Source organism: Sorghum bicolor, chromosome 9 (assembly GCF_000003195.3).
Source record: "Sorghum bicolor cultivar BTx623 chromosome 9, Sorghum_bicolor_NCBIv3, whole genome shotgun sequence".
NCBI lineage: Eukaryota > Viridiplantae > Streptophyta > Magnoliopsida > Poales > Poaceae > Sorghum > Sorghum bicolor.
The window spans coordinates 2,379,241-2,501,268 of NC_012878.2; the positions used below are offsets into that span (position 1 = coordinate 2,379,241).

The 122,028-nt window shown below is 42.9% G+C and overlaps 10 protein-coding genes, 2 long non-coding RNA genes and 1 pseudogene across 21 annotated transcripts; 7 read left to right on the forward strand and 6 right to left on the reverse strand.

Annotated features, from left to right (window-relative positions):
* LOC8068160 lies at window positions 534-5,904 on the forward strand (annotated as a pseudogene).
* On the forward strand, window positions 21,727-24,687 carry LOC8071256 (L-type lectin-domain containing receptor kinase VIII.2). Its single transcript, XM_021446760.1, has one exon. It carries the CDS (start codon window positions 22,074-22,076, stop codon window positions 24,435-24,437), a length of 2,364 nt encoding a protein of 787 aa, XP_021302435.1. The 5' UTR covers window positions 21,727-22,073; the 3' UTR covers window positions 24,438-24,687.
* Window positions 40,822-42,309, reverse strand: LOC110430322. 2 transcript variants are annotated; one of them, XR_002447684.1, is made up of 3 exons: window positions 42,168-42,309; window positions 41,395-41,958; window positions 40,822-41,325 (listed from the first exon to the last, which is right to left on the reverse strand). It is a non-coding gene; the product is annotated as an uncharacterized LOC110430322 (long non-coding RNA). The 2 variants fall into 2 exon arrangements; XR_002447682.1 differs by having other exon boundaries at window positions 41,395-42,256.
* LOC8071257 (probable serine/threonine-protein kinase PBL25) lies at window positions 41,323-44,061 on the forward strand. Its single transcript, XM_002439163.2, has 5 exons — window positions 41,323-41,527; window positions 42,176-42,393; window positions 42,496-42,685; window positions 42,804-43,195; window positions 43,395-44,061. Exons 1-5 carry the CDS (start codon window positions 41,404-41,406, stop codon window positions 43,812-43,814), a joined length of 1,344 nt encoding a protein of 447 aa, XP_002439208.1. The 5' UTR covers window positions 41,323-41,403; the 3' UTR covers window positions 43,815-44,061.
* Window positions 45,024-48,559, reverse strand: LOC8071258 (isovaleryl-CoA dehydrogenase, mitochondrial). Its single transcript, XM_002440467.2, has 13 exons — window positions 48,314-48,559; window positions 47,911-48,177; window positions 47,708-47,752; window positions 47,503-47,551; window positions 47,305-47,414; window positions 47,024-47,100; window positions 46,875-46,925; window positions 46,733-46,797; window positions 46,224-46,378; window positions 46,075-46,115; window positions 45,949-46,003; window positions 45,731-45,787; window positions 45,024-45,408 (listed from the first exon to the last, which is right to left on the reverse strand). Exons 1-13 carry the CDS (start codon window positions 48,425-48,427, stop codon window positions 45,262-45,264), a joined length of 1,233 nt encoding a protein of 410 aa, XP_002440512.1. The 5' UTR covers window positions 48,428-48,559; the 3' UTR covers window positions 45,024-45,261.
* LOC8068161 lies at window positions 54,471-61,346 on the reverse strand. Of its 3 annotated transcripts, none has more exons than XM_021447859.1 (4): window positions 60,951-61,332; window positions 60,606-60,727; window positions 59,855-60,038; window positions 54,471-54,925 (listed from the first exon to the last, which is right to left on the reverse strand). In XM_021447859.1, the coding sequence occupies exons 1-3, from the start codon at window positions 61,228-61,230 to the stop codon at window positions 59,874-59,876; spliced, it is 567 nt and encodes a 188-aa protein (XP_021303534.1). In that variant the 5' UTR covers window positions 61,231-61,332; the 3' UTR covers window positions 54,471-54,925; window positions 59,855-59,873. The 3 variants fall into 3 exon arrangements, with proteins under 3 accessions (XP_021303534.1, XP_002440513.1, XP_021303533.1); XM_002440468.2 differs by having other exon boundaries at window positions 54,471-54,928; XM_021447858.1 differs by lacking the exon at window positions 54,471-54,925 and having other exon boundaries at window positions 59,562-60,038; window positions 60,951-61,346.
* Window positions 55,541-57,769, forward strand: LOC8068162 (tetraspanin-6). Of its 4 annotated transcripts, XM_021447856.1 has the most exons (4): window positions 55,569-56,571; window positions 56,774-57,093; window positions 57,196-57,208; window positions 57,427-57,769. In XM_021447856.1, exons 1-4 carry the CDS (start codon window positions 56,071-56,073, stop codon window positions 57,445-57,447), a joined length of 855 nt encoding a protein of 284 aa, XP_021303531.1. In that variant the 5' UTR covers window positions 55,569-56,070; the 3' UTR covers window positions 57,448-57,769. The 4 variants fall into 4 exon arrangements, with proteins under 4 accessions (XP_021303530.1, XP_021303531.1, XP_021303532.1 ...); XM_021447857.1 differs by lacking the exon at window positions 57,196-57,208 and having other exon boundaries at window positions 55,570-56,571; window positions 56,774-57,049; XM_002439164.2 differs by lacking the exon at window positions 57,196-57,208 and having other exon boundaries at window positions 55,582-56,571.
* On the reverse strand, window positions 62,562-70,960 carry LOC8071259. 2 transcript variants are annotated; one of them, XM_021447854.1, is made up of 6 exons: window positions 70,386-70,960; window positions 69,237-69,571; window positions 68,331-69,137; window positions 66,639-67,757; window positions 62,956-65,740; window positions 62,562-62,762 (listed from the first exon to the last, which is right to left on the reverse strand). In XM_021447854.1, the coding sequence occupies exons 2-6, from the start codon at window positions 69,442-69,444 to the stop codon at window positions 62,618-62,620; spliced, it is 5,064 nt and encodes a 1,687-aa protein (XP_021303529.1). In that variant the 5' UTR covers window positions 69,445-69,571; window positions 70,386-70,960; the 3' UTR covers window positions 62,562-62,617. The 2 variants fall into 2 exon arrangements, with proteins under 2 accessions (XP_021303529.1, XP_021303528.1); XM_021447853.1 differs by lacking the exon at window positions 70,386-70,960 and adding an exon at window positions 69,691-70,362.
* Window positions 76,674-82,708, forward strand: LOC110430321. Of its 3 annotated transcripts, none has more exons than XM_021447861.1 (5): window positions 76,694-76,967; window positions 78,244-78,368; window positions 80,939-81,150; window positions 81,764-81,801; window positions 81,939-82,708. In XM_021447861.1, the coding sequence occupies exons 3-5, from the start codon at window positions 81,041-81,043 to the stop codon at window positions 82,250-82,252; spliced, it is 462 nt and encodes a 153-aa protein (XP_021303536.1). In that variant the 5' UTR covers window positions 76,694-76,967; window positions 78,244-78,368; window positions 80,939-81,040; the 3' UTR covers window positions 82,253-82,708. The 3 variants fall into 3 exon arrangements, 2 of the variants coding, with proteins under 2 accessions (XP_021303536.1, XP_021303535.1); XM_021447860.1 differs by having other exon boundaries at window positions 76,694-76,958; XR_002447681.1 differs by adding an exon at window positions 78,642-78,750 and having other exon boundaries at window positions 76,674-76,958; window positions 80,939-82,614.
* On the reverse strand, window positions 83,449-84,752 carry LOC8068163 (uncharacterized protein At4g08330, chloroplastic). Its single transcript, XM_002440470.2, has one exon. It carries the CDS (start codon window positions 84,133-84,135, stop codon window positions 83,686-83,688), a length of 450 nt encoding a protein of 149 aa, XP_002440515.1. The 5' UTR covers window positions 84,136-84,752; the 3' UTR covers window positions 83,449-83,685.
* On the forward strand, window positions 88,327-91,555 carry LOC8071260. Its single transcript, XM_002439166.2, has 2 exons — window positions 88,327-89,791; window positions 91,146-91,555. The coding sequence occupies exons 1-2, from the start codon at window positions 88,339-88,341 to the stop codon at window positions 91,187-91,189; spliced, it is 1,497 nt and encodes a 498-aa protein (XP_002439211.1). The 5' UTR covers window positions 88,327-88,338; the 3' UTR covers window positions 91,190-91,555.
* LOC8071261 (phosphoinositide phospholipase C 2) lies at window positions 100,892-108,279 on the forward strand. The gene is made up of 4 exons (XM_002439167.2): window positions 100,892-101,582; window positions 106,399-106,595; window positions 106,681-106,816; window positions 106,906-108,279. Exons 1-4 carry the CDS (start codon window positions 101,274-101,276, stop codon window positions 108,070-108,072), a joined length of 1,809 nt encoding a protein of 602 aa, XP_002439212.1. The 5' UTR covers window positions 100,892-101,273; the 3' UTR covers window positions 108,073-108,279.
* LOC110430528 lies at window positions 109,109-111,784 on the reverse strand. Its single transcript, XR_002447870.1, has 3 exons — window positions 111,284-111,784; window positions 110,973-111,080; window positions 109,109-110,257 (listed from the first exon to the last, which is right to left on the reverse strand). It is a non-coding gene; the product is annotated as an uncharacterized LOC110430528 (long non-coding RNA).

Sequence of the window (122,028 nt, forward strand, 5' to 3'; positions counted from 1 at the left end):
ATGTTTTGATAAAAAAAATATATATTATGTATATAGGAGTGGGGTCATCACCTGTTGTTGTTCTCGTTCATATGTGCCACCTATATATATTGACTCAAATTAAAATGATCTCGGTCTTTTTAATCCCCTTGCTAAATTTTAGCTAGCTAAACTTTAGTAGCTAAAGTTCCAAACACATTGACTAAAAAGAGCTGAAATAGTTTAGTTCCATTAGTCACCCAAGAGTAGCTAAAATTAATTTTAGCTAGCTAAAATTTAGCAGGGAGAACCAAACAGACCCTAAAAACCAATTGCTTTAATCTATTACATTCTTTAGCAAAAGGGAGCACACTCATTTGTCATCAGAAAGCTTAGCCTGCACAAAAGTAAATAATAAGGAGGCAGGAAAGAATAATAGGATAACTTGGGACATACTTGAAGTTGCGGCGCTGTACTGAAGCCAAAGCCAGGTGGATACAAGATACCTTCCTTGCTGGAATTAGCGGTTTCATTCGATCAGTAGCCTGTGGGTTCCCTTCATCCCTCACTGCACGTAATACAGAACACACATGAATACACATACCCTCGTGCATGCAGCAGCAGAATGCTTCTCACTGATCTCCACGCACGGCCCTCACAGCCAAATAGCCAGTTCTCCTCCGGCCACGGCGGAGGGAAGGAGCCATGGCTGAGCAAGCGGTGACCGCCGTGAGCTCCCTGCTGAGCATCATCAGCAGCGAGGCACGGCTGCTGGGCGGCGTCAGGGACGACGTGCGGTACATCAAGGAGGAGATGGAGAGCATGGCCGGCTTCCTCGAGTACCTTGCCAGGACGGCACCTCCTGGCGGCAAGCACGACGAGCTGGTCAGCACCTGGATGCACCAGGTCCGGCTCCTTGCCCAGGACTGCCGTGACTGCGTCGGCCTCTACCTGTACCGCCGCGACCCCGAGATCCACCGGGTCAGGGGCCACTTCTGGTGGCTTTTCTGGTTACCGCACAAGATGGCCGCGCAGCACCACGCGGCCATCCAGCTGCGCCGGCTCAAGGACCGCGCTCGCGAGGTCAGCGACCGTCGACTGAGGTACGGAGCAACGATGATGCCACGGCAGGTGGCACTGGCAGCAGCAGAAGCATCATCATCATCAGCTTCTGGGTCAGGTGGCTATGCTGGAGATGACGACGACGACGACGATGACGGTGGTGATAATCACACAACGGCGAGTGATCATTCTCGTCGTCGAAGATCAGGCTGCTTCTTGTTGGAGCCTCCCACTCTGGATGATTACTTTCAAGAGAAGCTACGGGAGTGGATAGACAAGGTTACTGAAGAAGAGATCGTGATGACGGCGTCCTTGGCCATTGTGGCAGCACCAGATTCACACAAGGATGATGCCGTCTCTCTTGCACACCAAACTTTGGTTGTGCCAGGGACATATTACCATCGAAGTATCTCTGTGGACATCCCAGCAGTTCACATCAAGTTTACACCGCTACGACCCAAGGATATTCTTTACTACATCCTGTGGGAGCTCCAGCATGCCAAGCCCCAATCCCAGACCCAGAAACTACAAGGCACAGGCAGTCCAGGCAATGAGGAGGAGGAGGAGGAGGAGGAGGAGGAGGAGGAGCGGCATTTGGACTGGCTAGATGATGGCTACAGAAGACTGGAAATAATGGACAGAAAAAAGAGGCTGCTTGGGGAAATCAAGACCAGGATTGCAAGAATGAAGGTTTACCAGAAGCTAGAAAAGATCGAGAAAGGTATCCGAGAAGGGCAACCGATGAACAAGGGTGTGGACCAGCTGGAGGACCTGAAAAACTTAGAGCTAGAGGTACTCCTCCCGCTGCTCCACCAGTCAGCTGCTGCTGTGGCTCAACAAGGCCATGTAAGGAACAAAGTCATGAATAAATTAGCAGCGTCTTATGGCAACATTATCACAGAAACAGCTAACAAGCTTAAAAGGCTAATGGAAGTAGAAGGAGCAGTCACAGTGCAACAGCAGACACACCCCATTTGTCTCGAAGATTCCCGGTACGAACTCATTCTGCTAGATGTGTTTCCGGTGACCAGCAGTAGCAAGCCTCTGCAGACCAAAGAAGCCACAAAGACTACAACAAAAACACTGAGTGAGCATCAAATCAAGGAGATGATCCATGAGGCTAAACAAGAAATCTTACGGGAGCTTCAGAAAGGCAAATATGACAAGAATCAAGCAACAGGTGAACAGGTTGGTCAGGGTCAAATTCCAGAATATGATGTTGAAGAAATCGTGCACAAGATCGAAATCATCAACAGGGAGCTTAAAGAGCAGCTGAAGATACAAGACATCGTGAACAGGATTAAAGATCACTTGAAGGATGAAACACCCCTAATTATCCTCAAAATTGATGATCGCGAGATGGATGGATCCACATGGAAGGAGACCACAAATGCTTTGAACCTCTTACAATGTGATGCTGATGCATTGATCATCATGAACACAAAGAACATCCAGCAAGCTAAAGAATATTGCTATCCACGGCAGGAACCCATATACTATACTCTTGCTGGCCTCTATCAGGATACAGTGCTGAAGCTTACAAGCCAGCAGAAAGATGGAGACTATTACAAGAAAAGCCAGGTCCTTCGGGACATCTTGGATGAGTGTGAGCCATACGAGTTATGCATGAAGATCTTCACTCATGCTTTGTACGCCAAGCCCAAGAGGAGCAATGAAGAATTACACAAGTTGCACAGCGCCCTGAAGGTTTCACCAAAATCATTGCAGCGTGTTGCTAAGAAGATGTTCAAGTTCTCATACAATGACCTGCCTAAAGAACACAGGTCTTGCTTATTGTATCTTGCTATCTTCCCTCAAGGTCACAAAATCAGGCGGTCAACCTTGATAGGACGGTGGGTTGTGGAAGGTTTGATAACTAAGGAAGACTGGCCCACTTCAGTGCATCAAGCTGAGCGATGTTTTGACATGCTCATCGATCGGTGGCTTCTTTATCCTTGTGATATTAGTGCTTCAGGCAAGGTCAAGAGCTGCATGGTAGGCGATTTAGTTCATGGATTCATTACCAAGATTGCCAGGAAACAACACATTGTGGAGACACGCCTCTCACATCACTTGGCTCATCACTTCTCCATTTTCAATGATATTGAACTACGAGGCTCTGATAAAATCGATACTTTCTTGCAAAGTATCTCTAAATCATCTAAATGGTCCATGCTCAAGGTGCTTGATATAGAAGGTTTCCAATACTTGAAGGAGAACAACTACCTCAAAGGAATCTGCAGCAATATATTACTACTCAAGTACTTGAGCCTAAGGGGAACAGATGTTATCCAGTTGCCTAGAGAAATCAACAACCTCCAAGAGCTGGAGGTATTAGATATCCGACAGACAATGATACCTGCATCTGCAACAAAATACCTCGTGCTCCTTAAACTGAAGCGTTTACTAGCTGGTACCAATGGTTTTGGTGTAAGGGTTCCTTACAAGATCGGAAAAATGGTAAACATGGAAGTATTGTCTAATGTCAAGGCTTCACCGATTGGCAGAGAGTTGATTGACATTGGAAACCTATGGAAGCTACAGAAACTCGGTGTAGTTGTCGAAGACAAGGACCGTCCCCTAAGGAATTTGCTTCGAGCAATCAGTGACCTGCATGAGTGCCTCTTGTCTTTATCAATCACTCTTCCCACAACTGGATACGATGGCACTCCTTCCCATGAAGAGTTACCAGCCTCTCCCCTGAGACTGAGATACCCTCCTAAGCTTCTCGAGAGCCTAAGTATTAGTGGAACCACAAATAAGGGGCGGTTGCTTCCGTTGTTGGCCAAAGATCTTCATCATCAACTTGCCAAGGTTACTCTAAGTAGCACCTCACTGAACCAAGAAGATCTTAAGGTCCTTGCTAAGCTAACCATGTTACTCTGTCTCAAGCTTGAAAACATTGCTTGCACTGAGAGCATGCTCACCTTCAAGAAGAATGAATTCCAAAATCTCAACTACTTTGTTCTTCAGGGCTCCAGCTTGACAGAAATCCTGTTTGAGGAAGGAGCAACTCCTGAGCTCAAGAAGATCATATTATCTTTGACCAACATAGAGTATGTTTCTGGTGTTAAAGGCCTTACAAAACTGGAGGAGCTTGTGTTCAACAATAATAGAAGTAGCAGTTTGCTTTCATCAATTAACAATGCTGAACAAATAACCAAGCTAACTCTTCAGGATACATTGCTGGAGCAAGCCGATATACATATCCTCGCCAAGAAACCAAATATCCGCAACCTAGAGCTCTTGGGCAAAACATGTTGTGGAAGTCAGCTTACTTTCAACGAAAATGAGTTCCAGAAGCTCAACACTCTTATTGTCAACTGCTCTGATATCACATAGATCAACTTCACCAGAAGATCTACTCCATATCTCCAGAAGATTGTGTGGACCTACACCAACATGCAGTCTCTCTCTGGCATTAACAAGCTTCCAAAATTGAAGGACCTTGAATTCAATGGGGGGGCTGTCCCTGTTGAGGTGGAAGAAGCCATTAACAAACTTAAAGAAAGAACTCATTTTGACTTTAAACACAACAAACTGAAAAATCAGGAGCAAGCGAAAGGATATGCAACAGAAGAAGAAGAAGAAGATGATGATGATTATGATGATGCAAGGTTTCCATTCTGCTGGAAGAAAAAGGTCTAACATTGAGCTCAAGGCACCTCTCCTATCCATTCATTGTCGTGTGGTTTGTGTGTGGTTTGTCAAATGTTCTGCTTGTTTGTGTTTTTCTGCTCACGCATGCATATTGTACATGTGTCGAATAAGTGTGTCCAGTTTCTCACTTAATCTACACGCATGCCTAGTGATTATGGTTGAGCATAAAGGTATTGTGCTTGCATGTTTGGATTTGAAATTGGATTTGTGTGGCTTTCTTCTGAACCATCATGCTGCAGAATGCTTGGTTCCAATTATGTTTCATGTAATAAGCGCAATGCTTGTGCGCATAATTGACTTCATCTCGATGTATCGTGTGATATCTATTGAATGGTTTCTATAAGGATGATGAAGTGTGTATCATATTTTGAAGTACCTTCCTAACCATATTATATATAGTAGTTCACTAGTTCTTGCATTGTGGTGGCCTAGCAAGGTCCTTCTCCTTCAAGCCAAGGTTTATGCAGATTAAGCATACATAAATATAGATTCTCTCTTCATTTATCTACCAAATTACAGTGCCACTTGTAGTGTTCCAATCAATCATTTCTTGAGCAAATGGTCTCATTTGTACTTTGATGTGCACTTGATTGGTAGCTACTAGCTAGAGCAATTTTATTACACCTTGTCATCCCCTTGTTCGAGGATGGGGAAGCTAGTTGTATAAAGTTGATACTAAGCAGTAAGCACGTTGATGTCGGGCCTAGTTGTTCAGACACATGAATTGTATTTGCATACAAATAACTTTAGTTCAGATAGTGGCATCCTATGATCCAATTTATAATCTATCCATGTGTACTCTAATTCAGATCTCAAATTATCACAACAGTGAGTAGTAAGTGGTTGGTAACACAACCAGGAGCCTAAGTCAACATGTTAGGAAACGGGAATAGCTTAAAATAACAGCAATAGATGATTCCTTTGTGTGAGTAGAGGAAAACCATAACACCAGAAAAAAAAGGCAAAAATGAACTTCAATCAGACAGCGCCATCTCATAATCCAATTTATAATCTATCTATGTGTACTCCAATTCAGATATCAGATTATCATGACAAGGAGTAGTAAGTGGACGGTAACACCACCAGTAGCCTAACAGGTCAACATATTAGGAAACAAGGTTACAGGAACAGGTCGAAGCAAGAAAAATCGACGATTCCTCTATCTGAGCAGAGAAAAAACCGTCACATCAGAAAAAAAAAATGAACGTGTGGCAACAATAGAAATGGTAGAGAAGAGTTGGACTCACAGTGAATCGGATATATGGATGTCGGGCTTGAGTCGGCTGCTCCCCAGAACTGGCCATGCGCATGAAGCAGCACTGCTACGACTGCGATAAAACTCCAGCAAACACCACCATGCTTGTGGCCACTGTACTGCACTGCACTAGCCTAGAAAACAAAACGAGACCTGATTCAGTGAATTGACTCCAGCGAAGCCCGAAGGACGGGGCAGACAAATCGCGTGACGTTGGTAGCAAGGCAGGCATTACGCCGAACACCTTACAAGCGGTTTCGATCGCAACCGGATGGAAGAGGCTAGCGCACAGGACGTAGCATATTTCAACATAAGAATACAGGTAAAATGATAGAAATAATGGATATCCAAGGTCTGCAATTTTGGGCTTCCAAAAATGGTTTTATTCAGAGTATTTGTAGCACAAGCCGAAACTACACATCTAGGTAAATGATCTATTCTTCTAATGCTTGCACAACAGCTATGGCTATCCCTTTGGACTTCAGTCTCTTCCTCATCAAGAATCAATCCGTGGAAAAAATATGCAGCAGCTTGGAAGAAGGAAAACAAAATTAAACTATTTAAATGTATACACGAATCAAAGGGATAATTACCATTGGGGAAAACATTTGTGCAACAATAATTTTTGGATACTCACCCCACTGGAAGCCAGTGTGAACAATGTCATATGCCCTCTAAAACTCAGAGTCTGAATGAATAAATTTGGACGATCCCTCTTTTATTTGGTTCATTTATGCTGGAATTATTAATATAAGTTGAAGTGGTAAATTATATGTAGGTACTGACAGAACACTTTAGTTACATGAAAAAATTCTTGTATATTGAAAATGCCCACCTTTTAGCTAAGTTTCTACTCAAATATGCAAATCTGAATGAAACGTGATGCAACAAGGGTTAATGAAAGAATAATCCATAGGTTGTATAAATATTTTAGGAGAACATATAACTGCTGGACTAACACCAATTTGTTTTTCCATTTGATCAATCTTCTATTTTCAGTGCAACAACCCCAAACCCAGGGGTGAGCTTGCTGAACTTTAGTAAGTATACGCCTAAATGTATAATAAAGAGACCATTTGTACTATTAAATAAGCATGCTTCTGGTACTTAAATACAATTATGTGATAGAAATGGTTTGTTGTAACCATAATATGGATTTAGCTATCAAATAAAACCTTTTGGGTCGTTCCCTGTTCTTTGTGTGGCGATTTTGTAACCTAGTGGCTAGTGTGTGGGGTGTGTGAGTTTTGGGTGGGTGAGTTGGGTCTCTTGACCCATGTATCTTTTTCCTCTATCTTAATGAAATGATGTGCAGTTCTCCTGCGCTTTTCGAGAAAAAAAATAAGGCAACAGCTATCTCGTAGCTACAACAGATAGCGCACTTGTGTGCTACTGAGAAAATATCCTTATATCAATCAATGGATTAAAACTAATTTGGTTTAGACACAACTTTTAAATTTCAGTATACTTCTGTAGTTTGGAATAAATTGTGATCAGGAATAAACACCATCTCAAGTATTGATTGCACCCTGTTAGCAAGCGAAAACTTATACTGTATTCCAAGCTGCCTAGATGTAACTATACAAGGTATTTCTCTAGCTATATGACAATCAAAAACTTGTTCTGAAATTAACCCCACACCTATCCCACAGTAATTTTAGAATTGGGGAATCATAACCAATAATCTGGTAGTATATTGTGCTAAAAAGAAACAGCATTATGCATTGCTGAAACAACCGTGTTCGTTTGCGAAAGCACCCATGAAAATCATGGACAATGTTGGAACTCAACTTTTGTCTGTTCCATGTTGAGAAATTCCAACTGAAGGACCAGTTACTTTGCCTGCAATCGGGATATAATCAATCATATCTCCTCCAGAATTATGGTAAATATGCATAATCAGCAGCAAACTAGAAAAGTGAGCACTGAACACTTCAACAATTATATCACCACATATGCAGTAGGTAAGATTGAACAGAATACCATAGGTCTAACAGACATTGTATTATTTGCGTTGCTTATATGTTGAATCATGTCGTTCCTAGTGTGGCATTTCATCAACCAAGTGGGTTGATGATCCCTAACATGTCTCTGCAGGTAAAGTGGTGTCTCTCTGGCCTCTAATCAGTCCACTCCATGGCGCACATGTCACATCACATCAACCCAAACATCATCAAAAGAAGGACGCACAAGGGCACAGGGCAGTGAGGCACAACATCAAAAATTGGCATTGGACAAGGGTAAAAAGTGCAAGCAAAGGGTAGGTTCACGGGAAGAAAGCTTTTACGGACCTTGGCAATGGCGGAGGCAAGGGTGCGGCCGGACTTCACCAGACTCGAGTTCACAACTGTCGAGCCGACCACATCCCGCGCCGAGGAGCAAGGGGCGCCTCGCCCTGCCATGGCCGGGGGCCAGGGCCACTGCGCCTCCGTGCCCGGGGGCGGGTCTGCCCCGCCATGGCCGAGGCTAGTGCCACCTCTCCCCACTGCAACCCGCCATGGTTGCCTCCCCGTCGTGCTGGGGCCTCTGTGCCGTCGCCGTGAGAGAGAGAGGTTTCGAGAGAGAGAGGACGGGAAGGAGAGAGAATGGATGGTTTGATTGAGATTAGCACATGAATCGAACAGCCGAGGATTTCCAGATGACGTGGACAAATATGGTGCTGAGGTGGATAGGGCAAGATTCATACAGTAAAAGATTACCGTATATAAAGAAAAGTTCATAAACAAAAAAAACTTAAATAATAAGCACATACGCGTATACCTTTAACATTCTACTAGTAAAGTAACTAAGAGCATCTCCAAGAGTTTGCCAAATGAAATTGTTATTCTTAAAAATTTAGCAAAACAAGAAATTGTAGTCTCCAACAGATTGGTAAATTAACTTGGCAATTTTAGCAAGTTGCTATTCTTCCCCTCCGCACGTGCATATATGCGCGCGCGTATCGACCGCGCATCGTAGTATCCCGTGCTGTAGCGGCTCCTTCCCGCGCGCCCAAGGAAACTTCGTCGTCTTCCTCCCGCGAGATCGGATCCGCACACAGCCATCTGGTTCACGTGCGTAGGGCCGGCCTCCTCCTCGACGGCTGTTGCATGAACCATCTCATCAATTCACAGCGCAAGGCCGGCCTCCTCCCCGATGGCTGCTGCGTGAGTCATCTCATCAGTTCACGCGCACAAGGTTGGCCTCTGCCCCGACGGCTCCTGCTGCGTCGTGATGCCCTTGATCCAATCAGGTACGTGGCTGCTTGGGGAGATGGCCGGCGGTGGAGATAATTGCTGGGAGAGGGAACCTTCACGTGCAGCATAGGAAGGACGACGCGGGCGGCGGCATCAATCTCGCTGATTCTGCGACAACAGCTTGATCGGTAAAAAAAAAATCTTGTGGGCCTTCTATTTTTGGTTATGGCAAATGAAGAATAGCAAACTCTTGGAAACAGTCTCTTTTTTCACTTGGTATTTTGTTTTAGGAGTTGGCAAAACACAAGATTTGCCAAGTAAAAAAATAGCAAACTCTTGGAGATGCTCTAACTAGTGTATTGTCACCCAAGTGATCATTGAGCTTTCTATTCATGGGCTCTGCCTCTGCAAGACACAGGGTGCACGCAGGGAGGATAGATCACTCGTTCACTTGTGCGTGGAGCGTGACAAAATCTCATATCATTTTTACAGACGATTTTAATTAAATGTCTATAAAAAAATCGATGGGTCACCACCAATAAAAACATATTTTCACTTGCGATGTAAATGATGCATTTCCACTGCTGGTTCTTTTAAGTAAACGTGAATATAAATAAATTTACACAGACAATTTTTTTATCAAAACCGTCACTGAAAATTATGCATTTCTACCGGGTTTCTTAAACGACAAAGCATGTGAGTGGTCGTCTCCGACCAGTCGGACTATAACAGCCCATTGGAAATGTCCAATGAAATCCGAACGGTTGGGCTAACTAAGAGCATCTCCAACAGTTTGCCAAAATTTACTTGGCAAATGTTGTGTTTTGGCAAGTTGCTAAAATAATATGCTAAGTTAAAAATAGGCTCTCTCCAATAGTTCTCTATTTTTAACTTGCCAAACAAAAAAAGGCCCACCACAAGGTTGTTGACCGGAACGTACATGTCCATGATGTTTGTTCTTGGAGACGTAAAAATGTTGGTGCCAGCGTACAAACGTAAAAAATTTTCAGAAACGTGAAAATCAGGCCACAACGGTTTCTGCTAATCGGATTGAACTATGGCAACATCACCTGCTAATCTGCTAATCCAGTCGCATGGACCACAACAACATCACCTGACACCTGACCATGGCAAGACGAGTATTCCAATCGCATTGAAACAACAACAGCACAAGTACTCCACACAAGGAGTTGCAGAGGCGACAGCGCCAGAAACCGCGCGAATGCGTTGACAACTACTATACGCGCGCGCATATATACGCGCTGGGGGAGGAAAATTGCCAAGTTGGTAAAAATACCAAGTTGGGATACCAAATTGTTGGAGAACAATTATTCTTGTTTTGCCAAAAAAATATAGATGCCAAGTTGATTTGATAAACTCTTGGAAATGCTCTAACGGCCCATGTTGATTGCGTACGGTCCTCATTGGCCATGGGCCACACCACTGTCGGACTGCCTCTGCCGTTGGCCCACTTGGCTCCTTTCGCTCCCTCAGCCTCTTTAGCGTATGTCCCATCGAATATTTGCATATATATATATATATATATATATATATATATAGTATACTATTTACGAGAAACACAGCTAAAGAGTAATTTGTGAGACAAATCTTTTAAGTCTAATTAGTCTACGTTTGAATAATAATTTTCAAATATGACGAAAATACTACAGTATCCGTTAAACTTTATCAACCCCAACTAAACACCCCCCTCAAGTTGCCTCTTCCTCGGTCCCGTTCATGTACAACATCCGTGACAACTGACAAGTGCTTTATAAGGCCTTGTTTATTTCACTCCAAAACCAAAAACTTTTCAAAAATCTCCGTCACATCAAATCTTATGGCACATGCATAAAACATTAAATATAGACAAAAACAAAAACTAATTATATAGTTTGCCTATAAATCGTGAGATAAATCTTTTGAGCCTAATTAGTCTATAATTGAATAATAATTGCCAAATAAAAACAAAAATGTAACAGTACCGAAAACCGAAAAATTTTTAGAACTAAACAAAGCCCAAGTGTTCTACAACAATTTCCTAAAATCTGAAGCTGCCATGATTCTGCATACCACAAGATATATGAGAAATAGAATTTGACCATGGCATGACTAGTCTGCTCTTGGCTCTGGACGGTGGACCCCAAGCGTGGTGGATAGTGCATCAATTGTGCTGACCTGTTTCTACTTAGCACCAGCTAATAGCATTCCAAGTTATTAGTGTCGGAAATATGAACAAGACAATAAGCAAGGCAGTATGATTAAGCATGTATGCTATGATTAAGCAAGTAAGGTACGTATCCATTATTAAATCATACAGTAGGTAACTTATAATTATTATTACTCCTCAATACCCCTCTCCTCTCTCGACAGGAGTAGGTTTGAAGCATGCTTGATGTTTGATTCTCACGGCTCCGTCCGTCGGGACGACAGATTGATACACGGCCACTCTTTTTTTTTATGTATTGTATATATACATATATATAAAAAAATCCAGGCAATCATGTACAGATTTGTTTTTGCTGTACAAACGTTTTGAGTTAGCTTGCAAGGGGATGGATGCCCAGCTTGCAGTACGGCATGGCTTTGCGTGTTGCCACCTCTATCTTAAAAAAACGATTCAATTCTATGCATGGTGTTTTCACTTTAGTCAAATTATCTCGATTTAATTAAGTTTATAAAAAAGGTAAATATATATAAAAGAAAATATGTATAATATGAAAAAATAGATTCATTTATACTCTTTTCATCTCAAATTACAAGACGTTTGACTTTTTTGACCGCAAGTTTGACCACTCGTCTTATTTGAAAAAAAATATGTAAACAAAGTCGAATTTAAATCATTATACAAAAATTTATTCATAAACCAAACCACGACAAAAATAAGTGATATTTTCCATAAATGTTTTAATAAGATGAGTGACCAAACTTGATGTCAAAAATATCTTATAATTTAAGATGAGTTGAGTACATTTTTTGTACCATAGTTAAATTATTGCAATTTAATTAAATTTGCAAAAAAAGATAAATATTTCTAATGAAACTATGTATAAACCGGATCTATCGATACTTTTTATTATGTTATAAATACTAGAAGTTTGTGAATGTAAATTTATTAATTGAAACTAGCACTGAAACTATTAATACTTGTTTTATTTTATTCGCCGTCTTAAAATAAGTGTTTCTCGAGGAATCAAACTCTTACAAATATATCTATATTTTAATGAACTTATTCCAAGCCAACATGGTTGGACTTTTTTTTTGAGGGAAAGCCATTTGGCGCACTTTATTCATCTTGAATCATTGATACATCATTCACCAAGGCTCCTAGTATGAATCTAGGGGGTTCATCGACCCAATTACATGATAACTTACTCTTCATAGCCTCTCTAGCTAACTCATGGGCAACGACATTTGCTTCCCGATTACAATGTTCACAAGAAATAGAAGCAAAATCTAACCATAGCAAATTGCACTGTTCATAAATTGGAGCACTAATTGTTGCCGAAAAACCTCCTTGTATCATTGTTTCAACAACTTCTGAGCAATCTGATTGGATCCTGATTCGGTTGCACCCCATCATTTGTGCCAGCAGCAGTCCTTCCCGTAGAGCGACAACCTCCGCAGCAGCAGCATCTGCCACATTATCAAAGTAATTCACCTTTGCAGCTACGAAGGCACCAGTGTGATCTGGTATTATCGCACCTGAACTTCCTGCGCTGGATTCCGGTTTATAACGGGCATCAACGTTTAATAGCAGCTCACCTTCAGGAGGCCTTTTCCAACCTACTTGCTTCTTTTTGGTCACTCTTGTATGTTTTGCTGAACGCTGGTAGTTTGTAGCCAACATGGTTGGACTTAATGGAACAATATATAATCGCATTTCTTTCTCGGGACAGAGGGCCGCCTCAGATCAGTAGCGTGCCGGGGGGGCGTTGCCGTAGGCCGGAGACGCAGGGCAGCATGGGCTACCCCCCTCGTGTCATGCCTCGTTGTCGTCAGTCGTCACGGACTGAACACATTTTCTTGCCCGGAGAATCGACGCACCTGTGTGCAAAGCTTACGGTACACGAATCCCAAAACTAATAAAAATCAGTGACTTGTGTGAGCGATTCATGTGTGCTGCAACGGGTGTTGCGATGCCGACGACGGAGGAAGTGGTTGTTTACAGTTTATCATATTTTATGTTAGGCAAGTTTGATTAAGTTGACAAGTGTTTGATTGAAAACTAAGTTTAGTCATGAATTTTTTGACTTCACATGTCATAGAGTTAAAAAGTGTGGCAAGATTCTTTTAGGCATGACAAAGTATGGCAACCAATTTGCTAGACACACCTTTTGTGACTTGCCACACTTACCTAAAGTTAGTTGTGGTAGATTATGGTCTTGTTTAGTTCCCAAAAAATTTTGCAAAATTTTTCAGATTCTCCGTCACATCGAATCTTTAGACACATGCATGAAGTATTAAATATAGACAAAAATAAAAACTAATTGCACAGTTTGGTCGAAATTGACGAGACGAATCATTTGATCCTAGTTAGTCTATAATTAGATAATATTTGTCAAATACAAACGAAATATCTACGGCGTCGATTTTACAAAATATTTTGAAACTAAACAAGGCCTATGGTAACCAAACATCCCCGAAATCCACTCGTCAAGGGCGTCAAAACGGCATGTGACGAGACGTGCGTGGTAAGCAGAGTGGCGCCGCGCCGCCACGGATCGGAACCCATGATGATACCTAGCACGTTTACTTCCCAGAAAATTTTGTAAAATTTTTCATATTCTCCGTTACATCGAATTTTTAGACACATACATGAAGTATTAAATATAGACGTATAGACGAAAATAAAAACTAATTGAACAGTTTGGTCGAAATTGACGAGACGAATCTTTTGAGTCTAGTTAGTCCATGATTGGACAATATTTGTCAAATACAAACGAAAGTGCTACAGTGTCCATTTTCCAAAATTTTTCGGAACTAAACAAGGCCCTAGTAGTGTGCTACCGAGGCCTTGTTTACTTCCAAATTTTTTTGTAAAATAGGAATAGTAGCATTTTTGTTTGTATTTGATAAATATTGTCTAATTATGGAGTAACTAGGCTCAAAAGATTTGTCTCGTCAATTCCGACCAAACTGTGCAATTAGTTTTTATTTTCATCTATATTTAATATTCTATGCATACGTTTAAAGATTCGATGTGACGGGGAATCTGAAAAATTTTGCAAAATTTTTAGGGAACTAAACAAGGCCCAATACCAAGCAACCACGTGTTCCTTGCAGATGATTACGAGTAGCGCAGAGCATCTGCCTCGACGTTGGCGAAACCAAAAAGAAAGAAAGAAATGGATGCATTGCCACAACTGAAAGCGTCCACTAATGCTATACTAAGGCCTTATTTAGATGTAAAAAGTTTTTGGATTTTGACACTGTAGCATTTTCGTTTTTTGTTTTAATAAACATTGTCTAATTATGGAGTAACTAGCCTTAAAAGATTCGTCTCGTGATTTACAGTTAAACTGTATAATTAATTATTCTTTTTATCTATATTTAATACTTTATGCATGTGCCGCAAGATTCGATGTGACGGGAAATCTTATAAAGTTTTGGGTTTTTGAGTGTATCTAAACAGGGCCTAATATCATTTAGTCACCTTTTACTCAGGCCATATGTTTTTAGATATTATAATACATTTTTAACTATAGCAATTAGTATCTAATTATAAATTAATTAGCTTAAAAATTCGTCTCGCAAAATACATACAAACTATGTAATCATTTTTTTATTTTATATTTAATGCTCCATGCATGTGTTCAAGCGAAAAGTTTTTGTGTAAAAACTAAATAGGGCCTCAACCACTATGACTAAATAGGACTAAATGAACTTTATTCCTCTCTAACAACTTTAGAGTGACTAAATGGTACTAAAGCATTTAGTAGGGACTAAAGTTTAGCAGCCCAAATCAAACACATACTAGTATAGTACACCAAATGCCTTGACAGGCATACTTAGAGCATCCTCACTACATTAAGGATTTTCTTTTCCTAAAATGTTGATATAATAAGAGACTGAACAAATGAGACTAGTTCCCTCTTTAATGTGAAGAATATGTCCCTCTTTAAGAGGCTTGGGACTCAGAGGCTTTGTTCGGCTGATCATTTTTGCGGCTAATGTTGATGATGATTTATTCTGATGGAAAAATATTATTCCATGGCTGAAAGTAGTGGCTGATAAATCTCCCCTTTTTTCTTGGCTTTGGATTGCCGGCGAAGCACAAGTTCTTTTTTTTATTTTTGGCTCATGATCAAGGATCGTTTGAACACCAGAAACCTTCTACGAATAACACTACTCTTGTTTTTTTTGAGGGAACTGGAGGGGCTGAGCCCCTACAGATTAAATTTATTAAAACAACAACAAACAACAAAAAGTACAAACAAGTTCAAAGGGCCAGAAGGGCCAGAAAGAAGAGCAAACTAAGGAACCTTAAAAGAGAAAAAGAAGAAGAAGAAAAAACAAGGAGAGCCACAGCATTACAAAAAGGTTTGAATCCATTGATCCAACTGGAGGCTAAGACTAGCTTTTACTCTATGCTTAAGCAGGAGTAATTCTTTCTGAAATGTTTCTTTTGCCAGCACAGGAGAGGGTTGGATTCCTTCAAAAATGAGCTTGTTCCTCGATGTCCAGATGGCCCAGCACATCAGGATGATTGCTGCAATGAAAAATCTTGATTGAATTTGCTCCCTTAGCAGCTCTGCTATTTCTGGGAAGTCTGAATCTGATGGTATATCAATGTGGATGAGCTGCCAGCATTCCTTTGCAAAAGAGCATTGGAGAAATAAGTGGCTTCTTGTCTCCTCATGCCCATTCAAGCATAGAACACAGTTATAGGAGGGCAGGTGCATCTGTTTTCTTCTCAGAATGTTCCTGGTGCTTAGTCTGTCACTTATGAGTAGCCAAAAAAATATTTTATGTTTTGGCTGGCACAACCCTTTCCAAAGCCATTTGTAGATGTTATGAATTTGGTTGTGGCCCATTAAGGTTTTATATGCTTTGGACGAACTGAAGTTATTTCCCCATCTGTAGTTCCACTTGTCTTGCTCATCAATCTGAACCCAATTTTGTAGCTGGTCACTGATCTGCTGAAACTGTAGAAATGCTATTTCAGACACAGGCATATGGAAATGCTGCGTTAAGAGTTGAGATGTTAGAATTGAATGCAGAGAAATATTCTTGTTTGTGCAGTATGAGAACAATTCAGGCCATCTGGACTGCAAATCTTGTCCATCCCACTGATCTTGCCAAAATAAGATGGTTTTTCCATTGTGAGGTTCTGGTATTGCCATTTCCTTGAATTGCTGCAGGTTTTTTAGGTTGTCCTTTCACCAGAAGGATCCCTTCCTGGAGTTACATGGAAGCTTGCCTTCTGGGTAGTATTTTTCCCAAACCATTTGAACCCATGGAACCTCTTTGCTGTTGAAGAACTTGTCAAGGTTTTTGAGTAACAGGGCCTTATTCTGCTCCCCTATGTCAATTATTCCCAGCCCACCTTCCTCTTTGGTTTTGCAGCACATTTGCCAAGCAGCTTGAGGTGGTTTCCCAGCATTGACCTCGTTTCTCCTCCACAGACAGTGTTTTCTAAACACATCAATTCTTTTGATGACTGTCTTTGGCAATTCCAAGGAGCACATATAGTATGTGGGGAGGGCAGTAAAAACTGCATTTGTCAATTCTAGTCTCCCAGCCTGGGACATGAAGCTAGAAATGGTCCCTAATCTTCTCTCACACTTGTTTATTAGAGGGAGATAATCCTGGACAAGTGGTTTAGATATGCTCAAGGGTAGTCCTAAATATGTGAATGGGAAGGTCCCTTTTGAACACCCAAAAGTTCTGGCTAGGAACTCCAATCTTTCTTCAGACATATTAACAGGCAGCATCATAGATTTTCTATAGTTCACTTTCAGCCCAGTTGCTTCAGAGAAGGTTGTGATTACTGATTTAAGAAACAAAAGTTGTCTTGTGTCTCCTTCTGCTATGATTAGAGTGTCATCGGCATACTGCACAACAGGGAAATCCTTGTTTGCTTCCATTTGGATGGGCAGATGAAGCAGACCCATATCCTTTCCTTTATTTATCAGAGATTGTAGAAAGTCTGCTGCCAACACAAACATGAGTGGTGACAACGGGTCACCCTGTCTCACTCCCCTTAGACAATGGACAGTTTTTCCTGGGGTACCATTTAGCAGTACTTGAGATGTAGCTGATGACAAAATTTCCTGGACCCATTTCCTCCATCTTTCTCCAAATCCCTTCTCCTTCATGATTGTCAGAATGGCTTGATGCTCCATCTTATCAAATGCCTTTTCAAAGTCTAATTTTAGGATCACAATTTCTTTTCTTGAATGATGGCACATATGAAGATATTCAAACGCCCATGCTATGCAGTCCTGTATTGTCCTGGATTTGATGAATCCATACTGATTTTTGTGCACTAGATTGGTGATTACCCCTTGCAATCTGTTGGCCAGCAGCTTTGTCAGTAACTTAACAGAGGTATTGAGGAGGGAGATTGGCCTGTAGTCATTGCAGGTTCTAGGATCATCCATTTTTGGGATCAGTGTGATATAGGAGCAATTTATACTTTTAAGGGATAGATTGGAGGTGTAGAAAGCATTGCAGAGATTATACATGTCTCCTTTAATTGTGTTCCATGCTGCTTTCAAAAACTCATTAGTAAACCCATCTGGACCAGGGGATTTATCATTAGGCAGGTTTCTGACTATTGCATCAATTTCCATGGTTGAAAAGGGCTCCTCTAGAGTGTGCAGGTCTTCACTTCTATTTAAAATGCTTGCTGGACTGACCCCAAAATTGATGTACTCTGATTTTCCTAATCTGTCCTTGAATTCTTCCCAGAGTAGTTGCTCTTTCTCAGCATGGGATGTAAGGGTTGCACCATCACCTGTCTCCAGCTGTCTAATCATATTAGCTCTCATTCTCATGGTGGCATGAGCATGAAAAAATTTTGTGGTTGCATCTCCTAGTTTGACCCACTTCATATTGCCTCTTTGCTTCCAGTAATCCCTCTCAAGGTCTAGCAGATAGGATAGCTTATCTTTCAGGATTATTCTGAAGTTCCATTCACGTAGGCTCAGATCTCTATATTCCTCAATTATGTCCAAGAACTGAATTATTGCAGTTACATTTTCAATTGATGATTTCAAATTGGGCAGAGAGGCTTGCTTATCCTTTAGAGCTTTTCTCAGACTCTTGAACTTAGCAGTGATAAGCTTTGCCTAGTCTGTATGGTTACCATTCATGTCCTAGACCTGAGCTAAGATTTGGGGAAAATATTGTAGTTTTAACCAATAGTTTTCAAATCTGAACGCTTTTGGTCTTGGGATTGATGTTGAGATAGTCACTAAACATGGGCAGTGATCAGATGGTGTTCTCCCCAATCCTTTAGCAGTAGTATCAGGGTATTTTAAAATCCAGGAGTTGGAGGCAAAGATCCAGTCAATTTTTTCCAGTAAAGGACTAGGCTGCATATTGGACCATGTGAATCTCCTTCCCTGGAGGATGACTTCATTCCATCCCAAAGCACTTATAGCCTCATTGAACATAAACATTTCATTGATGTCCCCTCCTTCTCTGTTTCTATCCTCTGGCTTCCTCATTAGGTTGAAGTCCCCTACTACCAACCATTCTATTTCTTTTGGCATTTCAATCTCTTTAAGCCAATTTGTAAACTCTTCCTTTCCTTCACCAGTGCATGGACCATAAAAGTTGGAGATGACACATGAGTCAGCATTGAGCATAGATGTGAAGTTTACTGATATTCCAAACCTGTTTGAGAAAATTAAGTCCCCAGTAAATAATCTCCCTTTCCATGCAGTCAGTACCCCTCCTGAAGCACCCACAGATGGTAGGAACTCAAACTTGTCGAACTCTGAAGGGCAGAGTTTTCTAAGAAAAGCAGCATCAAAATTATCCCTCTTTGTTTCCTGAAAACAGAATATGTCACAACCTGAATCAACAATTTTTTCTCGAATTGCATTCCATTTGAGACGGGAATTTATTCCCCTGACATTCCAGCTCAGAAGCCTCCATCTTCTGTTTTGGGAAGAATTTTGGTTTGTGTTCATCGAGGAGAACCAAGGTATTGTAACTGTGCCTGCCCAAACAAGAGTAGGTCATAGGCATCTTTTATTTGAATGTCCCTTCAGTTTGGACTGTTGGACCTATCTTGGTATTCACTGGAACATGGATCTCCCTCCACTGGATATGTTTATAGAAGCAAGAACGGCATTTGGAAGCCAGATCTTCAGATAGATTGTCATCACAGCCTGCTGCTGGACTATCTGGACTTCAAAGAATGGATTAATTTTTTATTATAACAAGCCCTACATGATGAACAACCGGAAAGCTCGGTTTAGAGAAGAGATTGGCTTGATTTGTATTAAGGCCAAGCCGAACCTTGCAGGTTCTCTTAATATGTATTTGGAGAATTTACATTAGTATTTTTTTCTTTTCTCTTCTTTTTTGAGCTTGAAAGCTGCTTTTGCACGTCTTGTGCACCTGTATTACTTTCATCTCTATTCATAAAAAAAATGATTAGGGGAGTTCCCCCACCGAGCCCTAAAAAAATGCCCTAACGCTTCAAATCCTACAAATTTCATAACAAAGTAAAGCAAAGGATATATGTCTTTAGAAAACAATGCAGGGGAAAAAAATAGGAAATAAAAAAACAATGGGATTATATTTGCACTTCCTTGTATTTGAGGGTTTTAGAGAGTGGTTTTCCCAAGGAAAGAATTTTAGAGAAAGAGAAATTGCTGGATCACTTGTTTTTAATTCGGTGGACCTGCTGTTCTACAACTAGAAACACCATCTTCCAGTAGATGACATGTTTAGATTGGAGATGAAATTTTTTTTGGGTGTCACATCGGATGTGTCGGAAGGATGTCGGGAGAGGTTTTTAGATACTAATAAAAAAACAAATTACATAGCTCGTTAGAAAACTGAAAGACAAACCTATTAAGTATAATTAATCTGTCATTAGCACATGTGGGTTACTGTAGCACTTAAGGCTAATCATGGAGTAACTAAGCTTAAAAGATTCGTCTCGTCGTGATTTTCAACCAAACTGTGTAATTAGTTTATTTTTATGTACATTTAATGTTCCATGTATGTGTGTAAAGATTCGATGAGATGGATGAAAAATTTTTGGGCAGGAAACCAAACAGGGCCTAAATCGGCCCACCAAAATTTGCAAACCAAATGTACTACAAGTTTGGTACTTTTGTGTCAGATGGATGTAGGTAAAGGTACTCCTACACAAGTGCAGTACTCCCTCTAGAAATGAATTCAGTAGCTCAGGATTCAGGGACCAGTAGCAAGCTGCAAGCGACCCAAGAGACGACGTATTGAAATTAGCGTACAGAGTGCGTTTAGGATTCAGAGCCAGGGGATCAAGAGACGACGTATTGAATTAGCGTACTTAGTACTAGTATTCTATCGGAGCAAGTATAAAATTGGGTTTATAGCAAAGCTAATAATATTGATGTGGAGAAGAGAAAGAGATGAGAGAGATAATAGCTTGGCTCTTATGTAAGCAGTAAGCTGAGCATGACTGCATAGGTAGTAGTGGGGCCCAAATATCAAGTATTGTGAGAAAGAATAGGAAAGAGAATGTGTTTTAGAGATAAGTATGAGACAACTAATTGTATAACTTAGTTCTAATTCTTTATTTTATAACCATGCATTTGGCTCTATTATTAACCTCTCGTATGTATCCTATGTCATTCCACTCCCGGGCCGTTGATCTATGGGCTTGTTTAGATGCAAAAACTTTTTGGATTTTAACACTGTAGCATTTTCGTTTTTATTTGACAAACATTTTCCAATCATGGAGTAACTAGCCTTAAAAGATTCGTCTCGCGATTTACCGACAAACTGTGTTATTAATTTTTATTTTTATCTATATTTAATACTCCATGCATGTGCCGTAAGATTCGATGTGATGAGGAATCTTGTAAAGTTTTGGGTTTTTGGGTGTATCTAAACAAGGCCTAACGCCACCATCCCCCGGTTGCCTCCGCCGAGCGAGCCGCAACGAGCAACGGTCAATGGTCAATCAAGCCTGAGAGCTCTCTGTCTGCCGTAGCTCGGAACGGAAAGATTCAACGCTGCGTCGCGCACAGCCAACGGGACGGCCCTAGATCCCGGCGACGTGACGTGGCAACGGAAGCCAAGCCACCGCCCGCCCACCGGCTCCTTTTGCGACCGTTTGTGGTTTGATGAGTGGGCTGGCCGGCCAGCCGGCAGGCGGCGGGCGGCTGGGAATTTGGGATGGGCACCGCCGCAGAACGACACGGCAGTCGGCGCGCCGCACTAGCTGGCCTGCCTCTCTGTCTGTCCGCACTGCCACGCCCGCCCGCCCGCCGCTCCTCCACGTAGACGTTGGACAGCATGCACGACCTGCAGCCCGGGGCGGCGTCCGTGTCCGTCCAAAAAATCCCCAAGACACCACGCGACGCGAGCAACAGGAAAACATGGCTGCCACGGCGAGCCCACCCCACTCCCCTCCCTCACACAACTGTCACGCTCGCTGCTCCATCCCATCCACACTCTTCTTCCTCCTCCTCCTCCTCCTCCCTACCGTTGCCACCCCCAGGCCGCCGCACGTGTCCCACCCTCCCTCACTCACACACCTCGCCCTCTCTCTCCTTCCCTCTCTAAAAAGCGGCCGGCCGGCTGCCCCCCCTCTCTCTCTCTCTCTCTCTCTCTGCGTGAGTGTCTGCCCCCAGTCCCTCCCCCCACCTCACCGATCTCGCGCACACTCCCCAATGACCCAATCTCCCCACTCCCCCTGCCAGCTCCTCATCCCACCTCCGGATCGCTTCACGGGCCGGGAAGCAGCAGCAGCACCCGCGCTCCCCGCCTGATGCGCGCACCACCCATCAATGCCGGCGCTCGCGTCCGCCGCCATGGCCCGAGCCGCCGCCGCCGCCGCCACCACGTCCCTCCTCCTCCTCTCCCTCCTCCACGCCCCCGCCGCAGCGGTGCGCTTCGACTACGCCTCGCTGACGCTAGGCAGCCTGAGGCTGCTAGGCGACGCGCACCTCAAGAACGGCACCATCCGTCTCTCCCGTGACCTGCCCGTCCCGACGTCAGGCGCGGGGCGGGCGCTGTACGCGACCGCGGTGCCCGTCCGGGGTGGGTTCTCGACGCAGTTCGCCTTCACGGTGGCCACGCTGAACCCGTCCTCGGTCGGCGGGGGGTTGGCGTTCGTGCTGGCCACCGACGGGGCCACGCTCGGCGACGCGGGGCCATACATCGGCGTGTCCGTCGCTACCGACGCCGCCGCGGTCGAGTTCGACACGCTCATGGACGTCCAGTTTGGTGACCCTAGCGGGAACCATGTTGGTCTGGATCTCGGCTCCATGGTCTCCGCCGCAACCGCTGACCTCGGGGGCGACGACGACGACGCCGGCGGCGTCGACCTCACCAGTGGGAGGACCGTCAACGCCTGGATCGACTACCGCCCCTCCCCATCCGGCGACGGGAAAGAAGGGGGCGTGTTGGAGGTCTTCGTGTCCTACGCGTCCAAGCGCCCGTCCAAGCCCGTCATGTCCGCGCCGCTCGACCTCGGGGAGCGCGTCAAGGACGCCGCGTTCGTTGGATTCTCCGCCTCCACGCAGGGGAGCACGGAGGCGCACGCCATCGAGTGGTGGAGCTTCTCCACCGCGTCGCCGGCCCCGTCCCCGCGCTCGGCGCCCGCCGCGCCGCCGCCGGAGTCCACCCCGGCGCTCCCGCCTCCCGTCTCCAACCCGGTGCTGCCGTCGCCGCTGCTCCCGGGAGTGACGACGCCGACGCCGCCAGCTGCCACGACGGGTGCCGCCGCCGCCGCGCCGGCCGTGTCGATCGCCCCGTCGTCGGGCTTCGCGGCGGCGGGGAGGAATGCCGGCGGCTCGGGGACGCCGCACGCGGCCGTGGCCGGCGCCGCCACGGCGGGCGCCTTCGTGGCGGCCTCCTTCGCGGGCGTCGCGCTCTGGGCGCTGGCGCGGCGCGCCAGGGCCAGGAAGCGCGGCCAGACCGCGGTGGCGGTGGCCACCAGCAAGCGCGACAGCGGCGTCGCGTCGGCGGCGGCGCTGGCGCGGTCGCCACGCGAGTTCAGCTACAAGGAGCTGAGCGCCGCCACGCGGGGCTTCGACGCGTCCCGCGTCATCGGCAACGGCGCGTTCGGCACCGTGTACAAGGGCATCGTGCCCGACACGGGCGCCATGGTCGCCGTGAAGCGTTGCACGAACGCCCGCGGCGGCGGCGGCAACGGGAACGCGAGCAGCGGGGAGCAGCAGGCGCGGTCGGAGTTCCTGTCGGAGCTCTCCATCATCGCGGGGCTCCGCCACCGGAACCTGCTCCGCCTGCAGGGGTGGTGCTACGAGAAAGGGGAGATCCTACTCGTCTACGACTACATGCGCAACGGCAGCCTGGACAAGGCGCTGTTCGACGCCTCCTCCCCGGTGCTGCCGTGGCACCACCGGCGGGAGATCCTGATGGGCGTGGCGTCGGCGCTGGCGTACCTCCACCACGAGTGCGAGCGGCGCGTGATCCACCGCGACGTCAAGTCCAGCAACGTGATGCTGGACGAAGCCTACCGCGCGCGTCTCGGCGACTTCGGGCTGGCGCGGCAGGCGGAGCACGGCGAGTCCCCTGACGCGACTGCCGCCGCCGGCACCATGGGGTACCTAGCCCCCGAGTACCTCCTCTCAGGTCGCGCCACCGAGTGCACCGACGTGTTCAGCTTCGGCGCGCTGGCACTAGAGGTGGCGTGCGGGCGTCGGCCGATCGGGACGACGACCGACGGCGGCGGCGGGGGCAGGAGCTGCAACAACCTGGTGGAGTGGGTGTGGAGCCTGCACGGGGAGGCGCGGCTACTGGACGCCATGGACCCGCGGCTAGGCGGGGAGTTCGACGAAGACGAGGCGCGGCGCGCGCTGCTGGTGGGGCTAGCGTGCTCCAGCCCGGAACCGGCGCTGCGCCCCGGGATGCGCGGCGTGGTCCAGGTGCTGGGCGGCGAGTCCGACCCGCCGTTCGTGCCGGCGGCCAGGCCGTCCATGAGCCTCGGCGGCAGCGCCAACAACCAGCAGCTGCTGCTGAGCCTGCAGGACAGCGTGTCGGACTACAACGCCCTGCTGGGGCTCGCCGGCCTGTCGGACGACTCGTTGTCGTCCGCCGACTCGCTCAGCTCGTCGTCCCTCACCAGCACGCTCCGCAGGGGCGGCCATGATATCGGGTTCAGCAGCACCGCCGGCGACGCCAGGTGAGGCAGGCTGACCGGTGGCCGGCGGGAGGTAGCTTAGAGTTTTTTTTTTTCTTCTGATGAATCCTTGTCGATCTCGAACGCGAAAAGAAGAAAAAAAAAACAGCAGATGTATGTATTGATGGGTACATAGAATTTTAGTTGCAGAGCAATGGACTGCAGAGTCCAGATCATCATCATCAGAACCAGCTTCCATTTGTGACATTATTACATACATTTTTCTCTCGATAATAATTCAGAAATCACATGATTCATTCGTCCCGTTCAGTTCAGCAAGCTAGCTCAGCCATTGTCGTCGTCGTCATCCTCGAACAGCAGGTGGATCAAAAGCTCAAAACGCCAGCTTTCCCCCCGGCCTCCCCCACCCACTGCCTTTTGTTGAGCATGAAAATAATAAATTCAGAAGATTATTATTCTCTCTGACTCCGAGAGAGCAAAAAGGATGACTTTTTTTACTCTCTTGTGTTCTTCCTGTGATGACGTCACAAGGATCTGCCTTTTTGTATATCTGTATATGTGTCGATGAGTACTAGTAGAGTAGAAAGGAAAGGATAACTTGCGCTGGTAACGGTATGCGATCCTGTGCTGTGCTTGCATTGGGCAACAAGACGATCGCATGGCGAAGCCAAGGAAAGCATCTCATCTTCTCCTTGTCGACTCTGCTAGTGCTGCTGCGCCTTTAGCTTCGACATCCATGGCGTGGACGTGGGGAGGCTGAGGTCGGCGCCGCCATTGCTCCACGTCCGCGAGCACTAATCCCAACACTGTGCTACTACTAGAAGAAGAAGACGAGGTGGTGGTGGCCCGCCACTAGTGATCGAGTAGTAGTGACGCTGGGTCGCACCAACTGATGCCACTAGTGTGATCGAGCACGCATGGCATTGGCATTGGCATTGGCATTGGCATTGGCATGCAAGTTGTCGACATCCAAAGGCGCAAATCATTAGGGTATATATATCTCGTCGACGTCCCGTGACGAGCTTGATCGATTCCCTGCTGGTCGCTGTCCCGTGGGCCTGCTGGCGGCCGGATCATGTATATCAGCCGGTGACCGGTGTGCCGGCTGGTGCTTTCTCTGTTCCCTCCTTTGCTTTGGTGATATCATTAATAAACAGTATTTTTATAGTTTATCAGCGAAACGAACGGTTTGTGATGGCCGTGCGATTTAGTACTCTCTGTTACCACCGTGACATGGAGAACAGATGAATGCACGGTCACTCATGTGGTCATGTGAGCATGCAAGAGCAATTGATGTGGTAACCACCTACGTCTACGAAGGATGAGTTCCTCCTCTTTTCTTTTCTTTTTTTAAAATTTTTGTTGTAGTTGTGGAAATCAATGTCCCGCTTCATTTGGATGCTTCCGGCCATGGTTCTTGTGTACTGGCCTTGTTTAGTTCCTAGAAAATTTTACAAAATTTTCTAAATTCTTCGGCACATCAATCCTTATAACACATGCATGAACCATTAAATATAAATAAAAGAAATAATTAATTACACAATTTATCTGTAATTTACGAGACGAAACTTTTGAGCATAGTTAGTTCATGATTGGATAATATTTTATCAAATACAAACGAAAATGCTACAGTGTTTATTTTGTAAAAAAAAAAGGAACTAAACAAGGCCTTAATTATCAAACAAAGGTAGCTAGCTGCTGCAAAACGGTAGGAGTTGTGTCGCTAGCGTCACTCTCACGAGTCTCACCATCAGGATCGGAGGAGAGTAGGTTGTTCCGTCGTCCACATTTTCCAGGTAGTGCGCCACGCGCATATAGAAGCAAAGAACACGACCGCTCAACAGTAGCTCGCTAATAAACAGACACGGCTAACAAAATCAGCTAATTTATTAGCTGGTTACCTAGCTAACGAGTACCACCTCCGTTTAGTTTTATAGGCGTTAGCGGACGTGACACGATCTCCTAAATTATATTTTAAATATTTTTTTATTTTTTATTTTTTTAATAGTACACTTGCTTACGAATCTAACGTATCAATTTTATATTATGATAGTTAAAAATTGTTAGCTAATTTATTGGTCAAAGTTTATAGAGTTTTTACTTCTTGATATGTGTATGCACCTTACAAAATGGGATGGAGGCGGTACCTCGCTAGATATTTATGTCTAAAAATACAGTTTTGCTCTCCTGCCTAGTCATGTTTTTTTTTTTTTTGAAAAAACAGTAGGAGCTTGGAGCCTCTACTGAAAACTAAAATAAAGGCAAAGCATGTTGTACCAATAACAAACAGAGAAGACAAAAAAAAACATTATGGACAAAAACACGAATGAAGCAGCTTTTTATTAGCCAGTGAACTCGAACAACAATGAGGTACTAATATATATAGGCAGCTAATAGTTAACTTGTTAACATTAGCTTGAACTATTAACTAGCTAACTATTACCGATTGTTCATCATATTAAAAAAAAATTATTACTAGGTGTTATGGCATCTGAGGCCTTGTTTAGTTCGCGAAAATTTTTGGGTTTTGCTAATGTAGCACTTTCGGCTTTATTTGACAATTATTATTCAATTATAGACTAACTAGGCTCAAAAGATTCGTCTCGTAAATTACAGGTAAACTATGCAATTTGCTATCTTTTTTTCTATATTTAATACTTTATGCATGTGGCGTAAGATTCGATGTGACGAGAAATCTTGAAAATTTTTGGAAAGGCCTTGTTTACTTCTACCCCAAAACCTAATTTTTTTTTCAAGATTTTCTATCACATCGAATCTTTAGATGCATGCATAGAGTATTAAATATAAACTAAAATAAAAAACTAATTGCACAGTTTGGTCGGAATTTACGAGACGAATCTTTTAAGCCTAATTAGTCTATGGTTGGACAATAATTACCATAACAAATGAAAGTGCTACAGTGTCGCGGAACTTTTTTCCTTCAGAAACTAAACACGGCCTAAACAAGGCCTGAAACTTTGTTTCATCATCTAAAAGTAGCATTAAGCCTTGTTTACTTCCAAAAAATTTTGCAAAATAAGAATAGTAGCACTTTCGTTTGTATTTGACAAATATTGTCCAATTATGGACTAACTAGGCTCAAAAGATTCATCCCGTCAATTCCAACCAAACTGTGCAATTAGTTTTTATTTTTATCTATATTTAATACTCTATGTATATATCTAAAGATTCGATGTGACGAACAATCTGAAAAATTTTGCAAAACTTTTGGGAACTAAACAAGGGCTTAAACGAACGGACGCGGCAAAGTTTGTGCCGCTTCCCGTTCCCGTGAAACTCTGGATGCTCGATGAAAACAGGGCCTTGTTTAGTTCCGAAAAGTTTACTTTTCGGAACTGTAGCATTTTCGTTTGTTTGTGATAAATATTATCCAATTATGGACTAACTAGGATCAAAAGATTCGTCTTGTGATTTACAGCTAAACTGTGTAATTAGTTTTTGTTTTTATTTATATTTAATATTTTATGCATGTGATAAAAGATTTGATGTGACGGAGAATCTTGAAAACTTTTTGATTTTCAGAATAAACTAAACAGGGCCCAGAAGAGGACTCATGACCTATTTAGTATTAAAGTAAGTAAAAGAAAAGGAAAAAAAAAACGTTGCAGCTTTCCTCGGAGTGGGCCAGGTGGTAGCAGTGCCATGTTGGAGGCAGGTGGGCGGTGAAAAGTCCTTGTCGGGCTGGGAGTAATTTTTGATTGTTGGAAAGGGAGCGTGTCGTGTGGCCAAGCTGGGAATTGTGTACTAGTATATATTATATTGATTGGTGTTTCGTACGGAGTAGGTTTCATTTTCACAAAGGAATATGGATGCTACTGCTACATCAAGATCAAGTGGAGATTTTTCATAAGAAATGGTGCCAAGAGGTCCATGAACGCGCACAATGCAATGTTGTATCCACGGAAAAGAAATTGTCACCCTAGTGTCCTTGTCCCTTGTGTGGAGACTGAGGATGGGAAGAGATCGCTCTCGCTCTCGCCAAGGCAAATGAACAATGCACCTAAAAGAATGGTATACCGGTGTCGTCTCCTCTCCTGTACTACGTCTCACGTATACTGAACGAGGTATGAATTACTTTTTATGTCCTAAGAAGAAAGTGATTCTAGAATCAAAACAAGTGAAACCCTGTATGTCTAACCACGTTTTTTTTCAAAAAAAAAATAGTACCAATCACTACACCACAACACTTTTTTAGGGTCAGACATCCGACGGTAAATGTTTTTTTAACCGTTGGAGGATCTGACGGTAAAGAAAATCGAGAGACGATCTGACGCTGAAGTCATGTATAGCGAGTTGTTATCTGACGCTATAATTATTGATCTATAGGGTTAGCCGATCTGACGCTGAAACTGGATACAACGTTGGCCTGTCCGACGCTAAAGAAAATGGGCACCACGGGTAAGAAAACCTAGATATATTTCCCTCCCCAAATTCCATCCAGCCACCGCCCTTGTCATCTCCTGTACTACGTCTGCTCTAGTATACTGAACGAGGTATGAATTACTTTTGATGTCTAAAAATAAAGTGATTCTAGAATCAATACAAGTGAAACCCTGTACGTCTAACCACGTTTTAAAAAATAATATAGTACCAATATTTTCGTCTCCAAATTAAATAAGCTTACCACGAAAATATATTTCATAAGTAATCAAGTTATCATGTATATTACTATCTTTTCTAATGGATTCGATCGAACTTCAATCTTTTTTTTAAGGCCTTGTTTAGTTCCAAAAAATTTGCAAAATCGACACTGTAGCACTTTCGTTTGTATTTGACAAATATTGTCCAATTATGGACTAATTAGACTTAAAAGATTTGTCTCGTCAATTTCGACCAAACTGTGTAATTAGTTTTTATTTTCGTCTATATTTAATACTCCATGCATGCGTCTAAAGATTCGATGTGACGGAGAATCTGAAAAATTTTGCAAAATTTTTTGGGAACTAAACAAGGCCTAAATAGAGGGAATACAACCTAGCTATGCACTACGCCAGTAGGGGCCAAACCCCTCCTGAGCCTTCGAAAACAAAAACAATGTAGGTGTGGCACTACGCCACGAAGGGCGTTATTATTGGTCTATTAGATGTGATATGATTAATTGATTTGGATATATTGTGGATACAGTACTAGCATATGTAGGGAAGCAAAGAATGCATGATGAAGAAGATTATTGACGACTATATGTCATCCGATCGATCCTCAACAGTGCGGTTTCATTTCATTTCGTCCCTCAGATGGAAAAGAATGCATGATGAAGAAGATTATTGACGACTCGATCGGCAGTCCCTTTCTATATATATCTCTCTCGCGTGTGGATGTATATATACGCTAGCTTCTGCCGTCGGTCCATGCTTATATATATATGCATGGACCATATGCAGATGTACATAACTTCTACAACAAGCTGCTGGAAACGGTAGGAACACTGTCGCCGCGTTGTCACGTACGAGCGCGACGAGTCGTCACGTCTCACCGATCACCGTCACCGACGCTCGGCTCGACTCGTTCTCTCTTCAGTCTTGCGGCACATGTATAAAATATTAAATGTAGATTAAAAAAATAATTAATTATATATATATGTAATTTACAAAATGAATTTTAATTGATAAATACAAACAAAAGAGTAGTCAAAACTAAAAATTTTGGCGAAGTAAACGAGGCCTACTCTAGTATACGAGCGACTCTACCCTACGGCTACGCCGAAGACGAAGCCAAAGCCAAAGCCAAAGCCGCAGCAATATCCAGAATGAACTGATGCCTGTGGACTGTGGTGCAGAAAAGGGAGCCGCGAGCGTGAGAATCTGCCATGGAGCTGTTGGTGTAGCATCGCTGTCAGGCTGGGATTCACGTACGCTAGCTCTCATATCTCAAATTGCTTGGATACTGTTGGTTGGTGCTCCCCCGTGTTCGTGGTGTTGAAATAAAAGGATTCATTTTCATGGGCGCCCCTGCCTTTTTACATACTGCAAAAGGATGAGTTTAGACGATGGGTTAAAGTTAAACTATCGCTTATAGGAAAAAAAATACTATTGACTGATTTATGGTGAGAATAATTGACAGATTCAGCTGATAAGCTCAAACAAATAGGTTGTACGTTGTTTAATGTACTGACAGAGTTCAGAGTTTAGACGCGCGCTGTAAATTGCTCTCTCCTTCTGCCCTTTACTAGTTGGGATTTGCTATGGGTTATATTATCCGTGACTAATCGTTGCATTGCATTGCATTCTATGAGTCCTACCAAGGATCTACCCTGTAAACCCCCACAGTTTCACTTGAACGTGCAGTCGGGCAGAGTGTGTGTGGTCGCAGCAGGACCGTACCAGTCCCCCTGTCGCTACCGGACGCCCCCGCGTACTGGTACTGGCCGGCACGTCCTGCTCCTGCATGGCATTGGCATGTATCTACGCGTACAAGAACCATGCATGCAACAACATGGCAGGTAAGGTAGGCAAAGCCACAGCTTCTCATCACTCCACAGCCGCCGCTTTTAATGGCACGCGAATATGGATTGGTGGATCGTGGATGCATGCATGGGTTCTGCTTCACTTCACTTACGTACGTACTCCAGGGCCGCCCGGCGAGAGTTTTCGGCAAGAGCCAAGAGGCTCAGCTTGTGATAGTAGTCCATATGCTGATACGACATGCAAGATCTAGTGATCCACTCCATCTAAAGTCAGAGGTGGTCCTTTAACTAATATCAGGGAAAAAAAGGCACTGCATCACCCCAACTCGAAGGATATATTTCTTGCCGCGATGCCTCGACTTGCATTGGAGTGCTATTCTAATAAATGAATCAGACAAGAGAGCTGCCGATTATATTAAAAAAAAAAAGAAGATAAGTCCAAAGTGGTCACACACTGACACACCGACAACTAAGCCAAAAAAAACTCAACCAAAGGAAAAAAAAACAACTCTTGATGGCCGGATTGGGACATCAATATAACACCGCACACAGCCGAAGCTCAACTCACAAAAAAGAAGAGAAAAAAGCACCACCACCAACGCCAAAACCACTGCACTGCACCACCAAGGCACAGACATGAAAGACGTCAAGGTGAAAACGTGTCGTCACCACTCGTGTCATTGTTGTCGACCATGATCCACACTGAGCTAGTATGCTGACAAGTCGGACTAGCCGTTGTAGGTTGCTGCGAGCCATGTAGCCCTCCATTAATCAGATCCGCTTGCACCGTCTGTCAAGACAATGTACCAAACCAGACTAGCCACCGCCAAGCAGGGCTAGCCGTCATATTCCGCTTCAAGAGCTTCCAATAGCCTAGCTGTCTCATCGAAGCATAAATGCCACACAAAGCCTCCGGCTGCTAGTCGGAGAGTCTCCTTGTGCCGTGTTATTCAGGTCTATAGAGTCTCAAAATCCAATCTTTTCAGGTTTTTGAACTTATCAGAACCTATTTTTGATGATGTCCTAAACTCTCAAAGATGCCAACCTTGCACGGGAGTTCACCAGGCAAAAAAGAAAGTATCCTTATTGAGTCACTGACACGGGTGATTCTTGATTGCGAATCTCTTTGGTGGTGACTGAATTCACGCCTCATTTGTGTCGTAGGCCCGAACTCAAAAGGAAAAGAAGTCGTCCTCCATCCCTTCCACCTAGAGATCACTAATTTCAGCTTTGTCTAAGGGCGATGACTGCAAGATCTGCTTGGTGGCACAAGTAGTGAGGAAGAGAGAGGACAAAAGCATAGTTGCTACATGTAGGACCTATGGTCACGTCTTAGAGCCATGAGGACCCACGAGACCTACAATATCGAAGCATAGAGTAGGTTTGGTCTATTTGGACCTCGATGACACCCTATAACTTTGAGGAACAAGGACTCAGAAATTATGTTTTGAAAGTTTAGGATCTAGACTAGATGACATCCATGACAAAATTGAGGACCTGAAAATACATACCAAGTGTCTGGACGATACCTCACGATCAACACAACCAGATAACACCTCTCAACAAGACAATCGCATGGCGAAGCAAAGGAAAGCATCTCCTTCTCCTCGTGTCTGCTAGGGCACCAGCGCTTTGACATCCATGGTGTGGTCACCAACCGGAAATCATCATCGGGAGGCTGAGGCCGGCGCCACCGTTCTTAGTACACATCCGTGAGCACTAATCCTAACACCATGCTACTAGATAGAAAGAAGAAGAAGAAGAAGAAGAAGAAGAAGAAGAAGAAGAAGAAGAAGAAGAAGAAGAAGAAGGTGCCCGACACTAGTGATGGCACGTGTCGCACCCAACTGATGCCACTGTGATCGAGCACGCATCGCATTGGCATTGGCATACAAGTTGTCGACATCCAAAGGCACGAATCATTAGGGCATCTCATCCCGTGATGAGCTCGATGCTGGTCGCTGTCTCATGACCCTGCAAGCCGTCCGATCGGCTCGGCCATCACGGGTTGCGTATGATCTGCATGTGATTGGGAATCTATGTTAGGCCTTGTTTAGTTCACCTCAAAAACCAAAATTTTTCAAGATTTTCCGTCACATCGAATCTTACGCCACATGCATGGAGTATTAAATATAGACGAAAATAAAAACTAATTGCACAGTTTACATGTAAATCACGAGATGAATCTTTTAAGCCTAGTTACTCTATAATTGGATAATGTTTGTCAAATAAAAACGAAAGTGCTACAGTTTCGAAAACTTTTCAATTTTCGGAACTAAACAAGGCCTTACCATCGTACGTGGCAGAACGGTACACACGTCTATGTGTGTTTGCTTGTTTGGTTGTTTTAATTTCTTTTTGCCCTAGCATGCATGGAGAACAGATGAATGCCCGGTCACTCATCATGTGAAGAAGCTATATATAGCACGCATAATGCATTGAACGGAGCATGCCAGAGCAATTGATGTGGTAACCACCTACATTTACGAATGATGAGTGCTATTTGTTGTTGTTATTGTTGTTCTAGAAATCAATGTTGATCCCGTACGTTTGGGATGTTTCCGGGCATGGTTCTTGTGTACTTAATTATCAAACAAAGGTAGCTAGCTGCTGCAAAACGGTAGGAGTTGTGTCACTAGCGTCGCTCTCATCATCAGGAGGAGTACATTTTTCCGTCATCCACATCCTCCAGGTGCATGCGCCACGCGCATATAATACAAGCAAAGAACACGACAGCTCAACAGTCGACACAATCCGAATTTTGACCAGTGCCGAGACCGCCCTAAGCCTATGGTTTCTGCTGAAAATTTTTAGATTCAACCAAATTTTTAAGAAAATTTTAACTGTTTTTTCTTTTAAAAGGTCGTATTTCTAACCCCGCCTATGTATCTAGAGATTAAAAAGATAACTGAGATATCCCTACCCAAATGCCATCCTCCCTACTTCCCTAGCTATATTTGCATGTTGAACCAATAACAAACAGATTGGAGGAAAAAAAATGGCATTCTTAGAGCATCTCCAAGAGACTAGCTAAAATTATATTCTAAATTATAAGATTTAGCCATTGTGTAAAATAAAAAACTCACTCAAAGCATAGAGTTTCACAACAGCCTTTGTATAAGATAACTAGTGAGGACGACATGCTATATATAACAAGCGAAAGTTTAGGAATAGCAAACTTGCTATTTTAGCAAACAAGATAGCACATCTGTTGGAGTTTAACTTTTACTTTAAACTAGACAACATGGATAGCATATCTGTTGGAGTTGCTCTTATAGACAAAAACACGAATGCAGCCGCCTTTTGTTGGCTAGTGAACCCAAACAACAATTAACTAATATATATATAGCTAGCTTATAGTTAAAACTTTGTTAATATTAGCTTGAATTATTAACTAGCTAACTGTATGGCATAACATGACCTTTGCTAAATGAACGGACTCGGCGAAGTTGTGCCACTTCTCGTTTAGGCCGTGTTTAGTTCGTGGACGAAAAGATTTTGCGACACTGTAGCACTTTCATTTGTTCGTGGTAATTATTGTCCAATTATGATCTAACTAGGCTTAAAAGATTTGTCTCGTAAATTTCGACCAAACTGTGCAATTAGTTTTTATTTTCGTCTATATTTAATACTCTATGCATGCGCCTAAAGATTCGATGTGACGAGAAATCTTGAAAAAAATTTAAGATTTTGGGTGGAAGTAAACAAGGCCTTACGCCAAACTGTGAATTATGGTCGATGAAAACGGAAGGGATTTTTTTTTTCAGCTTTCCTCGGAGTCGGTCCATGCTTCTTGATATGCATGTATCATCCATGGACCATGTAGTACTCTACAACAAGCTGCTGGAAACGAACGGTAGGAACAGTGTCGTCGGTGGCGCGAGCCCGACGAGTCGTCACGTCTCACCGATCACCGTCACCGGACGCTCGGGCTCGGCTCGTTCCCTCCCTCTGCATCCGGCTTCCTCTCTACAGTTGGTGTAGCGTCGCTGTCAGGCTTGGGATTAAAATTGAACGCTCATAGCTACTGGTGCGTTCGTGGGGTTGAATTAAGGCCTTGTTTAGTTCCAAAAAATTTTGCAAAACAGGTACTGTAGCACTTTCGTTTGTTTGTGACAAATATTGTCCAATCATGGATTAACTAGGCTCAAAAGATTCATCTCATCAATTCCGACCAAAGTATGTAATTAGTTTTTATTTTTGTCTATATTTAATACTCCATGCATGCGTCTAAAGATTCGATGTGACGGAGAATCTGAAAAATTTTGCAAAATTTTTTGGGAACTAAACAAGGCCTAAAAGGCTTTCATTCATTTTCATGGGTGCCTTCCTTTTTTTTTTACTGCAAAAGGAGGCGCAAAAGGATTTTTATGGCACTAGCAGCTAGCTAGATTCAGAGACCTCCAGTGGGCGACGGACATTGTCTGCAGGGATTGCAAGTCTAGCTAGTCTAGGCTAAGCTCCTCCCTCCTCGTGCTAATCTATAGCCACCTGCAGCAGGGAAAGGTGTTCATTCATTTCACCCTGAAATCCTTCTCTTTATTGAGAATGCGTCGTTGTCAATTTCTCAGCAAATGAGGAATAGTTGCAGGAAGAGAAGAAAGGGGACCATGGTGTGTCCGGCGTCTTAAGCTAGCACTAGCTCTAAACTAATTGTAACACCCTAAAATTTATTCTTTTTAAAATATAGATAAAATTATTTAATTTTGTATTTTTGTGCTCATAAAAATATAGGAAAAATAATATTTTTTATTAAATTAAAATTTATTATAAGGCATAGCAATATTATTATGCATACATGCTGGTGCATATGTTTTGAAGTGATGCTTGTTGCTCCTTTATGTGTTGATAGTAAGAAAAATATTTAAAATACGTTTAGTAGATCGATCTTCCTTATTCGGCACGTATTTATCTTTTATCTACAACCAAATTCCTTGTTTCTAAGCTCAAATTTTTATTAGAACCTTCCTAAAATATTTTCTTTATCACTCAAAGCACTTCTTTTAGTTCCTCGTCCATCAAGCAATCTCTACAAACTTTTCGGAAATTTTTCCATCTTCTGTTCTCACTTTTCTCTGAGCATGATCTAATTTTTAGATGCTCTAAACAATCTTATCATGAGCTCTAAAAACTTTATTCGGGTTCCCCATGTTCTATAATATCTCTGAGAATTTTTCCCGAATTTTCGGAGCTTTCGGAGTATTTTTCGTGGCTTAACTACTAATTCTAAACTTTTCTAGAATTATTTTATCAATGAAAATAATTAATTCCGAAAATAATAAATCTCTTATTAGTTTTCCAACGTCAAAGCCCATAATAAACCCCAAAAACCATGTAGTTATTTATTAATAGGCTTTAATAATTAATTAGGCCTATTAGTAAAGATGAAGGTTGCAAATCAATTAGTACCATATCGCTAGTTGACGTGGAGCTGTGGAGTTTCTCTCCCTATATATTTGTACCAACCCTTAGGTTGAGCACACCAAAACTACCATATGAGGAGCCCCTAGTTTGGGAAATCTCTCGTGTAGTAAATTAAATTTTTTTCATCAGTCCTCGTGTCGTTGCTATTTCGGGAGACCTCGGCTGCTCATCTTGTCAAAGTCCATCCTGTCTTCTTCAGCCATGCCTAATCATCAACGTTACCCATTCATAATTGATCGTTGGTAAGCATCTCATGTTATCCTTTCTCTCTGTTAATTGCACCATGCCCTGCTGTCACCATTTAATTTAACTCTGTGCTGCAGCCCACTATCGCCTAACCGTTGCCCTTGCTGTATTGTTTCTCGCCGGCGACCACCAGAGCCACGCCGTGTGCTTGCGCCTTCCAGCAAGTCATGCATGTTTGCCTATGTGCTTCACTGGCTTGATCAACACGTCATCCGCACCTTGGTATTAGTTCTTCTACAATATATCATTCTTTATGCCTCCATGCACTCATTCATGACATTTAATATTCAGTCCATCAATCATGAATTAGCTTATAAAATTTCATGTGCAGCAACGTATTATCTCTCCTTTACTTTGCCCCATAAATAAATTCCTAAAGCTTTAATCTCACGGTTTCCTTGTTTTAGCTATAATTCCATCTCCTGATGCTGCGTTAAGATTGTATCAACGTAGATCATGAGTTAGCCGCAATAACCTCTCATATGTTAATTTATTAACTTGACTAGTGTGCATGTAGCTGGTTTTTTTTTTTCAATTTTAAAAAGCGACACAAGTGTTACACTCTAGTATTTTTTATAATGCGATTAATTAATTACCTTTCTATATAAAATCTTAGAAAATTCATATCTCCTCCGTTTTAGCTTCGATTTTCGTGATCTTTACGTCCGCGAGATCGTAGCGCTGCGTATAATATTTTGATAAACTTTTATATTTGTTTTACCACTGTTTGGTGTATTGTTCTAATTGTAGCCTTGTTTGTTTCATGTATGTTTTCTTCGATTGTTTGTGTGATCGATGATCGAGTTTAGTCGGGGAGCAGTTTTTGGTGATCAAGATCAAAGCTTTGGTAACAAGTGAGACCAGCAGAACCAAAAGGATAAGCAAGAGCATTTGGATCAAGGCAAGTATAGCATTTGGATTTTATTTCTGTGACCATGATCCTGTGACTAGATTAATGTTAAGTAATAAACGATAAAAATGACTTTTTAGCAACTTGATGATTTGTCTGTACGTGATCACCCGGGACAACAGTGCAACCATGAGGGCTATAATGGCTCTGGCTTTAGCTCAGTACGAAGACCTTTTCTAGCTTGTTAGAGGTTACCCGAAAGGGCGGAGGGGCTGAACCGTTTTGGGTATAGTGTGGCCTCTGTCTGTATGTGTATAGGCTGCGCGTCATTGTGCCATCGGAAGGGGGCTCTATATCTGCGCGCAAAGGAAACCTTGCGGCCCTAAGGTTAGACGAACTTTTGAAATGCTTCATAGTGATCCCTGCCGACCTTCCTTGGAAGTGGGTTAAGAGGCTGATCACCTCGGGCGAAAGGGTAAATCATGACTCATGGGTAAAGATGTGCAACCTCTGCAGAGTGTTAAAACTAGTATACTAGCCGAGCTTACGGTCAGGAGCGGCCTTGGGGACATCTACATTAAGGGTGATGAATCTTGTGTGTTAAATATGCTCATTGTTTATTGTTTAATGCTTTACATTATTTATGTCACATCGATCATGAGATTGTGGGAGCTATACAATCTAGTTGCTATACTTGTGGAGTTCGACATGGACTCACTCTTGCTATTTCCCCCAAACTTCAGGAGGAGTTTAGGCTTGTGACCAACCAGTCAGTTGGATCCTGTGGAGTGAAGTTAATACCCGAAGTTTGGAGTTGTCTGTCCGCTGTTTGATATCAAAGGTTATATCTTTTATACTAAGTACGTTATATATTTACGCATTGTCTTATGATATTACCCTTTATTTGTAGCTATATGTGAGATTTGGCTTCTAAGACTCATATATGGTGCATATCTGGTTTTGTTCTTAAAATCGGGTATTACACTAATGCTACTATACATACAGTATGGTGGAGAGCGACTACTCTGAATATCATTTTGTGAAAGAGGAATGTAACGTGAAATGCGTGAGACTATCTTTTGAGTTTTCGCTAGTCTCTTATATCTTTTATATTATTTAATGATTAAAAAACTTATGAGCTATAGCTCTAAGCTAGATCATTGGAGACGCCAAGGACGGTGGAGATGCGCCCGAAAGATGTGATCTGGCGGTTGCAGGTTGCAGCAGGACCAGTCTCCCTCCTGTCCCTCCCGGACGCCGCCCGGTCGCATGTACACCCGCGTATACTGGTACTGGCACCGTGGGCATGGCACGGGGGCCGGTCCTGCTCCTGCCTCTGCTTGGCATGTACGTACGTATGATGTATCTACGTACGCGCCAATGGCAAAGTGGCGAGAAAATGGCATGGCGGGTAAGTTAGGCAAGCAAGCCACAGCCGAATATGGGTCTTGTTTAGTGTTACCGTAGCACTTTCGTTTGTATTTGATAAATATTATCTAATTATAAACTAACTAGACTTAATTCGTCTTACAAATTATAGACAAACTATATATTAGTTTCTATATTTAATGATTTATATATGTGTTCAAAAATCGATGTGACGAAAAATATTGAAAACATTTTAAACTAAATCAGGCCATAGATATAGGTTGGTGGATCGTCAATGCATGCATGGCTCTGGGGTCCGCTTCACTTCACTTGCATACGGAGTACGTATTACTGCAGGGGCCGCCGCCGAGAGTTTTCGGAGTATTTATTTGTTTTGTTTGGGGTACTCCCAATGCAAGACTCTATCATAGATTCCAATACAATTAATTACATATTATTTATGATATTTTGCTGATGTGACACCATATTTATTGAAGAAAAAGGTAGAAAAAATAAGACTCCAAGTCTTATTTAGACTCCAAGTCTACATTGTTCGAGGTAATAAATGACTTTAGACTCCATGATAGAGTCTGCATTGTGAGTGCCCTAAGCTTGCAAAGTCCATATGAATCTCTGATATGACATGACATGCAAGATCCACTCCATCTACGGTAAGTGGTCTTTAAGTCACAAAAAGGCTCAAGCATTATTGTTTATGCACCCCAATTCGAAGGATTTTTTTTCTTGGTTCATCGACTTGCAACGGATTCAAGTTACCAAACTCTCAAAATAATGCGATTTTTCAGATTTTTCAATCTTGCCCTACCTTATCCTTGATGATGTCCTAAGCTCTCAAAATGCCAACCTTGCGCGGCAGGTCACCGGGACAAGTATCCTTGTCGAGTAACCGGGAGAGGTCACTGGGATTGAGCGCGCACGGTGGCATGCCGACTAAGACCTCTCTTACAGTAACAAAAGAGAGATGCTATAGCAAAACGAGTGTTTTTTAGCAATCAAACCCTCGAATTTCTCTTCTTCATCTCTAGCCTCTCCATCTTTTCTTTTACAAATGTGGCAGCAGACTAAGCGTCAGGGACTGCATAAGGACAGCGTTAGGGTTCCGGCGGTGGTGAAGGTGGCTAGGTCAAGGTGGGGGCTCCCGTGACCATAGTGGCAGAGAGGGGAGGAGAAGGAGAAGGCCACGACAGACACGGTAGGGTCTCACAGAAACTCCACGGCCACAGCCACTACGTCGAGACCCTACTATGCCACGACAAGGCACTGGGCAACGACAATGCATTGGAGGAGGAAGACACTTGAAGAAAAGAATCGAGTGTTTTGGGCTCCAAAAGCGCTTGGGGGTGGGACGTAGGCCCAAACTCCGTCCCCTTCCACCTAGAGATCACCGGTTTCAGCCTTGTCGAGACCGCCTTGTTCGTTTGGCTAATAAATCACGGAAGAAAGTACTGTTGGCTGATTTATTGTCAGAGAAAAAAACCACGAGGACCCACGAGGCCTTTAATATCAAAGCATGGAGTAGGTCTGAAGATAACTTCAGGTCAAGACAACATACATGACAAATTCGAGGACCTGAAAATACTACATATCAGGAGCCTGGTCGATACCTCAGGACCAGATGACACCTCTCAACAGACTAATTAAGGAACGTCCGTGCATTATAACCTTTTTCCAGATCTATATCAATTATCAAGTAACAGATCTCACGCTTGTGCATGTGGATTGTACGCATGGCCAATGGCCAGCCAGTATTCTTGCTGCATCACAGCCTGAAAAGGGCAGCAGTGCCCACTACTGTACAGCCTCTCACGTGTCCTGCAGGCCCGGATCAGAGATTCAGAAGGGACTATCAGGCCGTGCAACCATAATAATGTACTCCTACCAGACAATAGACAACCCATGTCCCTTGAGCCTATCGAAAACAGTTAAATTTTCTTTTCCTTTTACCATGATTCAAATGCGAATCTAGAAAGACCCAGTTGTTTTGCCACCACACAACGACACAACCACAGCAGCAGTGGGTGCCTGCAACTGCAAGTAGACGATAACCTACGTGCAGTGGCTGGCTACTGTCTCTGTCTGTAAAACCAGGTAGGTATCCACATAAAACCGACACCGACCAAAATCAGGCTTTGAGCTTATCAAGCTCAACTCAACTGGTGGCCAGTTTATCACCGAGTAAAAACCCAACGTGTTCCAATGTAATTGACATTGACATTTCTATCAAAAAGAAACAATCCAGCGGTGTTTTCTTCCTAGATGGAGTTGGGACTCTCCAAGGGAAGACATTACATCCAGCGCGTTAGCTGGGACACAGATCCTGGAAGACGCGAAGCACTTCTAAGTTTAGGACCCCCAGGAGCCTATTCTTGGCTCAGCAAATCCTCCTCCGCGCAAAGGCATGAAGCAAATGCTCATCCCATCTGACCACATTTCCCCACAGAGATCACATTTACCGCGCACAAAGCACCAACACCCGATCGATTGCCTGTATGCGAGATCTTCAGCACAAGGAGGGAGGAGGATGATGATGATGCGGCATATAGACACCCACCCATGCTCCCATTGTCCACACAACGAGGTCTGCAGATTTGTCTGTGCGTTCTAGAAAGAGGGAAGAGGTTTACCAACTGCAAGAGCGGAGAGGAATAGGGATCCAGGATTGATACATACAGTTGGGAGATGATGAGCTGCTTTGGGTGTTTCAAGCCTGAGAAGAAGATGCCTCCCCGGAGGCTGGAGGCCAGGGAGGTCACGGTTGTGAAGAAGGCCCCAAGCCAGAATGAAGCGCCTCCCAGGGAATCTGGTAAGAATCACAAGATGCTCCTGCCACTGATTGCAAAGAGAAATAAGGAATTAGCATGTTTTGTACTGTTCAATCTGATAGCATAGAAAAGGATTATTAGGAGCCATGTCGGCAAACAGATCAAACAATTAAGAAACAAATTAAATACAATGCAGGAGTATACAGATCCAAAATCTGCAATCCCCCAATACGTCCTGTTCTTCTGCACATCAATTTTATAGCTGGATACCTGTAGTTAAAGAATGTATACCGTACCAGGCTCAGTGGTTTCCTGCAGATGTGATTAGACCTCCAAATACCGACCATTCAGTGTATCTTTGTTTTAAGGACGAATGACACCCCTGTGCCACTGTCTTCCCTCTGGGTTATGTATATATATTCCTCTCTGAACCGAATCCGTGTAGCAATTATATTATGCACTATCTGTTTCCCTGTCAGCGTCACATGTATTTTGGTGTTATACATACTACTGCAATTCATGTCTAGTTCTTAACTGTTATGGATGAAATTGGCTTTCATTCAGTGATATAACATATTCATATACATGCTCTTCAAATTTGTTCAGCAAATGACAAGAAGAATCTGAACAACTAAATGAGCAGACAATAGAAATTTATGTCTAATGCAGTTTACCACTCACCTTTGCAGGGTCCGTCAGGCCATCACCAGTCACTTCAAAGCACAAGCCATCATCTGAAACACCAACAAGCACTGAACCTCCTAAAGGAAGTTGTTCTGTTTCCAAAACCGCAAAAGCATTCACATTCCGTGAGCTAGCCACGGCTACAAAGAATTTCCGTTCCGACTGCCTCCTTGGAGAAGGGGGCTTTGGCAGGGTATACAAGGGCAAGCTTGAAAATGGACAGGTACAGACCACATAGAAAAACATTCAAACATCCTAAGTACACACACTTGCTAATTCATCTGCAGTAACCAGTGGCTGACTTGTTTTCGATTTGCATGAACAGCTTGTTGCTGTCAAGCAACTAGACCTGAATGGGTATCAAGGCAACAGAGAGTTCCTAGTTGAGGTCCTGATGCTCAGTCTATTGCACCATCCAAACCTAGTCAATTTGGTTGGCTATTGCGCAGATGGAGATCAAAGGCTTCTGGTGTACGAGTACATGGCACTTGGTTCACTTGCAGATCACCTGCTTGGTAAGTGGTAGTCATTTGTCTTCACTAACACATTCAGATATCACTATATCAGTGCTACATAATTTTATAATATGGTGAACAAGATACTTAAATGTTCAAATTTGAATTGCCATCGCAGATAGCACTCCTGATCAAGTGCCACTGAGTTGGTATCTCAGGATGAAGATAGCTCATGGAACTGCTAAAGGGCTTGAATACCTCCATGAGAAGGCAAACCCACCTGTCATTTACCGGGATCTCAAGTCCCCCAACATCCTTCTTGATGAGAAGTACAACCCTAAGCTCTCAGATTTTGGGCTTGCAAAGCTTGGTCCAGTCGGGGCAAAGACACACATCTCCACTCGGGTGATGGGAACATATGGGTACTGTGCTCCCGAATACATAAAAACAGGCCAGCTAACTGTCAAGACTGACGTGTACAGTTTTGGAGTTTTCCTACTGGAGTTGATCACAGGAAGAAGAGCGGTAGATACCTCCAGGCCAGCAAATGAACAAATCCTGGTTAACTGGGTACGCACTTCTATTTTATTACTCCACATATACACTCAGAACTTGTTTGCCCATTGTGTTCATTGCAGTAGTCAGTTATATAATATAGCTGACAACTGCAATGGAACACATGGAAATAAATGCTAAAGCCTCAGTTAGGAATTACCCAAAGAAGATTTTTGGCACAAGGTTTTCTGACAAATTCATCTATGATCAACAGGTCAAGCCATTGCTGAGAGACAGGAAGAGGTACAATGAGCTAGTAGACCCTAATCTTAGAGGTGAGTACCCAGAAAAAGACTTGAGCCAAGCTGTGGGTGTAGCAGCAATGTGCCTACAAGAGGAAGCCTCAGTCCGACCTTACATGAGTGATGCTGTTGTGGCCCTGGGATTCCTCGCAGAAATGCCTGCTGGCTATAAACACAAATCTGGCCCTATACTCCCAATGAAACAAGTTAGAGATCCATCACTAACTAATAGTGGTAGCGCTAAGCAACATAACGATGCATACAATCGTCAAAAGGCTGTAGCTGAGGCCATTGAGTGGGGCTCACTGAGGCAGAAACAGAAGGCTCAAAGTCCAGAAAAGAAAGCTCAAAGTCAAGGTGGAACATCCCCTCCAGAAGCCAGCAGATTGTAAAAACAACTCTGTTGTGCATTAGGCTACCACTGACTTGTAACCCTCCAATTTTGTGCAAGCTGGGGCCAAATTGTCCCACATAGCTTAGAGTTTGTAAATGAAGTTTTTCTCTCATAAAGACATAAGGGATCTATAGTATTTGCTGTTAACATATATGTGTTGGATCAGGAAGGAATTCTTACTCCATCTTGTATACGTTTAGACCAATTTTGGGTCTATGATAATACTGATTACCCTTGTGCTTCTATGTAACATCTGTAGAAGAGAAGGAAAGAGGAGCACAATGAGGTTATACTGTTACACTAATACTATCTAGCTACGATGGTTCAAAGCCTTAGAAAAAATTCAAGTGCGCAAGTGACAGTGTCTCTTCGAATCTTTTTTTACTACCAGCTAGATTTTTTCAAAAGACTTAGAGCCTATTCGAGAAGGGAGCATTGATCCAGGAGTTTTTATCCTAAACCCCTCAATCCAAGCAGGCCTTGACCTGCAGCATCAATATTAACACTTTGGTGAAGTCCACCGAGGTACTTGAGTCAATAGAACCCTAAAGCTTGAGTGATCAATCATTTAGTATGCAGCATCAATGTTTAGAAAGAGTCTCTTGTAGCTTCATATAATGATACATCACTGGAAAACTTAAGCTACTCAGATTTCATGTCTTTAAAGCGGTGTGCAATTCTTGATTGTTTTATCAGAATATTCTGGTCAGTAGCTGTATTCTTTTTTTTTTTGTACTATTTCCTCCAACAAAAGAGAGATTCGTACTTTTTTGACAGGCGAACAGCGCAGGAGAACTGCGCGTCATTTCATTAAGGTAGAAGAAAAGATACAAGGGTCAGAGAACCAACACACACACACACCCCACACCCTAGACCTTAAGAAACAGAGAGATTCGTACTAATGCGACCATTTTTCACGATCGCGTTGGAGAGCTGTGTATCATATATTATCGTGGCTATCAATGTGAACTTAATTTTAAAACCAGTTATGGGATAAAGTCCTGAATATTAAATATTCAAATTCACCACCTCAGCTAATTTGTGCCGATGTTATTATTCATCAAAATGGAGAAGCTACTAAAATATTCATGATGTAAAGATTCCTTATAAAAGCAATGCCTCTATTCTGCACTTCTTGAAACATTTATATTACTGTCTACTCTAACATCTATACTAATATGATAAAATGCAACTGGCCAATATTGCATAAGTCAGAGAGTCATATAAAGAACTTTATTGATAGAAAAATAGAGCCACTGCAAGCAGCAAGTACAAGGAAGCAAACTTTATTTGACATTTGTTTGCAGTTATACAAAAGCATGAGAATGCTAGCATAGCTCGGAATCAACTATTGAACCACAGGGGTGATTTGCTAAGTATCTAAATCTCGCTCACCTCCTCCAGTTAACAATATGCACTGGTATCTGGCTTCAAAAATAGAAGTTTCAGTCCTCTTTGAAGAGCTCACGGCCAATTATCATTCTTCTTACCTCACTAGTACCAGCACCAATCTCAAACAATTTTGCATCTCTCAGGAGACGACCAGTTGGGTACTCATTTATGTACCCATTTCCACCAAGACACTGGATTGCCTGCCATAGTGAAAGAGTTACAAAGAGTTAGGGGCACATATAAAAATGGTGCATACTACAAATTATTAGTTGAAAGTAAAAAAAAACATGTTATGGTTTATGATATGTTTTGGCGTAATAAGAATTTATCAGACAAGGACAAATAGAGCTTTATGATAACTGTAACACGAATGCAAAATTTACTAGGTCAACTATTATTTTCCCAGGGGGGCAAAACAGAACGGGTGCCTGCTGTTTAAATGCATCCTTGGGAATTCATGAGAAAACAACACAGTAATATGGGTTAACACAATTTACAATAAACCGAAGAGAAGGATTTTACCTGAAGTGCAACTTGGGTTGCATTTTCAGCAGCAAAGAGAATTACTCCTGCACAATCCTGGTTAAAAAGATATATATGAGATGAAGATGGAGAGAGTTTACCATAATATACATCTAATTACTTGTTTATTTGCGTTTGACAGCAGAACTACATGCAGGTAATGCGAAAACAGAACTCCAGAGGAACATCAATGATATCTCATAAACTTATAAGGGTACCTTGCGGTCAACTTTGCCATTATCGCAGTCCCTAGCAACCGAGTATACAAATGATCTGATGGAAAATTGAAATTGTAGTGATGAGATGTTTAAACTTGCAAGGAAAAATATTGAGCAAGATCCTACCTTGACGACTGCAATGAGGTGTACATATCAGCCATTTTCCCCTGCATTACAAGCATACTCTTTATCGTCAGTGCCATGTCTATACTAAAAAATTATTGAACCATGAAGAACGAGAAAATAGAACACATATGACAGCTACAAGGATTTACCTGTATGAACTGAAATTCACCAATTGGACGGCCGAATTGCTCCCTCTGGCGAACATATGGAAGTACAACATCAAGGCATGCCTGCATAAGGCCAATAGGACCCCCAGCTAATACAAGCCTTTCCAGATCAAGCCCTGACATCATGACATAAACACCTGCCACAAGAAAAGGCATAGAGATCGAAGGTGACTATCTAATTGAAGTAGTTTTTTATGAGGTTTCGAAAATCATAGAATAAACACCTGTCAAAAGAGAAGGCATGGAGATTAAAGGTGGGCACCTAGTTAAAGAACTAGTCCTAGTTCCACAGGGAGTTTAGAAACTACTTCTGGATGATAATAAGAAAGAATTATTGCAGTTTCCCATGTGCAGCATATCTTTGTGGTCAGATTAAGATGCTATAATTCCAATGTCTACGCCATGTACCGCACAGGCAACTAAATATGAACAACAGAGCAAATAATTTCTGACACACAGGAACGAGCTTCAAAACAGCCAGGAGATCATACCTTTGCCTTCTTCACCGAGGACATTTTCACGTGGCACAAAGCAGTTCTCAAAAACAAGCTCACATCTGCAGATTAGATGTTGTTAAATTGGGCCCGAGTTCACCATTTTTATAATTATCCTGAGCGAGTAGAAACATCATACGTGTCGCTTCCTCTCATGCCAAGTTTGTCCAACTTCTGAGCAGTACTGAACCTGCAATTGTAAACAAGGACCATCAGTGACATGATCAGAAAGCTGTAGAAATATATGCATTCATGTTCAATCGTGTCCCAAATGGAGTGGTTCTGTACCCAGGCATCCCTTTCTCGATTATGAATGCAGTTATTCCTTTTGATCCTGCAGCCAGATCTGTTTTTGCATAAACAACCTGTAAAATCCCAAACATGGATGAATTAGCAGGGCATTATGGCTGCAAAGAGAAACAAGACACGCAGCTCTTCTGGAGTATAGGAATTGCAGTGAAGCACCATCAATAATTGATACAAAACTAGCACAGATAAAAACTGTTGAAACAGACACGAGTGCAGAAAGCAGAGGAGAATGAATGTAAAGCCCCCCGGCAGGAAAATACCAGTGTCTGAGCAGACGGCCCATTGGTGCACCACATCTTGTTCCCGTTAAGAACATAGCCGCCGTCCACTTTCTCAGCTTTGCACTTCATGCTGACGACATCAGAGCCAGCTGAAATTACATTTCAGCAACGCATCAGAAGGAACCTTAAATTTGAACTGGAACTAAACAACAGCAACGGGAGTGAAATGGTACTGACAGTTGGGTTCACTCATCGCCAGTGCCCCGATGTGCTCCCCACTAATCAGCTTCAGAAAGAAGGCAAAAACTCATGAATATAACCCATCATAATAGAAGACATTCTAAATTCTAGCAGCGAGCATCTTTATCCTAAAGAGAACTACGGTCCTTATGAAACAGCAAACATCATGATAATGTGAAGCAAATCCGGGAAAGCACAGCACCTTGGGCAGATACTTGAGCTTCTGCTCCGGGTTGCCGTGCCGGACCTGCACACGGAGAACACACAAGTAGAATTACCCATGACGGCATGAGTGTAGTAAAACTTAGTAACCAACGAACCGATTTGCTTAACGCGGCGTGCGACGGCAAGCCTGTCATAAATAATCAGAGCGGCAGCCAGCAGGGAGCAGTTAGTATGACTCACGAGCTGGTTGATGCAGAGGTTGGAGTGGGCGCCGTAGGAGAGTCCGACGGCGCCGGAGGCCCTGGTGATCTCCTCCATGGCGATGCAGTGGTACATGTAGCCGAGCCCCATCCCGCCGTACTCCTCGGGGGCGGTGAGGCCGTGGAGGTTGAAGTCCCCCATGAGCCTCCACAGGTCCACCTCCCGAGGGAAGTGGTTGGACGCGTCGATCGCCGCCGCGTGCGGCGCGATTGCCTCCTGCGCGAACTTGCGCACGCTCTCCTTGAACTGGGAGCGAGGCGGGTGCGGGGGGCGGGTGAGGAATTGGGTCGATGAGGCAAGGCGCAGTGGCGGGCGACCCCCGCCGCCGAGTGGCAAGTGAAATGAAGAGGAGAGAGGGGGGCGAGCGTGTGGTGTGACGCACCTGCACCTGCGTGTCGTCGAAGAGGAGGGAGGACGAGGCGAAGAGCCGCGCCACGCCGCCGCCGGAGACCGCGGGCGCCGCGCGGCGGAGGAGCGCCGGGAGCCACCGCTGCATCGTCGGTCGGAGCGGAGCGCGGCACCTAACCAAAGCAAACCAAAGCACCCGGCTGCAAGCTAGTACTGTACTAGTCCTTTAGCATGCGGGGGGAGGGGACACTCGTGTAATGCTTTTTTTTATTTTCTAAGAATCCACTCGTGTAATGGTGGGTAAACCTGTAGCGTCAGTCAGTCAGGCCTTGTTTATAGTTCATCTAAAACCCAAAAAATTTTCAAAGTTCCTCGATTTTGCGCCATATTATATAATTATCGTGAGATTAATCTTTTAAATCTAATTAATTTATAATTAAATAATAATACTAAATAAAAACAAAAATAGTAGGATATAAAAAAATCAAAAGGTTTTTGGACAAAATAAGGCCTCATCAGTCTCGTCTTCCTTCCCCGCCTACTCTCCGGACGGCGCAGTGAGATCGGGGTGGGAGCACCAGGACACGGGAGCCTGCGGATCGGATTGGTATGGACCGACCGACCGACCGACCGGATGAGGGATGGGATGGCATCGACCTGTTGCTGTTATCCACACGAGCACGATGATAAGTGACAGAGTGCGTCAGAGTAGAGTATGATGACGCGACTCCTCAGATGAGACGGATCTGCCACGGCACGGCACCACCAACGACTCCGTGTGTTGTTTTATTTTTTTCCTCTTTTGATTGGCTTGCCTATCCCACACGTCTCTCCGTATTTGCACAGCGACAACATGCTCAAAACACACTTTGGTCTCAAATTAAATAATTCCTAGAGTTGTTCAGACTCGAATCATTTTAATTTTACTAAATCTGTAGATAAATTATATCCATCGTATCAGTAATATTATACTCTCTCTGTCCACAAATAAATACACATCTCATTTTTCAAGGAGTTAAACATTTTTAAATTTGATCAAATATATATACAAATATTTATCATATATAATATGTATCATTAGATTGAACATGACATATACTTTCATAGTATACTTATTCATAGATACAAATATTGATATTGTTTGATATATTTCTAGTCAAATTTTAAAAAGTTTAACTGATCGAGAAATCAGATGTACATTTATTTGTGGACAGAGGGAATAGATGTTTTATGAAATATATATTTTTATATTTCCTCCGTTCATAAGTCTTTATCCTTTTAGCCTTTGGTGCAATGAGCAAGGAGCCGTACCGAACAATGCTGATTTGCATTTAAAGGCAAGGTGCAACTATTCACAGCCAAGGAGTAATAAAGGCTTGTTTAGTTCAAAATTTTTTGGAAAATAGACACCTTAGCAATTTTGTTTGTATTTAATAAATATTATCTAATTATAGATTAACTAGGCTCAAAAGATTCGTCTTACAAATTATAGATAAACTATACAATTAGTTATTTCTTTTATCTATATTTAATGCTCCATATATGTACCGCAAGATTTATTGTAACGGAGAATCTGAAAAATTTTGTAAAATTTTTTAAAACTACACAAGGCCTAAATGCAGCTAATGAGCACCAAATATACATAAGCCCGCGACTCGGTGGCCCGGCTCGAGCACGGCCCGACCGAGGCCAGCACTGTCCGAGAGATCAGACCGTGCCTGAGCTGTCACCTATGCACGTGGCACGACACGCACACAACCCGTTTCAACGGCCCAGTAAAAATTAATTATTAGTGTAGTTGTGACTTGTATATATATATATATTGTTAATTATTATACTAGTAAAAATAATAAATTATTATTGAATATAATAAAATATTTTAGGATTTAATGAAAATGTTGATAAAAATATGTTGTTGTCAGTTTGATGGGACATGAGACGGCAGGACACGATGGTGGCAGGTACGAAAAGTTAAACGTGTGGTCCTAAACTAAGGCCTTGTTTAGTTCACCATAAAAAAACAAAAAGTTTTCAAGATTCCTCGTTACATCGAATCTTGTGTCACATGCATGAAGCATTAAATATAGACGAAAGCAAAAACTAATTACACAGTTTAGCTGAAAATCGCGAGACGAATCTTTTGATCCTAGTTAGTCCATAATTGAATAATATTTGTCACAAACAAACGAAAATGCTACAGTACCGAAATCCGAAATCTTTTCGGAACTAAACAAGGCCTAATATAATGAAGACTCTTAGAAAAAAAATTATCAAACGATGAAGATTTATAAGCGGAGGGAGTAAAACATTTATCAATCAGATTTAAAGTAGTTTAACTTATATATGATTTTAAAAAAGTTGTTTTTTTAGGATGGAAGAAGCGAGGGAGTACAAGAAACAACTTCTTTTAACAAGCCTAAGAGCAACTCCGATCCAAGTCCCTAAATTAAGCCCTTAAATTTTTATTTACATGCTATGATAAAAAAAGTAGGAGCTCAAATTAAGACCTAACTCTAACCCACCTCTTAAACAAGTAGGATAAGGGGTTCTAGATGTGAGGGGTTGAAACTATAATTTAGGAGGACATGGAAAATGAGAGTCCAAATAGAAGGTGGGTTGGAGTTGATTTTTTTTAATCAAATCTCTAGATTTAGAATAGGGACTTCTTTAGAAGGTGGGTTGGAGTTGCTCTAAGGAACTGAAGTCATTTTTCTAGTGAGGAGCTAGGTACAACATGGTTTCTCTCGACTTTTCCTTAAAATTTGGCAAAAATTCTAGTAAGGCCTTGTTTAGATACACCCAAAATAAAACTTTACAAAATTCTTCGTCACATCGAATCTTACGGCATAGGCATGAAGTATTAAATATAGATAAAAAAATAATTAATTGTACAGTTTACATGTAAATCACGAGACCAATCTTTTAAGCCTAGTAACTCCATAATTAGACAATGTTTGTCACTTAAAAAACAAAAATGCTACGGTGTCAAAATCCAAAAACTTTTTACATCTAAACAAGTCCTAAAGTTACCACTAAAGTCGTTCTTGTCAAACGTTTGTGACAGAAGCTTTTGGCTACTAGCGTTCACACAAAAGGCACACATCATTGTGCTGCCCTGCCCATGCCCGTTTTCCTGTCCTCTTCCGTAGCCTGCCTGGGGATGAGATTTACGGAATGTAGTGCCGTGACAATGGAATGGGCCGACAAGTTCTCTTCTTATTGGGCTTTGTGCCTGGGACCCAATCGAGGGCGGCCTAAATGAGAAGCACGAAGCGTTGTGGATGGATAAGGCCCAGGAGTTAGACGAGAGAGGCCCAAAAGAGAAACACGAAGCATTTGTGGATCGATACGGCCCATAAGTTAGACGAGGCCGGCCTGACACTCCCGGGGACGGTTTCTGTGTGAGCAGTTTGGGCCCTTCTATCAGATCCGTCTATTTTTCTTCTGCGTTCGTAATTTGGCAGCGAGAGACAGAGAAAGAGAGTAGTTGCCGTGCTCCATCTGAAACCCGCACCGTGAACTGAAAAAATAATAATAGACAAAATTAGTTCCTTGCCCCTAAATTAGTTTCCGCACACATGAGGCTGCGGCTCTAATTGCCTTCGGCACCAGGGGTAAAAGGATAATTTTGCATATTAAGTTAACACCGATACAGCCTCAAACTAATGGAAGGGCCAAGAAAGCAAACTAATTTTATTTTGGGCTAGATAGGGAAGTTCAAAACGAAAAGGGCCAAGAAACAAAACTTAACTTTTTTTAGGGCCAAGGAACTCATTCTCTTAAACTAATAACCCTTCTAGGGTCCCAAGTAAAATTATCTTTCCGTTTTGCTTATTTGCAAACCAATGAATCTTACATGACTCAAGATTTGAGATCACCACTGGCACGGCCAGTGTTATAGCATCTTCACCGGATCTCCTGTACTCTCTCCTATCCTTATAGGAAACATAACCGTTGCACACATCTCCTATCCCTAACTGTTTGGCAAAATTTATTTTTCAAATCTTGTTGTTTGTCAACTCCCAAAATAATATGGAGAGGAAAAAAAATCTCATCTCCAATATTTTGGCAAGTTTTGTTTTTAAAAACCCAAAAACTCGCTAACGAAACGAAGAGCCGCGCTAAGCGAACAAAGAGCCCTGCTAAGCATGAGGAAAAAAACCGATGCCAAGCACGGAGCCCGCGCGCATATTTGTGCGCTAGATAGGGAGATATGCCAAGTTAGAAAAGATGGAGAATTAGATGCCAAACGAGAGGATTTTTTTTCCACATTTTGCTAAAAAATTATAGATGGAAAGTTATTTGTCAAACTGTTGGAGATGCTCTTAGTAGATCTCCTAAATTCACCACCATGTCTCTGAAAGAAAAAGGGAGATATCTCCCTCTCCTAAATCAGGATGAGGTTTGAGCAATCTGCTGGAGCAAATGTCTCCCAAAAAAATAGAACTACTTTTGAGAGATCTCCTATAACTGATCATAGAAGAGAAGAATCTGATAGAGATGTTCTTATATAGTCATTGTTCACCTTTGTTTAGGATTTAGGTTGTTTAAATGGTAATTAAACGAGTAAAATGGTGTAAACAGTTTTATATAGTAGCACTAAAATATACCTATATTTATGTAAAAAATCAACAGACTAGAAAATATACATATTTTCGTATATAAAAAGTAAATGATGACATTAAAAAACTAATCCCACCATCTCTTAATTATGATGTTATTAGCAATGTCGTAGCTATAATCTTTCTAATGGACATTTAATTAATTTAATCTGCTTAGACCATTTAGATGATTTTTAACTTTTAAATGGCACAACCATTTAATTCACCATTTATGACCTAAATGATTCGGGTGGTCCTCATTCACCGTGTAAAAACTTGGACTACAGGGGAATAGCATGCACTCCCCGAGAAAACCCCTAAACCTCATACTTCACCGCACACAAGGCCTCGTTACCTTGTAAGTTGGCCAGTGCCACAAACTTATGCTTTAGGCCATGCCCAACGCGACACCGTGGTGTGCTGCCCCAAGCTCCACGTTGGCGTATGGTAGCCCTGCAAAGTCATAGAGTCTCTTGCAGAGGAGTTTATTGCCTCATCAGATAAAAAGCTAGAGCAGCACGGGAAGCGAGTGTTGGAAGAGAGAGGAGTCCATGATGACATCTGTTTTTCAGTTTTTTTTTTACCTCTACACACTTACTAGCTTTGGACTGCTGAGGAAATAAGCCTGCGTTGGAAAAATCATCATCTTGGTCCATCAATATCTACATGGCTTGTAACTTTACGCTGGGGCAAATGTTCAATGCTACCTACGTTGAGCATGACCATAGGTAACACGGGACTGACGGAGGTTTTTTTCAACCTCTAGCACTACAATTCGCCCTTGTGGAGGATCGAATCCAGGCTATGAGGGTCTTGACCAACTGGTCTAGAAATCCATTGGCCTTTATTCCTTCATCATGTAAACATCGTTCAAACGGACTAAACCATAATTTAGATGAAATACTGCTATCAGGTCACCGGACTACTTGCCTAGCTGAGAAAATATGTGATTTCATGTCATGAATCAGTCAATAGTCCTCTGAAGTGGTCGTTTGCAGCTCCTAAATCCCGCTCAAATCCCTTTGGAGACGGATTAACCGAACAAGACCTTCCGTAGTCCCCGTAGATCTTCACGAGCTAACTGCTAAAAGGTTCAGCTTTCAGTGCTGGTACAGTGGCGCAGCATTTTTCCCATCTCGGCTTTTTTCCCACACGACAAGCTTTTCCCTTTTCTAGCTCTCTCTCTCTCTCTCTCCCCTTGTCACAGCAGAGTCACCACTGTGGTCACTGCCCCCACTACTCATCGTCTCACCCCTGCAGCGCAGGCGCTGCAACGCAATCACAAGTGAATCATTGCGTCAGGACCTTTGGCCTTTGATTCTCAAAAAAAAAAGGACCTTTGGCCTTTGCGCTGCATGTACATGTACTTGCTTGATTTCGATCCCTTCTCCCTGCACTGCACACTTCGGTTTCAGTTTCATCATGTGGCTGATTCTAATCTCTGCCGTGATTCCATCACCACATGTTAATGATACTCCATGCTTCAGAGCTGAAACAGCATGATGACTAGTATTGACTAAGTACTTGTACTCAAGGCGCCACCTTGTTCGCTTGAGTTTATCAGCTGAATCTACCAGCTATTCAGCAGTGTTTTTCCTCACAATAAATAGCTTATCAATAAAACAAACAAGGCGTTACATCACCAGCTGACAGCTGCGAGGCTTAAACCACACAACAACATAGCAGGATTAGCAGCATAAACCCTCGTTTTCTCAAAGGCAAGGCGGTAGCAGCATTGAGGAAAGAGTGCAGTATATGAGTAGAATACTCCAGAGTAGCAGCTATCTCTCGAGCAGCTCGACGTTCCTGGATTCGGACGCCTGGTGCGCTTTCTGTCTACCCAGTGTTACAACATTCCTTCACATCAGAACCCAAGATAAAAAGCAACCAAAGAAAAAAAAAAAGCAGGGCGCCGACGTAAACCAAGTAACCAACCAAGCCGCCATTATTCAAGCCACCAAAGAAACTCGTAGGCTGCAGCAGCGCTCCCATTAGTCGTCGTCTGAACAAATCCCAAGAGCTGTCTCCGCCTGATTGAGCTTATCCTGCTGAAAGGGCAAAAAAAAGGGGATTAGGAAATCAGTCAGCAAAGCAGCAAAAGCAAGCGCATATGACGGACTTTTTTTAATTTGCAATTGCCCTGGGCAAGACAACTAAGGGCCCTTCTTTACAAGCAAAGCGAATACTGGGATGATGCGGCCAGAAAGCAGAATTGCTTCATGCACTTGAACTCATTCATGCCAAAGGGCATCTTCCTTCCCCTCCCCTCCCCTCCTCATCCTTATTGAGAGCCCAGAACCAAGAACAGCAGGCCCTTTTAGTTTTTTACTTCATGATTAAGCATCAAGTTGGGGCTAAGGCATCCCCTCCCCCCCCCCGCTCACACATCATCCCCAACAATTCCCACTGAAATTCTGCGGCTTTTTTCGAGCAGAATCGATACTCATGGATGGAACAGATTCAAATCGAAGAGATGTTTTATTCTTATTCCACGATATAAGCAAACTGTAGCGAGTGGATATGAACAACTGATGCTCCTTTGATCGTATTTACTACAGAAACTCACGCGTGGGACTATACAACAGTATGCTTCTTTGGTGCTCCAGGATTTGGTATAATGTTCTCAGCTACAGAAGCTTCAAAAAAAAATGAACAGCAGAATGGCTGTACTGTATTTCACGCGCAAAAGATATTTGAAAGAGAGAAAATTAGAGGGCAAAGGCACAAAACACGGCAGGCGGCAAACATAAGAAAACATACACACGTCAGGATGGTAGATGGTAGTGCGAAGAGCTAAAAGCTTCAAGAAAAAAGTGAGAATGCAAGAAAGCAAGCAAAGAGGCGCCTAAGATTTCCAAAAACCATCACAGCATTATTAAAGACAGACCACCACAAAGCAAAGCCAGGCATAGAATACACCCAAGCAAACCCCTTCAAGAGGCGCATGCACAGTCATCAGGATCAAAAAGCTGTCCAAGGCAAGAAGAAAAGAAAAGCACTCGCCATTGCACCAGACCACTCAGAGAAGTGCCACCCCAAACCAGTAGAGCTGGGACACGCCAAAACCAACAAGAGCATGACCCAGCATCATCAATCATAGCCACATCATATATAAACCAAGCACAGAGCACCCAAGAACACAACATCAAGAGCAGACAGGCATCAAGAGCAGGCAGAAACAGCGTCGAAGATGTACCCTTACCGCATGAGCAACGTGATGATTGGCTACCTCAACCTGGCCACTCTCCTTGCCTCGATTCCGATCATCGGGGCGGGGCTCTGGCTGGCGAAGGGCTCCACGACCACATGCTCGTCGATTCTGCAGACACCACTCCTCGTCATCGGCTTCATCGTGCTCCTCATCTCTCTTGCTGGCTTCGTGGGCGCCTGCTTCCATGTCGCCTGGGCGCTGTGGCTGTACCTCGTCGCCATCATACTCCTCATCGCTTTCCTTCTTGGGCTCACCGCATTCGGGTTCGCAGTCACGGCAGGAGGTGGAGGCACACAGGTGTATGGTAGGCCTTACAGGGAGTACCACATCACTGATTACTCCTCATGGCTTCAGAAGCACATGCAGGACATCAAGTACTGGCGCCCAGCCCTCGCCTGTGTGGTTGGGTCCAAGGCCTGTCCCAAGATTGAAAATTGGACTCCCATGGATTACCTCCAGCATGATCTCACGCCAATACAGGTTTGCACTTCACTGCTGATCTATTCTATTACCTATTCATTTCTCTCTGTTGTTGCTTCTGTTTTCTTTCAGTATTCATAAAGCAACCAATCTCTATTCTGGTAAAAACTGAATTGATTGTCTATTGTTAGTATTTTCAGTACTTCAGCTGCTTCTGCAATTCTACTACTCTAATGCACTGCAACTGTGAACTATCCTGCAGTCCGGCTGCTGCAAGCCACCAACAGCGTGCCAATACAGTGGAGGCATGCCTGTCGGGGCACAGGATGAGGACTGCTACCGGTGGAACAATGCCCCAGACATCCTCTGCTATCAGTGCAACTCCTGCAAGGCCGGTGTGATGGAGCAGATCCGCCAGGACTGGCACAAGATATCCATCCTCAATGTCATTGTGCTCGCCGCTCTCATCTGCATCGCCTCCTGTGGCTGCTGCGCCTTCAGAAACGCTCGCCGCTCTCTGTCCGAGTACCCATACGGGGTAAACCAAATGTCCAAGATAAACCCACGCTGGGACTACTACTGGTACTCTAAGCAAAATAGTTCAGTTGTTTACTCCCGCCTTTCCCATTTACCACCTCTTTCTTGTAAAACTGATTTCATCACTGAAAATGTAAAACTATATAGGCAAAAGGATAAGGTAAAGAAGCTTATGGAGCATAAACAATCCCATGACCAAAAGAACACATCAATCATTATGAAGTTATTTATCAAGGATAAAGGAGACAGTTTTTTATTGTATTTCCACACTCATCACTACTATAATTATTCTTTTGCAGTATATATATATATCCCAGCTTTTATCCCTATTTGTTTTCTATGGTTTTTAACACTGCTTTGTGGTTTTGTTTGCTGTAGGTGGCGATGGTTCCGTGGTAGAAGAGAACAGCTCTACTAGGCTAGCTCTAGCTTCTCAATGCTTGTATGATATTTTGCTCCTATATTCTATCGAAAAGATAATAATACTTGAGAGCTGTGTTAGCCCCTGCGGTACTCTATTTGTTTCAAGTTGTACAGCTTCTTCCAGGTCTGCATAATTAAGCTTCTGTAGATATTTGAGTTAAGAGGAGACTAAGCCATGAAGTAAAAGAGATGCCTAGTTTTTCCAATATGGTAGCCAACATTGTATCATGTAGAATTCTACATGGCGAATTCAGGACAGAAGTGACTCCATGTGTATGGGGGAAACCAAACCACACAAGCAGCTATGCATATTCTACTGTTGGTGTGACTTCTATATTTAGTTATGTTCTGGATATGGCTACCTTATGATATGATAACACTAGCTTTCCTACACTGAAGTTAAATTGGAGACAGGCTATTCAGTAACCATGGAATTTTGATGCAGTTAAAACTTTCTTCACTGTGCAGCATAATTGCAAGATTCGCTGTATGATAACCTATATGAAAACTTCATGCAAGATGGAAGAAAGAGGCAAATAATTTCCAGTTAAGTCAAACTGTTGTTCCCACAGCACAACTACTAACTGCTCCCTAGTCCTAACTGGATGTGTCTCCAAAAGCTCATTTCTGTTCATTTACAACTCCAGCTTTTCACTTTTCACATGTAATTGATCTACAACAGTTTCCACTTTTCACCGGTGCAGTATTGCCCAAATTTGAACACAGATAAGCAATGTTTTGGAGACATATTCACAGGAATTCCAGCAATAAACAATTTTCAGCACATAATACAAAATACACACAAAAAAAACTCTCGTGCAAGCATAATCACTCACGGTGATAATATATTATTGGTATTGATTGTCATGGAATATATTCACATTGACCTTTTATTGCACGCAAAATTGGTATCAGATATGGTACAGCAATTTGTTTTCAATTGGAATAACACAACCCCAATCCCAAAGTGAGAATCTCAAAAAGGTGCTAAGGGCTTATTGGACCAGATGTGTCTCCAGTTCTGAAATTATCTGTGTTTTGAAAGCCAAGTATCCTGTGAACCATGTCAATTTAGAAGAGTCTAGCAAGGAACATGCTGGAAAGAATGACTGTGTTGTCCAATGGGGCGTACCTAGTGTCCTAGTGTTCCAAACTGGACATATAAACTACAGTTCTTGTCCATTGGGAATTTTGGGAACATATCACTAGCAAGAAACTAGTGTCGGGAAGGGTTTTTCTAGCCATCCTGTTTTTGTAAAGTTTTCCCTTTTCCTCTCTTAATGAAGTGACACACAGCTCTCCTGCGTTGTTCAAGAAAAAAAGAAGTTTGTTGTCAAAAAAAAAGGAAAAAAGAATTCTAAAATGTGGAACCCATGTGGCCCCAATAGAGAATGATTGAGAGCATTAGGAGCCTGAACCCAGCTGAAACTTCTTATTTCTAGTAAACGTTATCTTCAAGTTCAAAGTATTGAAAACCACTCAATAAGATTTAAAAAGCTTGTATTTGATTGAAACTAACCGTTTCAAAGATGCCTAGAACAGTAGAACCCTTGAGGATCCATCATGAAACGCTGTATTGAGGCCATCACAGGTATAGTAGTTTATACTATATAAGACTTGGTTGGAAGCAGCCAAGGCAGGCCATGTTGCTGACCAGCCCCACCTCTTGATAGGCTATGGCTTTCATGAATGTAAAAGGAGCAAATCTTCCAGTTGAGGAAGTCAAGCCACGCAAAGGGCATGGATCATTATGTAGCAACACACACAGGCATGAACCAAAATGGTCAAAGAGCTACATTTTGGAGAGGCGAACAAGAGTAATGCAGACAGGAACTGAGATACAATGAGTGCCACTTGTGATGACTGGAGACAGTGGAATACCGAATACCAATCTGCATCAAGTTCATACATGTCTCTTTTTTTAGAATCACAACTATCATTAAGACATTTTGCAGTCCAATGTAAAATTGTAGCCAATAAATCAAAAGTTCAAAACTGCTGGAACAGATGACAGAGGTAGTTGGGAAGAAGATCAGTAGATTAGCAAGCATTAGTTGCTTCAATACTGACGTAACTTCATACAGATTTTGTGTCATGGCACAAGTGTACCAAAACTATATGAGTATATGTTGCAGACAACAGTCATTCCAGGTGTCCAGCACACAAGAATCATCACATCACTTATTCTAAATACATCAAAGTAAACAAACTCCAAACATGGACTAATGAAAATCGTATTAAAACCCGTTCCAGCATTTGATATTCATATTACTGTTGAAAGAAGTGGTACAACTAGTCTTCCATCACAAGAATTGTGACATTCTAGACTATGTAGAAAAAAGGGGGAGAAAACTGAGCAACAGAAACAAGTTAGACGCCTTGCCATTTTCCATAGCAGCCCCTTATGCCATTGCAGCTTTCTTTTCTTCCTCGAGCTGTTTTAGCTCTATCAACCTTTCTGCCCATGCACGATCTCTTGCCACAGCAGCCATCTTCCTTTCTGTCCGTTCTGCCTCCTTTCTCTTAACAGCAGCGGAATACTGTGCTCTGCGCTTCTTCTTCTCAGCCTGTACGAGTAAGAATGCATTTAAGCATTTGATTAGAAACTAAGGGCGATAAATCAACTCTAACTAGACATATAGAGCTCAGAGCCAGGTAACACAACTCAGGCATATCGACTGACTGGCTCAGATCCATACTTCAGTTCACTAATGTATTTCTATGCCAGACTTTGGTATGTCATTCACTTGCTTGGGGTCCAGGAAAATGAACAAATTATAGAACAGTGAATCAAAAGAAGGTTGATTTTAAACTATGCTGAGCAGAGCTGGAAGTAACTAAGTCACAAAGAGTTATATGTAGAACAGAGCTGGAACTAACTGAGTGACAAAGAGTTATATGTAGTTCCGTTTCATGGTGGCACTTGGATGTGCTAGGTGGCATCTACCATCAACTCTCAAGATTTTACTGGTCAAAATTTTCTTCCCCTTCCAGGCTTCCAGCACAAGGGACCTCAAGTTAGGCTTGGATAGCATAAAACAGAGTATCATAGCAGGAAGCTAAACGGCAAATCCAAGTAATATATTATTATAATAATAATAGTAATGGCTATAGAGAATGCAAAGTGTATTCACCATGATAAAGTCCTTGCGCTGCTTGATCCGCTTCTTCTCCTTCCTCCCTCGCACGCTCCCTTGGTTCGGCTGGCTGGCTGGAATGGGCTCGTCAGGCTTGCACTTCACCCAGTAGTATGGACCTGCGGACGAACAACAGCATGAACATTAGTTACACAATTGAACAAACAGAGGAACGACGTTTAACCCATCAACCTCACAGAAACTCTGTAAATTAACTACAGAACACAGCCACACATCAATCGAGCTGCGAAATCCTCAGGAATGGGTTAACATAAATGCGAAAATAGCCAGATCGAAGCATCTCGGCAGCTAGAAACGAAAGGGTGGAGAAATCCTCCACACCTTTGGGACGCAAGCTGGCCCTCTTCCGGCGGTTGGCGAAGCCCGGCCGGCGCTTCGGGAACCGGGTGTCCATGAGCCCGCCGAAGAGGGTGGATCCCATGGACGGCGCCTGCGAGGCGGTGACGGCGGCGGCGGCGGAGAAGGGGCGGAGCCCGATCGGATCCAGGAAGCGAAGAGGAGCGGGGGGACGAGGAAGCGGATGCGGGGCGCGACGGGGGAGAACCGCCGCCGGCGAGGAGAGCGCCGGAAGGGCTCGCCGGAGAACTCGGAGTAGCGCCATTGGAGAAGGTTCTAGAAGGTGGCTGCCCCGATGGGCTAGGGTTTTACTAGCAGGGATGCGCGGGGAGAATGCAATGGGCGAGCGAGTGTGCTGCGTGCGTTTGTGCACGTGCGAGTTGCGTATTTTCTATTCTACGCAAACGGTCTACCAAAGGCGTACTCCCTCCGGTCGCAAAGAGTGTATAATACACGGTGTATTTCTCGCTATTCATGTACTCCATCATCATCAGTCTTAAAACTAACCATATTCTCCCTCCGTGTACGAAAACGTCAATTTCTAGAATCCATGCCAATCAAATTCTTTTAAATTTAACTAACTTTATAAAAAAAATAACATCATCTATAACACATCTTATAAAAATATATTCTTTGATACATCTAATGATACTAATTTGATACCATCAATCTTAGCATTTCTAGAAATTTGGTTAAAGTTTTAAAAAAATGACTTAAAACAACTCTAAAAATTGATCCTTTCATAAATGGAAGGAGTATTTATTTATGTATTTATTTATAGATATAGCATCAGAAAGTATATATCTAAATTGGTTTACTTTAAAACATACTACCTCTATCCCAAATTATAAGATGTTTATCTTTTTTTTACTCCAAGTTTAATCACTCATATTATTCAACAAAAATTATGTAAACGTAGTCAAATTTAATTCATTTTTTAAAAAAAACTTTTATTAATAAACCAAGCTATAACAAAAGAAGTGCTATTTTGCTCAAATTTTTAAATAATCATCAGTCTTATATTTCTCACTACAGGCTACAGCGGCCGTGGATCATCTTCAGCTGACACGACGAGATTCGAAGCGAACAAAGCATCAAGGTCATGGCTGGCGTAGCTGCTACTGGACCTCGACCAGGACCACCAACCCTACATGCTGCGGAAAGAGCCGGCGCCAAGAGAAGCTCGTGAAACCAAAAGCGATTCCGATCCGTTGGCGCCGCAAGGAAATCCAGCTCCAACCAGAAATTCACGTGCAGCAAAGTCAAAAGCTAGGGGTCCGGTAAGTAATAAGTACTAATCAAATCACACACTTCGAGAACACGATGACCAGCCAACACAACACAGGCAATGGAGTCCAAGCACAAGAAAAACCACAAGTTCAGAACAATTTGTCCATGTCCTCTCAGCAAATGCAGCACTGCAAATGTGGTAACAAGGAGAATTGCAATACCAGATTATCAGCTCCAGATTTTGATGGCACAGTTGTTCAGCTTCAGCATCAACAGAGAAAAGTGCATCCCTGCGTCTGGGCACAGCCGCACAGGTAATGAAACCGTAGAAATGTTATAGGCAAAAACAGAATATGACCCAACGGCAAAGGAGAAATCTCAACCAAAACTCCATCCATAAACCTAGGATACTGAATTAGGCATTACCATATTACAAAGACCTGTGAGGTTTTCTGCATAAAACTGACAAAATCAAACCCTGCTGACAAATACCTAGTCATCTCTAGTGAACCTACAGCACTGTCATTGTGCCACTGTTGACATGTCAAGCTACCAAAGGGTATGGAGCTGCAGAAAAGGTAAAAATGTTAATGCCAGTAAATAACATAACCCGACAGCTACTGCAAAGCCTACAAATAGTATGGGCAGGAAAGCCATTCACTTTCCTTCATTTGATAATTTCATTTAAGTTACAAAAAACTAAATATGATACAAGGAGCAACAAAACAAGCACTAGAGCTGCTACCGCTAATGGTGCTACCTGCTTCCTATGTCCTTCCAAGGATCCGCGTCACTGCCCATAATCTTAGAACCGGGACCATACTGAGCCTTGATAGCAGCAGCCACAGGGTCTGAGACGTTGCTAACAAGGATACCAGCACCCCCAAAACGGGCGACTCTACCAGGCTGCTGGAAACCCGAGATGAGTTCCAGCCCATTCCTCTTCTGCGGATCAGAAAACCTTTCCTGCCGCTTGGGATCTGATTGATGTGGCGGCACTAAAGGTTGTTGATAATCTGGGAACACACCAAGCGTCCCATTCTTAGCCGAGTAAAACGGTACACCGGCCAAGGATCTCTGGCACTTTGCCATCACGAGCAGAGGCTCAGGCTGTGTCGTGCTTCCATCCAAATGGCCATAGCTCCTCGCTGATCTTTCCTCCAGACCCAAATGTGGAGTGATGCCAGGCCTGGAAGAACAAACCACACGATCCCTTGGATTGTTCATCAATCTCACAGATGATGTGTCAATCTTTGGTGAGGGAGGCTTGCTCTTGCTACCATTACACAATGAGCCAGAACTTTGCAAGGTCGACGGCTGGCTGAGAATCTGCCCAAACAACTTGACATCACCAGGCCGCTTTTGTTGCTCATCACCCTCAGAGCTTGTATTGCGAGAGCAAGGCCTCAAAGAGCCTTCCTGTATTTCTTCGTGTTTTCTGGACCATTGAATCCCATCAGAACTGTTTGGAAGGCACAAGCTGCTGGACCTGCCATTCTGGAATTTTGTTTGGTTGAACCGATCTGTCTGTGAAGTACTCACATTGCCACTTGCAGTTCTTTCAGAAAAAATTGGTAATTCAGTTGTCAGACGATGATTCACATAACCATCAATATTACGAAACAATGTGTCATGCTGATTACCAGATGGGTCTTTAAAAGCTGGGTACTTGCTCATGTCTTTAGCCCCTAGAGCACTGCTGACTCTGTTGCCACTGTCCTCAAAGTTGGGCGTAGTTATTGAGGCTATGCCCTCAAAACGAAATGCAGTGGGATCAGGAAGCACTGAACTGAACTGCACAGGCATTAAATCCTTGGGGGTCAGGGGGGTGACCAGTGGCTTTGGTTTCAGCAGGGGCATATCTCCTGGTACAGAATGCTGATAACTTGAAGTGAATGCAGGACTAACGGTGGAAGTACCAGTCATGTTTAAGATGTGAACATTGTCCTTGATACCACTATCTGAAGCACCAGAATTTCCAGTTTTCATTGGTGTGTTATCAAGAGCATGGTGTGAACATTCTTCCACCTGGGAAGGATCTGTACCAGTACCTTCAGCTTTGTCTGTTTGAAGTACCTCTATAGAATGTAAACTGGATCTCACTTCCGAGTGCATGGCCATTGTATGCTTAGTTGTAGAGCTGATGGCACTACTACTATGCACGTTTACTTGGTCAACGACATCATCAGTTCCTTGCAGCTTATCTGTGCTTTCTGGGCAATTGATGTCAATAGGAACAGCTTGATGAGTACCATCACTGGACCTCTTATCATCAACAATGCTGCAATTTTTATCAGCTTCCTCCTCGTCTTCCTCAATTTTAGCATCTACATCACACCCATTTGATATCTCTCCTGCCTGCTTAGAGATTATAACAGAGTTAGGCCCTCCAATGGCTCCTTCAGTAGGACAAACATCTATCACAATCTTTGAACAAGACTGAGTGCTACAGATAGCTGAATCCATTTCCACAGCGCAAGCCTCGTCAGTATCACTCCTCCCTCCATTGGTATCACTAGCTGGCATACTAACATCAGCTGCCCCTTGATGGATCAAATCCAAACCGAGTGATTTCCGAGCCTTACTAAAGAACACTTTGCACTGTTCATATGACTTGCTCTTCACACATGACGAGATCCGAGCAAAATCTTTTCCGTAGTTATTCATAGCCTCAATGAAAATTGACTTCTCATCATCATTCCAATCAACTGGATCAACTTCGCACTCTTGATCAGAGAGTGTGTCTTCCTCATCAACGATTTTGTCATTTTCTTGGGATAAGACATGTTCCACTCTTTTCATGCTAATCTTCTGGCCAGGATCAGCAGAACTAGTAATGCATGAACCCATTCCATCAGGAGAGAGAGTGCCACATATGCCGGCTAGTACATCAGCTGCTACAGATTCTCTCTCATGCAAAGGGACATTGTCAATGCACTCCTTATCAGAAGATTTTTTAGACACAAAAGGAACATTGGGCCCATATGAAGTCCGGATGAGGGATTTCGCAGAAATTTTCTCCACTCGGTTTGCATATTCAAGGCCATGGGCTGCTACTACTGATGCTGCCCCAAGCATATCAAGAGAAGCAGCATTTGACTCGGGATTCCATTTCTGTCCAGATTTCGCTCCAAGATAATTGCTGGTGGGTTGCTGCTGACGAAGGTCCAACAGTTTCTTCACTTCTCGGAAGCTGTCTGATTTATGATGCTTGTAGTAGAACTCCACACAGTCTGCAGTAGTTTTATGTGTAATGAAACAGGAGATTTTGGAGAAATCCTTGCCAAATTTAGCAAGCATCTCCATAAAAATTTCCTTTTCTTCTTGAGTCCATGGATTTATCATCACCCTTTCCTTCTCAACTAAAACAGGATCCTCAACCAGCCCATTCTTGCTCAGAAACCTCGAGCATTCCTTCTCTTTCTCATCAATAATCAGTGCAGGCATTTTCAAGTAATTTCTGCAGCGCTTAATTTGGAATTCTGAAAACAACTTCCTTGCAACATCTGACATTTCTGGAGTTGAGAATGTACTTAAATTACCAGCTGCAAACAAAAATAAACAAGTCAATATAGAGCAAAGGACAAAAGCATGGGATTTCAAATAGGGTACATATAATCATTCATATAAAATTTAGAAGCAAAAAATACCAGAAAATAGAGAAGAAATCTACGAAAAGTGACAGTTCCAAACAAAACAAGACCAAATATTCAGTATGCTTGGGTTCACAGAGAAAATTGAACTTCAACACAGTATTATCATTGTAGCACTAAATAAAGATATACAGTTCAATGGAAGTTCAGTCAACACTTAGACTACAGGACGTAAACATGCCACTTTGTAAAGGCTTGCACATCAATATATGTTATAAAGCTATCACATGCATGTGACTACATAAAAAGAAGTTCACACGGCCATGCCATGTGAAACAGAAATAGATACTCCAAAAAGATCAAGACTTGATCATTGATAAACCAACACAAAGGACAGGATGTTTGACACCCATATCTAGAGCTGAATTCACTAGATTGCAATTGGCTTCACGGTCGTGGGTGAATAAATATGTTTGGAGATTTTTAGTACATGGTTTTATTTCACTCTCATTTATTTGGGGTGGGTGGCGGGGAGGCCAGCAAGTATCATGCTGCTGAAACAACAAATACACAGCAGTAGTAAGTAAATTATCAAAATCTGATATATTAACTACTCTCCATTTTAATGTGAAGTTTAGGACAAGCTACTTAGTTCATCTGATGCTCATGTGTTTCCTTGGTAATTTACTAAACAATCAATCATCATAATCCACACCATGAGCAGGAGATTGATATATGGTTAATTGATTATGAGAACTTATAAAAGCTGAAGCAGGAGTGATACACGACACTTTAAATGCAGAGGAAGTTTAAAACAAATTGTGATATAAAATGAAAACATAATACTGACCAGGCATGGCTAATCGCGAGCGGTTAGAGGAGCGTTGCCTCTGAGATCCAATTTGTGATGTTCGGTTGCTCTGATCAATGCGCTTATTAGACTTTGAACGCTGTTTCTTTGCAGAAAGTAGTCGAACATCCTCTTTCCACAAGTGACGATATGCCTTGAACTTCATTGTAAGAATCTGCTCTTTCAACCTCAGCCTGGTTTTACGTACTCCAAGCCTTTCTTTGACAATCAAATCACTCTTCCTTTGGCTCAGAAGATGACTTGATGCCAACATCTCAAGGTCAGGTGTATCACCAGGCAATGATTTAAATAGCACTTCATTCATTTCTTTGGCTATATCATTATTTGCAGATGTGACAGAACTGAGTAAATCAGACTTATGGTCATCACTAAGTTCTATTTCCATGGAATCAGCATTAGCATGGCACGAAGAAGTTTCCAGCCTGTCATTGTCAATATCATTTTGAGACCCAGCTTCTTCAGAAGCTTTCAATGAGCTAAGATCAGCAGCTGCACAGGCCTTACCCTCAGCGACTCCTGGAGATACAGCACTCTCTTCTGAAGGAACTGTTTTTGCATTGTGAACTGGAGCTGCTTCAATTTCCATCATATCAGCACCTTTGACATCAGCATCCTGCACCACAGGTACCTTAGGAGAACCAATGAGCTCCCCTGGTTCTCTTATCATATCAGATGTATCACAGATCTCCACACTTCCAGGGACCTTTGATGTCCCACTGGAAGGTGAAAGATTTTCTGTATGTGGCACCCCTGTGGGAGAACCTTCAAGAGTAGTTAAAGCCTCAGTATTCACAGATTTAAGTTCACCTTCCAATGAATCGATCTCGAGTTCAGTCTTTTCAATCTCCTTGGAAATGTTTTCCTTCAGTAGGAGCAGCTTACATGTACTGGTTGGGCCATTTGAATCCCCAGAACAAGAATCATCATGTTGGATAAGTTCAACAAGCATGTTTGCAAGGGAACTAACAGGATCATCACCGAGCTGATCTAACTTGATGGAAAATTCATTATTGAAAGTTTTATCATCAGCTTCCAAGACATCTTTAGTAGAGTTAGTGACCGTATTTGGCATCATTTCACATGATTTATCTTCAGGTGCTGCAATCAAGATATAGGAGAGTTATTATGTTACCATAAACTATGAAACAGTGTTCTCAACTATGGTACATTCTGCACACAAAGTATCTAGCATGCTGATCGAAAGAGTCATTAACCATAGGAAGCGAAAACGGTTTTAAGGCATTTAGATTTCAGTAGGTTATCTCTAAAGCATAAATGTTTTGGTACAAAGTAACAAAACCTAACAAAAAAAAAGGCTGAGTGAAGGTTACTGCACAACATGACCAATGAAAACCGAAGGATCTCTGAATTACAGTTGAAGACCATGGGAAGGTATGGTTTCAGTCAATCAGGTAAGACAAATGACACTTTGGCAACCAAGGCAGTTTGTGAACCTCAAGAGAAACTCGCTTGCAAATATCGACACACTGCTTTGGTTCCACTATGATTTTAGAACTAACTCAACAGCAGAATGGAAACTAGATTAACCGAGCCCGCAAACAAGTATGGTGTATTAGAATTGTCTATGTATGAAACGAAAGGGGAAACAGGGTATTAAGATCAAATCAAGCTAGCAAGGAGACAGATCAAAAATCAAAACGGGTTGCATACCTGAGGAACAATATGGAGGTGCAGTAACTGGAGATGAGCATCCCACGGGGGCTGACAAAAGCACAGGCGCAGCAGGTGGTGCCGGTGGTGCTGGCGCAGGCACAGGATCAGGCACTGGTGCAGCAGGAGGTACAGGTGCAACAGAAGGCACAGGCGTAGGCGTAGGCGCAGGTGCAAGGGAGGCGGTCTTCTGTTCGCCATCAGCTGGACTTCCATCAGCAACAGCTTCAGCAGGATCCACAGGGCCTTGCACCTTCTGCTTCTCATACTTGGCCAAACCTTGCCCCCATCCAAGGCGTGCCTTCTTCCTTGGTGCCTCGTCCTCGGTCCCATGAGGACCTGCCACGGCCAGAGGCTGAGCTGAAGCCTCCTTCCCTGAGGCAGAGAGCCGAGTGGTTTGGCCAACAGCATCTGCTGCTTCAGATCTGCTCTCCCTTCTCCGCCATGGTGTCACCCGTGGGAGGTTGTCCCTATCCCCCCTGTCAACTCTATTGCCCGGAGGGTCATAGCAGATCGGAACAGCAACTGACCTCAACGGAGACCTCCTGGGTGGTGGCGGAGGGGGCTGCTCTGGATGGTTTCTGGAGAAGTCGCTTCCGTAGCCGCCTCTGTATGGGGACCTCCGGTATGAACCCCTCATGTCACGGCCATCCCTGCGGCCACCGCCGCCATACCGACCGAAACCCTTGTATCCCCCGCCCTCGTCCTCCGCCCAGTACCGGTCCGAGCGCGACGGCGTGTAGACAGGCGGCGGGTCATCAGGGTAGGAGCGGTCGTACGCGCCGCCGCCCTGTCGGTAGTAGCCTTCTGAAATAGCAGAGCGGTTGGAGGAAATTAGGCGCGCCGGAGGAGGTCGCAGAGGCGGCGGCGGCCTCAGATCTGAGGATTCGCGAGGGGCAGGCATACCTGAGGAGGCCGACGGCGGCGCCCGGCGCGGCGAGGGCCGCGAGTGGTCCCGCAGGGGCGGTGGCGGCGGCTGGTGGTACGGCGAGTCCCGCCAGCGCGGCGGCGTAGGGGCGGGCGGCAGGAGCGGGTCGCCCCCGCCGCCGCCGCCGTCGTGCCTGCGGCCCTCCCGGTACAGATAGTCCCTTCGATCCGGCGGCGGCGGAGGCATCCACGGCGCCGTTGTCGTCGTCGTCCCAGCAGCGGCTGTACCAGGCTCCGGCCCCCGCCGCAAATCACATGCGCGCGGCGAAGCCAACTCTGGGGAGTCTCTGACCTCCTCCTAGCCCGTAGAAAACCTACACAGAGGCACGCGCACGGAGTCAGCGGGAACCACGCGTCCGTCAGGTTAAGCAAGGCCGGCCTGGCGGCGGCGGCGGCGGCGGCGGCGAGACGGGTTCAGGAGCTCAGGACTCACGGTTTCCAACCGGAGGCGGCACCGGGTTTGGCAGGGCAGGGGCGCCCAGCCCCTGAGGACACGTAGACGCGGCGTGGGCGGGGCAGCAGCCGGCCGCCAGCCACCCGTCGGCGAGGAAGCCGCGGAACAAAAAGAGAATAGGCGATGCGAAGCGCCCCGGCGGTGCGGGCAGGCGCTCCAAGGGTCGGAGGTCGCGGAGGCAGGGTGGGCGGGGCACGGCGCGCGCTGATCTGCGCCCGCGCCAAGGGTCGTCGGCGGTGCGCCTGGGGCCCTCTGGGGGGGGCGTGGAGAGGTGGAAGAGGTGGGCGAGAGGGAGGCTGGAGAGGTGAGGCCGTGAGGGAGGGAGAGGGAGAGGGAGAGAGGACAAGGAAAGGGGAGAGGAAACGGAGGCCGCGCCAACGTGAGCCGATAAAGCGGACGCGCCCGGCCGGCCCTGAGCCCGATTTGATGCGCGCCCCTCAAGTCCGCGGCCCCCCCGTAGAGAGAGAAACAGCCGGGAGGAAAAAAGAAATAAATTCCCGGGATTTCCCCCCCATTTAATAACAACCTGTTTTTATTTTATTTGTTTATTATTTTGTTTTATATTTATTTATTCGGGAAAAAAAAAGGGGGGGCGGAGCACGGAAAGGATAAGCGAGATTGGCAGGCGACGCGCTACGCAAGCAACAAACAAAACACCCAGCAAAACTTCCTACCTGGCCCGGCGAGTTACCGCTTCTGCCCCCGGCCCACCACGGGAATCACGGGAACGCCAGCCCCGGATCGACGGCCAGGATCAGGGGGGCGATGGCAGATGCCGTAATTCACGCGGACTCCCAGGGGCAGGTCCGGAGCAGGCACGTCCCCATCCGTCCCCACCGATCTGCGCCCACCGACGAGGCCGCCGCCGGCGGCGAGCTCCACGATCCGCGCCGCCTGTCGCCCCGGCGAGCGCGGCCATTCGCGACGCCGGAACAGCCCCGGCGGCTGCCGATCCGCGGCGCGCGCCCGTCGTCTGGGAGAGGACGGATGGATGGATCGATCGCGACGCGGCGGAGCGGAATTGAGCGGCGAGGGGAGGCGCCGGGATCTGTGACGGGGGCAGCGAGCGAGCGAGCGAGCGAGGCGAGCAGCGGCCGTCGGGGATCTGGTGGGGAGTTAGCGAGGCGAGCAGCAGCCATCGCGCCGTGAGGCTGATGCTCCGATCTGCTTCCGGCCGGCAGCAGCGCGGCCGATCTGCGGGGGAGGTTATGCTTGCGCTGCATGGGATGGGGGGGATCGGGGGATTTTCGGTGGCCCCGCCGCGGGGGTGGCTTTGGGTGGCCGGAGGGGAGGGGAGGGGAGGGGAGGGGATCCGGGCCGCTTGGTCAGGAGACGGACGGCTTGGATTGGCTCTGACGAGAGGTCGGAAAGCAATCATGGCACGATTAGATTAGGTGCTGGTAGTAGGAGTACTAGTAGTACGAAGGCTATGGGTGGGACGGGGGCGGGTGAGAGTGATTTCGCATGGCCCCCTGCCGCCTGGCTTTGCTTGCTTGAGATCAGGTCCACAAGGTTGCGCCCTCAGGGAACCCGCTAGCGGCTGTTGTGGATGCTTTCTACGTTTCAGAAAAAAAAAAAAGGTTGTGGATCCTTTTCTTTTAGTTTTTTTGTTTTGTTTTTTTGTGTTAGTGTTATTCAATTAATTATGATATATCAGCATTTGCAGAGTTTTTTTATAAACGAATTTTTATGTCACCGCTACCTTCGTCAAACCACCCCCGCACACACGCAAAAACAAAAAAAAATATATATTTTAAATTTAAAGGAAAGTTTAAATTTGCAATAAATAAATAGTTATTATTTAGAGCATCTTTAAGCTATCCTTATATTTTGTTCTCAAAATATGGTGTTTGTCAACCCCTAAATTAGTATGAGGAGGGGAAAAAGTCATCTCCGAAAGTTTCTTATATTTCTATTCTAAAAATTTTTCTCATCACTTTTTTCTACGACTTGGTATCATGTGTTATATAAGGAAACCTAAATTTTTGTATGTACTCATTTAAGACTTTTCACCAAATCTTTCTCTCTTGTATTTTTCTCACCTAAAACTTTGTCTTTCTTCCTGCTTATTAGATGGGCTAGGAAACTCCAGGTGCGCGCTCCTAGGCTACATGTATATATGCGCGCTTGGTATATTTTTTGCAAGTTTGGAGAAGATAGGGAGAAAAAAATGCCAAACTATTGGATTTTTTTTATTTTGCCAAAAAAAATAAGGATAGAAAAGCCGGATGACAAACTGTTGGAGATGCACTTATGATAAATCTAATACTCCCTCCGTTCATGATTATAAGATGTTTTTGTATTTTTAAATATATAGTTTTTACTATATATCTAGACATAACTTATATATAAATAAGTAGCAAAAACTATAAATCTAGAAAAGGCTAAAATTTAGACGAAGAAAGTACAAATTATTTAGAGACAATTACCTATATGGCCTCAAAAAACCATTGCCTTTTTTTTCTCAAGTTATCTATAAGACTTGAAAATGAATTTGACTTACTTGTATTGTGTTCCGTCCATTTCAGCCATTGTTAAGTGAGGAGGTAGAATCCAAAACGTTCCGACCCGCCGTACAACCCCTTATTCCGCAATTACTTGTGTAAATTTAGCCAGATTTGAGAAAAATTGACTTAGTACTTTTGCCATGGTTGCATTCTTTGAGGGAAGGAGTACAATTTTTCACCTATGAGTCTTGCGGAGCATACAAAGGATATGTTTTTTTATTTGAATTGTACAAAGGATATGTTTTGATAAATAGGGCCGGGGTAAGATTAGTCTAGAGTACTTGGGGTGAGATTAGTCTAGAGTACTTGGAGTTGACAGTTAATTAGTTAACAACTAGTTTGAGTCACAAATAAAAATTTTAGAGAGATTACTGTAACAGTATGTTGGATCATTATGCAGTATCTTGGATAATAGTCAGATCAATATGAATGCGTGAAAGAGACATTTCAAAGATGAACTTGGTTTGGTGTGTTCCAAGGCTAAGCCGACTAAACAAATTCTACTTAATTTATGGAGAGATAGTTACTTGTAGCCTTAGTTCCTTTTCTTTTTGGGCCTAAATGCCTTGCAATTTTCTACCTTCAACCTTTTGTACATACCATTCTTTTGTTTAATTGAAAATAAAATCATAGATACAAGATTCTCCTGCTGATTCAGTCATAAAAGTCATAGATAAAAATAGCTCAACTATTAACAACTGTTTGAACAAGTTACACCTAAAAATTAGTTGGCTATTAATTAGGCCAATGCATCCAAACATATTCACAATGTAGGAGAGAGTGCGAACCCTAAATAGTTTGGAGCGACAAATTGGAGTTTTCATAGGAAAATATTATAAATCTAGTGTGGGATGAAGGGAATACAGCCAAAAGGAAACCGTAATAAAGAGTCCTCCGAACCCAAAACTAGAAATAATTTTTATAACATTAAATAATAACATGCTAGACAAGGAAAAAAATGTTGTGGTGCTATAATTATAACAAAGACAAAGAGAAAAATACAAGACATGGTTTTTCAAATAGGAATCCGTTTCGACTTCTTCTCCAATGCGTTTGGATAAGAAACGTTTCGGTTTCTGATAAGAATCACTTGGATTACTTCCAAACACTCTTCTCAGTAAGTGATTCGAAACTGAAACATTTCAGGGCTTCTACGTACAAATATGAAATGGTTGAATGTTGTTTCACATAAATTATTATCTCATTGATTCTTACTTTTTCTTGGGTTTATTTTTTCGATTAGTTCTTTTTTAGTGTTAAAATGTTTTTTATTTGACTTGTTCTCCATCCAAAAAAGTATTAATTTTCTGAACATATTTTTATTTAAATATTTTTTAGTTGAAATCTAGTTTGCGAGTCAAACGATTTTATAAAGCGATTCTGATTCATCATCAGAAATGTTTCTATAAATAATCTGGATCCAAAATGTTTATGCAAGAATCTAGAGTCGTACCACACATACCTTAAAAACGAGGCTTTACGCAATGGAAGCAAGCGCCGGTTTCTCCCATCATTGCAACGCCTGCAACCCAACCTTGTCGCATCCTCACACGAACACACCTTGCCGATGGCAATAGCTCCACTCACACGTTCGCATGGACGTTAGCCAACCTCGCCACCAGTCGTGCCTCCACACACACACACGTGTCTCATTAGGTGAGCCTGCCTTGTTATCAGACGTTGATCACAACAATAATAAGAGTGTGAGAGGTGATGTAGCAACAACCTCTTCCGAGAGGCAAGTGGTGGTGCACCGTCGGTAGTGACACAATTCTTTCATCGAGGCCATGACGGGCAACGATTTATACAACTCTAGCTTAGGGGGAATGACTACTCCTCCTCCCCCCCCCCCTCTCTCAAAAATTTATGTTAACCCTGACTAATAGATTGTCGGTGCGGCGGTGCAGTAGTAGGATATTGTTGTAAGCCCCAACTAGACTATCAAACACCTCAAAAAGTTGCATTATGGAAGCCTCAACAAGGATATTCCAGACAGTTAACACATCTTGGTGTACATTTGGCTCATCACTGTCAATTCTCTTTGAAGTAAACCTGGCATGTTTCCATGGTCATGCAAGGTGCCAATGGTTGCGGCGAATTCCCCTCTCCCCCTCCACTGCTTTTGACCATTGTTTTCTCTGCAACCCTGCATGGTTTCTGAGTACGAACCATGTGACTTGAATAGCCTATCGTGTTGGCTTTCGAGGACGAAGAAAAAGACAAGCAATCTGGAGAATCTACATTGTGGGGACGTGTAGCACGTGAGATTTGTTTCCCTGGTGGGGAAACGAGGCTTCATGCTTGATCAATCTTGAGAACACGCAATACAACAGAAATAGAAAGAGGATAATGGAGTTATTAATCGTGCTTGACCATATACATCCCTCGTAATAAAGGTTACACGATGTACACGTGTAAATACATTTCTATAGTGCATACGGAGTACATGAATTTGTTGCATACAAAAGTACGGAATATCAAATATTATGATCCATGTCTGAACTGGATTTCGAAAAAAAAATCTAGGGCACGACCCTCCTGGTGCGTTCTAGATCATACACGTGAAATATAGGATTCCAAACTGATCGGAAGATTTTTTACCTTGCTTCAAAAAAACACCTATTAGCTAGTATATAAATAAAATGTTACAACATAGACAAAATGTTATAAAAAAATATCAGCTCATCGAAATTTGTATATTTTTCGTGGAGTACTACACTGCAGTACCGCACCTAATTTAGGTAGGAAATTTTAGCAAGCTAGTCTCGAATTTGAGCGAAACATATCACGGCATGAGTGGAATTTATAATAGAACTCCAAAAAAACTACACATTTGAGAAAACCATGATTTTAGAAACTACAAAGTTTGTTGTATAAAAAAACTGCAACTTTAGGAAACCAAAAAAATTTCAAAAAGAAACACATAATATTTCTCAATAGTACGAAAATATTTTGCATCCAGACAGAGTTTAATATTTTCCTTTATTTACACCCAACGCGTTACTTTAGCCTAGTATTATGCTCAGTAACTAACTTATCTTGGGCTCAGTTGAACATGACTGTATTGTATATATTTTTGTAACATTTTTGGTCTTTAAAGTTCAACTTTGATTCGCATGGATGACCAAACAAAGGCGTTCCACACATGAATATCATGGATATTATTTATATTCTCTCCATCCTAAAATAAATCCATATCTCGTTTAACGAGGAGTCAAATTCTTTCAACCATGACTAATTATAGAGAAAACATCATTTGTCTGTTCGATTGAGCTTATCAGCTGAATCTGTCAGCCATTTATCAGTGTTTTTCTCTCATAATAACAAATCAATGAATATTATTTTCAGCCATAACTTATCAGCTAAGCGAACAAGTATCTGCAAATAAATTAATTATAAAAATATATTCCGTAGCAATCTAATGATACTATTACATATTCAAAGGTATTCGTAATTCATCTATTTAGTTATTTTTTAAAATTTTTCCGTAAGTGGGACGTACCCTTGTTTTAGGATGATGGAGGGTGATGGTGAATTCGCAATTTTTTTTTTGAACGCAAGATTTGTTTTTATCTTTCAGAAAAGAGAAAAATGGTTGACCCATAGTATATTCTTGCTGACCAAGGCGGCCAGGCCGGGGGCCCTTCACTGGGACTGGGTCGCTGCACTGCACGCCTGCACGTCTGGCTACTGCTGCACCTGCACTGCACATGCTGTGGTTGGCCTGTGGTCCCTCGTCCGTGCACAAACAGTCCGTTTTTTTTTTCACAAATTTAGGCCTTGTTTAGTTTCTAAAAATTTTGCAAAATTTTTCAGATTTCTCGTCACGTCGAATCTTTAGACGTATGCATGGAGTATTAAATATAGATAAAAATAAAAACTAACTGCACAGTTTAGTCGGAATTGACGAGACGAATCTTTTGAGCCTAGTTAGTCCATAATTGAACAATATTTGTCAAATACAAACGAAATTGCTACAGTGCTCATTTTGCCAAAAATTTTGAAACTAATTGTTTAGTTCTCAAAAAATTTTGCAAAATTTTTTAGATTCCCCATCACATCGAATCTTTAGACGCATGCATGTAGTATTAAATATAGATGAAAATAAAAATTAATTGCACAGTTTGGTCGAAATTGACGAGGGCCTTGTTTAGTTCACACCAAAAAGCAAAAAGTTTTCAAGATTCCCCGTCACATCGAATCTTGCGGCACATGCATGAAGCATTAAATATAGACGAAAGCAAAAACTAATTACATAGTTTAGTTGGAAATCGCGAGACAAATCTTTTGATCATAGTTAGTCTATAATTAGATAATATTTGTCACAAACAAACGAAAGTGCTACAGTACTGAAATCCGAAATCTTTTCGGAACTAAACAAGGCCGAGACGAATCTTTTGAGCCTAATTAGTCCATGATTGGACAATTTTTGTCAAATACAAACGAAAGTGCTACAGTGTCGATTTTACAAAAATTTTTGGAACTAAACCAGGCCTAAACAAGGCCCGTATCCCGCGCCGTGACCGTGACCGTGATGAGGCCGTCACGTCGTCCGTCGCTCGCTCCCCGCTCCTCGCAGCATCAAACGCAGGCCCCAGAAAAGTTCCCGACCGCGAGGACGATGACGCCAAGCAGGAGGCGGAGGAAGGGGAGCCGGAGCCGGAGCCGGAGATGGTGCCTCCGCGCCTGTCATGTCCGTTACCGCCGCGCGCTTCAAGCCACGATCCCGCCCGGGGCAAGGTCAGTGCGGTGCGGCATCTCGCCTCCTTCCAATTCGGCCATTACTCTCGCTTCGCCCGGGCTCCTATCCTTAGCCCTGCAATCGCGGCGGAATCTGGCGTTCCCCCATCCGCATGGCGCGTGCTAGGTCCGGTTCTCAGGTCCGATGCGCCGCTGTCTGGCTGCTAGTTTTTGCCCCGCGGGTCGCTGGCTAGCTTGGGCTTGGGATCGAGCTCCATCTTCTCATCTCCTGCTGTTTCCCGACGCCGTCGTGATTCCTCTCGTAGCCGCCGGAAGCCGGAAGCGGAACCCCCTGGATTGGATGGAGGTTGCAAATCCTCCGCCTCCGAGGGGCCGAGCGGTGGCACACAACCCTGTTACTTGATTCATCACTCATTCGATTTGGATGGAGTATCACTCATTCGATTTGGATGGAGCATGTGTGATGCTGGTGTTCCGATTAGAATAATCCTGCACATTTGATAATTGATTTGGTTAAACAAATTGTAGGTCTATCAGCCAAGGATCCAAGGTTGCACGTCTGTTTCTGGGTCAAATCCCACGATTTTTTTACTGCTAGTGGAGATTCTGGAGTACGCTTTACGCTACGGCCTTTGCTCACATGAGACGTTCCACTTTTATCAGCAGGACGAGTCCAAATTAGTTGTTGGGCAGTACTACTTGGGAATTCCATAGGGATAAATGAGTCAACATCAGGAGTTGCTTTCAGCTATTGTTCATTGCTCATTTTCTTATGTGGATGGTAAACAATAAAAAATAAATAAAATAATCTGAACATGACAAATATTTTTGTCTGTTCGTTAGTCTGAAAAGACATGACTGAAAATACTGTTGGCTGATTTACTATAAGAAGAAAAACACTGTATGACAGAAAAAAGAAAAAGTATGACTTGAAAATTTTTTAGATTGGAGATGAAATTTTTTTGGGTGTCACATTGGATTTGTCAGAAGGATGTCGCGAGGGGTTTTTAGAAACTAATAAAAAAACAAATTACATAGCTCATCAGGAAACTACAAGACAAATCTATTAAGCATAATTAATCTATCATTAGCACACGTGAGTTACTGTAGCACTTAAGGCTAATCATGGAGTAACTAGGCTTAAAAGATTCGTCTCACGTTTTTCAATCAAACTGTGTAATTAGTTTATTTTTTTATGTACATTTAATGTTTCATGCATGTGTCCAAAGATTTGATGGGATGGACGAAAAAATTTTGGGTGGGAAACTAAACAGGGCCTTATAAGACAAACGAATTGGCTCTAACTGACACTCTGTTCTCACAGGCATCACAAATGATGAATACACATATGATGGATTCCTTGGAGTGCTAAATGCCGCGCCGCGGTTGTCCCAAATCATTTAAGACCTTGGCAGGAGTAGCAGCTGGCATCTATTCTTCACCGTTCAGGTAAATTACCTTCTCCACCTAGGCCTTATTTAGTTAAGCCTAAAATCTAAAAACTTTTTAAGATTTCTCGTTACATTAAATCTTGCGGCACATGCATAGACCATTAAATATAGATAAAAATAAGTAATTGCGCAGTTTGACTATAAGCCAAATACAAACGAAATGCTATAGTACCCAAAAACTTTTCGTCCAATGAAGTAAACAAGTCCCTATATATACCACATGCTTCTTTAAGCACACTGAGCATTTCTTCTGATACTTTACAAATATCAGGAAGGACCCTCCACTGCGTAGGAGTACAGTAGCTATCAATGTTCACTTCATTCAGGCATTCATTTTTCGCGCACTTCTTAGTTTCCAGTGGCCTCGCTCCATCTGAAAGGTTATCATACTGATATTTCCTCACCAAAATTTCGCGAACACTTCTTAACAATAATCTTGAACGAGAAACACATTTTTTTTGCGTTCCTTGATGTCAGAGAATCCTTTATATAGTTATATGTAAAATTGAATGTCATCCAGCTTTGTATAAGCTGTAAGTTTTTTTCCCAATTTCGCACAGTTTGGGAATAAATAGATGACTGCTTGTGAATAGTAGTGAATTATGTCCAATTTAGGTCAATGTATGGTTGGTTTTAGCTCACCTACAAATATGCTTTCTAACCTTACACTGTTACTTAACTTTTGTTACTCCTGTGGGCTCAACCTGTCAGTTTATGTATTTTTTGCTTAAGCCTATTTCGTGATGATAAGTAGTGAAGTACTAGAACAGCGAGCTGGAGCTTAATCACTAATGGTCCAGTAAGAAAGGAAGTTTCCTATTGAAATTCTTGAAATACATTAGACTGATGATCTTTTTTACAAGCTTAATAAAACACATTAAGAAAATTGTGCTCCGCAGAAAGTGATTGACCGGTGTGGAAGTTCTTTTCTGTTGATGTTAAAGCTTTATGGAGATCACGGCTCAGGATGCTAAAAATGATTTAGAAAAGTTTTCCCCGTCGGAGAAATATGGATTTCAGAGTAATTTGGGTTAATTATGATTTCGGAGTGTGATATGATTTCCCTGCATTTATCGACTTTCTGATTCTGTCTTCCATTGTACACAGACATTTCTTGTTATCTGCTTAATCTGATCTGAAACTTCGTTGGTGATTGAAATTTTGTAGTTCTTCTGCATTGAAGCACTCAGAAAGGTGTATCATTGTATATAGGTATTTGCACTACTATATGAGTGCTGTGCTTTTGCCACATCTTTGCTGTGGTTTTTGTCGAGTTTCAACTCAACACCAACTTTGCTTGGGACTAAATTGTTTTGTTGTTTTGCTCTGGCGTCAGATCTCAGATCTGCAATGTCACTTATAATAATAGATCTTACACATAACAGTTATACAACTTCACAGTTTTTTCTTGAACGACAGCTTCATAGGTTTATGTGTTTTGATTTTGATAGGCAAAAACCCCTGAACAGATTGGCAGAAACTCACACACACAAGAATACAGACAAACGCAGTAGGTTTGGTGGCTGGAATGACTTAGCCTTTTCTGATTTTCTCTCCTCTATATATAGGCAGTGATGACCTACATTTTAGGCTGTGATAGGCTCCTAATAAATGCAGAATATTACACACTTAATCAACCTATTACTGCTATTACTTCATGCTGAAATTAAGGTTATAAGCTAAAGATAATGATATGAACCTAGACACTAGCATGCATCTAGACATATATAACTGTGGTTGCATGGAACGGATCGACCAATGGTCAATGGTTTTGATGGCTCATGTAGTAATTGTGGCTAACAATGGATGGAAATCGTAATTGGTTTATGAGTTTTTTGTTTTTTAAAAAATTAGTGTGTTATAAAATACTGATAAAATTAATCATCAAGCAGATCTACCGTCTGTGTTAGGACAAGGTTTTTTAGGTTTTGACACAGATAGCAGTCCTCTCTATCGGACCCAATTTAATTATTGCTTTAGCTCCATATACATATACATGATTGGACTTTATTAGTTGCACGCTTATTTCTCTGACATTACCGCCAACAAGAAATCAATAGTGACAATGTTATCTTGATGATGGAAAGCATGTAAAGACCAAAACTAACCTCCAAAATAACATCTATTTTCAAATGGGGATAGTAGTAGTTACTTAGCTATTGTACTTTTTTTTCCGGAGACCTGCATTTAAATTGGTAGACGTATTGTTTATCTTATTTTCTCATTTACGTCTAAACTAAACAGTCATAATAGCTGTATAATTCCTGCAAGATTGATCTTCAGTGGTCATGACAGCTTTATGGTGTATCTTCATATGTAGTTCGATACAAATAGAAAGAATCACACTTCAGATTGCCATTTGCCACAAGTTTGCTGATATGGCTAATGCATGTCTGATATTGGTTATGTATGTGGAGGGACAAGCTTCTTTAAGTACACTGGATGATAGCTTAGAACGGCCTTGCCTTTCCTTTTCTGCTTCTCAGATCACAAATCAAATAGATTATAGAAAATATTTGGCTTGTATATATTACTTTATATTTTGAAGACATTACTGTTGATTTTCAGAATTCAGATGGAATGGAATATATCACATATGTGAGAGCCAACAAATGCTGGGAAAGTGAAAAGATTGTTATGGAAAGGTGCTTTGGGTGTTGAAGGACCACTATGTTTGCTATTGAACATGACTGCAAGAAGTTGGCATTTCAGCATAATCTAGATAATAATTTTGGCAGCAAGCAGAGAAAAGTTTCCATGAAGCTGATGTCTGTTAAGAGGTAATGCAGGGCATTTACCAAAAGCAATTTCTTTGATTTGTAGTTTTGTGGATTCGTTCTTTGTGATTTGCAGCACCTATAAGCAATATATAATCAGGCCCTTCATTAGGACCTTGACGTGAACTGACTGTACCCAATAGTCATTACCTAACGTTTGGTAAGCATATAGTCCACACAAAAAGGTAAATAAAATAAAAGTAAGTGTAGCTGTACACCATCTGGAGCATATCCTAAAATATGCAGTTTTCGAGTAACATTTAAACTGTGATGGGCTGCTGCATACTTGCATATAATTTGATGATAGTTTTAAAGTTTATTCTAAGTTTATTTTCATCACTAATGCTATCCATGTCTAAAAAAACACATACTTTTTTCGTTATATATAAATGAAAGAGGCATTCATTGGCCTTTCGCCTCAGTCCTGCCATTCACATCTAGCTACCACCTGTATGACTATTTTCTGTGTATGGTAATTAGATGGACAATGAACTACCCTTACGCCAGTCAGGATGACTGATGCCTAGCAGAAATGCTTACTTTATTCATTCTAATTATCAACCGGCTGCATGCTGAGATTGCACCCGTTGTTGACTCCACCTTTTTACTTTGCCAGTGGAACTGGTACAGCACTACAACAACTGCCGCTACAAGGTCTAATCTAATACTCCTACAACATTTCTGAGATGAAATCCTTGAGCTCAAACACATATATTGCATTTCAAGCATCATGTCAATTTCCCACCCCAAAATGTATCATTTCATCTACTACTACCGTCTGTGGATCTCAGGTTGTATTATTCCCCAAGACAAGAATCTTTTGCTTTCGCAGCAGGTTCTGCCTCAAGTATGCAAGGCATGGAGTCGTGCTGTCAAGTTCTGTGTGTCTGGGTGGGACTACGGACTAGTAGTGAGCAGCTGCAAGGACTTGGCAGGCCCATTCGACCATATCCACACAGTGAGCCTTAACTTGCCCCCATCAAAGTGCCGCTGCCCACAGAGGCACAACACACTGTGGCTCACAATAAAGCATGTTCGCATCCTTCCTCCCCCGCTTTGTCACCCAGACGACACCCCGTTCGCCATGGTTCCGGTTCCGGCATGATATTGATAGCGGAGAAGATGACGGTGGCATGCATTGGCCGTTGCGGTGGGAGGATGAGTGCCACTGCCATACTGACACTGCAAACTGCAGCCCAAAGGCAGAGTTTTATGATTTTATCATGGGGTGGAGTGACGGGTGTCACGGTGTGGGTCTGTCGTCTTTGCTGAAAGACGAAGGGAGAAACTTCGTTCAAAGACAGACAAGGGGGAATAAAAGGGTGTAGCGAACCCTCGTGCTCCACTGTCCTGTGCAATTGTAGTGTCGTCTTTAAATAAAATGTTGTAAGTTCCGAAGTGCTGGTGTCGATACTCGATAGTCACGGAGAGGTATATATGGCTAGTTGTGGTCCGGTGATTCTTGAACTTGTTGAGACAGAGGTATGGCTAGCTGTGGTCCAGTGGGTGATTCTTCAACTTGCTGAGACGTGCACAAGGGAAAAGCTATGTACAGGCTGAACCTACTCCCAGCTCATGAGTCAACTCGACACAACATCACTGGCTGTTGGCTCAATCTAACTACAGTGCTACTATCTGTGTTCTAAAAAGAATGAATTGCAATTCTAGGTTTGATCAAAGATGAATTTGACTAATTTTATAGAAAATATATTAATATACAGTACTTTCTGTCATGATTTATAAGCCAAACGAATAAGGCGAGAGAGAGAGAGAATAGAAAAAGTGCAGTGGGAATTGAAAATGAGAACTAATTTGAAATAATTGTAGAAACCTAGAAAATCAATTATTATAGGATGATGAAGGGTATATTACTCAAATAAATGTACTATAAAAATATATTCTACAATGGATCTAGTACTACTTTTTATATGATAAATTGGTTAAACTTTAAATCATTTGAAGTAGAATTATTTTAAAATTGTATCTTTTTTCGATGGATAGAGTAGTATCTGATGCTCGAAATGAAGTTTCGGTTTTTGTCTTCGGCAGCTGGTCAACCGGTACATAAACCGATGGCGGGTGCATGCATATCAGTGAGTCATCAGTCAGTTGCGTTCTCCATGGCTCAAGTTGCAACATTTGAATATTGCGATTGCTTAGCAAGTTGAGCCGGAGTGGCACAACCAACAAGCTTTTGACAAAGCTTTGGACTTTTTTATATCGCGAAGAATGGGGGAGCCGGCCTGCTGTTTATCTGCCAGGCTGGTCTAGTTTGTGTCATACAACAACGCGTTTGTGTCATACCCGAATTCCCCTTATTTTTTTTTCCTCTTGATTGATGAATTTGATAAAAAAAAAAATCACAAAGAAAAAATGACACCATTACAATTTGTACATTTCTTGAGATGCAAGCTAGCGACTTGCAGGCGCGAATGACCGCGGGCGACAGCGACGTTCTTTTTGCAGAGAGGAAAAAAAAAAGAAAAACAGCAGCAGCAAACGCGTCAAGAAACAGACACGGAACGGGAACCGTCGCGCTCACGCATCCGACGGCGGCGAGGCGGCGTGGTGGTGTTCGTCGTCGTCGGCCAGGGGTTGGAGCGCGCGGATCTTGATGTCGTAGCGCGGGGGCCTGCCACCGTCTTGGCCGCGGTCGTCGTAGCCGAACCCGAGGCCGGCGCCGCACTTGCGGCAGAGGAGGCGGGTGCGGCGCACGAAGAGGCGGCGCGCGCGCAGGTCGACGCAGCGGAACTCGTCGGCGTGGCCGAACCGCGCGTCGTCGATGGCGTCGAACGCCACCACCAGCCCGCGCCGCCGCGCCGCGCCGCCCACGATCCCCGCCGTGTTCCGGTCCGACGACCGCAGGCGCAGGTCGTATCCGCACGCGCCGCAGCAGTAGGTGACGGCGGAGAGGCTCCTCTGGATCGGCGACGGCGATGGCGACGACGACGCGTGCTTCTCGTCCATGTCCGTTGCTGCTGGCTCCATCGACCACGACGTCGCTTGGTGTGCCTTGTGTTGCTGGCGTTGGCAGGCAGTTTCACTGCAGGAGACAAAACAAGTCGCGATGCTGATGCTCTCTCCTCTTGCATTGTGTTGACGAGGGACAGGTCAGTGTATATATATATATATATGCTCATTTCCTTTGGCAGTTGCAGGAGAAATTGCAGTTGCAACTGCAGGGAAGGTGGCAGGTGAGGGGGTGTGGGTCTGCGCCGACCGCGCGGGGATGGCGCGTGGAGATGGAGGTGGATAATGGTGACGTGGGCCGGTGGGGGGGTGCTGCTCTGCTCTGTGCCATTCTTGCCCACGTTCGTCCAACCAATGCAACAGTCAGTCACCCCACGCCAGGCGCCAGCTGGAAGATGCGCCGACCCGCGCTCGCTCATCAGCTTCAGCTCCGGTGATCCCCGGCGCCGTCCTAGCATTGGAGTTGTCACCCTCTTGCTCTTTTGATAAAATTTTGCCACCGATGAACGTGATGTACATGCAGTGAGGGTCTGTTTAGTTCTCCATAGAATGCAAAATACAAAATGCTAATTACTTTGTAATGATGAAATGATAAACTTTGAGGCTTTAGTTACATCCAAAATACAGAATTTATTGCTGTTATTATGACTTCTTGAGGTTCTTTTGGGTTTTTTTTTGACCTCTTGAGGCTAAAATCTAAAATAGAGGATGACAACTATTTTGCTAAAATTTTTATATGATGTTTAGTTTCATTATACAAAATAATGAACCAAAATCATGATTTTTTTTGGATGAAAGAGAACTAAGCACCCCCTAACTACACTACGTATTACACAGGGGTATGGTCCTATGGCTGTGATTGGCCCAATTGCAAGAGGGCCGGTGGGGTGGTGAAGATGGGCCGCAGCGCTGCTGCTGTGCCGCTGTTGGGTCGCTGGGCCTGTTGTGCGCTCGCGGGGGCAGAGGGAAGAGGGAGGCTGGCTGCGGGCTGGGCCACCATCTAAGGCAGGGCTAAAGCGAGGAAACTTTCCTATTTAAAACTGCTGTAGTGGTGTTTTTGGCTTAGACATCCATATTTTAGCTATCAGTTTCAAATAAGGCATTGCTTGAGTTGTTTTTAGAGCAACTCTAGGAGTAGCCTAAAAATAGAGTCTATACTCTCCTGCTCCAGCAGCAGCATCTAAATTTGAGCCATGAAATTCATCTTAGCAGACAATGACAAACATGGTCTGCTCATCATTCTCTCTCTGACTTCTTCCTCCTGCTGGTCACAGAGACAGATGGCCAGGGCCTCTCCAGCCTCGCATGCCCCTCCTCCACCACCATGGCGCGGAAGGACCGACGTGGAGGTGGCTGGACATGCACGCTTGTGCAGAGGCAGATGACGCGGATCCGCCACGAAGCCTCTCTCTCACCATAGATCTGGCGAGGCTTCTCCCTCCCTGAGCCACCGCTTGGCTGCTAGGGCGCCCCTCCTCCTCCACCAGTGGCGGCGTGGCTATGGGGAAGAGGAAGCTCGATGGTTGGACGTGTGGAAGAGGATGGAGCTCGTCGCGGCTATGGGAAAGAAGAAGTTCAACGGTCGGCCGCGTGGAAGAAGGAGATCTACTATGGAAGAAGGAGCTTATGGCATGCAGGTAGGAAAGGAGAGAGAGGGAGGCACACCACTATTTGCTGAAGCTCGTTGCCGCATCGGGGAGCCGCACCAACATGCCGCTAGTGTCGAAGCTACCACAACAGAGAGAAAGGTCGAGCTGACTCGTCGAAGGGAAGGGAGCAAGACAACTGCGTTGACTAGTGAGAAGGGGAGGGAGAAGGGTAGCCGCGGTTAAGATGGAGACAGCGTCGAGGAGATGAAGTCAGGCGGAGTTTCGTACGAACGCGGGGAAATAGCGGAGCCAACAGGATGGGGGTTGGGTGTAACCCAACAGAAATTGGGACTGGTGGAAAGATCTTGTTGGCCCAACAAATTTAGGGTCTATAGTAGGGGTATTGCTGGGTTGGATTTTTTACGTGAGCCTCCATATTTAGCTATAGGGGCTAAAGTAGAGGCATTGGCCCCGTTGCTCTTATCATTTTTATGGTGTTTGGATCCGATTCTAAAGTTTAGGAGGTGTCGCATCGGGTATCACTTCAGGTGTTTAAATACTAATAATAAAACTAATTACGCAAACCGTGATAATTCGCGAGATGAATGTATTAAGCCTCATTAATTTATCTTTAGCACATATTTATTGTAGCACCACATTATCAAATCTTAGGCTAATTAAGCTTAATGAATATGTCTCGTAAATTAGTCTTAATTTGCACAACTAATTTATAATTAATCTATATTTAATACTTCAGAATACTATCAACCATTCGATAAGACATGGACTATTTTAGGAGGTGGAACGAGTCTTCTTTGCTCTAGAGACAATAGATGATGGGCCATATATTTTTTATTAGAATAAGAGCAACTCCAATAGCTTGGCTATTTTTATTGTGGAGACTATTTTAGATGGCAATGGATCTAGTGCAAACTCATCTTCCGTGCAAACTCTAATATGGACCACAGGATGTTGATCCAAGGGGCGCGGAGAGATTGGGTAATTTTGCACTTAACCGCCCGCTCTTAATCACACTTTTACAAATCCCTCCTTCCACCTCTCTCATGCGCACGCTTGGATCAACATCCTACGGTCCAGATTAGAGTTTGTACAGTTTGCATGGGAGATAAGTTTGTACTAGATCCGTTGCCCATTTTAGATATAGTAGAAAATTAAGCTTCAACAAATATGTTATTGGTTTTGTAAAATAGAAAATTTGATTTTTGGTGGTCATATATAACAAACTACTGACACTAGCTATCTGATTTTGTAGATAATAAGGTTATTGTGGACCTTTCTTTTAAGGGAGCATATACTATGAAAACCAATTAGCTATGCAAACTATGCAAACTCTAACTAAGCGCACACGATTCTAATCCGATGACTTCCGGTGGAGGTGGAACAATTAACCACTTAGACCCTCCCACCAATCCAATCTTATTTATTTTTTTCAAGCCCACCAGCAGCGATCGCTCCGGTCTGCTCCGACCTCCGAGTCGCATCGCCTCCTGTACGGCGCCCCTCCTGTACGGCGCTGCCGCCCTCACACGGCGGCCGTTGGTGCCGCTGATCTCGGTCCAGCTCTGCTGGACCCACGATGGCGACACCAACACCTGGATCTCCCATGTTATCAGGCACAAGGCAGAGGAAATCGAGCTCTCCACCAAGCATCAGCATCACAATGGTTACCCGACGCCGGAGTACATGAGCTTCATTGTTAATGGCGAAGTCTCCGTCTGACCTCAAGATCTTGAAGCTTATCCATCTCAGTCTGGATGACACCACCCTCACGCAACTCTGTTCAAGGTGCACTTCTCTAAAATCTATTGAGCTCAACGACTGTCTCATAGCCCAGGCCACAAAGATACAGTCCAAACTGCTCAAGCGTTTGACCGTGATCAAGTGCAAAATCCCTAAGGGTCTCCTCTCTGTTGATGCTCCAAACCTTGTCTCGCTTCAGTTCAGCACTTCAGCAGCAACTTTGGCTATGTTCCGTGGATGCAGAACTTGGGGTTGCTAGCAGAATCCAATGTAAATCAAGCGGGTAACCCATAAGTATCCTGACTGCTCTGGTCTTGGTTCTTGCAACCTTGAGATCTTGAAGCTCTCTCGTGTCAAGCTGGATGCATGACACCACCCTCGCGTAGCTCTGTTCGAGCCTTCGAGGTGCACTTCTTTGGAAGGACTAGAGCTCAAGGATTGTTTGGCGCCGTACAGGAGGCGACGCGACTCGGAGCAGACAGGAGCGATCGTTGCTGGTCGGGATGAGTTGAAAAAAATAAATAAGATTGGATTGGTGGGAGGGTTTAAGTGGCTAATTGTCCCACCTTCACTGGAAGGCATCAGATTAGAATCGTGTGCGCTTAATTAGAGTTTGCATAGTTTGCATAGCTAGTTGGTTTTCATAGCATACACTCCCTTCTTTTAAAAAGTTATCTATTTTACAAAATGAATAAACAATAGAATTTTGACTATTAATTTTTGTCGAGATCCTAGAGTTGCTCTAACCGCAGTCAAATGTCCCATTTCTTTTTTTATCCTAAATGTCCCATTTCTTTCCGTAACCCACCTCTTATATATGACTGCGGTTATATATAAGAACATCGGGGCTGTAGCGGAGGCCGTCGTTTCCATGGATGCACTTGCCGTCCCCTGCTTGGTTCCGCCTCCCCTCTCAACCCAGGAGGAGGAATGCGGCGGGGTGAGCCCAAGCTGGGTCCTCCTCGACCGGACCGCCTACATCTCCGCCGACTCCGTCTCCAACTCCACCACCGCCGTCGGGCAGATGAGCACCGGCAAATCCATCCAGGTCTCCTTGTGCCTCGGCCGCCCCCCGCTCCTCTCCTACCTCTGCGCCCACTCCCCAGGCCCCGTCTTCGGCTCCACCGTGGGCACCGTCTTCGGCCCCCCCGCCGGCACCCCCGCCGTGCGCTGCGTCAGTGTTCCCCCCGTCGTCCTCAGCACGCACGCCGATCTAGCCCTTCTCCGCGTCACGATCCCGGGCGCGCCGCTGAACGACAGCTCCTTCGACTACTTCGTCTACACGGCCCGCCCGCGCCCGGGCGGCGCCTCCTCCCTCGACCTGCTCCCGAGGCCCACCGGCGCCTCCCGCTTCCGGGACTTCGATGTCGCCATCCTGCGCTGCTCCGGCGGCGGCGGCTCCCGCTACGTCATCGCCGCCCTCAGGACCACCAACCACCGATTGCACTTCAGTCTCCAGCGCTACGACTCCGACACTCGCAGCTGGACCATGACGCCCTTGTCCCTCGATCACCAACCGGAGAGAGACAAGGTGCTCCCCATCCCCAACTCGGCCACCGAGGTGGTGTTCCACAACACTAACAAGCTCATCGTTCTCGGATCTACAACCGTTGTTGGTTGGGTCGATCTGTGGAGGGGTATCCTCTTCTGCGACGTGCTCGATGAAAACCCCGTGCTCCGTGACATGCCACTGCCTAAGCCGGCCAGGAGCAACAGAAGAAGCTTCTGCATAGGTAGCGCAATGGGTCAGAGGGACATCGCCGTCCTCACAATCGCAGAGGAGGTGAAGATCAGGTACGTCGATCTGGAGATTCGCCCTGGGGTTGTCCCGTCACCTCAACGCCGGCAGCCGATGGACGACGACGACCACTCAGGCTCCAGCTCTGACGATGGTGAACATGACTTTGACGTCGCTTACTACTGGAAGACCACCGTCTGGAGCATGCCAGTGCCGATTACTTCATGGAAAGACTGGCACAAGGATTGCACAGTCGATGTGGCCGACACCATTGTCGAAAACCCAAGGCACTGCGAGGTGCTGCTGGCGTTGCCAACAAGGCTGAGCACTGATCCAGTGGATGCGGCAGTGAGCTTGAGAAGGATGTACACTGGTTTTCCTACCTTGGGGCTTGGCATGGATGGCAATTTGGCCATTTTTTTCTTGTCCAAGGTGGATCGCCTTTCAACGGAGGGATGGGTGATCGAAGTTGGCGTCAAGGATAATAAGCTGCAAGGCATCGCCAGGCTTGATGACAGGAAGTACACGTCTTTCAGACGCTACTACTGTATCACTGATATCTCCAAATATCTGATCAGGGCTACAGGTAACTAATTGTATGTACTCGTATTTGTGATATGTGGTTCAGCGTGCGTGTTACAGTCTTATTATCTTACAAATGATCATCTTTTTTTTTTTGGCTCATGTTGGTATGTGTAGTTGACTAGTATACAATTTAGGACATGTGAGCATAACTTTGCATTAGTTATAGTACAGATAATCCAACCCCCTAGAAACCCTGTAAATTAAAACCCTGATGCTATAAAATTATGATTCGAGATCAATGTACAGCTGATTTTGATTGTCTAGTTAAAACATCAAAATGATAGGATTTCCCATGGACGGAGCCGTGTGGAGGTTATGTGGTTTCAACTTTCAACATGTTGGTCTTAGGATTAGGAGAATGAGGATAAAAAAGTTGAGATAGAACTCAGCAGGTAATACCCTGATTCAAGAACCGATGTCCAACTTGATCATTTGCCAAATCTGTGATCTTGAATATTGAAGTGCTCTTGATCTCAAAAGTTTCCACTGGGTATTGCTTAGTCGATAGATGCCAGACTAAAACCAACCTAGGTTTTACTAGTTAATTTTGTGCTCCAGGCTGCTAAGGCAGTCTATAGCTACCACTTAACGATGAGCAGGAGCAGTGCTGTTTCATTTAAAAACGAAGAAAATACCAGGTTCTACGTAAGGGTTGATTATTACATAAACAACTGAAAAACGGCTCTAGAGTCATCTTTTGCAGGGACATCTCCTCCTTGATCAATAACAGGACATGTGTCTTGTAAGACTGATTTTGCTCCGAAATCCTCCTCTTTCTTTCCTCCCAAATGTTCTAGATCATGTACAGTATGACAGCCGCCTTGATGCATTTCTGATCAGCAGGGATGTCCATTATGTTATTGTTCCACCACTCCTTGAACATTTGGCTTCTATTCTGAGGAACCTGCACTTCATCGTGTCCAGTCTCAGTCGAGTTCCCACGCCTCTCTTGTATCACACTCAGTTTTCTATGAGCAAGTATTTCTGGAAGTGGAAATTCTTTGATTCGTTAGCGAAAAGGAGGGAATGCTTTTTCTATTTTTTTTTCCCGCAGTCTCTTTGTCTGAACTTTCTTTCTTCTTGGATTTTTTTTTCTTGGCCTGCTCTTACACACAAGGCACCTGAAGTCACACCTGAAGAATTATATGGTTTATTATGTTGTTAAGAAAAATTTGGTTCCATAGTTGGCTCCATGGAGGGAGCATCACATTTAGAAGCAGGAGCCCAACCGACCGTCGCTCATAATTCTTGCTTGAGTCTCATTTATACAAATGGCAGTAAAACAGAAAAGAAAACAAATGGTAATTCTTTGCTAGGGCCGAAGAATTAATCCTCCATGTGTTTCTTTGATGCAGGCGCAGCAGGAGCCCTTGTACGGACCAGAATGCGTAATAAGTAGCAGAAAGTAGATGGACATGAAGCACAAGGGTATGCGGCAAGGAGTGATCTTTGATGAAGCTCGAGAAGAGATGCAAGATGCAGATGTTGGGTGATCAGGAGCTTGCCGGGAAGAGTTTCTTTACCTAGGTGGTAATAGGGGTCTTGTATGGGTCATTTAGTTTAGTTCGCCTCTATGACACATCAGAATACCTGCTTCATGCAAAATTAAACTATAAAAGAACCTGATTTTGGCATGCGAAACACATAGCTGGCCTCTCTTATCTTGCCTGATACTCCCCCCCTAACAATTAAGTTTCCAGTTATTGTGGACAGTGTATCTGATTTTGGTATACCTGCAATGAAATCTACTACAGTAGTTACGATATTACTGATCGCCAAAATCTACTACAATAGTTATGATATTACTGATCGCCTCTTGCAATATTTGAAGAGCGGGAGCTATACTGCTGTTTATCAGATAGAGGAGAAGCCTATGAAGTTCATTTGTCTACTGGCTGATAGAAAAAGTACGGTTTATAAGACAAGCGAACAAGCATGGATGCTGCTGCAGGAATATCTCTGGATGTGCCGCAGATGAAGCTCATGTGGACTGGCCTTCCTAAGTCGTCTGCTACCTGGGAGGACTACCATGTCATCAGAAAAGCGCTTCCTAGATGCACCAGCTTGGGGCCAAGCTGCAACTCAAGTGGGGGAGGTGTCACACCTAGCGTCACCACGGAAAAGAAAGATGTCTGAGGATGGATATATTTTCATATCAACACAATAGCAATGAACTATTTATGTTTTCAATAATGTAATATGACATGTGGGCCTAGGATAGCCTTGCCTTCCCTGGTGGTGAAGGACAACTCAGAGTCGGAGTACTCGTCGGAGTCGATGAAGGACACCCGATCGGAGAAAAAGGGTAGGCGACACCATGCCAAGCGACTGAGGTGAGGGGAGTTCGTCATCTGCTTCGTCGGCCCAAGAATGACGCAAAGGGGAGCCATCCGCCCCGGACCGGGCTGGGGGAGGGAGATGGGGAGTTAGCCGGCAGGGCCAAGGCAGCCACCGGTGGGGGGGAAGGGGAGGGCGTGGCAGCAACAATATTTTACAGCCGTACGATCGATCTTCACGAAGATAATAGTCATTCCACACAGTATCAACTCGTTAGACATACAAGTGGAGCAAAGGTTCATGCCCATTGTTAGCTTCGCTTCCGGCGATGGGCAACTAGTTAAGGGCCGAGTTATGAGTATGGCTTTAGTGCTTGTTGTCACAAATTGTGCTTCTTGTCACAAATTGTGCTTCTTGTAATAGGAAACTGATGAGTTATTAGGATAATTTTACATACTAGTAGTCTACTACACAAATGATTTTCGTAAATCATATTTTTACCACTGGTTTTGTTAAATTCTTGATAATAATATATCATTGTTGACTCATAATAACAAAACCAATGGTGAAAATGTCATAAGACTCTATAAAACACAGGAGAAATCCTAGCCGCACACTCTCGTCTATTGTACCCTCACTCACCTATCTCTCACCTACATCACTCCTGCACTCTCTCCTCGTTGCCCCCTCCTGTTGTGCAGCGCCAACATAGGTCTGAGGAGTGACGCCGGCCCGGCATCAAGTGGATCTATGGCGGTTAGTTCTACCGCACGGTGCCAAGAGCATGGCGGCAGCTGCTATGGGCGAGTAGGAACCAAATGCGTGACAACGACCCCGTTCTAGTGGTAGAGCTGTTGGCCCGCGCGCCTCCCTCTCCGAGCTAGGAGCTGGCAAGGCGGTAGATGGGAGGCTCGTTTTATTAATCCTTTTTTCTTTCCACCACTGCTTGAAATCGCCCACTTCCACAGTTGAAGCACGAAACTAATGGTGAAAATAGGTTACAAACCGACAATAAGAATAGGTTACAAACCAACAATGATGAGAATTTAATTTGTATAGTAGTGTCAAGGTCTGGGCAAGCCTTGGTTTGCCGTTTAGACATTCTTCTCACTAAATCCCTCTTGATGAAAATTTGGCATGGTCATGAAAAAAAGCTTATGTGATTTCTAGCATGTTGCTCTTTAGGTATGTGGAGTTGGACTCTCTGTATGATAACCTAGACTCCTCGACAGAGAGCTGGTTGTTAATTAACGAACGCAGAGCGAGTGTGAAGGAAGGGAAAAGAAAAGGCATGGGTTATTTTTTATTTTTTAGGAATATATTATTAGAAACTAATGGAGAGCTCTATATTTCTTGTTCACTTAGGTTTTGTTTAGTTCATCCTAAAAACCAAATTTTTTTCAAGATTCTCTGTCACATTGAATCTTGCGGCACATGTATGAAACATTGAATATAGATGAAAACAAAATCTAATTGCACAGTTTTCCTGTAAATCACGAGACGAATCTTTTAAGCTAGTTACTCCATGATTAGACAATATTTGTCAAATAGAAATAAAAGTGCTACCGTGTCAAAATCCAAAAACTTTTTGGATCTAAACAAGGCCTTGGTATAATCATTGATTATAGTGATTTTTAGAAATTTATTGGAGATGCTCTAAGGGACTATTTTTTTGAGCCCTAGCTTTTAGGTTGTCAGCTTAGTTTCTTGGCACACTGTAAGAAAAAAAAGCTCCTCTTAGCATGTTTTTACTTTTAGTTCACATTCTCAGAAGCCAGCTTTCCAGCTTTTCAAATTCAGCTTAACATATGTGCCGTTTAATTTATTTGAGCTTTTTGCCAGCTCTATGAGGCCCAATGTGTCCTTGCCAAAACACACATCCCACCAACAAATGGGTCACTGGCTCTGCTTCTTTTGCACGTAGCATGTACTCCCTCCGGTTTCCTAAAGAATATTATTTTGAACTGCGACACGGTATTCAAAAACAACTTTGTCCACTACTTTTTGCTATAAAATATTTATAAAATATAGTCAAAATATATTTTTTATAAAACTATATATATTTTGAGATGAATCTACTTATATCACTTTCATATTTTCAAACTCAACCTAAAAGAATTTATTTATAGTCAAACTTTAAAATGTTTGATTTAAGACAACATCAAAATGATAATCTTTAGGAAACCAAAAAGGGAGTATATCCTCTATCCAACAACCGTGAATGTTAGTGTATAGTATTTCGACTCTCGAAATTTAAGAGTGCTGACCATTGAACTTGAATTATCAAATAATACAGATATGCTACGATGTTTCTGTCAAAACATAATAAATTGTTTAATGTAGCAACTTGCATGACTATTTTCCATGTATGTATATAGTTTATTGAATATTGATTATGGTCACGGGGGATACTCCCATCATCAAGGCTAAATTGGTAGCGAACCAAAAGCAAATTATAAAGGGGGAGATGTATATGCCTTGTAAAGCAACTCTTTGATAAAAGTACTTGGCATCCTAGGATTTTTGCCAAAACCATAAAAACAAGCTCCAACAAGTTGGCAAAACTACTTGGCAATTTTGTGAGCTTGGCAAAATTCCTCCTTCACTTGGCAAATATGCCAAGTCCTCCATCGCTTGGCATCACGTGTATCCCAATTTGCCAACTAGTTTTGCCAACTTGTTGGAGGCCAAATTTTGTGATTTTGGTAAAAATCCTAAGATGACAAGTTCTTTTGCCAAGTCCAAATAGCAAACTGTTGGAGAAGAACTCTTTTTTCACTTAGCATTTGGTTTTGAGACCTTGGCAAAATTATAGATTTGCCATGTGAATTTTAGCAAACTATTGGAGTTGCGCATAGACTTGAGTTACATGGCGAAAATTTAGTTCACCACTAGTCTTGCATGTATTCTCGTGTGTATATGTGCATTTGGGTCTCGCAAACTTTGCTAAAAGTACTTGGCATTCTAGAATTTTTGCCAAAACTACAAAAAACAGCCTCTAACAAGTTGGCAAAACTACTTGTCAGTTTTGTGAGCTTGGCAAAATTCCCCCTTCACTTGGTAAATATGCAAGTCCTCCATCGCTTGGCATCACGTGTATCCCAATTTGCCAACTTGTTGGAGGCTCAATTTTGTGATTTTGGCAAAAATTCTAGGATGCCCAGTTCTTTTATCTCAAACCCAAATAGCAAATTGTTGGAAAATGCCTCTTTTTTCACTTGGCATTTGGTTTTGAGACTTGACAAAACTATAGATTTGTCAAGTGAGTTTTAGCAAGCTGTTGGAGTTGCTCGATGTGAGTAAAGTTTGCACATGTGACATGTCTCTTTCGGCAAGAGAGGGTAACGTAGATTACGCATTTACAGGAAAGCAACATGTCAATATACGCTTGCATTAAAAAAAACATGTCAATATACGCCAGCAGGCCTCATCCCATTGGACACGAACGAGATAAGTCAATACTAATATATATACCAGCAACGACAAGTTAGTACTATAGTACTTGTTTTAGTGCCGAGATCAGCTCCTTGATTAGTTTTAGCGACGCACAACGAGATGGATCGAGCTAGCAAACACTTGGACGGCTACTAGAGCTTGTGAGCGCGGATGTGTACATATATAGTTTTGATATCCATTGGATGAACTATTTTACGTACTATGCATACACATCATCGATCTGATGAATGATTCCAAGACAAACTTGACTCGATCGATCAGGTGTTAGGTGTACACTTGTACGTACTAGATTACAAGTCTACGTGCCATCGTGCGTATAACCACACCAGCGCATCAGGAAAAAAAAATACGTTCTTCTTCTAACAAAACCCTGACATGGGCGTAGATCGAACTGACTGGCCGGCAATGGCGGATGGCTGGACACGTACAACCCACAGGAAATTTATTTATTCATTTTATTATTATTCGGTTTGGTCCCCGGCCCATCATATATACTCTAGTACATGTCTCTCTTTCATTTATTATTTTCCCCTGAAAAACATCTCTTTCACACACACAGTCATAATCCCTTTGAAATGTGCGGCCCCAAATGTCAGAATATCAGATAGTTGTCTTGTCACAACTCTTATTGATGACCGATCAGCAATGCATAACCATTCGTTTTCTCACTGACAATAATAATATAATAAAGCTACGGATTGAAGCTCAACAGAAATAGACAAGCGTCCTACGTACTTTGAACAGCACAAGTGTATCCACGTATGGAAGCGCAGAATATCCACCTTGCTCTCAAGTGAAAACCTGCCGCAGGGCATCCATTACTACTCTCATCAGTCGTCAAATGTATTTCAAGTAGGTATCTGCAACAATTTATGGTGTGTTTGGATACACCCTCGTCTAGGAACCAAGAGAAGCAAAAGAGTGTTATAGAAGATTGGACCAGAATCCTTGAACTGGCGATAAACTCAGAATCTATGTAACCTCACTCTATCCATATGTATGTATGCCATGTAGGATTTTTCCTCTTGCGAAAACCCCCTGTACAGAGTTTCTGTAACTATGTAACTTGAGCTATATTCAATAAAATCATGTGAGGATCAATCCCCTCGTTGAAGTGTTAAACACCCCCCCCCCCCCCCCCCCCCCCCCCCCGTCGTCTAGGAGCGTCCGCCAGGCAGCCGCATCACCCCAATTGAACGTCTGGTGTTGATGCCTGGCCTGGGCGCATTTCCTAGGGTGGGAACCAAACATGCCCTTAATACACTTCTTGTATATTTAAGAAACAAAGTAATATGAGTTGCAAGCATATTGATATGTGTATGTGCCAAGATGTGCTGCCGTTCATGTGCCCTGGTTAATTAGGCGTGGTGTGGTTCTCCCATTATAATTTTCTTTTCTTATTAATTGAATGGCAGAGCTCCCATCCTTATGTTAATAAAATTTGCTAGTGTCTGGGATCACCACACCTTTGGTTTTGGCACTGTGCAAAACAAGGATATGTGTAGTGGAAAGAGGAGCCAAGGCAATCATGCACGAAGGCGACATGCACAAGGCTAGTAGCTAGCTCACATGTGGTTTCAATGGTGCCATGCATGCATTGAACACATATATCTCCAACAGCTGCTATCTGACGGGGCAAAGAATTTGGCAGCAGTGCGTGCATAAGCAACAATGGACGTGCCATCGGCCTGTTTGGTGGCAACGAATGAACTGCTGTGTAAAACGCTACTGGAAACCGCAATTTGCTAGCTGAGGTCGTTGTTGTGCATCAATCAGTTGGAAAGTGGCGAGCAAAACAACAAATGTTGCCACATCTTGCATCTACCACCGCATCTGGATGGGGACCTACAAATTAATAACCTTCTTTCTTGTAATCATTTCTATTGATGACTCAAACCTGAGATTAGTCCCACTTGTCAGTGACATGCATGCACAGGATATATACGGTATCCTGCGCAATTGTGACATATGCTAACCTGCTGATAGAGCTTGCTTGTTGTATAGGGACCGGTTGGAGCTAGACCACCATCGGCTGAAAGGAGCAGATGATGACCATAGGTACCGGTTTGAATTGGCTTAGACAAACTGTTCTCTTCTATTGTTGTGCAATAGAAAGAGTAAACATACATATGGCATTTCTTGTTGTTGCCTCTAGATGTAACCAGTATTTAGAGCGGCTCCAACAAGGCAACTGTTTATGCTCCTATCCTCAGTTATTCTTCTCGGTTGAGGCAGTGCTATGGATGCATCGATGGAGAAACTCCCTCATCGGCGATAGATAGACATATCTTGTGGTTGTTGGATCCCTAGGATATATAAAAGGAAGCGAGGGAGAAGAGGAGGATGGAAATAGAGACGGGCAAGAGCCACTCAAAATAATCGCTACTGGGAACACAACTAACGACATCAGGGAGGAGTGCAGCAAGTCAGGCTCAATTCGCTAGTCTTATATATAAGCCGTATTTTTTTAACCAATCAACAATGTTTTTCTCTTGTAATAAATTAGCGAATAGTATTTTCAGCGATGACTTCAATGGTAATGGAAGGGGCGTGAGCTCCAAGGGATTTGCTACCAGGCGCCATTGCCGACGTCGAGAAGGAGAAGCGCAGCGACAATCTTCCGGTCCGAACGTCCGGACCGGAGACGTCGTCCGATGATTCCCGCGCGCGCACGTGACAGGTTGACAGGTACGTACGTTTTCTTTTTTATTTATTTCTTTTTGTTTTTTCTTTCTTTTTCTTTTCTTTCTTTTTATATTTCTTTTCTTTTTCCCTCCCGATCGTTGCTGTTAGTTTTCTTCTCTTTTTTTTGTTTCTTTTTCTTTTTCTTGCTATATTTTTTCTTTAATTTCTTTTCTTTTTTCTTTCTTTTTTTCATTTTATATTCCGTTTGGTTCTTTTTTATCTTTTTTGTGCTTTATTTTTATTTTCCTTTTTTGTTTTATATTATTCTTTGTTTTGTATCTTTATCTTTTTTTTCTTATTCTTATTATTTTTCTTTGATGTTTACGTGCTGATGTTCTATTTTTTTATTTTTTCTTTTGATTTTGTTTTTCCTTTTATTTTTTTAATTATGTTTTCTTTTATTCATGTTTTATTTCTTAATCTTTCTTTGTTTCTTTGCTTTAATTTCTTTCCTTTTTCTTTCTTTTTTTTATTTTATATTCCATTTGATTCTTTTTCTATCTTTTTTGTGCTTTATTTTTATTTCATTTTTTGTTTTATATTATCCTTTGTTTTGTATATTTTATCTTTTTTCTTATTGTTATTATTTTCTTTGATGTTCACGTGCTGATGTTCTATTTTTTACTTTTTTTCTTTTGATTTTGTTTTTTCTTTTAATTTTTAATTATGTTTCCTTTTATTCATATTTTATTTCTTAATCTTTTTTTGTTATTAATCTTTTTTTGCATCATATGCGATGTTCTATAATACATTAAGTTTTATGGTTAATTCAGCGATATTTACTTAGTGTACATACAATGTTCTATAATGTGTTGAGTGATGTTCTATTGTGAATTTAGTGATGTTCGCTTTAGTACACATGTGGTGTTCTATGATATATCTAGTGATGTTCACGTAATATATATACGATGTTCCATAATGTATTTAGTAGTGTTTTTTATAGTGTATTTAGTGATGTTCAGTTTAGTACACATGTGATGTTTTATAGTTTATTTTTAGGATGTTTTAAAACTATCCATATGATGTTCTTTTAAATTTTTCTCTATTACGTATTTTTTTCCTTATGCTTTGCTCTAGATTTTATTTTTTTTTGTTTACATGATGTATTTATTTATTTTAAATATTATAATATCAGTTTCATGAATCTAAACTAGAACACTATTTTTTAAACTGAGAACATTTTTCTTACGAAGATGGAACATTTATTTTATGAACCTAGAACATTGTCTATCATAAATAAAAATATTATATCTTTATAAGATAAATGTTTATTAATACAATTTTATCTAAATATATCCATGTGAGATCTTGTTTTGAAGGATTTATTATAAGAAACACTATAGTGTAATCGGATTTTGATTTAGATATTTAGTTTAGGAGCTATGACTTTTTAAATTTTGTTGATGAAAGTGGAGAATATATGGATGATGTGGGCCCTGTAGGATGGACAGCCTCAGCTGTGCTACCCTGATCATATAGAATAGACAGACTTTATTCTAGTTTGTGCATGCATGTCTTATCTATGCTAATTTTTTTTTGCATCTATGCTAATTAATTTCCGGAACCAAGTATGTGCAATGTTGTTCATGGGCCATGGCAACACAACATGATGTTCTTTAATTTTTTCTATTACATGTTTCTTTTTTTTCCTTATGATCTGCTGAAGATTTTTCATTATTATTTGGTTTATGTTATGTACTTATTTTTATATATATATATATATATATAATACTCATTTTCTAATCTTAAAAACTAGAATACTATTCTTGGAAAAGTAGAACATTATTTTACGAAGGCAGAACATTGTTTTTTAAATCTAGAACATTGTCTCTGCTCAGTAAAACAAATGTTCTATCTTTGTGAAATTAATGTTCATAATTAAAATTTATATAAATATATTCATGTGGGGTCTTGTTTTGAAGCACGCACTATAAGAGCAATCAGAATTTGATTTAGATACTCGATTTAGTAGTTATTAGTTTTTAAATTTGTTTGGCACGTAAAAAAAATCTGGTTCCGCAGGCGCCCAAAAGCTGCTCCCTGTCCTCCCACTTTGGAGCGCGCGCTATATATGATGTGTGCTTCCGGTCCTCTCAACTACTGTATGGGTACAAACTTTTGGATGGGAAACAAATTTTTGGGCGGAAAACAGGTGCCGGACAGTGGCTTCGCTCCGAACGGCCGGACTGTAGCAGGCCCCGAAGCGCAGGTCGTCGGCTCTGAAGGGACGCGATCTCTGTTGGAATTGTTGCCGCCTACTGGGCGCCGTTATCAACGTTGAGAGGAGGAGCGACATGGGGACAATGGCACTACGGAGTGCAAAGGTCATGAGGGTAGGGCTAACCCGAGATTAGGAATAGGTTGCGAGGATAGGTCGAGAGGAACAGAATAGAAGGGTACGGAAAAAAAATTAGCAATGACAAGTGGGCCCTTGTATTATGTGGGTCCGTGAGTAAGTAATATGGCTCCTCTAACAAGTGAAGTTGGAAAAAAAAAACCAAAGAAACTAATGTGGTAGCTATAGAAACTAATTGGTGGTATTTGTGTCAGTTAGGCCTAGATGCTTGTGTGTGTGTGTGTCGTTATCCCCATTTCCCACACCTTACCGAAGACTTTAAAAAAAAAAGGTGTTTTTGTCGATCGATCGACACAAGGAAGATATATATACATACGATTCGTTGCAGCTCAACACCTCAATGTGGTCTCTCACACACACCATCTGTACTTAACGTGTCAATTTGTCTGATCCATGCACGCTTGGTGACCACACATGCATGCTCTGTGTCTACTACCGGCTCATGCTATAGCTCCACTCTATATATTAGGACCGGCCACAGCAGGCCGGCAAGAACTGCTCCACCACTACCATCTATCTCTCTCTATATATATATCTACAAATGACAAAATCCAACAGTGGCATATATACACACACACATCTTGTAGCTAGCTAGCTCAAGGACTGATGAGTCATATTGCAGCAGGAAGCAGCACGCAGTAGTTAGCAGCATATATAGCAAGAAGGATCGGAGGTAGCTAGAAGCCGTTGACTGGCCGGCGCGGCGGCCATGACGACGACGTACAGGGTCTGCTGCTTCCTGCGGCGGTTCCGGGCGGCGTCGAACGAGCCGTCGGAGGCGGTGAGGGACGTGTTCCAGGCGTACGCCGACGGCGGCGGCGTGGTCGGGGAGGAGGCGCTGCGGAGGCTCCTGCGGGAGGTGCAGGGGGAGACGGAGGCCGGCGCCGACGCGGCGGCCAAGGAGGTGATGGCGTTCGCGGCGGAGCAGAGGCTGCTCAAGAAGGGCGGCCTCACCGCCGAGGGCTTCCACCGCTGGCTCTTCAGCGACGCCAACGCCGCCCTCGACCCGCGCCGAGGGGTGAGTTTTCCTTTTCCTTCAACTTACCTATCCTTTTTTTTTAAAAAAAAAAATCTCTTCAGTTCATGAACTTTTGCTCTCTCTGTTTATTTTTTCGTTCTAAGAATCCTATAAAAACATACATCCACATATACCATGTTATGGTTCGATTCTCAATAATATAGTTTATTACTAATATATTATATCAGTATATCAGCAAAGACTATCTATTTATATCTCTATATATCTATATCTGTATATATCTACAGTATATATTATATGGTTTTAGTCCTACAGAGTTGAACATAGTCATGCAGACCTGACGACAACATCTACGACTTCTGCAATTGTGTACATGCACCATGCGCGCATTTATGAAAACATTTTTAGGATTTTCTTTTTCTTAAAAAAAGCAAAAATGATTGTTAATCATTACTTTGTTTTCTGGCCACATGAATAGTAGCATGTCGTATTGACTGGTATATTTGGGACCATTATTTCAAGAAAGGGATAGGGTTTTATTTGGAGGATTAAAAAGCTTGCCGTTAGGTCAACGATACAGTTCATAGTCACGACTTGTGCCGGGAATCAGGGGCAAGCTGTACAATCCATGCACTGTTGAGCCCATGTGCACTGTCCTTCCAAGCCCAGCATGAACCAGCACGTACTAACCATCTACAGTAGGACCATATGAACCAGCACGTGCTAACCATCTGCAGTACTACTAAAAGTGGTACTATGACGTGTTTGGTTGGTGTTGTTAAAGTTTAATATATACGGTAGAATTTTTGTTTTATTTGGTAATTAATATCCAATTATAGACTTAAAAGATTCGTCTCGCAAATTACTCTCTAGCTGTGTTTTTAGTTTCGTAAATAGTTTACATTTAGTACTTCATGCAGTCTAAATATTTGATGTAACTGGCGGTAAACTTTACCGCCCGTAACTAAACAGTCCCTAACAAACCATGGAGCTTGTTCATTTGTTTTAGTAGTTTTTCTCTTACAATAAATCAACGAACAGTATTTTCAGCCATGATTTTTAAGACCAGTAACAAGCTTCAAGATTAGGAGCTGTAGTTTGGCTTTAACATAGCTTCAACTAAAACTCCAAGGTGCATGAGAGATTTCGATTTCAAATGCAGGAATTCTTAGAGTTGAAGGTGTGCCAAACAGAACTTTATCAAAATCCCTTATGAGCAGGTTCTCTCATCTACCTTTTCTTTGTCAAATGTCCAAATTGGTTAATTAGAAATAACTTGAGATAATAGCTAGCCTAGTAGGTACGTTGGCAACAATCACTTGACAGTGAGCTTCTATATAACTTGTGGTGAGCTTGTGGTCGATGTGACTCTCTAGTACAAAGAAGAATCATTGTATCATTTTTTTTCGAGATTTATGTGTCACTTCATATGTCATTAGCCTTAATAATGCAACTCATACATCCATTTCGTGATGTAACACATATTTCCAGAACTTACTTTACGTCTAAAAAATATAAGTTTAATAATGGTTATGTTTGTTCCTTTTAATGTGATGAAACATATTACAGACGCAAATGCTTGTATAGATGCACACACATTTACCCTATGAGCTCCGCGGGACACCAAGCTAGCAAAGCTAGAGATTTACAAAATCTTATAGTCGTGGGATGCCTTGTTATTAATAGGCATGTTCACTACCACGGAAATATTAACACCGGATCTTACTGGAATAAATTTGGAAAATCGCATCAGAAAAAAAGGTCTAGTCTTTGTTTTTCAAAGTTCTGAGTCTTCATTGTTTTCGATATTTACAGTTATATGAAAATATATCCACTAGTATAACTACATGTATAATGTTTTACTATTAAAAAGCACTATTCAATATTCATAGATACCAATTTTCTCGGGAATGCCACTCTTCCCCCTCCCACCCGCGTACCCACCAACCAACAAAAGAACATATTTTTGACAGTTTAAAATTGAAACCTACAAAAATTGCAACTCTTTTGCAATGCAACACGCCTTTCACAAAAATAATCCACCATACTGTAGTGTCCATGCTCCAATATACTCCATTAATTCCTCCCAAAAGGAGTGCAATTATGGCTACAATGCTTAGTCAATCTATCTTTAGCTTGCCATTTTTATAAAAATAATTAGAAATATTTATAATATCATATAAGTAATAGTTAGATTCATAACCTATTTAAAGTCATAATTGTTGGCATACTTTTTCTATAAACATAGATTTAAAGTAATTTGACTTTGACTAGATCTAGAATTACACTTTTTTGGACAGAGGAAGTATAATAGTATTACACAAGATTAAGATCCCTGGAGACTCTTCTCTCACCTTTTGTTTTGTATATATATATATATCCCTACCGCTTAGAATTTTTGTTGGCACATTGGCAAAAATCACTTGATAGTTCTGTTCAAATGCCCATATTCCAGTGGTTAATGTACTTGCTCAGGTTTGAATTCTTTTTGTCTAAAACTTTGAAGGCTCATTGCACTCGTCAAGTTTAGCAATAATTTTGGTAGACATTTGAAAATATATTTGCCGAACATAGAGCAAGTAGTGCAGTAAACAACAAAAAGAATCAGAAGATAAGTTATTTGACATCAGGTTTCCTCTTCATGGCACACTTCGCAATATGTTATTTGGTTTCTTCTTCTTGGCACACTTCCACAAAAGAGGTTTCCTCTATGTTCGCTGCAGTAAAACTTTTCTAACTTTATTGACTAGTGGTATCAATATAAAAATATTTTATCTTAAACCAATAGTTATATCATGAAATCATTATTCATATAAGGTCTGGTAATATCACTCTTGTATTGTCGTCATGTACATAATTTTTAGAGATTTATGACCAATTGAAGTATTTAAAAAGATACTTCCTTCAGTCACCACCCGATCACAAATAATAAGTCAATCCAGCTATAGTTTTTGCTCCGGTCATAATTTTAGATATTAATGTCAGTTGAAGTATTTCTTCTTATCACAATTATATTAATATAGCTAATAGCTCTTGATGCTGATCACGATAGAAATGTTACACTATCTTCTTTTGTTTCTATTCTAATTTTGAATTTTCATTGTCTCCCAAGTTTTCAAGACTTTACATGCTTATTATATTATTCAAAAGTATTTTGACTACCTTGCTAAGTTGCTAGTTATTACATGGTTTAAAACACAAATTAACAACCCTAAGAAAAAGTTTGACTACACAAATTCCATGCCTTGTCCTTTCTTTAAAGAAGTGAGTGAAGCAAAACCCAAAAGGTACTTTTCTTACGTTTTGCAAGCTAAGGGTATTTCTAGTACGTTTTGTACATATATAAAAAAAATAACCAAAACAAAGCATGCAGTAGTTGGCTAGTTGCTGCCATATCTTTTTGGAGTATGGAATCAGGATAGTTACCAGTGACAGTGAAGCCAAAGTAGCCAACCTAAGGCTGGCAACATACATATGCATGTTGCAATTTGGAAACCCATAGTGGGTGGGTAAACCAGATTAAACAATAACACCGTGCCATGTATGTGCCTTTATCTTTTGACTATGGTTAGTGATAATAACCGAACTCTAATATCGGCTCAAGAGGCGAGCTGACTCACCATTGGCCTACGCATTTGGTTAGGATTGCCATCATGCTATGCCTGTATCTTTGACAAAGGCATGATGTATTGCAGAATTCTTCTCAATTAAGAATAATAAGATCATAGATAGTAGAGGTAGTACCAATTGTTGTGGGTTATTTGTTCATCCAAAACTTGCTAAAATAAACTTAACACACATGATTAATTTAGTAGAAAAATGAACTAAATCTGACTAACATACAAGACAACACATGCATCCATATGCATATGTAGCTAGAGATAAGGTACATAACTTTTTTTTGGCAAATCTCTATATAGGTATTCTAAGGTTCACATACATGTACGCACACTCGATATAATAAATGCATGTATACACATTTTACCTTTACGAGCACATGCAAAGAAAGAGATGGTATATTTCAAGATTAATTAGAGCATGTTCGTTTAAGCTTATGTACCGAATCTGTCAGCCATTCATATTTTTCTCTATAACAAATTAGTGAACAGTAATTTCGTCCATGGCTTTTTAGACAAGCGATGTTCTGCTATTGTGACAAATTATCTACCACTAAACGAATAGTCGTACTTAATCCCTATGATAAATTTGAAAAATACGAGCACCCATTCAAATCAATGACATGAACCCAAATAGATAGGATACACCAAAAGAAATCTAGTCAGCTGAGCAAAAATTCGTATAGTTGGAACTTTTTTGACAAGCTCACCAAAATGATAGTGCTGACTAGTTGATCCGGTGTGATTAGATTCTTGTAAAAGCAAGTGTCACCCACCTCACAACGAAAAAGAAACATGCAGAAAATTAAAGTGTCACCTAGACAAAAAGAAGGCTAAGGACCTACAAGGATTGAAATGCTTAATGCACGCGTGACCCGTAATATACATGTAAGAATATGATTGGATTTGGTGTTGATGCAAGTTGTGCTTTACCAAACATCGCAGTTAGGTTAGGCACGCGATGACCATCTAAACCCCCCTTTTGTCTGTTGTTAATAATTATAATTACATTCCTATCCCTTATTTACATTTATTTAACGTTTTTACTAGACAGAAACTTTACTTTTTATATCTCCTCGCCTTGGAATTTCACTTTATTATTTCATTCATATGACCACATATATTATTCATCGTAAAAAAAATTAATTCATTTATATTAATTGCACTGGGTGACGATATACACAATAATACGAAATACTCATATATGCAACAAAAAATCGCATGGACGAATAGTGCAGGTTTACCAGGACATGGGCTTACCACTGTCGCACTACTTCATCTACACGGGCCACAATTCGTACCTGACGGGGAACCAGCTGAGCAGCGGGTGCAGCGAGAGGCCCATCGTGAAGGCCCTCCACGACGGCGTCCGGGTCATCGAGCTGGACCTCTGGCCCAACGCCGGCAAGGACGACGTCGAGGTCCTCCATGGCAGGTCGGTGGTGTGGCTTCTGTTGTTGTGCGATCCTGCTGCTTCTTGCTTGCTACTGACGACGACGATGACGACGACGGTGGTGCAGGACATGGACGTCGCCGGTGGAGCTGATCAAGTGTCTGGAGGCCATCAAGGAGCACGCCTTCGTGACTTCACCCTTCCCCGTCATCCTCACCCTGGAAGATCACCTCACCCCGGACCTCCAAGCCAATGTCGCCAAGGTGCCATGGCATGCTCGTATGCTTGCTCCCATCTGAATCCGATGGCGAGAACTGATCGACAACCCCTAACTTGCTTTGGTTTCTAGCAGATGCTGAAGGAAACCTTCGGGGAGATGCTGTACGTGTCGGAGTCGGAGAAGATGGCGGAGTTCCCTTCCCCCGACGAGCTCAAAGGCAAGATCATCATCTCCACCAAGGCGCCAAAGGAGTACCTCCAGACCAAGAGCGGCAAGGAGGAGGCGGAGGAGGGCGTCTGGGGGGAGGAGATCTCCGACGACAAGACCACCGCCCATCAGATGTCGGAGCAGTTCAGTGGCAAGTACTCGGCGGCGGCGGAGGAGGAGGCCGCCGCCGGCGCCGAGGAAGAGGCGGCGGAAGCCGAGGCGGAGAAGAAGGCGCGGCAGGGGACGGACAACGAGTACCGGCGTCTCATCGCCATTCAGCTCACCAGACGGAAGCACGACATGGAGCAGGACCTACGGGTCGACCCCGACAAGGTGACGCGCCTCAGCCTCGGCGAGAAGGCGTTCGAGAAGGCCATCGTCTCCCATGGCGATCACATCGTCAGGTTCACGCAGCGGAATCTGCTGCGCATCTTCCCGCGGTCGACGCGCATCACGTCGTCCAACTACAACCCTCTCATGGGGTGGAGGTACGGAGTTCAGATGGTGGCGGCGAACATGCAGGGCCATGGGAGGAAGCTCTGGCTGACGCAAGGGATGTTCCGGGCGAACGGCGGCTGCGGCTACGTCAAGAAGCCCGACATCCTGATGAACAGCGCCGCCGCCGACGATCCCGCCGGAGGTATCGGCAAGCTGTTCGACCCAACACGAGCGGATCTGCCGGTGAAGACGAGGCTGAAGGTGACGGTGTACATGGGAGACGGGTGGCGGTTCGACTTCCGCAAGACGCACTTCGACAGGTGCTCGCCGCCGGACTTCTACGTGAGAGTGGGCATCGCCGGCGTGGCGGCGGACATGAGGATGGAGCAGACGCGGGTGGTGATGGACAGCTGGATCCCCGCGTGGGACCACGAGTTCGGCGAGTTCCCGCTGGCGGCGCCGGAGCTGGCGCTGCTGAGGGTGGAGGTGCACGAGTCGGACAACCACCAGAAGGACGACTTCGGCGGGCAGACATGTCTGCCGGTGTGGGAGCTCCGCCCTGGGATCCGCTCCGTCAGGCTCGCCGACCACAAGGGCCAGCCGCTGCGATCCGTCAAGCTGCTCATGCGCTTCGAGTTCTTCTCCTCCCCCTGACTGCCACTCCAACTCCAAACAGTGATGATATATATAATCTCTCACTCTGTCTGGTGCTGATGGATCGTGTGTGTCAATGAATATTTAGAGAATCCGTTTTGTTCGGTGTTTTTATCTGTTGTTTTTACTTGTGTATGAATGTGCTATCTGTCGGCTGCCGTGATACTGAGATTGTGACTGGGACTGTGATTATCATTATCATCACTAGTATAATGCCCGTGCTAACGCTACGGTTATAGTTTTCCAAACGGGCCGCCCGGCACGGCACGGCACGGGCACGTCCCTATGCGGCACGGTGGCACGCCGTGCCGTGCCTGATAGTGTCGTCGTGTCGAGTCCTCGGCCTAGACACGGCCCTATGGCCGGTTAGACGTGTCGTGTCGTGCCGATGGGCACGACAGCCCGCGTGCCTCCCCGTGCCACCGTGCCAGCTTGAAGTCGCGCGCCGCACCATCGTCGCCGCGTCGGAGCTCGGTGATGCACCACTACTGCCACCAACGCCACACCGTCGTCGCGTAGGAGCTCGGGTACGCTGCCCATGTCACGCCCCTAGCTACGCGCCTCGAACGAGCGACGCCGTCGCGCGGCCAGAGCTACTCGTCGTGCTGTCGTCGTCGCTTGTGAGCTCGGGGGCCGGAGCTGCTCTTCGTGCCGCTGCCAGGTCGTGCCACCAGCCGCGCGTCACCGCCGCAAGGATGCCGAACGCAGGGAACGCCGGACAGCTTGAGATGGAGAATGGGTGGAGTGGCTGGTGATGGTTGGCTTGGGAAGAAGAGGGCGGAGACGGTGAGGAACGGGTGTCAGGAGGCAAGATTGGGCATGGTGAGGAAATGAAAGGAGAGAAAAAAAGTTAGGGTTTAGGAGGAATTGATGGTTATGTATTGACTAGAACATTGCGCGGCGTTGCCGCGCCAAATGGCCCTCCAGATATGAATAGTCATAATTCTGGATGTTATGTACATAAGATATATGGTACACATGCATATATAAAGTTCTGTCATAGTTGAAAATACACTAAAGCTGAATGGTACAAAAATTGAGAATTTGTGGAGCAATCATAAATTGTTGTAATAGCTTATGTCATGCTATCTATATATGTAGGGGTATTTGTGAAATGATTGTTTAGGGTGCCATAGCGCCTTGAAGGTCGGATCAGTACCCAGACTCAAACTCGCCCAAAGAGGAGCAAGGCCATCAGCAGCCATATTACAAGAATGCCGGCTATGAGCTACACTATACGAAATGAAATTACTTCTTAGCAAACCCCCATCCACCTGATCACGTGCTTGAAGAGAAGGCTCCATCGCAGTTGATGTTAACGGTATTCACCAAAGGTGGTGTCCAAATTTTCCTGGGTTTCGACTGAACATCCACTTCCTTGGACTGCTTGAGTGTCGACCACTCTGCTGCAGAGGAAACGATCAAACATGCCAACCGTCCACTATCTCTCGGCTGCTCACCTTCTGTTAAGTAGTGCTTCTCCTCCCTGCCATCTCTTGACTGTTAAGTAGTGCTTCCCCTCCCTGCCAGATACTTGAAACAAAAGGATGGCAGGGAGGGGAAGCACTACTTAACAGATTCATTAGTACATTTGTCAGTTAATATGTAATAACTTTAGCAGTGAAACCTATTGGGTACACTGCCAGAAATACTTTAGCATGGTGTGTATTGTTTGCATAATGAAGAAACATTAACAGAAAAATATGCAGTTATGGGTAAATGTGATGTATATCTATGTTTAGCATTAATTGATTAATCTATATGAATGGTAAAAGAAAGTGAGCATCGCAGTCGCTGCTTCCAGAAATTGTTGGATTGCTACTAACTTCCTCAAATGGGATAGCAACATGGGGTGGCCTCAGTTTGCCATTTAATAAGGAGCTAAAATGTTCATTGCAATCTGCTCTTTCTTAAAACTCTGAATTCAAATACCTGGACACAGGTTTTAGAAGAACATGTAACTGTGAAATTAACACCTGGCAACCTTTTTATTTTCAGTGGTAGAGTCCAAACGGAGAGACTGCAAAACTTAAATGAGAATATCCCTGGTGGTCGATAATTGGTCAGCAGATCTATCTGTTTCTTAACATGGAAGCGACTTCATTCTAAGTTCCTTGTTGCCCTATAAAGTCTTCAGAAGGAACCAAAGGAGTTATATTACCTCTTGTTTGTCAAGCTATTTGACCTGAAGGTAAAATAAAAAATATGTATGAAGCAAAAATAGAAGAAATGCATATTGTAAATTCAAATAACAACTTTTACAAACTATAAGTTTGATTAGGATGTATAAGAAAGAATGTAATTCTACTGACAAGTAAGGTTTGTCTCTGGCAGATAAATATAAGTTTGTGTTTCAAATGCCTATATGTCACCATGATATTGCTTCATCTACACTATAATCCAACGTTTGCTGTTTTCAAATTAAACCGGCGGGTATCTCGTAGCTGCAACATGCAGCTCACTTGTGTTAATACAAAAATTTATCCTTTAAATGATGAATAGAAAACTAAAACTAAAATTATCTATTAGAGCTAATTTTGTCAGACACATTTTTCCAATTGTCATTATATTTTGTATCTTACTATCGGGCAATTTGGGTTAGTTGTGCATTATCTCAAAGATTGGTTGTGTCGTCTGTAAGCAAGAAAGCAGTTGTATTGTATACCAAATTGCTCATATGTGACCAAATAGGACAATCAAATATTCGTTCTGAAGTTAAGCTTACAGGTATCTCACAACTATTTCATATCATCATGGGACAGGTCAATCTTAAGTAAATTAGTAATTTTAAAACTGGGAAATCATGACCAATATGCAAGTACCCAGACCTATATTTTTCCAACTGCTAAAGAAATGAAAAGCCATATCTATTGCTGAAACAACCTTGTATCCAGACCTACCTTTTCAGTTGCACAAGCGTACAGAGGAAAATCTTTGACAATGCTGATAGCTCAAGTTGCTTTCCTTCCTTGTTGAGGAACTCCAATTGAGCGGATCAGTAGCTTTGCCTGCAATCATGTTATAAATTTGTAATCAAGCATATATCCTATAGAATTAGCACAAACTGAGCACTACTATGATTTTATCATTTATATATACAGCGGATAAGATTGAACTGATTTTTAGAAGCAATACTTATATGAGCAGTGTTAATAATACGGAGTATCTATTGCATTCTTAATTACACATGAATTGAGGTGTGGAGCCTTACATTGTCATTCTCCATCAGCTTGGTGCTGTTGTAAAATTTGAAGCCTGATGGCACTGGTGGCCTGGTGGGTAGGAGAGGACGCGAGGTCTTTCATCTTTGGTGATGGCCTGGGAATGACCCAGCGTGGTCTGCGCTGGCGGCACTCGCACCGGCGGCGGTAGGGATGGGAGCTCCTTAGCGATGCACGGTACATGGAGGGCCGAGGAGAGCAAGGCGCAGATGCCTGTAGGGGAAGCAGGAGGCGCCAACGGAGATGTGGAGGCGGAGGCCAACTGGCCGAGGGACAGGTCCGAGACGTTGTCCGTCGTGTCCGCGTCGAGGAAGAGAAAAGCGCCCTGCTAGGTGTGTAGGTGGGGCCCTCGAGGAAGAGGAGGAGCTGATGGCCTCCTCGGCGCGGGCGATGCCGTTGCCGCGGACTGGGTGGTGGTGTGCGTTCGGAGGGCGGCGGCCAGCAGGGGCATCAGAGGTACGGGGAAGAGGACTGGAAACAAATTGGAAAAAGGACTGTGTTGGAAAGATTTGCGATTGAAATTTTCTCGAAGGATCTAGACAGAAACGTCGCCATGAGCCAATCCGACGGCTTTCGACTCTCTATCGGGAGATCCGACGGATATCAAGAGATAGATGACGTGGAGGGCTATTTTGCAAAGACCGCGACGCGGTTTCAGTTTTTAAAGATATCCAACGGTTGTGATTCATTGATACTCATCTAACAGTGGTGAATTACCGGGCCACATCGTGTCGACCCAAAAATCGTGCCTTACCTGGGCCAGCCCACGGGCCGACATTGCGGCCCAGGCACGGGCACGATGGCTAGCAGGCCAGGCCAGGTTAGTGCCGTGTTTTCTCGGGCCGTGTCCTTGTCGGCCCATCATGCCCGGTCCATATGAAAAACTATAGCTATGGTTTCACTTGAGAGATGCATATGTAAACAATAAATTTATGATATATTTTTTAGATCAGTGCACACTATGGCGACCTTTGGTAGTACAATTAAAATATTTAAAAGATAATATATGCATCAGTAACAAAGCATAGATGTGATATATTTAAGAATCACTAAAAACAATGATACATAGAGTTAGATATATTAGCAATGATCTCATTTGAAATACATTGACAACCCATCCATATCCTTAACAACAAGGCTAATTTGACAAGATTTCAACTCAATTTTCTTGACAAAATTCCATCTACATTTGCTAATTTCATTTCATTTAAATCATCACCTTATTTGTGGCACAATTTCAACATCCGAAGAGAACCTAATCTGATTAGAGACCCCTCAGTCCTTCTTAATTACAGTCTGTGAACTTGGGCAGGTCGAGAAGGATGACGTGGAAGCCGTCGTAGACGGGGCCGACGATGGCCTTGACAGTGGCTGTGTGAGGGCTGACACCGGGGCGGAGCTGGCTCTGTCAATGTTTTCCATCATGATGCTTTTCACTTGTTTGACCTGAGCCTTCACTTTGGACAGCTTACACACCTTCTTTGGGTGATCCTGATCCATATAGGGTTTGTTTAGATGCGAAAAGATTTTGGATTTCGCTACTGTATCATTTTTGTTTGTTTGTGGCAAATATTATCCAATTATGGACTAACAATCAAAATATTCATCTCACGATTTACAGGTAAACTATGCAATTAGTTTTTATTTTCGTTTATATTTAATACTTCGTACATGTGGTTAAAGATTCGATGTGACAGAAAATCTTTTTGGTTTTTGAAGTGAACTAAACAAGACCATAGTACTACATCTGGTCTCTAAGTCTCAGCCTATATTGCCAGTCCCCCCCGGTGGATACCACGAAGTCGACGACACCACTATTTTGCGAACGTTCAGTCAAACTGATTTCAGCGAACAATTTTCCGACCAATCATATTTCCCTTTTAGGAAACAATCAATCCCGCCTAATACCATTTTAGGATAGTACTATGACGTTCCATTCTCTTTCTCTTTTCAAACAGACGTTCACGTGGGCCTTATTTTCTTTTGGCACGTCCGACGCGCAACCAATTTTCTCTTTTGCACTCTCACGCACACGCACGTCAATATTTTTTTGAAAAGTGCACACATAACTTACACTAGCTGAGGTACCAAACATAACTTTAAGGAATAAATTAAACATGCAAAGTTATACAACATTACTTTTTATTTTTTGCAAACTAAAACATATACGTAATTGAAACTTTGAGAGTTATGAGAATTATATTCTCCTTATATATGTTTCATCAACATTTTTTTTCTTTTCAGAAACTAATCGTTCGGGGGTACGGGACAAGGGTTTAAAAGGGGTGGGAGATGAAATAAAAGTAACTTTTACAATCTATACTACAAAAGAAATTCCATAATATGATGAAAACTTGCAAAAAAAACATATATATAATAACTTTCATAACTTCTGCAAGTATGATATTCTCAACATCTCTATAATTATGACATCGAGTATATTTGTATTCACTTGAAATATCTGCAAAATATTTTAATATTTAAAATAACAAGTAAAAAACAAAGTTGATAACAAGAAAAAACATAAGTCAATTGAAAACATACGATGGCTATCTAACATACACATAAAAACACAAATATAACTCTGAATAATAAGTTAATCAAATAAGTTAGATAGCAAACACATGAAAACATAAGTTACATACATAACTCTGTACAGTAAATTAATCAAATAAATTAGGTAGCATACACATGAAAAAACAAGTTACATACATAACTCTAAAGAATAAGTTAATGATCTAAGTTAGGTACCATACACAAACAAAAGTTATATAATACAACTTAGCAGAATAGGTTAGCAGCATAACTTAACAGAATAAGTTAGCAATATAACTTATATGTTATAAGTTAATATACATAAATTACTACTAGAAAAATAAAAATCTTCAAAACATATAGAAGTGGGGTCTAGTTTTGTTCGCCTCGTCACGTTGAACAACCGGTGTAGACGGAATTAAAAATAAATACATCATTCAAAAGTTATAGTGCTTAGAAATAAATATTTTACTTTTTTTATGATGACGTCAAGGGGAGAGGGAAAATAAAGTGGGAGGGAGGGAGGATGGTGGGCGACCGACGTGTATAGCTGTCGGATCGTTCGCTGGATCGAAAACTAATGAACGACCGTGAGAATGGCATTGGGCGAAGTCGATGTCTCCCTGATCCTTCCCATCAGCAAGAAATGCGCTGGTTACTACTACAGCTTTTACCAGTTATTACCGTCGTCAGAGGTAAATTTTGGATAAAAAATCACGAGTACGCGCCACTGGGAGCTGGCGTTAAGGGCTCGACACATAAATAAACAAATCTAATGGCTCCCCTCTTCTCTACTCCGACGAACAAGAGCATATATGGGAGGAGAACGGAGCTCGAGGGAGATGTCCCTGATGACGAGCAGGCTCAGCGACCCGTCGGTTTTGGCTGGGTGCTCCAGCTGGGGCAACGAAGGCCGCGACCGAGTCACGCGGGGACAGTGTGTTGTGGCTGCGGCCAGGACGACGAGGACCATGGCAGCGCCGCCCTTCGCCATGGCCTTCGTAGCGCACTCAACCGCACGGAATGCGGCGCTAATCCGCAAGAAGGGGAAGGCGTGAAGCCTCACATCAAACTTCCTCTGTCGGCCTTTGGATCTTATGCAGTTCTTCTGTGAGCCCACATCTTCTGTGTATGTAGTTTTCTAGGTACACGATGATTATACTACTCATCAAAGGACGCGTTTTTATTAATAAATTTAAAATAATTTGAAATAATCAATTATAGTAGAGATTGATGTTAAGTGAGGTAATAAAAGATTGATTTGTTAGTTGATCTTCCTTTCCAAATGGGACCAAACACTTTCTGAGCCTTTTCTTGCGCACGCCGGCAACCGCGAACGCCAGCGACGGTTTAATTTTTGGCGGATCTAGTGCAAACTCATCTCCCGTGCAAACTATGCAAACTCTAATCTGGACCTACACTATGCAAACTCTAATCTGGACCGCAGGATATTGATCTAATGGGGCACATAAGAGAGGTGGAAGGAGAGATTTGTAAAAGTGTGATTAAGAGTGAGCGGTTAAGTGCAAAATTACCCCATCTCTCCGCGCTCCTTAGATCAACATCCTACGGTCCAGATTAGAGTTTACACAGTTTGCACGGAAGATGAGTTTGCACTAGATCCGTTGTCTTAATTCTTTTACCGTTTCCGTTTTGCTTTTACTGGTAGATACTGATAGGGCATATGATGTACACTTGATTAAATGGAAGAAATGTTCGCGGTCTACGAAAGAAATACATCTGAGATCGGGAAGAAAGAAGCAAAAGAAATACTCCATTCAAAACGGGAAAAAGGCAGGAGAAGAAAACAAAGTGAAACCATGTCGAAACCCCAACCCTAAAGAAACAAAGGAAAACTTTCGGAGGCACCGTCGCAAGACCGCTGGACGGCGGCGCGAAATTCCCTCTCAGCCGTCGGATCGAAATGAATGGACGAGATCACCCAGCGCTGATACGGGCCGAAATTGGCCCAGGCGGAGGTGATGTTTCCCGGCCCAGGCCCAGGTTGGGGCCTAGGACGCGGGAAGAGCTTCAGTCGGCTCGGCCTTGGGCCGTTTTCCGCGAATGGGCCAGACTCGACAAAATGAAATAAACACAAAAAAAAAGGAGGATGAAGGCCGCCCCACCACGCAGCCGCCGGCCTGGACATGGGTGTGGCCTGCTCGTGCATGCGAAGCGGCAAATGGGCCGCTGAGCTGACCTTACCAAAGAAAAGAACAAGAAACAAACAAAAAAGGGGAGGCCGAAACCCACTGGGCAGCGCACGCGAGCTGGGCTGCGTTAGTCCAGTTGAAATTAAAGAACCAGAATTCAATTTTTTTATTTTTCTTTTTCAGAAGCTTGTTTTGACGAATTTGGTAGAATTTAAATTTTATCTCTACACAAATTTGAACTAACGAGATAGTTTGTTTAGAGACTAAAGAATAGTGCTTCTGAAAAAGCCGAGACATTGATCAATTCTAGACTCCAATCACATGTATATTATGTATATAACAAAATCTAGTCTAGTTGTGCTATGGTTGTTGTTCTACGAAGCAGTTGGCTCATTTAGCTTGTGAGCCAACTCAAGCTAGCTCATTAACTTAACTACCTAAATTGCTAGTTTAGCTCGTTAAAAAAAGTACATGAGCTGAGCCGAGTCAACTTCAAGTCAAGCTAGCTCACTAGCAAGCCTTGAGTTTTTCGTCCAGCGCTAACAGGCGGTGGTCATATGATTGACTGGTTAGATCATAAGGAAAATTTACATAAAACCCCCTGCTTTTGCTATGTCTTCTAAGAAGCAAAAACTATAGAAATTTTTTCAGATGATTTCATTGTGAATTGAAGTAGTCAGCAAAGAATCTTTGCTCTTATAAATCTTAATTATTTAATTTCAGCGATGTTTCCTATCCAAATAAGTATATATCTATTCACACAATTTTTTATTTGACACATTAAAATCAAACGTCAGGATAGCAAAAGCTAAACTAGCTATAACATCCTAATCATAAATAATTAACTTTTTACGTTGATTTCATAAGAAGCATCTTCAGGTGTCCATGTAGAGACGTTTTCATCGTTTGTTATTACCATGAAAGCGTGTCTAGAGGGCCTTTTCCTGTCTAGTGTGGGAGCCTACCAGCATGGTTGAAGTCTAGAATTAATAATAAACTTTGATTTAGGAAACTTTGATAGAGGAATTAATAAGCCTCGGATCTGTGTTTCTAGGAAAACATGAGGGGTATAACCTAGGTGAGTAGAGTTTTCGCTTAAGAAGCAGGACAGAGAAGAGATGGAGTCTTTGATAGTATGTTGGTTTACCTTCCTGCAGTTGGAAACTGGTAGTCTTAGGTGGCACAGAAAGAGTCAAGAATGCTCCTTATATAGTTGCTGCCTCTTGAACGTTTTGGGTGCAGGCCTTGGTCTTATGGAATGCTAGCTACTGCTACTTTCTTATGCAACCTTTGTACCTTTTTTTTAAAAAAAATAGTACAAATAAAATTCCAAGCAGTCGACTCTTGACCTGTTCGTTGAGTCGAGTCAGACATGGCATGCTGCCGTCGAATAAATAAGCACAATGTCAGTCAGTCGTCAGATATATCCTTAGGCCTTGTTCAGTTCGCAAAAACGGGTGAAAAATAGCACTGTAGCACTTTCGTTTTTATTTGACAAATACTGTCCAATTATAGAGTAAATAGGCTCAAAAGATTCATCTCGCGGTTTACAGATGAACTGTGCAAATAGTTTTTGTTTTCATATATATTTAATGCTCCATACATGTGCCGCAAGATTCGATGTGACGGGAAATCTTGAAAAATTTTGCGAACTAAACAAGGCCTTAGCGGCCTATACATGGCATGGAAAATGGAAACATTTATACTGAGTTGACGACGACGCCTGTGTGTGTCTCTCTCCCTGGATTTGACGATTCCTATGGTTCCACTCCATCTCCATCGATTTCCTGCTGGTAAATTTTCACCCCTTTTGAAAGTCCCAACCCTCCGTTCAGTTTGACGACCGCACGTGCTTCCTGCGAGGCAACCGTGAAACGGACAGCCGTCTTGTTCACGTGAGGAATTGACTCCCTGCAATTTTTTCATGAAGAATCGCATTACATTAGAGGCGGAATAGAAGTTTCAGTGCTCCTTCGAGTCCGGAAATTTCAGCATACTGACAGACAGGTCGTGTTAGCTAGCTTGCGGTGAGATTGTTTCAGCTACTTTTCTCTCTTGAGTTCAGTTTCAGCTAGTATTTTTCAGTAAGTTCAGAAGTGCAGGTTGAGTGCAGTCTTTAATGTGTTTCAGTGATAATAATAATACTAATAATACCAGTGTCTACCTGTGCCATTGGCTTTGTTCAGATTGTTCCTCTTGGTGATCTGCAGAACTAAGGTCAAAGAACAGGTACTGCTGCTGGTATCACTCGTTATCAGCAAATCCATCAGTGCATTGCAAACCTATAGTTGTCAAAGATATATATTACTGTACAATCGTACTAGCAACAGTAGCAGGATTGAAAACTGGAGACGACATGCCAAGGAAAGGAAAGGAAACTAGGGACAGACAGGCAACGTGCAGGGAGGAATCGGAATCATCAGAATCAGTGTGAGCGTGGAAGATCCAGCTCCATCCTGCTCCTCTTTTCCACACCACACTCATTGCTGACCCTCACTCTTGCTGCTGGCTGTTGTAAAATACTGCTGAATGGATTTTGGCTGATAAGTTCAAACGGATAATTATTTCTGATCCTCGTAAACTGTCGTCGTTCAAATCGACCTTTCCTTCTGAATTGGAGATACGAATCAATTAAACCGCAAAGAGCACGGCAAATATTTTCTCATTGATGAAAATGAAAACATGCTACTTTAATTCATGGGAAAATATTGGTCCGTTCTGATTGGCTTTACAACTGTGCAGTGTGAACAGTTTTTCTGTCCCCAATGTTGCGTTGAGAGCAGCAGTGTGGACAACGGAAACAGGACAGTGGAAAGCGAAGCAGCAGCACGATGCCAACCAATTCACCAGCCACGCACCACCGTCCGCATGTATCCGCAGTGTGAACGATAGGATGTACCGACCTAGAGACATGGAATGGGATCCCTTCTTTTTTTTTTTTTTTGGTTGCTGCAAACTATGACCTATGTTGATACACTAGGAAAGAGTTTTGATCGTGTACGCAGCAGTCAGCACACGTCTGTATGCATCAACACGGAGATATCACACAGTTAAGCACATTTAAGAGATTCAGTCCTGTTCTGACAGAGGTCGATCATTAACGTCTTGGTATCCCAGAACACTAGTTAGAACAGGTCTAAATCTTTGATACGTAGCTTTGACCGCTGGCTCAGCAGCCAGGGATAATGATGCCTTTTGAGTATCAACCTACTAGATAGAGACTCCTTGACACCCCACCGGCAGATTCCTCAACCATCCGCATTTTGCATTGCATGCTAGGGCGCCTAGTATTGTGCCAATGGAGAGAATAATGTTTGCTTGTAGCTGTTTTTTTTTTAAATCAGTCAGCAGTATTTTTTATTATAATAAATTAACGAATAATACTTGCTATAACTTTTTAAACAAGTAAACAGATTCTAACAGTCCAAGCACGACCGGTGTGAGGAGGGCGATTAGTCAGTCGTGTATGCAAGAATGACAGTTGATGGTTTAGAACTACGCACTAGTCCTTGTGTATATTACGCAGCAAACCAGCATCCGCCATGGCCCAGGGCAGAGCGAGATCGATGGCAAAGTCAAAGCCATCTGTTGGAGACACGGCCATTTTGCGCGCGGAAAAGAAATGGAGGGAGATAAATAGCCATCACTTGTCACTTTGTCAGGGATTCGTTACCCGTGTTTATACACAACCATCCATAATCCATAATGAAGTTTATTAAACGAGCAATGTTTTTTTTATGATTTATTACTAGATATCCGTGATACAATGTTTGATTTGTCGACTCTTGATTTATACAACTACTCCAGTTCATCAACTTGTACTCTCGCATGGGCTAACTTTGAGATACTTAAGCAATAGAAATTCTTATTTAATATGTATTACCTAATAAAAATTACTTCATAGAATTCACTTTGATTTCGATCTAGAGTTACACACATGTATAGAATTTGGCTTTGGCGTGACTCTGAAAGAGAGTCGTAACACCCTGTTCGCTTGAGTTTATCACCTAAATGTATTTTCTGCCAAGGCTTATCAGCCAAACGAACAAGACGGACTGACTTCCCTCTTTAGAATTTGAATCATTTGCACAACAGTATGACTAATAAAATATCTGATTATGCTAACCGTACACATTTAAAGTTTATTAAAATATCTTACAGTTACTAATTAGATGTCTCAATGGATACACCATGTCAAGCGCTAGAGAAAATGGTATATCTTAAAAATTCTCATAATAATCAGATAGTTTTAAATTTGGTAGACTCCAATTATCATTGTTAATACCCACTAGGGTTCGGTTAGTTTTTTTGTCCTCATAGTGGGCCATATACTGTTTCGTTTGTGTTTTTCTTCTGTTTTTTTCTTTTTGAAATGTTTGTTTGATTAGCATTCGTACGGAAGCTATATTTTACAGTACAGCAGGATGTATGTAGTCCTAAAAAAAATTTGAGGCACGGACTTATATCTCTGCCTCATGCGCACTTCTTTTGTATTTTTCATTTGTTTATGTAGCTAAAGATTTTGTCGTTAGTATATTATACATCATATAGGGAATATATTATCTGTTAGATGGATTTGAGCATTGAGATTGTGTCGTTAGGATATTACATCATATGGTATAGGTGGGAAATTTTCTAGAAAATAAAATATATCTGACGGTAACGATTGCTAGAGTTTTCAGATTTGATGTTATCTTTTTTTTCGAACGCGTCTAGTAGTTAGTAATTAGGTAATAGGTAAGATAGTGCCATGTGTTACACACCATAGGTTGTAAAGACGTTTGCGTAGACGAATCTGCTAGCCATTTATCGTGTTTTTCTCTTACAACAAATTAACGAATAATATTTTTAATTATAATTTATTAATCAAGCGAGCAGTACTTTTAACCCTAGCTTATTAGCGCGTGCGAGTGCGTCATGCACTCATAGGTACGTGTCCGTGGATGGACACGTGCAGGGAAATGCACGCAGCTGGCATGGTGGCTGTCAGCAAACACAAGTCAAACGGTTTACTAGTACTGCTATTGATTAGTATTAAAATCCAACTCCGTTCTGGCCTTCAGGGCCAGGAATGATGGTCTCCGGATGACAAAGTACGCGCGACACGATCGATTTGTTCAGCGAGCATCACGTTGTATAGTATTTATTTGGACGGTACGTAGATTAATACTAGGCCCTGTTTAGTTCCCAAATTTTTTTACAAATTTTTTCAAAATCTCCATCACATCAATTTTTGTGACGCATACATGGAGTACTAAATATATATAAAAGAAATAACTAATTACATAAATCTTTTAAGTCTAATTAGTCTATAATTAAATAATTAAGTGTTACTAGGCCTTGTTTAGATGTGAAAATTTTTTGGATTTCGCTACTTTAGCTCTTTCGTGTGTTTGTGGTAAATATTGTCCAATCATAGACTAACTAGGATCAAAAGATTCGCCTCGCGATTTACCGTCAAACTGTGTGATTAGTTTTTATTTTCTTTTATATTTAATGCTTCATGCATGTGCCGTAAGATTCGATGTGATAGGAAATCTTGAAATTTTTTTGAATTTTGGGGTAAACTAAACAAGACTTTATTCCTGTTTTGCAAAATTTTTTGAACCCTAAGTAAGGTTGAATATATTAGTTGCAGTGAATCTAGACGGGACGGATTGATGCGTCGACGTCGGAACGCCGGGTCCGTCCTCGGTCCAACGGCTTACAAGTTTTCTTCCTCTCAATCCACGGGCACATCACACTTGTTTTTTTTTTTGATAAATTGTCACACACTTGTTTTTCACGCAGCGTTGGTCATATACGCGGACGTCGGTCCTGTTCCAAACTGGAGGTATCAATCTGTTTGAACTTAGGCCCACTTACAAATTTTTTTTTTTAGAAATCAACACCGTAGCACTTTCGTTTTTATTAACAAATATTGTTGTCCAATCATAGACTAACTAGGTTTAAAAGATTCGTCTCGTCAATCTCGACTAAACTGTACAATTAGTTTTTATATTTTTGTCTATATTTAATACTACATGCACGTGTTTAAAAATTCATGA

Excerpts from the sequence above, each read along its gene's own strand:
- LOC8071261 (XM_002439167.2), top strand. The coding sequence starts at position 101,274 with ATGACGACGACGTACAGGGTCTGCTGCTTCCTGCGGCGGTTCCGGGCG. Across the intron at positions 101,583-106,398 it reads CCCTCGACCCGCGCCGAGGG|GTTTACCAGGACATGGGCTT; the intron begins GTGAGTTTTCCT and ends CGAATAGTGCAG. Across the intron at positions 106,596-106,680 it reads GTCGAGGTCCTCCATGGCAG|GACATGGACGTCGCCGGTGG; the intron begins GTCGGTGGTGTG and ends ACGGTGGTGCAG.
- LOC8071256 (XM_021446760.1), top strand. The coding sequence starts at position 22,074 with ATGCCGGCGCTCGCGTCCGCCGCCATGGCCCGAGCCGCCGCCGCCGCC.
- LOC110430321 (XM_021447861.1), top strand. The coding sequence starts at position 81,041 with ATGTTTGCTATTGAACATGACTGCAAGAAGTTGGCATTTCAGCATAAT. Across the intron at positions 81,151-81,763 it reads AAGCTGATGTCTGTTAAGAG|TGGAACTGGTACAGCACTAC; the intron begins GTAATGCAGGGC and ends TTACTTTGCCAG. Across the intron at positions 81,802-81,938 it reads ACAACAACTGCCGCTACAAG|GTTGTATTATTCCCCAAGAC; the intron begins GTCTAATCTAAT and ends TGTGGATCTCAG.
- LOC8068162 (XM_021447855.1), top strand. The coding sequence starts at position 56,071 with ATGTACCCTTACCGCATGAGCAACGTGATGATTGGCTACCTCAACCTG. Across the intron at positions 56,572-56,773 it reads ATGATCTCACGCCAATACAG|TCCGGCTGCTGCAAGCCACC; the intron begins GTTTGCACTTCA and ends ACTATCCTGCAG.
- LOC8071257 (XM_002439163.2), top strand. The coding sequence starts at position 41,404 with ATGATGAGCTGCTTTGGGTGTTTCAAGCCTGAGAAGAAGATGCCTCCC. Across the intron at positions 42,394-42,495 it reads GCAAGCTTGAAAATGGACAG|CTTGTTGCTGTCAAGCAACT; the intron begins GTACAGACCACA and ends TTGCATGAACAG. Across the intron at positions 42,686-42,803 it reads ACTTGCAGATCACCTGCTTG|ATAGCACTCCTGATCAAGTG; the intron begins GTAAGTGGTAGT and ends TTGCCATCGCAG.
- LOC8071258 (XM_002440467.2), bottom strand. The coding sequence starts at position 48,427 with ATGCAGCGGTGGCTCCCGGCGCTCCTCCGCCGCGCGGCGCCCGCGGTC. Across the intron at positions 47,415-47,502 it reads GGCGATGAGTGAACCCAACT|CTGGCTCTGATGTCGTCAGC; the intron begins GTCAGTACCATT and ends ATGTAATTTCAG. Across the intron at positions 46,926-47,023 it reads ATCGAGAAAGGGATGCCTGG|GTTCAGTACTGCTCAGAAGT; the intron begins GTACAGAACCAC and ends TTACAATTGCAG.
- LOC8071260 (XM_002439166.2), top strand. The coding sequence starts at position 88,339 with ATGGATGCACTTGCCGTCCCCTGCTTGGTTCCGCCTCCCCTCTCAACC. Across the intron at positions 89,792-91,145 it reads ATATCTGATCAGGGCTACAG|GCGCAGCAGGAGCCCTTGTA; the intron begins GTAACTAATTGT and ends TCTTTGATGCAG.
- LOC8071259 (XM_021447854.1), bottom strand. The coding sequence starts at position 69,444 with ATGCCTCCGCCGCCGCCGGATCGAAGGGACTATCTGTACCGGGAGGGC. Across the intron at positions 67,758-68,330 it reads ACCTCCATATTGTTCCTCAG|CACCTGAAGATAAATCATGT; the intron begins GTATGCAACCCG and ends TCTTGATTGCAG. Across the intron at positions 62,763-62,955 it reads TGGAAGGACATAGGAAGCAG|CTCCATACCCTTTGGTAGCT; the intron begins GTAGCACCATTA and ends CCTTTTCTGCAG.
- LOC8068161 (XM_021447859.1), bottom strand. The coding sequence starts at position 61,230 with ATGGCGCTACTCCGAGTTCTCCGGCGAGCCCTTCCGGCGCTCTCCTCG. Across the intron at positions 60,728-60,950 it reads GGCCAGCTTGCGTCCCAAAG|GTCCATACTACTGGGTGAAG; the intron begins GTGTGGAGGATT and ends GTTCGTCCGCAG. Across the intron at positions 60,039-60,605 it reads AGCGCAAGGACTTTATCATG|GCTGAGAAGAAGAAGCGCAG; the intron begins GTGAATACACTT and ends TTACTCGTACAG.
- LOC8068163 (XM_002440470.2), bottom strand. The coding sequence starts at position 84,135 with ATGGAGCCAGCAGCAACGGACATGGACGAGAAGCACGCGTCGTCGTCG.